This window comes from Orcinus orca, chromosome 15 (genome assembly GCF_937001465.1).
Source record: "Orcinus orca chromosome 15, mOrcOrc1.1, whole genome shotgun sequence".
NCBI lineage: Eukaryota > Metazoa > Chordata > Mammalia > Artiodactyla > Delphinidae > Orcinus > Orcinus orca.
In genome coordinates, this window is record NC_064573.1 from 10,080,478 (window position 1) to 10,224,656 (window position 144,179).

Below are 144,179 nucleotides of genomic sequence, written 5' to 3' on the forward strand. Positions count from 1 at the left end.
TAATGCGAGTGATGGGGCGCGATGGGGAGCTGCAGATGAAGCTTTGCTCGCTCACTTGCCACTGACCTCCTGCTGCGTGGCCCGGTTCCTAACACTGGTCTGCAGCCCGGGGGTTGGGGACCCCCGTCATAAAGTAAATGATGGCTGTGTGAGAAAGAAATAAAGGAGGAATCAGAGGATAGGTTTGGCAACTATTAATAGTTTTTATATGAAATGAGAGTGAGTTGCATAAGAGTCAAGGTGAGTGATGGAGGTATGGTGGGCAAACTATTAAATCCATGCCCGTCAAAAACAATACCATGAAACGTTTGTTCAACATGAATTATTGTGGGTTAAAATGAAACAACATTTTCTGCTAATCAAATTATATTATTCTTTATATTCAAAATAGGAGATTCTTTCTGGTACTGAACCCAACATAAAGTTTTCAAATACTTAGAATTTTTCTTTTATTTTATACTTTCCCGTCACTCATAAATAATGTTAGTCATTCAACTCACCAAAACCACACTGACTTAGATAAATATTATTATAAATATTGCTTAAATATGTATAAAATTCTTTTATCTGGCCATCAGGTCCAAAAAATAGGGCCCATAATTTTGTAGGTCTTTTCCAGTTTGATTTGAAATGTTCTAAACCAGACAAACTCTTCAGAAGAAGTTTAAAGTATTTAAAATTTAGGTAATAAAATAAATTACCACTTACTGGTTTATGTCACTTCACCTGGCATTATTCTGTTTTGGAAGTGCAAATAATTTTACTGACATGGGCATAGGTTATCATCCTATAGAGAATATTAAAAACAAAAACATAACACTTAAAAAAAAAACCCAGATAACTGGTGTCAGGGTTTGGGTCACATTATGTAGTTTTATTTTAAAATCTAACTTGAAAAAAGTACTCTGGAGAACTAGGTCAGGTCTGATGATAAATTTATCTTTAGTTTTTCTTGATATTGCTGTTAACTTTAGCAGAATTGAAATCAATTAATATTTTGCCAGTTAAGAATCATCTGCCTGTAGAAATCTGAGGAGACTGGAATGTATTTTTGTCTGTTATGGTTATGTTTTAATATCCCTTGAAGAATGGATCATCATGTTTCTCCATGTCTCCTTCCTATATTAATTTGCCTCTGAACAAAGAAACTAGTAGTGCTGGAGAAAAGTTGAAGTATATGAACTATATCATTTTTTTTCCTCTTTTTTTTTTGATGAAGTATAGTTGATTTATCAATACATTTCATTGTACAACAAAGTGATTCAGATATATATATATATTCTTTTTCAGATTCTTTTCCATTATAGGTTATTACAAGATATTGAATGTAGTATGAACTATAACTTGAAGAAAGTGTTACTTGGGTTTGTTAAATGTATCTCTGTGAGTGTGGATAAACTCCATGACAAGCATATTTTTAATTTAGATATGAGCCTGATGATTTAGAAAAGAATAAAGTTTTGGAAAATTACATGCAAATTTAAATTTCCATCTACTTATCATTTCTTATGTAGTTGCATAAGTTTGATCCATATTTTTATGCAACCAACAGCAATAATTTACTTAAATAGTAGTGAGAAGCATCCCATTGCATTTATTAAAAACAAAAACAGAACCATTACAATTTACAAAATAGTTTACAAATCACCTAGTCATGTCAAAAATATTAACATGCCATAATAACTTGTGTTGGGAAAGGAAAAACATTTTTTCTCTACCCTTCTGGGTTCTTCTATCTGATCTAAGAATTAAATTGATGTGAGACGGATTAACAGGAGAAAAAAAACAGTTTAAATACATATGTACAGGGCTCCATAGGAATATGAGCTCCAGGACAGGTTAGCCAATTGAGGCTTATGTGCCAATGGAAAGAAAGAGAAGGGGTAGGAGTTTGGGACTTCAAAGGGAAGGGAGGCAATTCACATGGAGGTGGGAAAACAAATGTTTGGTAAACATATGTTTGCTGAACCATGCAGAGACAATGGGACACCTAGTGTACACTGGTCTCCAAGCCCTTCTGAGTTCCTTCCACTCCATCCAGCCCACATTCTTTGCAGATATCTCTAGTGATAATACCCTTCCTGAACTGGCCCTTTATCTAAATTCTTTTAGGTAGTTAAAGGGAAGGTGAAAAGAAAGACTTCCTGTGTCTGCTCTTTCTTAAAAATAATTCATATAAAGTAATTCTCATGCCAAAGAGACACATTTTGGGGTGACAAATTTTGCTCCCCTACACTTGACTAGTCTCATTTTAAAGTTTTATTTTTCTAAAATTTTTATCATGCAATTTTTTTTTCACTAAATTAGTAAGAACATAAACCTCTAGTATGAGATTTTTTAATTTCATTTATTTAAACAGCCTTCAGTTTGAGTAAACTTTTAGTATTTTTTTAATTTGTGAGGTATTGGAAATATAATTACATCAAGGTAAACATTTCTTGCTAAATTTAGATATCAGGAAAGTGGTATAAAAAAACAAGATTGGAAACAGAGAGCAGCTTTCTCCCTTCTTTGACAAAATATATACAATGTTGCCATAGTTACTGAAACATAACAAATATTTTCCTTACTTATATGCAATAAGTATTTTGCTACATATTCTCTTGTAATGAATTTCTGATACAAATGAAATTTCAGTGCATCTCACACGTGAAGGGGAGCAGAATTTTTCACCCCAAAATAAGCATGCTTGGCATGATGATTATCTTAAGCTGGCTGTTTTTAAAAGACAGCAGACACAGGAGAAGCTCTGAAAACTGAGTAGAAGTTACCCTTTTGTAAGAGATATTTACGCGTGCAAGGGAAATCTCCATTTGTACAGGTGTTTCCCTTACCATAACCAGAGAGGGATGACCAAATCTCTAGAAACTGTTATCAATGGAGATGATAGTGTCTTAAATCTTCATAACAACCATATCCTATTTACTGTGCTTTCCTGTTAACCTCCCATAAGCGGCTCCCAGACCTCCAATATCTTTCTTTTGTCTTTAGAGGAAGATGATGTTTAAGGTGATGGTGTGGACCCTCTCAGAGAGTTACTCAATTTTCCTGTCTATCTCTCACGTATATAGAAGGTACACATGTTATAAAACTTTTGTTTGTTTTTCTGTTAATGTGTCTTTTTTTTACAGGGGTGTCTCAGCCAAAAACCTGCAAGTTTAGAGGGTGTAGAGGAAGAAAAACTTCTCCTCTACCCTTCTGGGTTCTTTGGCTGGTCTAATAATTAAATTGACCTAAGACAGATCAATAGGAGAAAAACAAATTTAATTATGAATGCATGGGAGTCCCAAAGGGCAAGTTGTGCAGGTGAATCTTGTATTCTGAGCTAAGGATTGGGATAGGGGCCTGGGGCTTCAAAGGGGTGGAGGATAATTTACAAGGCAATAAGAAAAGCAAATGTTTGATTATTAGATGTTTGCCCTGTCAGACAGATGGGTCATTCAGATAAAAGGTTATCTCTAGTAATAGCTCTCTCTCTGAGCCAGGCACCCCTTCTAAATTATTTTAGGAAGTTAAGGGGGAAATAAAAATCTCTTTCTGAGTCTTTTGGGCCTTGATTGTCTTCAGCTTAAAATAATCCACATGCCAAAGTGGCACATTGTGAGGAGGCTTGTTCTGAACCCCTTCAAAGGAATTTTTTTTTCCCTCCTTCATACCCTCAGCATGCAAATTTATCATTTAATATCATACATAGATTATTTTTTAAGTCATAGATTAATTAGATAGCATACTAAAAAATAAGCAATGGCATGAAAACATTTAAGTTGAGTATAGGAAGTTAAGTAACCCCACAATTAAGAAATTAAGAAGTTTTTTTATTTATGTTTTATTGGAGTATAGTTGATTTACAATGTTATGTTAATTTCTGCTGTACAGCAAAGAGATTCAGTTATACATATAGTTATATTCTTTTTTAATATTCTTTCCCACTATGGTTTGTCATAGGATCTTGAGTATAGTTCTCTGTGCTATACAGTAAGACCTTGTTGTTTAAGAAGTTGTTTTAAATTCTAACAACAACAACAAAAAGTTGTTGATAGGTTAATTCTATGTGTCAACTTGACTGTGCCATGGAGTGCCTAGATTAAATATTATTTCTAGGTATGTTTAGTGGGGGTGTTTCTGGATGAGCTTAGCATTTGAATCTGTGGATTCAGTAAAGTAGATTGCCCTCCCCAATAAGGGTGGGCACCATCCAATTCATTGAGAGTCCCTTAAAGGGTCCCTTTGGTCTCCAGGTGTCTAGAGTCAGGAAATGGGCTGAGAAAGTTGCTTAGCCCTGGTAAGGATATATTCTCCAATCTAATTTAGACATGGTCAGGGAGAATAAAGGATAAAAAGAAACTGCCAGAATGTGATGTCAAAATTTACAGAGAAAAATTAATTGGCTATTTCTTCCTAGGGAGCAGAGTTAAGACCTAACCCTGAAGTGTTTCCCATGCTGGGGTAAGGGCTCTTGCCATGCTTTCCTGGGAGAGTTCAAAACTGCTACCTATATGGTCACTGCTCTGTGTGTTTTGTATTCTTTCCAAATTCAAGAGCATATTGTGGGCTCTGTACCTATTCTATCATTGCACATTGTTTGAGTTTTGAGAAAACTTGGCTTTCTAATACGCAGGTCTCTAGACCAAGAGGAATAACATTTGGACATGATAAAAAAAACAAAAAAAAAAACAGATATCACTCAGAATTTTTGGAAGATGGGCTGGAACATAATAACTGGATGGGACTTTTGCATTGTTCCCCAGAGGACTGAGTGAGTGTGTCTGCATGTGGTAAGGAGAGGAACCCAATATTTGGACAAATAGTTGCCCTGTGGTAGTCCCTCTAATACTGCTGGCTCTCCTTCTAGGAACCTATTATGATTTCACTGCCCCACTCCATCGAAGGCCCATAAAACATGTGCAGAAGTGACATTTGTCAGGTCCAGGTGGAAATTTAAAGAACCATCAGTCTTTCATTATCAGACCCTGACAACATGCATCAATTCAATATAGTGTCTGCCCTGATAACTTGAGTTCTGGAGCGAATATACACAAAGTGGAGTCCCAGCTACCTTCTATAAAATGTAGGTTTCAGAGAAAGAATCATTTATTTTTTTAAGCTGCTAAAATTTTACAGTTTTTTTCGGTACGCGGGCCTCTCACTGCTGTCGCCTCTCCCGTTGCGGAGCACAGGCTCCGGACGCGCAGGCCCAGCAGCCACGGCTCACGGGCCCAGCTGCTCCGCGGCATGTGGGATCTTCCCGGACCAGGGCACGAACACGCGTCCCCTGCATCGGCAGGCGGACTCTCAACCACTGCGCCACCAGGGAAGCCCAGATTTTACAGTTTCTTTTAAACCACAGCCTGAGTTAGTCTATCCTGACAGATACAACCATTTACAGAAAACTATCCGCTTAACACAGGAAAACAGTGCATATTTTTATCCAACATAACCATGTTAATTAATTTAGGCATTAGTCATAGTCTAATAATGATTTTTTATCCAAAACATACCTCTTTAATTATAATTACATGTAGAATAAACTGTTAACCTAGGACCCATTTTTGTAGTCCATGTTAAGGAAAATATAGTCATAGTGAGGGGAAATTTTTGTTATAAAAAGAGGCAAACCATAGTGCACTGTGGACTCAAATACAAACAAGCGTTCCTGATCCTCTGCATGCCAGTGCAACTTTGAAAAAAATGTTGAAGTAATGCATTTTACATACTTCTTTCACCCAGTGACAAAGTTGTTTTTCCTCACAGAAACTACCTAGATAGTGCATTTCCCATTTAAGTGTGTTTCCCAGTGAGAAGCAATCAGTGAAGCCATTGTTATCTTGTTGCAAAAATACCTACCAAGAGAGTACAGACGAAAAAAAAATACAGCTTGAATCAGCTATCAATTTTATCGGTGAAGAAAACAACTACTATTCATTGGTTTAGGTTAGAAATACTTTTGCTACAGATTTCCTTAACATCTAAACGTTCTTCTTGGGATTTCTAAAAGATGTATTGAAATGGAAAAAAGAAGGTGTTCGAACATAAATCAGTCTCTACAAGTAAGTTGCTTCCTCGGAACTGAATTTATTATTTATAATATATAGTGAAAGCAAAAACTTACTAAGACAGATCAAAACAGTTACGAGCAATGAAGTTAAATTTAGTTTATCAGAGACTACCAGCCTTTTAATTCAAATGATTTTATATGTTTCTCCAGTAAGATCCTATGCCAAATGATATTTGAATTGACCAGATACTTAACATTAAAAACTCTTCAGATGCCCTTGGATTTAGTATATTTTTATAATGGCTATGTGTGAATGAAGTTGAGATCCAGTAACATTACATAAATTCACTCATATATACGTAATTATATCTCAAATTTCAGTGTTTGTATAAACTAACCATCAGTTTTATTTGAACATTAGTGAAAAATGTGCTACAGTTATTTATTTTCTTCTCCATACCTTTGAAGTAATGTTCTGGAGAATGATTTTATATTTGATTTTGGATATTCACATTCCCCGTAATGTTAATATGGAAGTACAGGAAAACAAGCCCATAATGTTAGCCTGAGAGTGCATTATGTTGGATTATCCTATAATGTTTCCCACTGGGAATGCACACAAGGTCCGATGCCAGCCTTATAAAGAGCAGTGTCATAACTTGTTACACAGAACTGCCTTTATCATGTCTTATGAGCTTTCATACTTTTCATTGTTTATTGGATATCCTTAATGCCACTAGAGCAATTTCATTCCAACTAAGTCAAGTGCTTCTTATTTACTTGCACAGTTCAGGTGCAAACATCTAAACTGATGATTTAAGACATTCATTCTCATATGCAGAAACTTTGGTTTGTATACGTTTCTGAAGTTCACTGTAATCATTTTAATATGAAGTGTAAGTTAAGTTGATAAAAGTACCATTGACTACAGAGAAATGCTTTTGACAATTCTCACTATCAAACAAAATGACAATAAATAAATTGCAGCACAGGCAAAAACTTGGAAATAACGGAGCTGCATCAGAAGTGAAAGAAGCATGTGACGGCCTATTTAGGAAAGTCTAAGTGTTTGTCTTTCTAAGATTCAAGGAAAATTTCAAGATTTTTAGATTCTTTATCATTGCAAAATTTTAATTCCATAGTAAAATTTTCCTTTAAGTAAAGACATATTCATAACATATGCATCTTTTATCTTAGTCTTAAAGCAGGCTTATGAGGAAATAGCCTTTACTGCCTATTTCTCTCATGCTTCAGCAGAAAAGGAGTGTCAATCCAGTTGACACAATAGAGTTTTGGTTGGAAAGTGATGCTCAGTAGCAGCAGAATAAAGACAATAATGGTGGGGGGCGTCCACTCTCCTGGAGGAGCTTTCAGATGAAGATACATGTAAAATAGAAAATGATGGGAACACTTTCTGGTTACCCTATTTTAGTCCATGCTATCCATATAGTTAGTCAGATGGTAGGTGACTTGATTTTACAAATATCTACCAAAAATAATATTTGGCATTTGATATTGAGTTTGTGAGTCTCTATACATTTGTAATAGGGGGAGAAAAAGAGTCTTTCTGCAAACCACTTCAGTATGGTAATTGTGATAGCCATGAACATTTCTATATGATCTTCTGCTGTGAGGAGCATGGTTGAGTGACAGCCCCCGCTAATATCCCTCTGGACTCTGGATCCACCACCATGTTGGTGCCACATTCATGACTCCCTGAGGCTGCTCCCAGCCAATGATTGACTGTGACAGAGCTACTAGTACAGGCCTATTTCTATGAAACTCTATTTCAAAGGATGGTTTGAGTCAAAGACTGCCTATGAGCTCAACCAAAAATTTATCAGAATAATGCTGTAATCTTAAATCTCTCCTATTCCATCCTCCTTCCTTTCCACTTCCTTCTCACAGGCATCAGGCTTGCATTGTGGTCTGACTGTTTTCCTTAGTTACTTCTGATTCTTCATGTTCATCATTCCCAGGCACTTCCCCCAATATTGCACATCTAATCCCATCTTGCCATCTGCCCCTTGGAAGATGAAAACCAATACATTATGCATATCATCAGCAAACATATGATAGGTGACTCTTTTCTTGACTTCTCATTAGCTATTGTTGATTCCAAACAATGCTAGCATAGATCAAAATGATTGCTTTATTCACCATAAAATGCTTCGGTATACACAGTGCGACCTACATGTATGTTAGACCTAAATGTAATGTATTTTAGATAATCCTCTGGTATCTTGGATAAAAGCGTCCATTATTATCCCAACAAGGATGAATCTGTGGGGCTAATCATCCTAACAGACAGAATCCACCATCACTAAGAAAACAAAGTATTGAGAGGTTAACGTACATATCTGTAAGAATTTCTTTGGGGCTTCACAAGAAAACATTCAATTCATTTTTTTCTTTATTAGTCTTGCCAAATTGTATTGTGTGAATAATGCAAGAACTTAAAAAATATAACTTAAGGTAAAATAAACATACATTTCCTCCATATGTCCTCATTCAATCATAAAAACAAATATAAGATAGATCATATAAATTGTTAAATGAATAAAATCAGTTTACAGGAAGCATGCTTTGGGCAGAGAAAAACATTATAAATATTAATATTTGCTATTGCCATATTGAAAAGTCTTACGTTAGCATATGGTCCCTTCTTTGTACATTTTAATTCAAAATATATTTAAAATATTTTTTGTTTGTTTGTTTGTCATGACATCTTTCATTTCTGTCTCAATCTTACACTCTCATTCTTTGATAGTGTCATGATAGAATGCAGATAAAAAAATATAGAACATGTATAGCTGATTCACTTTGTTATAAAGCAGAAACTAACACACCATTGTAAAGCAATTATACTCTAATAAAGATGTTTAAAAAAGTGCCTATTTATTATCATTTTGTTATTATTCCACAATTCACATATATTACTAGTATCTGTATACAGATTTATCTTCTATCTGATAATTTAGTAAGAGGATCATTTGAAAGCAAACCACCTGTGTCTTCCACTCACTCTTGTCAACTCAAGCACATTTCTCACTCCTTAATCACCCTCTACAAAATCCCCAAATGTAGTAGTCAAGATTACAGGGACTGGTATTGTACTTCATAAGCTTGAATTCTGATTCTATCATTTACTGTCTGTACAATTTGAAGAAGTTACTTGACCTCTCTGGTCTATAATCTGTTCAACCCTGACATGGGAAAACCATCTACCTACTGAGGCTGTTATGAGGATTAATTAAAATAATTGTATGGAAGGAACGTATAAGAGTAGTTGAGGTAAAATAAATATTAGTCTATATCTTCCATATCTATAGGCTTATATTATGTAGTATATAAATATAGGGAGGTTTCAAGTGTTAGGCTTCCAGTAACTTAACCCAAGAATGAATGGTTGGGCAAAGTCTCCTGCAAATAACAATTATAAATTCTAAAATTGGAATATATATAGAATATAAAACTATAATATATGTGTGTGTCCAATTTTGTTATTGTTTGTACATAAGCTACTTAAAGCATGTGAGTGTGTATGTGTTAAAGGTTTAAAATTCATTAGGACATTTGGTACAATGCAGAGCTCTTTAATAGATGCCATGATTCCTGTAGGGAAAGGCAGTAGTGGGAATTTTGATTTGTTTGTTTTTGTCTATTTCTAGCCCAGTACATTGCACATAGTAACACTCAGTAAACATTCTGTGAAAGAATGAATGCTGTATATTCGCTTGCATTCCTAAATATAGACAGTGTGATAGACTGGAAACTGTGTCATTTCTGGCATCAGATGACAGAAGCTTGAGATATGGCTGCAAAACATTCTAACTGCATGGCATTCTCTGAACTTTAGTTTCCTCACTCCTTATATGAGGATGAAAATAATAGCAACCAGCATATATTATGATGCCTGACAACTCCATACACCCAAAAGAGTCACAGCATCCTTTATCCTACTGCTGCTGGAAGGGATGCCCTGGAGAATTACCATTTGTTGTGTACAACACCATCTACTTCCTTTGCCATTGAAACTGACAGAGGTTGTGAATCCAAAAAGTAAGGGAGTATAGGATCATTGCTGATGTACATAAACTACTTTGTCCCCTTAAAGTTTTTTTTTTAATTTAACTTTATTTATTTTTATACAGCAAGTTCTTATTACTTATTTATTTTATACATATTAGTATATATATGTCAATTCCAATCTCCCAGTTTATCCCACCACCACCCCCACCACTTTCCCCCCTTGGTGTCCATACGTTTGTTCTCTACAGCTGTGTCTCTTTTTCTGCCTTGCAAACCAGTTCATCTGTACCATTTTTCTAGATTCCACATACTATGCGTTAATATGTGATATTCGTTTTTCTCTTTCTGACTTATTTCATTCTGTATGACAGTCTCTAGGTCCATCCACGTCTCTACAAATGACCCAGTTTCATTCCTCTTTACGGCTGAGTAATATTCCATTATATATATGTACCACATCTTCTTTATCCTTTTGTCTGTCAATGAACATTTAGGTTGCTTCCATGACCTGGCTATTGTCCCCTTAGAAGTTTCAACAGGAAGAGAATAGGCATTTACTAGTAGAAGTTGAAAATCTGTCACTAAGAATTTGTGTTGACAATCAGCCATAAATAAGATAAATTATAAATAAACAGAAACTCTGAGTGAAAGAAAGCCGTACACAGAGAGAGGAGATTAATAACGTAATTTGATATTAACTGGAAAAGGAACACAGAGAGAGAAAGTAGCCAAGTCATTTCTGGAGATAAATCTCTTTTCCTTACAACCAGATTTGCCTGATCAATTATTACCTGCTTCATAAGTTTGCTATAATCCAGAAAACAGATCTGATTTTTACAACAGCTCTTAACATGTCTTACCCTTTTTTCCATCATGACCCCTGACATTGTAATCTCAACCCATAAACTAGATTGGTTCTTTAAAATGTAAATAAAATGACATCGTCTTTCATTTAAAACTGTCCAATGCTTCCCAACTCACTCCTTGTAAAAGCCAAATAACCTAAAGTTGTCAGAAAGACCTTATAAAATCTGCCCCCATGTGCACAAGTCTCACACACACACACACATACACACATCATCATCACCTTCTGCTTTCTACCTCTCTGCACTCCAGCCATGAACGATGCCTTGATGTTTCTTGAGCATTTTTGATAATAGTTTTGTGTGACCTAAGCTGTTCTTCAGCTTGATAACTTCAGGGCTCACTCCCTCATCTTAGTCATGTATTTACCCGCTATCTCCTCAGTTGGACCTTTTCTGAATCTTCTGTATAAAATTTTGTGCTTCCTACCCCGTGACAATACTAACTACCCCCCTTACCTCCTCTATTTTTCTACTTAACACTTTTGTTTATCTAATATACTATATATTTTACTAATTTACCATGTCTATTCACTATGCTCTAAACTAGGACATGAACTTCATCTAGATAGAGACTTTTTTTTCTGGAACATTCCTGAGTGTACCTCCAGCACTAAAACAGGGGCCTGAGAAATAGTAGATGGTCAAAAATTTCTTGGGAAGGACAAAAAAGGAATCAATTAAGGAAGAAAGGACATTAGTTTAAGTGCTTATATGCTTAGTTTTTTTGCTTTACAAGTGGTGGCTACTATAATACTACTAAATTAGATTGCCCATCATGTTTTTAAGAGAAGTGTTTCTTTTAAAAGTTGTTTGTTTTCTTCAGTAAAGAGGGATTGTGTTATAGTGAGTGTAATATAGGCTTTGGCATAAAATATCCTCTGACTCTTCAAGACCTTGCTTTGCTATTTGTCTCACATTTACTCAAATGTAAAGGGGGCCAACAACTACATCGCAGAAATGCAGTGAGTATTAAATGGTTTCTATCATAGCACAGCCGTTCCATATGTACCATAAAATGAAGTAACTGAAGCTTTCCATTTCTTCTGCAAAACAGAACACTCTGAACCTGCCATAATACTCTCTGATATATGAGCACACTTTTTCTCCCAACCATGCAAATATATTCTTCCAAAAAGCCAGCTATGTTAGTTTGCAAAATATTTATATGAGGTTTTCTAATTATTGAAAACATAGATTTATAAAATATAACAAATGAAATATGTCTGAAAAGTAGAAGCTATTATTTTTCTATTAAATCTGAGATATATGTTCTAGAAATGCTTATTAAAAGCAAGGTGTTAGGGCTTCCCTGGTGGCGCAGTGGTTGAGAGTCCGCCTGCCGATGCAGGGGACGCGGGTTCGTGCCCCGGTCCGGGAAGATCCCACATAACGCGGAGCGGCTGGGCCCGTGAGCCATGGCCGCTGAGCCTGCGCGTCCGGAGCCTGTGCTCCGCAACGGGAGAGGCCACAACAGTGAGAGGTCTGCGTACCGCAAAAAAAAAAAAAAAGCAAGGTGTTAAAAAGCTATTGAAGGGTATGAATAAAAGCATTTTAAAAAATAGATATGAAAAAAATCATTGAAACCAAATAGGAAACATTTATATCCACACAAAAGCCTGTACACGGATGTTTATGACAGCTTTACTCATAATTGCTAACACTTGGAAGCAATCAAGATGTCCTTCAGTAGGTGAAAGGATAAACTGTAGAATATTATTCAGGGATTAAACAAGTGAGTTATCAAGCCATGAAGAAAACATAGAGGAAACTTAAACCCCTATTGTAAGGAAAAGAAGCCAATCTGAAAAGGCTACATACTGTATGATACCAAATATTTGACGTTTTGTAAAACTTTAGGTAAAACTGTAGAGAAAATAAAAAGATCAGTAGTTGCCAGGAGTTAACGGGGAGGGTAGAATGAATAGGCAGAATACAGAGGATTTTTAGGGCCATGAAATTACTCTGTATCTGTAACAGTGGATACGTGTCCAAACATTTCTCCAGATTCATAGAATGTACAGCACTGATAGTAAATCTTAATGTAAACTATGGACTTTGGGTGATAAATATGTATCCCTGTAGGTTCATCAAGTGTAAAACATCCTCCACTTTGATGGGGGATGTTGACAGTAGAAGAGGCTCTGCATGTGTGGGGCAGGGGGAATATGGGAACTATGTGTACCTTCTACCATGATTCACTGATAACCTAAAACATCCCTTAAAAATAGTTTATTAAACTGTATGCCTTCACATTTTTCTTTAAATTCCTTCTTTATTCTTGTGTGTGTGTGTGTGTGTGTGTGTGTGTGTTAGTTTCTGCTTTATAACAAAGAGAATCAGTTATATGTATACATATGTTCCCATATCTCTTCCCTCTTGTGTCTCCGTCCCTGCCACCCTCCCTATCCCACCCCTCCAGGCGGTCACAAAGCACGGAGCTGATCTCCCTGCGCTAGGCGGCTGCTTCCCACTAGCTATCTACCTTACGTTTGGTAGTGTATATATGTCCATGCCTCTCTCTCGCTTTGTCACAGCTTACCCTTCCCCCTCCCCGTATCCTCAAGTCCATTCTCTAGTAGGTCTGTGTCTTTATTCCTGTCTTACCCCTAGGTTCTTCATGACATTTTTTTTTCTAAAATTCCATATATATGTGTTAGCATACGGTATTTGTCTTTCTCTTTCTGACTTACTTCACTCTGTGTGACAGACTCTAGGTCTATCCACCTCATTACAAATAGCTCAATTTCGTTTCTTTTTATGGCTGAGTAATATTCCATTGTATATATGTGCCACATCTTCTTTATCCATTCTTCCGATGATGGACACTTAGGTTGTTTCCATCTTCGGGCTATTGTAAATAGAGCTGCAATGAACATTTTGGTACATGACTCTTTTTGAATTATGGTTTGCTCAGGGTATATGCCCAGTAGTGGGATTGCTGGGTCATACGGTAGTTCTATTTGTAGTTTTTTAAGGAAGCTCCATACTGTTCTCCACAGTGGCTGTATCAATTTACATTCCCACCAACAGTGCAAGAGGGTTCCCTTTGCTCCACACCCTCTCCAGCATTTGTTGTTTCTAGATTTTTTGATGATGGCCATTCTGACTGGTGGGAGATGATATCTCATTGTAGTTTTGATTTGCATTTCTCTAATGATTAATGATGTTGAGCATTCTTTCATGTGTTTGTTGGCAGTCTGCATATCTTCTTTGGAGAAATGTCTATTTATGTCTTCTGCCCATTTTTGGATTGGGTTGTTTGTTTTTTTGTTATTGAGCTGCATGAGCTGGTTAAAACTTTTGGAGATTAATCCTTTGTCAGTTGCTTCATTTGCAAATATTTTCTCCCATTCTGAGGGTTGTCTTTTGGTCTTGTTTATGGTTTCCTTCACTGTGCAAAAGCTTTGACGCTTCATTAGGTCCTGTTTGTTTATTTTTGTTTTTATTTCCATTTCTCTAGGAGGTGGGTCAAAAAGGATCTTGCTGTAATTTATGTCATAGTGTTCTGCCTATGTTTTCCTCTAAGAGTTTGATAGTTTCTGGCCTTACATTTAGGTCTTTAATCCATTTTGAGCTTATTGTTGTGTAAGGTGTTAGAGAGTGATCTAATCTCATACTTTTACATGTACCTGTCCAGTTTTCCCAGCACCACTTATTGAAGAGGCTGTCCTTTCTCCACTGTACATTCCTGCCTCCTTTATCAAAGATAAGGTGACCATATTGTATGGGTTTATCTCTGGGCTTTCTATCCTGTTCCATTGATATATCTTTCTGTTTTTGTGCCCGTACCATACTGTCTTGATTACTGTAGCTTTGTAGTATAGTCTGAAGTCAGGGAGCCTGATTCCTCCAGCTCCGTTTTTCGTTCTCAAGATTGCTTTGGCTATTCAGGGTCTTTTGTGTTTCCATACAAATTGTGAAATTTTTTGTTCTAGTCCTGTGAAAAATGCCAGTGGTAGTTTGATAGGGATTGCATTGAATCTGTAGATTGCTTTTGGTAGTAGAGTCATTTTCACAATGTTGATTCTTCCAATCCAAGAACATGGTATATCTCTCCATCTATTTGTATCATTTTGAATTTCTTTCATCAGTGTCTTATAATTTTCTGCATACAGGTCTTTTGTATCCTTAGGTAGATATATTCCTAGATATTTTATTCTTTTTGTTGCAATGGTAAATGGGAGTGTTTTCTTGATTTCACTTTCAGATTTTTCATCATTAGAGTATAGGAATGCCAGAGATTTCTGTGCATTGGTTTTGTATCCTGCTACTTTACCAACTTCATTGATTAGCTCTAGTAGTTTTCTGGTAGCATCCTTAGGATTCTCTATGTATAGTATCATGTCATCTGCAAACAGTGACAGCTTTACTTCTCCTTTTCTGATTTGGATTCCTTTTATTTCCTTTTCTTCTCTCATTGCTGTGGCTAAAATTTCCAAAACTATCTTGAATAAGAGTGGTGAGAGTGGGCAACCTTGTCTTGTTCCTGACCTTAGTGGAAATGGTTTCAGTTTTTCACCATTGAGGACGATGTTGGCTGTGGGTTTGTCATATATGGCCTTTATTATGTTGAGGAAAATTCCCTCTATGCCTACTTTCTGAAGGGTTTTTATCATAAATGGATGATGAATTTTGTCAAAAGCTTTCTCTGCATCTATTGAGATGATCATATGGTTTTTCTCCTTCAATTTGTTAATATGGTATATCACATTGATTGATTTGCATATATTGAAGAATCCTTGCATCCCTGAATAAACCCCAGTTGGTCATGGTGTATGATCCATTTAATGTGCTGTTGGATTCTGTTTGCTAATATTTTGTTGAGGATTTTTGCATCTATGTTCATCTGTGATATTGGCCTGTAGTTTTCTTTCCTTGTGACATCCTTGTCTGGTTTTGGTATCAGGGTAATGGTGGCCTTGTAGAATGACTTTGGGAGTGTTCCTCCCTCTGCCATATTTTGGAAGAGTTTGAGAAAGATAGGTGTTAGCTCTTCTCTAAATGTTTGATAGAATTCGCCTGTGAAGCCATCTGGTCCTGGGCTTTTGTTTGTTGGAAGATTTTTAATCACAGTTTCAATTTCAGTGCTGGTGATTGCTCTGTTGATATTTTCTATTTCTTCCTGATTCAGTCTTGGCAGGTTGTGCATTTCCAAGAATTTGTCCATTTCTTCCAGGTTATCCATTTTATTGGCATAGAGTTGCTTGTAGTAATTTCTCATGATCTTTTTTATTTCTGCAGTGTCAGTTGTTACTTCTTTTTCATTTCTAATTCTATTGATTTGAGTTTTCTCCCTTTTTTTCTTGATGTGTCTGGCTAATGGTTTATCCATTTTGTTTATCTTCTCAAAGAACCAGCTTTTAGTTTTATTGATCTCTGCTATCCTTTCCTTCATTTCTTTTTCATTTATTTCTGATCTGATTTTTATGATTCCTTTCCTTCTGCTAACTTTGGGGTTTTTTTGTTCTTCTTTCTCTAATTGCTTTAGGTGCAAGGTTAGGTTGTTTATTCAAGATGTTTTCTGTTTCTTAAGGTAGGATTGTATTGGTATAAACTTCCCTCTTAGAACTGCTTTTGCTGCATCCCATAGATTTTGGGTTGTTGTGTCTCCATTGTCATTTGTTTCTAGGTATATTTTTATTTCCTCTTTGATTTCCTCAATGATCACTTCGTTATTAAGTAGTGTATTGTTTACCTCCATGTGTTTGTATTTTTTTCAGATCTTTTCCTGTAATTGATATCTAGTCTCATAGCATTGTGGTCAGAAAAGATACTTGATACAACTTCAATTTTCTTAAATTTACCAAGGCTTGATTTGTGACCCAAGATATGATCTATCCTGGAGAATGTTCCATGAGCACTTGAGAAAAATGTGTATTCTGTTGTTTTTGTATGGAACGTCCTATAAATATCAATTAAGTCCATCTTGTTTAATGTATCATTGAAAGCTTGTGTTTCCTTATTTATTTTCATTTTGGATGATCTGTCCATTGGTGAAAGTGGGGTGTTAAAGTCCCCTACTATGAACGTGTTACTGTCGATTTCCCCTTTTATGGCTGTTAGTATTTACCTTATGTATTGTGGTGCTCCTATGTTGGGTGCATAAATATTTACAATTGTTATATCTTCTTCTTGGATCAATCCCTTGATCATTGTGTAGTGTCCTTCTTTGTCTCTTCTAATAGTCTTTATTTTAAAGTCTATTTTGCCTGATAGGAGAATTGCTACTCCAGCTTTCTTTTGGTTTCCATTTGCATGAAATATCTTTTTCCATCCCCTCACTTTCAGTCTGTATGTGTCTCTAGGTCTGAAGTGGGTCTCTTGTGGACAGCAAATATATGGGTCTTGTTTTTGTATCCATTCAGCCAATCTGTGTCTTTTGGTGGGAGCATTTAGTCCATTTACATTTAAGGTAATTATCGATATGTATGTTCCTATTCCCATTTTCTTAATTGTTTTGAGTTCGTTATTGTAGGTCTTTTCCTTCTCTTGTGTTTCTTGCCTCGAGAAGTTCCCTTAGCAGTTGTTGTAAAGCTGGTTTGGTGGTGCTGAACTCTCTCAGCTTTTGCTTGTCTGTAAAGGTTTTAATTTCTCCATCAAATCTGAATGAGATCTTTGCTGGGTAGAGTAATCTTGGTTGCAAGTTTTTCTCCTTCACCACTTTAAATATGTCCTGCCAGTCCCTTCTAGCTTGCAGAGTTTCTGCTGAAAGATCAGCTGTTAACCTTATGGGGATTCCCTTGTGTGTTATTTGTTGTTTTTCCCTTGCTGCTTTTAATATGTTTTCTTTGTATTTAATTTTTGACAGTTTGATTAATATGTGTCTTGGCGTATTTCTCCTTGGATTTATCCTGTATGGGACTCTCTGTGCTTCCTGGACTTGATTAACTATTTCCTTTCCCATATTAGGGAAGTTTTCAACTATAATCTCTTCAAACATTTTCTCAGTCCCTTTCTATTTCTCTAATTCTGGAACCCCTATAATTCGAATGTTGGTGCGTTTAATGTTGTCCCAGAGGTCTCTGGGACTGTCCTCAGTTCTTTTCATTCTTTTTTCTTTATTCTGCTCTGCAGTAGTTATTTCCACTATTTTATCTTCCACGTCACTTATCTGCTCTTCTGCCTCAGTTATTCTGCTATTGATCCCATCTATAGTATTTTTAATTTCATTTATTGTGTTGTTCATCGTTGTTTGTTTCATCTTTAGTTCTTCTAATTCCTTGTTAAATGTTTCTTGCATTTTGCCTATTCTATTTCCAAGATTTTGGATCATCTTTACTATCATTATTCTGAATTCTTTTTCAGGTAGACTGCCTATTTCCTCTTCATTTGTTAGGTCTGGTGGGTTTTTATCTTGCACCTTCATCTGCTGTGTGTTTTTCTGTCTTCTCATTTTGCTTATCTTACTGTGTTTGGGGTCTCCTTTTTGCAGGCTGCAGGTTCGTAGTTCCCTTTGTTTTTGGTGTCTGTCCCCAGTGGCTAAAGTTGGTTCAGTGGTTTGTGTAGGCTTCCTGTGGAGGGGACTAGTGCCTGTGTTCTGGTGGATGAGGCTGGATCTTGTCTTTCTGGTGGGCAGGTCCACATCTGGTGGTGTGTTTTGGGGTGTCTGTGGACTTATTATGATTTTAGGCAGCCTCTCTGCTAATGGGTGGGGTTGTGTTCCTGTCTTTCTGGTTGTTTGGCATAGGATTTCCAGCACTGTAGCTTGCTGGTCATTGAGTGAAGCTGGGTGCTGGTGTTGAGATGAGATGTCTGGGAGTTTTTCGCCATTTGATATTATATGGAGCTGGAGTTGGGAGGTCTCTTGTGGACCAGTGTCCTGAAGTTGGCTCTCCCACCTCAGAGGCACAGCACTGACTCCTGGCTGCAGCACCAAGAGCCTTTCATCCACACGGCTCAGCATAAAAGGGAAAAAAGTAGAAAGAAAGAATTAGTAGAAGTAGAAAGAAAGAAAGAAAGGAGGGAGGGAGGAAGGAAGGAAAAAAAGAAAGAAGATAAAGTAAAATAAAATAAAGATAAAATATAATAAAGTTATTAAAATTAAAAAATTATTATTAAGAAAAAAAATTTAAAAAAAAACCGGATGGATAGAACCCTAGGACAAATGGTGGAAGCAAAGCTATACAGACAAAATCTTACACAGAAGCATACACATACACACAAAAAGAGGAAAAAATCATAAATCTTGCTCTCATAGTCCACCTCCTTAATTTGGGATGATTCGTTGTCCATTCATGTATTCCACAGATGCAGGTACATCAAGTTGATTGTGGAGCTTTAATCTGCTGCTTCTGAGGCTGCTGGGAGAGATTTCCCTTTCTCTTCTTTGTTCTCACAGCTCACAGGTGCTCAGCTTTGGATTTGGACCCGCCTGTGCGTGTAGGTTGCCGTAGGGCGTCTGTTCTTCGCTCAGACAGGACAGGGTTAAAGGAGCCGCTGTTTCGGGGTCTCTGGCTCACTCAGGCCGGGGGGAGGGAGGGGCACAGTGTGGGGCGAGCCTGCGGCAGCAGAGGCCGGCATTGCGTTGCACCAGCCTGAGGTGCGTCGTGCGTTCTCCCAGGAGAGTTGTCTCTTTCTCCCGGGACCCTGGCAGTGGTGGGCTGCACAGGCTCCCGGGACGGGTGGTGTGGATAGTGACGTGTGTTCGCACACAGGCTTCTTGGTGGCGGCAGCAGCAGCCTTAGCATCTCATGCCCGTCTCTGTGGTCTGCGCTTTTAGCCGCGGCTCGCGCCCGTCTCTGGAGCTCCTTTAAGCAGCACTCTTAATCCCCTCTCCTCGCGCACCAGGAAACAAAGGGGGAAGAAAAAATCTCTTGCTTCTTCGGCAGGTCCAGACTTTTTCCTGGACTCCCTCCCGGCTAGCCGTGGCACAGTAACCCCTTCAGGCTGTGTTCATGCCGCCAACCCCAGTCCTCTCCCTGCGCTCCGACTGAAGCCCGAGCCTCAGCTCCCAGCCCTGCGCGCCCCGGCGGGTGAGCAGACAAGCCTCTCGGGCTGGTGAATGTCGGTCTGCACCGACCCTCTGTGCGGGAATCTCTCCGCTTTTCCCTCCGCATCCCTGGTGCTGTGCTCTCCTCCGCGGCTCCGAAGCTTCCACCTCCGCCACCCGCAGTCTCCGCCCGCGAAGGGGCTTCCTAGTGTGTGGAAACCTTTCCTCCTTCACGGCTCCCTCCCACTGGTGCGGGTCCCATCCCTATCCTTTTGTCTCTGTTTATTCTTTTTTCTTTTGCCCTACCCAGGTACATGGGGTGTTTCTTGCCTTTTGGGAGGTCTGAGGTCTTCTGCCAGCGTTCAGTAGGTGTTCTGTAGGAGTTGTTCCACGTGTAGATGTATTACTGGTGTATCTGTGGGGAGGAAGGTGATCTCCGCGTCTTACTCTTCCGCCATCTTCCCAGAAGCCTTCTCCTTCTTAAACAAACTGGAAAACGTAGACATATGATGAATGTGTTTTATAGAAAAATATGCAGAGACTCATTCCGAGGATAATATCTCAAAGAAAATGCCTTGACACCCTAGGGCAAAATATATGTATAAAATTAACCTGAATGTATATATTTTAGGTAAATATAAAATATTTAAGCTATCTTTATAAAAGCTAACATTTTATTCAACCATATTAATTCATTGATCCACCGACAGGCAAGATAATGTAGAACAAGATGATTGCTGCTGTGTAGATTTTTGTTTATTTATGTGTGCTTATTTATCTATTGATCAAATGCATGTAATTTAATTTTTAAGTAAACTATGCTATAAATATGAACTTAAAATCACTACATCACATGAATATAAATCAGAAGGTGGTAAACTTTTCCTGTAAATGGCCAGGGTAAATATTTTATTTATTTTTATATTTTTGAAATGTATTTATTTTTGGCTGCGTTGGGTCTTCATTGCTGCGCACAGGCTTTCTCTAGTTGCACCGAGTGGGTGCTACTCTTCATTGCAGTGCGCAGACTTCTCATTGTGGTCGCCTCTCATTGCAGAGCACGGGCTCTAGGTACACGGGCTTCAGTAGTTGTGGCATGTAGGCTCAGTAGCTGTGGACTATGAACTTAGTTGCTCCAGCATGTGGGATCTTCCTGGACCAGGGATCGAACCCGTGTTCCCTGCATTGGCAGGCGGATTCCCAACCACTGCACCACCAGGGAAGTCCCAGGGTAAATAGTTTAGATTTTGTAGGTCAAGAGTCTCTGCTGCAACTACTCAACTCTGCCCTTAGAGTATGAAAACAGCCACAGACAATGTAGACAATATGTAAACAAAGGAGAATGATTGTGTTTCAATAAAACTTTTTTTGTTTATAAAAACAGAAAGCTGGGTGTATTTGGCAATTGGCTTCTTAGTTTGCAGATCCTGATGTGGAGAAAGATTGTCCTTTAATTAATATTAAAACACTACTAGTTTCCAGTGACTAATTTTCATTAATTTAAATATATGCCACTTAAACAGGATTTTTCTTTATATAGATATATGCAAAATCTTTCATAAAATGCAGAAATGTCTTAGAGGTACCATTATATTTCAGGGAACTTAAACAATAGTCAGGACATCTCGTACAGTACAGCTCAGTCTGCAAACAGCTGTTATGTTCTAAAATTCTCTCATGATTAAATTCTCTCTTGATTAAATAACACGTATTTCACATCTCATCACATAGTCAGTGGAGGTTACCATTCCTCTCTTTCAAAGTGATTTTATTGGATTTTCTTTTTTTTTAAATTTCATTTTGTTAAGCATCTTGTTTTATGCTTAAAAATGATGTGTGCTTTACATTTTCAAGAGATGGTTGGTCAGAGTCTTATTTGTCTTTATGTAACTATAACCTTGAACACAATGTCTTGCAAAAGGAAAAATGATAGATGACTGATAGGTAGATAGATGGATAGATAGATAGCTGAAGAGCTAGGGGTCAAGAGGGATAATTTTACCTTTCTGGGGTTGTACTTCTGAATTCCATTATTATAAACTGTTTATGTATTACCAGTTACTAAAATACTTTTTTTATAGAATGGGACTTTTGTTATTTATGTATTATTCAATGTCAATTTCCTCTATCATGGGGTTTGTGTAGTTTAACCAAACAAAATTATTTCTTAGATGCAGAGCTACAGAGTAAGTTCTGCCCACAGGAAATAAAAAAAAAATAACAAAACAAAACAGAAAATAAAAGAAGAAAATATAGATATATGAACAGATACATTTTAATTAGAGCAAATCAATGGCTACTGCAACTAGACTTCAAAAGGTAAATCTTCTAAGACCATACAAAATGTTGCCATATTCAATAGAATGTTTCTTTGCTAGGAGCCAAGTTTTCTGAGTTTAACAAAAAAGGATTTTGCCATTGTTTGAAATATATGGATTAACTAGTGTTTTACTGTCATTTTTATTGTTATTCATTTTATTTTATCTTCTATTTATCATTGTGATATATGCTCACAATTTCAAAAAAAAAGAAAAGAAAATACATTAATTGAACCATTAGAAAAGAATACCATCTAAAAGTCATTCACAGAAAATAATATTTTTATTTTCAGCTTTTTAAAAAGCTATTTTACATACATGTCTATAGTGAATACTGTTGATTGCCAACTAGATTCAACAATCTAACCTTGATTAGCTGACATTAATCTATTTACCAGGTAGTTCTTACTCCCAGGTGCAGGAATGGCTTAATGGTTCTAAGCTTTTCTCTTTGGCATAATTTGTTCAGATATGGACAAATGATTATATTAGTCAATAAGGTAAAAGTGGAGTGTTTGGGACACTCTTGGGGAAACACTTACTTACTCTTAAGCACCAGAGGAGAGCAAACAGACCTGGAAAACTGATTGCAGTGTGAAACCACTGGATCCAACTAAACCTAAGCCTATTTCATTTTTCTATGTATGTTCCACATTTCTCCAAGGTTTAATCCATTTTTTAAACTTTAATTTGTATTGTTGTTTCTATGGCAGCCAAAAGAATCCTAATTGATACTGTGACATACAGTTAATACATTTTTCAATTATTTCTATCTTAATACATTATGAGTCTTTCCAAAACCATTCATGAATATAATTTTATTATAATACTAATATATTATTATAATAAATAATAAATAATAGTATGCTCCAAGACTGTGATGATCAGGATGTAGACCTTAAATTCTACCATCCAGACCACAGCTGATTAGAGCCTTTATATCTAATTAAAGTCACCTTGATCATCTATGCTGTGATGTAGGTAGACCTAAACTTTATGAATGAAGTTTTATCTCAAGGGATGGGTCAGAACTTGAATAACATTTGGCTTTTGTCCTCTGCCTGCTGTTAGATCTGAACTTCATTAGCTGGTCCAGTCTGCGGCTAGTCAATGGATTTACATTCCTTAATTATCTTCTTTTAAAAAAGAAACTGATGGCTCATCAGAGCATTGATGAATTGTACTATTTTAATTTAAATCTTTATTTAGATTGACTCAATTCAATCCTGGCTTGAATGCTTCTAAAAGTTCATGCTCTTTTCATCAGCCTGCTGGCAGATGACATTTGTAGAATTCCCCCAGATTGCATGTGAAAGCTGACAGTTGTTTACTAGAATGTTTCTGTGTAGTTATGAAACAGCGTCTGTGTCACAGGAACTGTCCACCCTGCCTCACGTTTGTTCTATGGTGTGGAGACCTCCAATAACCCGTAGTGTAATGGCTTTGGCTCTCCTATGGATAGTGCTGTACTTAATTCTGAGACTGTCCATTCTTATACAGTCATGTTCCATGCACTACTTCTTTTCCCTCCCACTCCTGAAAAAGACTTTTCTCCTGATATGAGGAAAACACACTAGAAGTAATCCCTAAGCTTATTTGATGACTAAGCTTATTTAAGCTTATTTGAGTCCCATCAGTACAGCCAAGTCTACATTCTTGATTTTGGCATACTTGTAGAGACTTGCTGGATTCCAGCCTATCTGTCCCCCAGGGAGGACAAGCATTTTTTAGTAATTTATAGTACTTTGTGCTATATTAAAATCAAATCTAGTTGGTCACTTTACATGTGTTTTATGACAGCTCTTCCCTTAATGAAATCAAAACTTGCTGTTAATGGTATTCTACATAAAATATATAGTTTCAAACTGTACCTTCTTTAGAAAGTTTAATACTGTCTCGGTGGATTTTCTACAGTCCTGATTGTCCTTTTAGTGGTATTATAACAATCGGTGTAGAAAATGCTGATCCAAACTTGTTCTCTTTTGCCTTAAGATAAGCCCTCAGGACATCTTGTGGCACCAGGCTGTCAGGTTGAAAAAGTGTAATTGCAGTTCAGAGTGGATCTGGATACTGTATCAAGGCAGGAAACAATACTCCATAAGATGTTAGATACTTACCCAAACACTAGAACATGGATGAATCTAGAGGACATTATGCAAGTGAAATGAGTCATTCACAGAAGGCTATATTGCATGAGTCCACTTATATGAGGTGTCTTAATTTGTCAAACTCAGAAGCAGAGGGTAGAATGGCAGTTGATGGGGCCTGGGGGCAGGTGGAAATGGGGAGCCGTTGTTCAATGGGTATAAAGTTTCCGTTATACAAGATGAGAAAGTTCTAGAGATCTGCTGTACAATGTTGTGCTGCTAGTTTACAAGACTGTACTGTGCACTTTACAATTTGTCAAGAGGGTAACTCTCATGTTAAGTGTTCTTACCACAATTAAAATTTAAAAAATAGCTCTTGGGAAAAAACTTATTTAACTTATTCTTGTTTGGTTTTGCCACATGGTACAGAGGTATCTAACATCTATTTATTTAGCAAATGGTAACAAATGAAATTTGGTTTTTATGAATTGAAAAACGGAGTAAGCATGAATCAGACGTCACGTAATCTATTTAGTTCTCACTAACGTTGGTTGTAATCTTTTTCCTACTTTCCTTCCACTGTTATGATAAAAAATACAATGAACATGTATATACTCCCGATATTGTAGGACTCAAGTATATTTCTGAAATTTGAAGCTGTCTCCTCACAATAATTGCATATGTAAACCATAAAAATATTAAATTTTATATACATTAATCATAGTATTAGACACTGTTCACATTTTTTTAACCTCTCTCTGATTTGGTTAAAAGATGACTTTTAACTAAAAACAACTTGAGTAAACAGTATGGAGTATAATATTATATATTTCATAATAAATAACAATAACTATAACAAATTCTCATTATAAATTTAATACAATAACTATATTTAGGTAATGCATAAACCAAGGAAAAGAAGAGGATTATAATTTAGACATTGCCCTCTCTTTCTGTATTTTACTTTATTCCTGAATAGAAAGACTGAATTAAGGAGCAGCCAGAAGGCATAGACTCACAGTTAAAAAGCTTTTCTCTTTGTAGTAACTTCTGTGCCCGGTTTAAATTGATCATTTGTTTCATCAGCTAATCCCCAAGTAGAGGGCATGTCCTTTCCATTTGCAGAATTCTCTTACATAAGTTGAATTCCCTCCTTATCACCTCAAGCCAATAAGTACTTTATTTTCTTTTTGGTTGTTGTTAGCAAAAAAGGGTGAAAAAAATCAGCTCATGCTACTTGCTGGAGCTGTCTGCATATTAATCCCAGACTATGAACGGACATCAGAATGCCTTTATGATATTTTGCACAAAGGCTCAGTGTTCATGGCTCTACTCAGAGAACCCAAAATAGCATTCAGTAAGCAGTGACATACTGAATGTCTTGGTACTAAAAGCACAAGCGTCTGTAACTCAGAGCAATGCGGCACATATAAGGTTTGATGAGAAGCCTGTGAAACAAAATCGGGACAAACTCTCCTACTATTCCTCATGTGTTTCATGTGAATTTTGAATTTGTTTCTGCAGAGCTTATTGAACTTGAAGATACACAGGTAAGAATGTGATAATCAGGCATGTATTGATTATATAAATTAACTCAATGAAAATAGGGCCAAAAAGTACTTGAAAAACTCTCCTAATTTGCACTTCATAAGGAAAATTTTCTAAAAATTTTAAAACTTGACATGTGCATTGAACATTCTCTAAAACAAAAATCAGTTTGCCATCTCTACAGTTCAGATTGAGGAAAATAAAAGTTGCTTATATCTAGAAAATTTAAAACAAGTTTCTTGGGAGGAATGTAGCATTACTGCTTTTTTTTCTTTCTCCAGGATTTTTGTTTCTTAAGTTTTTTTTGTATTTTCCTCTCTACTATCAGATGCTGTGAGCAGTAAAGTTATCAACCTTAAAGATATGAGAAAAATATTTATTTATAGAGTAAATATTTTTAAAATAATAAATTATTTATTTCTTAGTAAATGATATTCTGTATGGAGCTTTTCACATATGTCAATAAAACTATATGTTTCTTTGAAGGACAATCTATTATTAAAGTTGACATAATTATTTTATTTTCTTCCTCTTTGCCAGGTTTTTTTGGCTATCAAACTTTCTATTGACTTTCAAAATTTCTTAGAGTGAAAAAGCTTAAGTAATTAAGAATGTTACAAAAATACTACTAAAAAAATTAAACTATTGAGCATATTATGAATACAAACACATATTAATTTGTGATCTATTATATCTATTACATGTACACATATTAATTTGTAATCTATTATATCTATTACATGAAATAAGAAGGCTAATTCATCAAATATGAAATTACACAAAACTATAAATTAAGCAATGCAAACTGTGAAAGGCATTTATTATTGTTTCAATTCTAGTTCATTACAAATAATTTTAATCGGGTTACTAATTTTAATAAAATATTTCAATGTAAATTTGCCAAAGGGGTTTAGTAAATCAGTAACTAGCATATGAAATAACACCTGAAGAGATTAACAACAAAGATGCATAAATAGAATGGCAAACTTTTCTTTAGATTATATAAATTTATAGTTTAGCTCTATAAGTTTATTTTTTAATTAATATACCCAGAGAGAAAACATTATTTATTTAAAATATTTGCAACTTTATATAATTATAATATATAATATATAAAAATTTATATATTAATATATATTTATATTTTGGATGTATTTGCAATATGAAGTAATGTAATAAAATAATATACATTTATATAATATTGTTTATTTCAAATTCTAAATACTTTAAATGTCTAAATATCACTAGCATGCAAATATATATACTTAAAATTTTTAATTTGAAAATATTTAAATTTCAATATAATCTGAACATTTCTGTTTACCAAATTTTGTAACCAGTAAAAATATTTCCCAAAAGGAATAAACATTACAAAATTAGAAGTCTAGAATTATTTAATCTTTTAAAATAGCCAGTTTGTGAAATCTAGAAATCATTTGACCTCTTATTTTTTATATGTGTTTTCTACTTTACCAAAGTGTTTAACAATGACTGAAATGAATCAGATTATTCTGTAAATTATATCTTCCTTCTACGTTTTCAATTTTTTTTTTTTTTTTTTTTTGGCTGCACTGCATGGCCTGTGGGATCTTAGTTCCCCCACCAGGGACTGAACCCATATCCCCTGCAGTGGAAGCACAGAGTCTTAACTACTGGACCTCCAGGGAAGTACTATGGTTTCAATTTTAGTATTTTCTTTACTTGTGCCCTTTTATGCTTAAACCCACACACACACTTTCACACAATTTGTAGAAGTCTTAAAGCATATATTACGTAAGTATATTTTTTGTTTTATTTTGTTTCCCCCTTTGAAATATTTCTAAGGTACTTATCTCCAGGAAATTTAAAAAAATAATTCAATTAAATTATAAGTTGAAGATGTTTTAAAATGATGTGCACAAATTCCTCCCATGCATTCTTAAGAAACCTGACCCATCTTTCAGAAATTTGTCATAATGTAGTACCTATAATTTGATAAATAATAATCAGTAGCTAAATATAAATTGGTAGTAAATTTTTTGCCAGTCATGCTCTTAACATGTACCCTTTAAATAGTATGTTATATTTAAAGTCTTATAGTATAGTATTTAACATGTTATTGAATACTAATGCAATAGGAATAAATGTATTACACAGTTTAAAAGAACATATTGAGCTTTTCATATATCTTTATTTAGATTGGGATTTATTGCTACTGACCTAATATTTGAGAACCATGCTGATGAACATGGGAAAATGGAACTTTTATAATTTGTTGTCATGATGACTTTCTTTAATAACCATGATCTTCGAATGCCTGTATCTTTGCTTTGGCATAACAGATGAAGGATGAAACATAAACAAATATGGAACTTAATAAAGCATATGAATCCTTTCTTTCTTGCCGTGCTGGTGACAGCTCGCAAATTTGACAAATGAATGAGTTACTTTTTCCATAGTGACAAGAAACATGTTTGACCCTTTTTTTAAAGACCTATACCACTAGAGAGTTTTGTTGCCACCACTCAATTAAAAGAATTCAGCTAAAATGCTCTAAAACCCACCTTTTCACAACTTATAGCAAATCAATTTCTTTTTGAAATGTTGCATGTCCTCTTGAATATTCTGATGTGATTCAGTAAGACAACTCTTGTCTCACATTAAAAACGCCTCTAGAATTAGTAAAGTAGAAATGTTTTTGTCAGAAATTTGTCACATTAATTAGTACTCAATAAAAGACATTCAGAATCATCAAAAAATGTCTTAAAGCAAAACATAATTTTTCAGGGACTCTGCTTTGGCATATGAAGTCAAGTTTGAGATGTTATTATAGAACAGTGACTTATCAACATACAAGATCAGTACATTTACATTTTATCTGTTCCTTCCTTCTAAGAACTTACATGATAAATGAATTTTGTAAATTAGCAGGGTAATATATTAAAGTGGGAGTAATTTTGACACATTAGTTATGGCTAAAAATAACCTAGGTAATTTTCTCTAAGTGCAAAATTTAGAAATGTTCCTGTGGAAATGAGAAAATTATGCATAAATCATGGGAACGGAAAATGCCACCATTTTTCTGCCTTTAAGTTGGATTAAAGCTAAATTGTTTTCGAGAGTTTGCCATCTATTTTATTTTTAAAAATCTCAAGTGGAGTATCTATGACCTCCTTTTATAAAAAAAATTTTTTTATTGAAGTACTGTACAGCAAAGTGATTCACTCTTTTTCATATTATTTTCCTTTATGGTTTATCACAGGATATTGAATATAGTTCTCTGTGCTATACAGTAGGACCTTGTTGTTTAGCTATTCTCTATATAATAGTTTGCATCTGCTAATCCCAAATTGCCAATCCATCCCTCCCGGACCAATCCTCCCCCTTGGCAACAAGTCTGCTCTCTGTATCTTTGAGTCTGTTTCTGTTTTGTAGATAAGTTCATTTGTGTCATATTTTAGATGCCACATGTAAGTGATATCATATGGTATTTGTATGACCTCCTTTGATAAAGAGATAATACCACCAAATTCAGACACAGATATAAACTATAACTAGAACACTAAAAAAGATAGAAAAGAAAAAGATAGGGATGAATCTTCTGTTTGAAATTTTAATGGTATTTTTTGTCATTAAGCAAATACTTCTTGACAGTTCTTGGAGTTGCTCTTGAATTAGTGAAGCAAAATATAACTCTTTCCCCAAAGTGTTAGATGAAAAATAAAAGGGCCACGCTGTAATTTTTTAATTGGATATAAGTCCCCTTCTTCTAATTTGGACTTTTGTCTTGGGGCTTTTTAAAACATTGGTTGCTCTTTGGTCATTTTCTGTCCTTAACCAATGTCTACTAACTATGCCAATTCTACAGGCATATCAAAATTTGACTCCAAATTTATTGGTTAATAATAAATAAGCATATGTGTTTCTATACATGCATACACACATATATATATATATATACACACATATGTGTGTATATATATTTATCTATGGTCAAATTTCAAATTTACATATATACTCATTTAATAATTTTAAGCCCACACAAATTATTTGTTAAAATACTGTGCCATGTTAGAGTGCAGATTTAATAAAGTCACTTATATGAAATTTAAACTGGCTTTTTAAATTAAAGTATAGTTTCTGTGCAATATTACATAAGTTACAGGTGTACAATATAGCGATTCACAACTTTTAAAGGTTATACTCCATTTATAGTTATTATAAAATATTGGCTATATTCCCCATTTTGTACAATATATCCTTAGAGCTTATTTTATGCCTAATAGTTTGTACCATTTAATCTCCTGCCCCTATATTTTCCCTCCCCCCTTCCCTCTCCCCAGTGGTAACTACTAGTTTGTTCTCTATATCTGTGAGTCTGCTTCTTTTTTGTTAATTTCACTAGTTGTGTATAATTTTTAGATTTCACATATAAATGATATCATAGAGTAATTGTCTTTCTCTGCCTGACTTATTTCACTTAGCATAATGTCCTCCAAGTCCATCCATGTTGCTGCAAATTTAAATTATTTTAAAGGTGTGAAACAGTGCTGTCATTGTGTGTGTATACACGTGTGCATATATGTATATTCCATATATACATAGGATTTTTTTAAACCAACGTCTAAAACACACAGTTCTTAACTCATAAGAATAATTTTCATGAGGTATGGACATTGTATTATAATGATACCACTAAGCTTTTGTTTTGTAGGGAAAAAAGGACAAGTAATACATGTTTAAGGCTATATGTATATGAGTTAAATATTACAAATCTTAGTAAGATATTAATTAGCTCCTTTCTACATATTACAAAACAATTATAAGGGTTGCCAAAGTTTTTAAAAAATTAGGTAAGGAATTATTTCATGTAAGAACATCATCCCTTTCCACAGAATATATGAACTCTCCCTACCCGTTGACAGGTTGGAGTGTCTCATAGTGCACATAACTTAAATTTTTACGAAAAACAGAGACACTTATTCCCTCAATAATTCAGTCATTCAGCTTCTACATTAATATTATACTGAATGAGGGAATTCCCTGGCAGTCCAGTGGTTAAGACTTTGCCTTCCAATGCAGGGGTTGTGGGTTCAATCCCTGGCTGGGGAGCTAAGATCCCACATGTCTTGCAGCCAAAAAACCAAAACAGAAGCAATATTGTAACAAATTCAATAAAGACTTTAAAAATCGTCCACATAAAAAAATCGTAAAAAAAAAAGTTATACTGAATGCTTCTACATTAAGCACTAAAAAAAAGCATCTTTATCTTCCCTGGTATCAATTACAAAGGAATAAAAAATTTAAGTAAGATATCCTATTTTACTTTTTAAATCAATTCTACGTCTCAAATGAACTATATTCATGACGATTTTCCTTCCTTAAGTCTATGTATTTTTAACCCATCCCATCTCTTGGAGGTACATTTACTGTTTTATATATTTTAAAACATCTATTACTTATCTCGAAGGAGCGTTTGTTTAAAAATATTTTGTACTAAAAGAGATATATTCTCACTTCCTTTAAAAACATGTCCTTTGAAATGTACATTCCATATTAGGACCCAGAATTTCTAATAATTTTAATCCAACTTTTTGTGAGTAAATATCGTAATAGTAAACTCTTTATAAACTTTTTTATTTCAGTTTTGAAGTTGATTTGAGTAAGTGTTATCTTAACACATGGAATATTCTGAGAGATTATTTGAAGTTCCTGAATTTATTGTTTCACTCTAAAGTCATAGCGAAGCATAAACAGTGGTAATTCATTATTATTATTTACTTATATATTATCATTCTTAATAATAAACAGAATTTATTGAGTGGTTACTTTGGTGCTTGGTTTATTTTTTTCTTTGCAGCATCTTTGCTTATTATTGCTCATTTAATTGTCCTACAAATGGGCTCTCAAACACTGTAATTTCTATCTTAAAAAATTCTTCATTAACTCTAAGCCCCCTAGGGCAGAGACATATCTCTGTTTTCCATCTATTTGCAACTACTCTGAGAGACACATCTACTCTTGGGACTCAATTCTTGACCTTTAGTCACTCTTCAATCCACTCTTTTCTAACTGTTGAGAATCACTTGTAAAACTTCTCTTGAGCTATTCATCAAGATGCACCAGTTTTTGTTTTTAATTAATGAATGGTATAAGAAACAAAATCTGGACACTTAGGGTGCATATTAATGCTGGTAATAGGTAAATTTTTGCTGATATTGTAATGGTCTCTTTTAGTGGCACTTTAGGAAAGATATCTATTTTTCATGCTCATTTGTTAATACTGATTTTTCTAATTAAATACAACTCACTATCAAACTCTACTTTCCTGATAGCATATAGTTTTTCTACTACAAAACTATGCACTGTCATTGTCATAATTCTGTCCAACCTCTTTAAACATTTGACTGAGTGTAGATGTCAAAAATTACTCAACTAGCTTCAACAATTAAGTTTCCAAATTCTTCACACAATAAACAAATGCATTGCACCAGAATTTTCTAAATGTCAGTTTCTTTCTGTAGGATAGAGTTTCAGACCTGAGTTTAGTAGATTAAATGGTCTGAAATCTTTAACACTCCTGAAAGATATTTTCTAATTTCAAAATATCATTCCAATTTATTTTGCTGGTATGAGAAGCAACTAATAACAAGAAATTGGTTTAGGAATTTAGAGGTTGTAGGAGATTAGTGCATATCTTTGAAAGACTTAAGAGGTAGAATTGACCATAGATGAAGCCTGAATATATATGAGAGGTAAAGTGAGGAAAATATTAAAGGGGAATTTTTATTCAACTGAGAGTTTCTGAGTGGAACCTGGTTTCATTCAGTGAAAGAAACAACATAGTGATGATGTGGAATGGGGGATAAAAGATAATTACTTCTGTGTGAGACATGGACATTGAAATGCCTCTTGGAAAATAGGTTTGTAGATCAGGAAAGTGATATATATGGACTATTGAGATTGCTTTGTGATGCTTCAGGACATAAATATTAATTGAAGCTGTAAAACCAGGAGATAAACATGAATCGAATGAACAAAAAATTCCTTAAGAATGCAACTCCATAATTTAAGAAATAGGACAGTAAAATGAAATAGAGATTCCTCAGACAAAAGAGAACCACAAACGTGTATGGAGTTTTGCAAACCAAAAACGGGAGATTTTTGAAAAGGATGTGTGGTTATGGTGCAGGCAACAATGTGCCATGCCACTGTGAAGTTAATTAAAAAAAAATAAATAAAAGTATTTATTAAATTTATAGAAAGAAATAAAGGGGATCCCTTTTGACCTCAATGGATTGGTTGCATTGTACAGTAGTATTGGCAGAAAAAAACAGACTGCATTTTTCTGTAGACTGAATGAGAGACCATGAAGACAGTAAATGGACATTTATCCTGTAATAGTATTTCCCCTCCATTTTCTTTGAGATTTACTTGTGGATGCTGTGCCTTTTGAATTAACCCTCTAATTTCCTGATCTTTTCTATCCAAGTTTCTAGATCTATGCCTTGTTATTCTACTTCCTAAGAGATTTTCTCAAATTTATCTTTTAACCACCCTCCACCTTTTAAAAAACTAGTCATGAAATTGGATTTCACTAGATTTTTTGGGCAATGACTCAGGTGATTGATTTAGATATCCCCAACTATCATTACAGCTTTGTACTTGAGGATATATGTTTCTTTATTAAAGAAAGTTGATAGGCAAGTAGATAGATTTCAGTTTACGAGTTCATGGAATCAACTTTTCTAAATCTATATTTAGATGTGACAATGGCACTATAAGGTGATGGTTTTAGCCTTCTGATTCTATCTCTAAAGTGTGTTAGGTCTTGTCACTATTTATAGTACGTTTCTACTTCAAAACCTGACTTTTCACATAATAGAAACTGCATACGTTAGCTTTGGGTGTATAAACCTGAAATCATTTGTATACAGTCTGCAGCAAATATTTCCTATTTTTTGTTGCCCTGTCTTGAAAGGAGTTCTTTCCTCTATGATTTAAACAACATTAATGTTTACAGTTACTCCTTTGATTTTTTATTCCTGTAGTAATGGGGACTTACTAGTGATTCTCTTATGCACCCTAAGGATGGATTAATTAGAGGGTTACGAAGAAATCTGTGATTATAAACATTTAAATAAATGCCATGTTTATGGCATAATAATAACTAATTTTAGTGCACATTTAATATGTTCCAGGTGCAGTTCCAGTTCTTTTTAAATGACATCACAACATACATAGAAGTCAGGTATGTTATCTCATTTTACAATTGGAGAAACTCAATCTGAGAGTGTTTAAGCACCCTGATTAGTACCATGCAACTCTTGTATCTATATATGTACAAATCTTTACATTTTATACAGATTTTCCTTAATAGTTAGCATTAATTTAATATTAAATGAAGACTTAAATAAGTAATATAATTAAGAAAAAGAACCAGATGGATATTATATGGTTTATTTGATTTAATTATTTACTTCATGTCATACCTTTATCTACTATTATGTATTCTCAACCTTTATTATTTATAATAACCATCCATTCTTGATATAATTTGGCAACCAGAAAGTTACTACTACATGATCAGGGCTTTACGGTAAAAGTCAGTCTGAGAACCAGAGCAGACTATTCTCTTGAAGAGAAGGGAAGCAGGATAAAGTGGGGGATGTGGATTTGGAACATCCAACATGGCCATTTGGTGCTCCTCTACCTTGCAGAACAGTCTCCAAATAGGTGTTTATGTAACATAGGGCATACACAAGACCGTCAACTGAACTGTGGGAAAATATAAGAAATTCTATTTGTATTGATGTTTTATCTCATTCTTTTGCATTTCAATTTTCAGTGTGATTTATAAGATATCTATATAGAGGTAAAAGTTGTAGAAGTAAATGATTAGTATATAAATATACAACAAATATTGGAGTCCACCTTCAGCAATTTTTTTCTGATAGGAGTATAAAATATGAAAGTTCAGAAACCACTGCTCTAAAAATAAACCTTGGCCAATATCTGCACACATATTTCATTTCCAAAATAGCATCCATATTCCAGAACCCTGCAACCACATTGGTTAAATGTACCCACTCAGAAAGAAACAAGCTCTCTGGATTTAACTCCAATCCCACCAATTATTACATGGCTAAGCAAAGCTAGTTAACCTACATATGTTCATTGTCTGCATTTATAAAATAGCAACATTAAAAGAAAATATACCATAGAATTGTTGTAAGACAAATTAATTAAAGAATGGCATACTCTTTGTATAGTTATAATCATGGAGTAAGTCCTCAATACTTGTTAGACAAGATGATGATGATGATGATGATGATGATGATGATGATAATGATAATGATGATGGTAGTGTCCTCAGACTATTTGCCTTAGAATCACCTATAGTGCTTGTTAAAAATACCTAACTGGTGAATCAGAAGCTATGGAGTGGAAAATCTACATTTTATCCAGAGTAGAATAAGATGTGTAAATCATTTCCCACAAATAGAGGGATGGAACTAACCAAGTTACTGTTTACTTTATACATTTAAGGATCAAGGGATTCTCTTCATGCATAGTAAAAATTTTAAAGTAGAAAAAATGTAATCAGCTCCAACATAAAATAATAACAGTATTGTCATGTGTTCAGAGTTTAAACAAATCATTACTACTACTATTGTCAAAAAAGTGTTTTTGCTGAAATGCTTTTAATATTTCACCCGGTTCCTCTGAATCTGATACTATATGATTCTGTGATACTATTTTATGAATTTCAAAATTTTGCATTGATCCTATACACACACAGACACACACAGACACACTCACCCAAGCAAAATACAGGGTATATGACTTTAAACTCTTTTTTTCATTCACTATGATTTGGGCCTTTAAAAGAATCATGTTTATATTATGCCTTTTTCAATAACAGAATCATATTTTCCACACCATTTAGAAGTGGTGCTTACGAAGTATTGCTTTTGATGGTAGAATAAATTTATAGATATTGTAGTTGTAAAGATGTACTGAAAACAATTGATAATTGGAGAAAGGAACATTTTTTGGATATATTTGACTAGGCTTTATTGAGCTACTAATACAACATCAGCAAAAATTGTCAAATAGAGTACAACTGTGTCTTTATTTACAATACTATAATAAGAAGTGGCTAAAAAGATTTTCAACAAGTGAAAACCAAAATAATATCTTTATAATGGAAATTGAGGACAAAATAAATAACTGTAACAAATTCTTCGGAGAGTAGAATATATTGTTCGTAAGAAGAAAAATATTTTTTTCCTTTGTCTTGTCTTTATAGTGACATATATGTTCAATTTAACAGATATTATTTATGTGATGAAAATAATTAACTGATAATGTTTTATAATCATGCAAAACAATGTTTTAGGTGAAAAATGCCTAAAACAATAACTTTGCGTCATTCTAAGATTGTGGAATTTTTGACTCAAAATATATGTTAGCTGATGGTTTTCTAAAACTGCTATGATTTATTTCCTGGTTCATGAAATCTTCAAAAGTGTACCTTATTCATCAATTGTTGTTTAAAATTTTTACTTTTCTAAATTTGTCTTTTAGTTTTTCTTAGCATTGAAAATCACTCTTTGTTAGTTATATACTATCTGAAAGCTGTGAATTCATTAGGATTAGATAATAAAGGAACCCTGGAATATATGTTATATTTTCTAATCAATATTTCAGTGGTTTATCTGCATGAATTACACTTTAGTTTTCACCCTGTATAAATTCCATACACACCTGCAGACACACACACACACACACACACACACACACACACACACACACACACACAGCTGGAGCCTGGCAATAAACACAACGTTCTATTTGTTTAGATACAATTTGTGTGTGTGTGTGTGCGTAATGCAACTTTGATTAGTTCTAGTCATAAAAATGAAAAATAATTAAATCCAATGAATTGTAAAGAGAGTGTCTACTTGGGACCAATTAACAAGTCCACTCTCAAACAACCTAAGATAGTCATCCAAATCATAAGAGTTCCTCAATTTATATAGATAAGATATTCCAATACCAAACCAGGACTGTCTAGAGAAGAAACAGAATAATTTTGCATATGATATTACCTGGAAAATATCATATGCTATATATCCTATACACCTTTTAAGGTATATTCTATATAAAATATTTATACTACCTACACTACATCATATTGTCATGTATAATATTTTATACAATACAAAGTTACATTACATATTGCTTTCTATATATATTGTAAATATACACATATATATACAAAGTTGTTTGTATATATTAGCGATACAAGAGTGCGTCAATGTTACTGAATCTATTTATTCTGTGAATTATCAGATCAGACTAAAAGAAAGAAACCATGTGTTAATCTCAATTCATAATCTCAATTTTAAAAAGATGCATATTCATAACAAAATTTATTTGAAAAGTAGAAATGGAAAGTAACTTATTTAGCCTACTAAGATATATACAACAAACTCGACAATATATAACCACTTAATGTTTAAACACTAACAGCTTTCCCATGTGAACACAGGGAAAAAAGTGATAATTTTGTGTCTGTGTGTATGCATCCATGTTACATACTTTTAAATTATTTGTTATTTGGCATTGTTGAAATAGGTGAGCCTTTGCTGCCCACTACATCCTGTGTGGCCCTAATTTTTTAAATTTTCCTCTCCTGCACTCAACTTAAGCATGTGGTTACAGGCTCTGGGATTGAAATTGGAAGTGGAAATCTATAGGACTGAACATACAAGTGTCCATTCATAATAATTCTACTCATTCTTTTTGAACCAAATAAGCTGAATTGAATCCATCAGTAAGGTAATCATTAGGAGGTTATGATTTAGGAGTTGGGTTAGTGCTCAGAGGAAGTGTGGTTAGAAAGGAAGAAATAGAATTACTATTACTCATACAGAATAAAAGAACAATTAAAACTAATAGGAGAGTTCAAAAAATATGCTAGATTCAAAAGAAGAAAAATATTATCATCAGGCCAAAAAGGTTAATTGTTAAATTGGTGTAACCTAAATGGCAAAAGAAACTCTAAAGTATTAAGGAATGACTATCATATAAATGGTCAAAGTCTTAATGGAAAAATATAAAAGAAAAACCGTATTGAAATATTTTTTAAAAACCTGAATAAATGATGAGATGCTTAAAAATGGAGAAAATATTAAAGATAGAGACAAACGTTTCCTTAATGAATCTATAAAATCAAGAAAATTTCAACCACATATTCAGATTTTTTCATATAACTTTAGAAGCTAATTTTAAAGTGTATACAAAATGCTAAAGAACCATTTGAAGAAAAAAAAATATTAGTACCAGTAGATCTAGATAGATACAATATAGTAATACATATAAATATAATATTTAAAAGTGTCATTAGTCTACAAAGAAAAGAGAGCCTTTAACTTAGTCCATAACAAATGTGACATTATAAATTTATTAGGCAATTATGGGTAAACAAAAATAATGTTCTGAGAATTACCATTTATATGATCAAAGTTAAAGCTGATTCCTTAACTCAAATAAAACAAAAATAAAAATTTCCATGTGAATTAATGAAAAGTACTAAGTGTGAGACACAAAACAGGAAATTTTTTCAGAACATAGAGTAGAAAATGTTTAAAATGTTTGAGTAGGAAAGGATTTCTTTAAAATAGCATAGAAATGGCAACTGATAAGGAAAAACCTGACAATTTCGACTCTTGTAAAAATTCAAAAATTTTCTGCATGAGAAAAAGCACCATAAAGAAAGTGAAAAACATCCCTAAATTGGAAGAAATTTTAAATGTATGTGCCTAACCAGCAATTTTTAAATTTTTTTTAGCTTCTGTAAATAATGCTTAAAAATCAGTTAGAAAAAGACAAGCAATTAAAATTTAGCAAAAATAAATGAGGTTGGGACTTCCCTGCTTGTGCAGTGGTTAAGAATCCACCTGCCAAAGCAGGGAACACAGGCTCAAGGCCTGGTCTGGGAAGATCCTACATGCTGCAGAGCAACTAAGCCCTTGCGCCACAACTACTGAGCCTGCGCTCTACAGCCTGAGAGCCACAAAGAATTCAGAAGAATGATAGTAAAGATGATCCAAAATCTTGGAAATAGAATAGACAAAATGCAAGAAACATTTAACAAGGACCTAGAAGAACTAAAGAGGAAACAAGCAACTATGAGCAACACAATAAATGAAATTAAAAATACTCTAGAAGGGATCAATAGCAGAATAACTAAGGCAGAAGAACAGATAAGTTACCTGGAAGATAAAATAGTGGAAATAACTACTGTAGGGCAGAATAAAGAAAAAAGAATGAAAAGAACTGAGGACAGTCTCAGAGACCTCTGAGACAACATTAAACGCACCAACATTAGAATTATAGGGGTCCCATAAGAAGAAGAAGAAGAGAAAAAGAAAGAGACTGAGAAAATATTTGAAGACATTATAGTTGAAAACTTTCCTAATATGGGAAAGGAAATAGTTAATCAAGTCCAGGAAGCACAGAGAGTCCCATACAGGATAAATCCAAGGAGAAATACGCCAAGACACATATTAATCCAACTATAAAAAGATAAATACAAAGAAGACATATTAAAAGCAGCAAGGGAAAAACAACAAATAACACACAAGGGAATCCCCATAAGGTTAACAGCTGATCTTTCAGCAGAAACTCTGCAAGCTAGAAGGGACTGACAGGACATATTTAAAGTGATGAAGGAGAAAACCTACAACCAAGATTATTCTACCCAGCAGGATCTCATTCAGATTTGATGGATAAATTAAAAGCTTTACAGACAAGCAAAAGCTGAGAGAGTTCAGCACCACCAAACCAGCTTTACAACAACTGCTAAAGGAACTTCTCAAGGCAAGAAACACAAGAGAAGGAAAAGACCTACAATAACGAACCAAAACAATTAAGAAAATGGGAATAGGAACATACATATCAAAAACTACCTTAAATGTAAATGGATTAAATGCTCCCATAAAAGACACAGACTGTCTGAATGGATACAAAAACAAGACCCATATATATGCTGTGCACAAGACACCCACTTCAGACCTAGGGACACATACAGACTGAAGTGACAGGATGGAAAAAGATATTCCATGCAAATGGAAATCAAAAGGAAGCTGGAATAGTAATTCTTATATCAGATGAAATAGACTTTAAAATAGACTATTACAAGAGACAAAGAAGGACACTACATAATGATCAAGGGATCGATCCAAGAAGAAGATATAACAATTGTGAATATTTATGCACCCAACATAGGAGCACCTCAATATATAAGGCAGGGGCTTCCCTGGTGGTGCAGTGGTTGAGAGTACGCCTGCCGATGCCGGGGACACGGGTTTGTACCCCGGTCCGGGAGGATCCCACATGCCACGGAGCAGCTGGGCCTGTGAGCCATGGCCGCTGAGCCTGCGCGTCCAGAGCCTGTGCTCTGCAACGGGAGAGGCCACAACAGTGAGAGGCCTGCGCACCGCAAAAAAAAAAAATATATATATATATATATATGTGTATATATATATATATGTGTATATATATATAGCAAGTACTAACAGCCATAAAAAGGGAAATAACAGCCATAAAAGGGGAAATAGACCAAAAAAGTGTAACACAGGACTTCCCTGGTGGCGCAGTGGTTGAGAGTCCACCTGCCGATGCAGGGGACACGGGTTCGTGCCCCAGTCTGGGAAGATCCCACATGCCGCAGAGTGGCTGGGCCCGTGAGCCATGGCCCCTGATCCTGTGCGTCCAGAGCCTGTGCTCCACAACGGGAGAGGCCACAGGTGTGAGTGGCCCGCGTAAAGCAAAAGAAGTAACACATTCATAGTAGGGGATTTTAACATCCCACTTTCACCAATGGACAGATCATCCGAAATGAAAATAAATAAGGAAACACAAGCTTTAAATGATACACTAAACAAGATGGACTTAATTGATATTTATAAGACATTCCATCCAAAAACAACAGAACACACATTTTTCTCAAGTGCTCATGGAACATTCTCCAGGATAGATCATATCTTGGGTCACAAATCAACCCTTGGTAAATTTAAGAAAATTGAAATTGTATCAAGTATCTTTTCTGACCACAACACCATGAGACTAGATATCAATTACAGGAAAAGATCTGTAAAAAATACAAACACATGGAGGCTAAACAATACACTACTTAATAATGAAGTGATCACTGAAGAAATCAAAGAGGAAATCAAAAAATACCTAGAAACAAATGACAATGGAGAAACGATGACCCAAAACCTATGGGATGCAGCAAAAGCAGTTCTAAGAGGGAAGTTTATAGCAATACAATCCTACCTTAAGAAACAGGAAACATCTCGAATAAACAACCTAAACTTGCACCTCAAGCAATTAGAGAAAGAAGAACAAAAAAACCCCAAAGTTAGCAGAAGGAAAGAAATCATAAAGATCAGATCAGAAATAAATGAAAAAGAAATGAAGGAAAGGATAGCAAAGATCAATAAAACTAAAAGCTGATTCTTTGAGAAGATAAGCAAAATTGATAAACCATTAGCCAGACACATCAAGAAAAAAAGGGAGAAGACTCAAATCAATAGAATTAGAAATGAAAAAGGAGAAGTAACAACTGACGCTGGAGAAATACATGAGGGATTACTATAAGCAACTCTATGCCAACATAATGGACAACCTGGAAGAAATGGACAAATTCTTAGAAAGGCACAACCTGCCAAGACTGAATCAGGAAGAAATAGAAAATATGAACAGAGCAATCACCAGCACTGAAATTGAAAGTGTGATTAAAATTCTTCCAACAAACAAAAGCCCAGGACCAGATGGCTTCACAGGCGAATTCTATCAAACATTTAGAGAAGGGCTAACAGATATCCTTTTCAAACTCTTCCAAAATATAGCAGGGAAGGAACATTCCCAAATTCATTCTGCGAGGCCACTGCCACCCTGATACCAAAACCAGACAAAGGTGTCACAAAGAAAGAAAACTATAGGCCAGTATCACAGATGAACATAGATGCAAAAATCCTCAACAAAATATTAGCAAACAGAATCCAACAGCACATTAAAAGAATCATACACCATGATCAAGTGAGGTTTATTCCAGGAATCCAAGGATTCTTCAACATACGAAAATCAATCAACGTGATAAACCATATTAACAAATTGAAGGAGAAAAACCATATGATCATCTCAGTAGATGCAGAGAAACTTTTGACAAAATTCAACACCCATTTATGATAAAAACCCTTCAGAAAGTAGGCATAGAGGGAATTTTCCTCAACATAATAAAGGCCATATATGACAAACCCACAGCGAACATCGTCCGGTGAAAAACTGAAACCATTTCCACTAAGGTCAGGAACAAGACAAGGTTGCCCACTCTCACCACTCTTATTCAACATAGTTTTGGAAATTTTAGCCACAGCAATGAGAGAAGAAAAGGAAATAAAAGGAATCCAAATCAGAAAAGGAGAAGTAAAGCTGTCACTGTTTGCAGACGACATGATACTATACATAGAGAATCCTAAGGATGCTACCAGAAAACTACTAGAGCTAATCAATGAAGTTGGTAAAGTAGCAGGATACAAAACCAATGCACAGAAATCTCTGGCATTCCTATACTCTAATGATGAAAAATCTGAAAGTGAAATCAAGAAAACACTCCCATTTACCATTGCAACAAAAAGAATAAAATATCTAGAAATAAATCTACCTAAGGATACAAAAGACCTGTATGCAGAAAATTATAAGACACTGATGAAAGAAATTCAAAATGATACAAATAGATGGAGAGATATACCATGTTCTTGGATTGGAAGAATCAACATTGTGAAAATGACTCTACTACCAAAAGCAATCTACAGATTCAATGCAATCCCTATCAAACTACCACTGGCATTTTTCACAGGACTAGAACAAAAAATTTCACAATTTGTATGGAAACACAAAAGACCCCGAAGAGCCAAAGCAATCTTGAGAACGAAAAACGGAGCTGGAGGAATCAGGCTCCCTGACTTCAGACTATACTACAAAGCTACAGTAATCAAGACACTATGGTACTGGCACAAAAACAGAAAGATAGATCAATGGAACAGGATAGAAAGCCCAGAGGTAAACTCACGCACATATGGTCACCTTATCTTTGATAAAGGAGGCAAGAATACACAGTGGAGAAAAGACAGCCTCTTCAATAAGTGGTACTGGGAAAACTGGATAAGTACATGTGAAAGTATGAGATTAGAACATTCCCTAACACCATACACAAAAATAAGCTCAAAATGGATTAAAACCTAAATGTAAGTCCAGAAACTATCAAACTCTTAGAGGAAAACATAGGCAGAACACTCTATGACATAAATCACAGCAAGATCCTTTTTGACCCACCTCCTAGAGAAATGGAAATAAAAACAAAAATAAACAAATGGGACTTAATGAAGCTTCAAAGCTTTTGCACAGCGAAGGAAACCATAAACAAGACCAAAAGACAACCCTCAGAATGGGAGAAAATATTTGTAAATGAAGCAACTGACAAAGATTAATCTCCAAAATTTACGTGCTGCTCATGCAGCTCAATAACAAAAAATCAAACAACCCGATCCAAAAATGGGCAGAAGACCTAAATAGACATTTCTCCAAAGAAGAAATACAGATTGCCAACAAACACATGAAAGGATGCTCAACATCATTAATCATTAGAGAAATGCAAATCAAAACTACAATGAGATATCATCTCCCACCAGTCAGAATGGCCATCATCAAAAAATCTAGAAATAATAAATGCTGGAGAGGGTGTGGAGAAAAGGGAACCCTCTTGCACTGTTGGTGGGAATGTAAATTGATACAGCCACTGTGGAGAACAGTATGAAGGTTCCTTAAAAAACTACAAATGGAACTACCATATGACCCAGCAATCCCACTACTGGGCATATACCCTGAGCAAACCATAATTCAAAAAGAGTCATGTACCAAAATGTTCATTGCAGCTCTATTTATAATAGCCCGAAAATGGAAACAACCTAAGTGCCCATCATCGGAAGAATGGATAAAGAAGATGTGGCACATATATACAATGGAATATTACTCAGCCATATAAAGAAATGAAATTGCGTTATTTGTAGTGAGGTGGATGGATCTAGAGTCTGTCATACAGAGTGAAGTAAGTCAGAATGAGAAAGACAAATACCGTATGCTAACACATATATATGGAATCTAAGCAAAATAAAATGTCATGAAGAACCTAGGGGTAAGACGGGAATAAAGACACAGACCTACTACAGAATGGACTTGAGGATATGGGGAGGGGAAAGGGTAAGCTGTGACAAAGTGAGAGGGTGGCTTGGACATATATACACTACCAAACGTAAAATAGGTAGCTAGTGGGAAGCAGCCGCATAGCACACAGAGATCAGCTCGGTGATTTGTGACCACCTAGAGGGGTGGTATAGGGGGGGTGGGAGGGAGGGAGACGCAAGAGGGAAGAGATATGGTAACATATGTATATGTATAACTGATTCACTTTGTTATAAAGCAGAAACCAACACACCATTGTAAAGCTGTTATACTCCAATAAAGATGTTAAAAAAATAAATAATTTGGATAAAAAAATAGTAAAGCATTTCTTTATTTACAGTAAAAATTTAACATCTACTTTTCTTTTTTCGAACTATTAAGTGCTGTTGTTTTAAATTTTAAATAACACCACAGACTAAAAACAGCTAACATAAAAATATTTTATGCTTGCCACCTCAAGTCATGGGAATGCTACCAGATTGAAGGTCTATCTATCTATGTTGAAGCATAACTCCAAACAAAAAAATTAATACCTTAACTAATTACCTGAGAAAGAAAAGAAATAGGTTATGCACCTTGGGGCGGGGGTGGGTGGGAAAGGATTAAAATCGGTCATTTTCCAGGAAATTCATTATCCCAACTAACCTTAATTTTAAAAGTTGTTCATGCCGGCCGCCAGAATTGCTCGCTCTTTCTCTCTCTCTCTCTCTCTCTCTCTCTCTCTCTCTCTCTCTCCCCCTCCCCCCCCGCCCCTCCTCGCGACGTTGACTTAACACGCCTGCGCACTGTGCCTTGCGTGACCTCTAGGACTTGCCCAGCAGGCAACGCTTCTGTCTCGGGTTAAAATGGCGGGTAGGCCTGCCGTTGCGGCATCACGCAAATCGCTGCAGGGTATTCGAAAATGGTATTACAATGCTGCCGGGTTCAATAAACTGGGCTTAATGCGAGATGATACAATATATGAGAATGACGATGTAAAAGAAGCCATAAGAAGGCTTCCTGAGAACCTTTATAATGACAGGATGTTTCGCATTAAGAGAGCCCTGGACCTGACCGTGAGGCAGCAGATCTTGCCTCAAGAGCAGTGGACAAAATATGAGGAGGATAAATTCTACCTTGAACCACATCTGAAGGAGGTTATTCGGGAAAGAAAAGAGAGAGAAGAATGGGCAAAAAAAAATCATGTAGTCTAAATCTGGATGCAGCTATCGTAAAGTATTTTTATGAAGTTGGTTAAACCTGAAATATACAATGTAGAACTATCTGGGCTGTAAATGTATTACTTTAAATAGATCTCTATTATAGTTTTAAAAATAAATAAATAAAAGTTATTCATTATAACTCTGATGAAATGAAGATTTCTTTCAAGTTTTTATTTTTAGTGTCGTATCCAAAACTGATTTTAGTATTTCATAGATTGTTGACATGCATGTAAAATATCCTGGTATTAAATGCTTGATAAATGTACCCAAAATTGAATGTACCCAACAAATGGGGAAATCACAAAGACAAATAAAACTCAAGATAAAAGATTTTAACCATTTGCTTTAAAAATACTGCAGAAATGGCAGAAGAAATAATTCAGTACCTAATATTGTGGAGAAAATATCCCAGAAAAATCAGGACTGAATTGAACTAGAGAAACCAAGACTTGACATATACACAAGAAAAAGTTAACTGAATTATACAAGCTACAGAGATTTGTAGCCTATTAAACCATGCTTCATATCTTAACTTGAAAATACTTAACTTGGGCAGCTGTTTGAAATAATGTTTTTGAAATTAATATGCAAATGTACTTGTCCTTGGGCACATCATATTTCTCCCCAACTCTGACCCTATTCGACTTCTTGTATTCTTTCAGGTTAGGCATTTTTATCTCTTCTATTACTCTGACAAGTCTTTATTTCAGCTATTATCTATAGCTGGGCTTTGTGATCCCCTTTCTCTCATTAGTTTATATAAGCTCACTTTGATCTTTCTTCTTTTTTTAAATGGAAGTTAATAATTAGTATCTCCTTGAATTACAAGGAAGATTAACAGGAAAATACATGGATGACCTACTATAGTGTCAAGAATAAATTTGGTGATTTTATCAGGATGCTAATCTATGAACCAAGTTCTCAGCAATCTCATACCACAAATACTTAAGAGTCAGTGGGGATGCAGTCCCTCAGTGACTCAAGCTTGATTGAGACTCCCCCATCTCATAACTACAGCATCTGGTTGCCTAAAAAAAGAAAGATAAAAGAATTATTCACAGGTCTTTTACTGCTTCTGGTCTGAAAAAATAGGCATATAACTTTTACTTATATTTCATTAAAAAATTAATCTCATAACCCTTCCCAGTTGTAGTAGGGTTATTGGTAAACCATGATATGTCTACCACAGTGGTCAAAAGATTTTAGTTCCTTTTTTACTCTCTTATGTCATATCCCAGTCACAGTCATTTCAGCTTACTAATTATCCAGAAGTTAGAGATAGTTAATGAAATCCTACAGAATTAAAGCTAGGCTTTTCTTAGAGCAGTTGGGTGGAAGGGAAGATACCATGATAACAATTACAGGTTTTGCTGCGTCTGGAATCACCAAGTGCCCACTTGGAATCTTCGCCTGTAATTTTTGCAGGTATCTCAACCTCAGTATTTCCAAACCTACCTTTGACATCCCCTACACAGGAAATCTCTCTTGAAATCCAATTAGCCATCAAGTTTTGTCAATTCTGTTTCCATATTATACATTGCTGCTGTTACTCATATTATCCCTTTCTGGGCACCGTGATTAATCTGAGAGCTGGGATGCACTGGAACCTTCAAGTGGGCAATAAACTGTTACAATAGATGGGAGAAACAGAACAACCATTTCAAAGTCCTGGAATTGCAGATGCTTTTTTAGCACTGATTAGAAAATTCAAATTATTTCATTGAAAACTAACATCATATTAACTAATGTTTAAAATAAAAATAAATATAAATGAAATATGAAGGTAGACATTGAGATGGGAAATGTAATGATACAGAGGCCCCAAGATATTTCAGCTAGAACTGTTCAAGAACTTAACATTTTTCTATTATTAATATCCTTGCTTCTGCATTTAAGTAAGTAGATAAGGTTTTAAATAGATTCACACAAATATAGAGTATCTTTTTTGAAATGAATGTTGAGGCAGTGTATACAACATAAAAAAAGTAAACTTCAAGATGCAGTCCATAACCTTCCCCCAACCACCTATGTTACTACTCTATAAAGAATTATAAAGATGCTTATGGAATAAGGGGGACTGTTAAGAGGCATTCATTTTCTTTTCTTTCACAAATAATCAGTCAAATTAAAATAGAAAAAGGAAAATAATCTCTAACTACTTCTTCTCTGGTAATATTACCACTCACAGCCCCAAGAGCCTCATTTTGCTATTAGTTTCACACTGAGGTTTTATAAAATTTACTTTCTTCAAACATTTAGATCCCAGTATAAGAAGTTAGACATGCTTCCTTAAACTGATAAAGAGAAACATTTTATCTTATTTTTGAAGTAGTATTTTAGAAACCATGATTTTCAGATTTTTTTGAGCTTTGGAACTTACTGATCATTGCAAAATGTGTCTTTTGATATATTATTTTGCCAAGCCTACTCAATGGTTTTCTGAAGACAGAGACATTATATTAATTGCCATCTGCTTTTCTCTATGAGAAGCTGGCTTAGTTGAGCTTAGTTTCAGCCTTCCACAAGCCTTTCAGAATACATTGTATTTTTATAAGTTTTCACAGATGGAATAATTATCTTTATGTAACCAAGAAGAGGTCATAGAAAAGACAATTTCTAATTAGATTCAGTTACAAACTGTGTAAGTGCATAGATTATAATATTTTTCATCCCTTAAGTCATAATTAGTCTTCTTTGAAAACATAATTGTTTTGAGTCACACTGGGATCATTTTCAGCCTATATATGTCCATGCTATATCACATATTTCTTCAAGCATGACAATGTTTATTTGTCATAGTCACTTAGCATGCTTGGAAAAAATATAATGACATTCAAATCCTTTGAAAATACATGCAGAACATATACATTAGGGACAATGTATCCTACACTATGTTTGCAATAGTCATATATAAAATTTTTATATGTGCATGAAGTTTGCAGAAATCACACTAGCTGACTACTTCAAAGTTTAGAAATAAAGAAATCATTAGATCTTTATTACCCATGTATAGGTAGCTATTCTTATAGAGCTAGTTTAAAATACTTACATAACACATATAGCATAGGGAACTCTGCTCAATATTATGTAACAACCTAAATGGGAAAATAATTTGAAATATATATATATATGTATAACTGAATCACTTTGCTGTACACCTGAAATTATCACAACATTGTTAATCAACTATACTCCAATATAAAATAAAAAGTTAAAAAAATAAAATTTTAATGTCATGGAAATATTTTTTAAAAATAAATAAAATACATAGCACATACAATGTGTCAGATAATATTCTGGGTACATCAACTCATATAATCAAGATAACAACCTAAAGGGATAGGCCCTATTATCATCCTCATTTTTCATGTGACAAAACTGAGGCACCCAGAGGTTAAGCCAGTTGCCCAAAGTCACACAGCTATTGGTTGGTAGGGCCCCACAGGTGGCGCTCTTCACTCCATCAAGCAGCCTTTAGAACAGAATAACTTCAGTCAGTAAATAATAAACTCTTGATCTTCATTATGGTGCTACATAACCTTAATCTATGTAAAATAGTTATATAATTCATTATAAAGCTCTGTGTATATATGTATTAATGAAATAAATATTAAAACTAAAAAATAGAAATACATATTAATTTTACTCCATTTATAATTCCTCAATTCACAGATAATTTCTATCTGCATTTCAGGGCATAGTCTTCCAGGCTTTCTTCTCTGAATTTGTCTACATTTATTGTCAAATTAATGGAATCATTTTCTGTGTATTTAATTTATTTCTTTCACCTAAAAAAGTGAAGCAGCATATTTCTGTTTCATTAAATGACTTTACAGCACAACATTTACAGCAACATAATAACTGAATAACATTATGTTAACATGAATTTTGAAATTTGTTTTATTCAGTTGTTTCTTTGTCAACTCTGAGAGCAATTTTGTATATCTTCTCCAAATGATATATAGGGTACTCAGTGATTTTCCAGTGTTTTAAAATTATACAATGATAGAAAAATATAGACAAATACATATGGGTTTACCTCCAGAAATAATATATTAGAATACCTTTTTAGGTGTTAGAAATAAAGCACTGTTTTATTTGTCCATGTTATATACTTTCACAAGAACATTAAAAGATTTCAAAAAAAGAAAGTATTTTCACAGCAGTCACACAAGAAAATAAGTGTGAGAAATAGCCTATGGACATGCAATGGCTAAATTAAAATTAGATTACAAAAATAGTAAAGACATAATTAAGTTCTTTACATATTAATTGCATTGGCAACGTGTAGTGAGGAATATAGTCCAAAAGTAGTTTAGGACAATCTTCAGCTCAGAAGCATACCAAGATTTAGCCTTGAAATTATAAGAATAAATCATATTTTGGTAGCTTGTGGAAGGCGAATAAAAGGTAGAATATGAGACTTTTAAAAATGAGATTTTGCCAGTGTGTATTTCATCAACTGGAATCTGTCTCTTCTCATTCTAGAATATTTTGCATGGTCAGGTTCAATCTTGTCAACACATAGCACTCCAAATATGGGGCTCATTAATCCACAGCCCTCCCCACTACTCCAGAACAGAGTTCACAACAGCCAGACCAGGAATGGAACGACTCCATATTTTAGGACACTACACACATAGTGAATGAGGAAGGCTGTAAGTTCAAAGAGGGCTTAGGAGATTCTCATACAGGTGTTCTGACACTATATTGCTTCATGTGTGGCATACACTTTTAATTCCACAGTAAATACTCAAAATGTAAGTCTAACGAGAGTTTATAAATGGGACAAAGAAAAGGTCTTTAACATTCTAGATTTATTAATAAAGAACTAGCACATGGTTAATTATAATTTTTGGTTCAAAAATTGTCTTTCTTCCTTCTCACTTATATCTGCAAGCTATATCCACTCATTTCTTGTTATATTCTTATTAGTAGTTCTAAGAAAGCCATGTAAAAGCCTTTATTTATAATGTCACTCTAAGAGACTGCCAAGTTTCCCTTGATTTTTGAGATCACAAATAGGATTAAGTTTCTATATTTATCCCATCCACATTTCTCCAGCTCCAACTTTTATCTCCCCACACACAGCCACCAAATCCATCATTCTGACTTATTCTTTCCCTTTGTTTTTTTTGTGACCCCAAGAATCTTTAGAGTAAGAGAGAAAATGACGGTCCAAAAGGAGATAATAGAAAACATTTTATTATATCTAGTTCAAGACTGGTCCAAATGTTAAAATGCAATTTATAGATCTTCATTCAACTTCAATAACATGAACTATCAGCAAAAGATGTCATACACAGTGTTAGATATATATGCATTTTCTTTCTTCCATTCAGTAAAGCACAATATATATTGTACACTCCATGCCCTTAAAATTAGATTTCCAGTCCTACCTCTATTTGGTACTATGCAGGTCACTTAAAATTTCTGAATAGTTTCTCTAGGGCCCATTTCAGACATACTAACTGATAACAGTTTTCCTTATTAGCCTGAACTCAGCCCTGAATATTTCTCAGTCTGGCACTGCTGACAGCTGTCAACACTCTTCAATCAGAAGTGGACTATTATTTGAAACGTTTTTCCCTTCCCCTGAAATGTATGACCATTATAGAATATTTGGAATATGCAAGAGTGTAAACGAAGTCACAATAGATCATCATTTGGGCATGCTTACTGCCACCATTTCATTCCTCTATTTTTATATTGAGGTTCAAATGAAAGGGTATTCATATCTGTTTTGTTATGATATAGGAATATGAAATACTGATAGTTTAATTTTTAAATATTTCAATCATACACTTAAACTGAAAAAAAATAACATATGGTAGAAAAATTACCCAGGTTTAATGAATATTATGATTTGAGACCTTTAGATTATTTTAGAGGGAGGAAAATGTGACAGATGCTTCTAAACTTCAAACTTTAAACCAGTTTCTCTTTCTCCTATCATGTTAATTACCATAATAAATTTTCTGTGTTGTTTTTCTTTTCTTAAGCTTATTTTACAAAATCAACTTATGAGAATAGTCTCATATGGCATCATCTTACAACTTTAAAACATTTTTATCTGGTATCACGTGGTACCCTAATTTGAACTTTTTTTATATACATTTTTTCTAGTTAATCCAATTGACATTTGCCTCTAAGTGGATAAATTTTTCTAGGTGTAGAGCAGTAAAAAAGAAGCTCTTAGTTTATAGATTAAGCTCACTTTTAAATATACTAAATTTGGACAAATTATCTCCACAATGATTGTCCAAATTTTCAGCTTCATTAACATTGTATAGGAGTTCTATTTTCTGTATATTTTCATCAATGGCTGGTACTAAAATATTTAATAATTTTGGTCCATCATAGTGATTTTAAAAATGAAAAATAAATCATTTGTATTTTTGTTGTTGTTGAATATATATGTTTTAAACACAAGTGAAGAATAAAAAAATAGCTCTGCAAATACTTATTAACCAATTTAAAGGATATTAATTACCAGTATGACCACAAAGAAACTTTTATAACTAACAAAATTAACAATATTTTCTCTTTATCATCTAATAATCAACTTATATTAAATATTACAGATTCATAAAAATGTAAAGATAAAAATAGGCTTATACATATCAAGATCTAGATAATATCTCCATTTTACACTTGTTTTGTGTCTTAAACATCTTTTAATCTAGTATATTATCTTCTTTAAAACTCCTCACTTTTTTTCTCAAACTACTGACATGAAGAAACTATATCAGTTTTTTGATAGACAAATGCTATTTAAAATTCATTGTGTATACGATCTCACACATAGTGTGATAAATGCAGACTCAGTGTCAGTATATCTGGAGTAGCTCAAGATTCAGCATTTTTAATAAGATGCTGCTGTTCCACAGATCACAAGGTGGGTAGAAAATCCATAGAAAGATTAACAATTTGGACTTCTTTGGTTATTTTGGTTTCATTTTTTGGACATATTTATACTTCTGTAAGACCATCATCACAATCAAGATAATGAACATAGCCATCACCCCCAAATTTTCTCTTGTGACCCTTGGTAATACCTTCTTCCTATTCCTCTCCATCTCTATTCTCTCTCAAGAACTTATCTGTTTTCTGTCACTGTAATAGCTTTGAATTTTCTAGAATTATATATAAATGGAAACATGCAATCTGAACTACTTTTTGTCAAGCTTCTTTCACTCAGCATAACTATTGGAGATGTCACTTTGTGCATCAATAGTTCATTTCTTTTTACTACTGAGCATTATTACACCACATGGACATACCACACTTTGTTAATACATTAACTTGTTGGTGGGTATTTGATTTGTATCCAGTTTGGGCTATTATAAATAAAGTTGCTTTAAACATTCTTGTAAATGTCTTTGTATGGGCAAATAATTTTATTTCTCTGGGGCAAATATCTGAGAACAGAATGGCTGGATCATATGGTCAGCGTATGTTTAAGTTTTTAACAAACTCCGCATCTGTTTTCTACAATGGTTGTGCCGGGTTCCATTCCCACCAGCAGTGCATGAAAAGAAACTATATTCCATTTGGTGCAGCAATCTATAGTCTTAATTATTTTATGTTGATTGATGGTACTTTTAACATTTTTTATACGTCAGTGATTTTTTTTTGTCCTATTGGCATTTCAATAGAGGAGACCAGTGTTACCCACTCCACGATTATAGCTGTCTACTTCTCCTTAGCGCTGTTGATATTTATTTCATGTATTCTAAAGCTCTGATATTAACTTCAGTCACATAGGACTGTTAGGCCTTTTTGATCAATTTACTTTTTTATCTTTATAAATGTACTTGTTATGGCAGGTAATACTTCTTGTCTTGAGGTCTTGTTTCTGAGATATTAATACAGCGTTTCAGCTAACTTATGATTATTATTTTATGGTATATATTTTCTCATCCTTGTCCTTACAACCTATCTGTGTATTTATAATTAAATGATTTCTTTAGTACATAGTTGGGTTAAGTTTTTAAATCCCAAACTGACAAACAGTGCATATTAGTTGTTGTGTTTTATTAATCTCTTTTTAATGCAATGATTCATTTGGTTACATTTGCTATACACTCTTGAGTTTACTTCTTTCCCCTTATTCTCCTGTTTATTATTGTACTAATAGAAGGTAATTTTTGGAATCTTTTTTCCCTTTCTTAGTCACTTAATATGGCCTTTTGTTTGTTTTCAGTGAGTGCTCTAGTGATTTTGATGTGCATCCTTCACTTCTCACAGCAGTCTACTTGAATAATTGCTATATCACTTTATCTATAATGTAAGAAGCTGACCACCAGATAGTTTAATTTCCCACATCCCATTATTTGTGCCATTATATTCTGCATGTTATATATCCCATAATATTGTTATTAATTTATAAATAGTAAAGTATTTTTAAAATATTAATAAAAAGCCTTTTATATTTATCTATATATTTAATATTGCCTTCTAATTTCATTACTTTATGTTGGTTCATATGTCCTTCATTCTGAAGAGTTTCTACTTAATATTTTTATAGTGCAATTGTGCTATTGATTAATTCTTCTAATTTGCTTTATATTACTCTTGTTTTGAAGGATATGTAATTACATGTTAAAAGTTTTTGTCTCAGAACTTTATGCATGTCATTCTATTGCCATCAGTCTTACATTATTTCTGATGAACATTTAATGGATATTCTTATTATTTCCCTTTTTCCTCTGGTTAGTGTTTAATATTTTCTCTTTATATTTTATTTTTAGTAATTTTACAATAACATGATTTTTGTTTGTTTTGTTTTACTCTTGCTTAGTGTTTGTTGAGTGTCTTTTTGGGTGGGATATTGTTCTGCACGTTTGAAAAACCATTGGCCACTATTATTTTCTCTTCTTTCTTTTTGGGGTTCCAGTTATATATATATGTTATACTATTTGAGATTGTCCCATAATTATTGAAATTCTCTCTATTTTAAAAAATTATTTTTTCTACTGTCGATGTTATCTTTCTACTTTAATTTGAATCATTTCCATAAAGCAATCTTTAAGCCAATGACATTTTCTTCTGTAATGTTCAATCTTTTGATAAAACAATTTTGGATTTCAGATATTATATCATTCAGTTCTAGGAGTTTCATTTTTTGAGTTTTTCTTTTTTTGCTGTGTTTCATCACATGGTCACTGAAATATTTGATTTAGACAATTGTCATCAATAACTGGTAAAACTTTAAAAGAAAGGGTGACTAGGAAATTCATAATAAATGATTCAAATGACAGTGATGAATGAATGAATTCCTAATGAATCTTACGAACAAGAACAACAACTTCAGGACAGGAAACAAAATGTGACAAAACTAAGTATTTTGTGCCTCCAGATATCATGGAATATGAAATATACAGCATCAGCTATGAGTATTGTTGACAAATATTTAAAATTGCATCTAATCAAGACTCTACTAATTTAAAGGGAATAAAGAACTATATTAAACCACACTATGAGCATGCAGTCAGAAAAGTCCATAATGTGGGAAACTCTATAGGATCAATGACCTTGTTTGTTCAAGACATAAATGGAAAGAAAAATTAAATTTAGAGTCATGAGTCTTGTGGATTAACTGAGACTTAACGAATGTCTCAACAAACTGCATTGTGTGGACATAGCTGAATCCTGACTCAAAGATGTCTAAAGAATTTTAATTTGAGTATTGGTTGGATATTTGATTATATTGAAGACTTACTCTTAATTTTTAGTATTCAATTTTGATCTTTAAAAAGGTCATATAGCATTTGTGCCCAAGTGTGTTTGTGTGTGTGTGTAATGAATGGTTAAAATGATAACGACATTTAAAATTTGTTTTAATATCAGGAAGTGGATATGTATATAGATTAAACAAGACTGACCATGTTTTGATAATTTTGAACCTAAGTAATGGTATATAGGTGTTCATTATACTCTGTTTAGATGTATGAAGATACCATAATATAAAGTTAACATAGATGTTATTTACCCAACATTTTAAGCATAATTCATATCACTGTTAGTGATAGTTTTACAAATGTATACAAAATATCTTCTCATAAAGAAAACTGTACTTGTTCCAAATGTCTTCATTATTCACTAGCTATCAAAATATATATTTTAGCTATTTCTAAGCAACAGACATAAGAATTTCAAATATTTAACATAGGGTGAAATTCATCTTTAATTTTCACCTCAGCTGAATTTCTTCATGACTTTCATTAAGTAAACTTATAACAAAGAATACATCTGCTTGAAAGAATTACAGCGGGACCACAGGATCCCCGTTTATGACAATGTGTTCTTTCTTAATTAGGTGTTTTTAACAACTCTTCCTAATGAGCCAAAGACCTAAAAAACCTGTCAGGGACAATCAAAAATATGTGGAGAAAATTCAAAACAAGGTCATATGAAAAACTAGCAGAAAGAGATTCTATGACTTTTCTGCTGATTATGGCATTGTAGATTGGACAAAATTATTTTTCTTCATTAATCCCAAACAAACAAATCCAATTTGGTTATACGGAGGCTCTATATAGATGTGGAAATTGCAAAGTTATTCAGTTTCATATAAGGGTGAGAATTACCAATCATATCATGGAGAGCTGGTATGATCAGTATCAGGTTAATGGAAAATTTTAAATGGAAAAGTCAGTAGCTTGAGTTTTTTGTCTTAATATTTACATACTAAAAGATACCTTTCATCTCCATTTTATGTATTATAAACATTCAGCCATTTTACCCAAGCACTGTAATTTTTCATTTATTTTTTTAAAAATGGCTTTATTTCTTTGTTAAGATGAAAAACATTTCTTTCATATCTTTTGCAATATAAAAATATCTTAACAGGATTTCTATTCACATGATGTTTTATAACATCAGTATAAATCAGTGTAAATGTTTAAATCCCCCAGGTTTTAAGTTGAATTGCCATTTTGTCTATTTAATTAGCTATGTAAAATACCATAACATGGGAAACTGGATGCCAAAGCGTATCTATTGAAAAAGAGGAAAAATGTCACATTTTTCCCTGGCTTGATGGTTGATTTAATTGGACAGTTTGAATTTTACTGAGATAGAAAGGAAGAAGTAAGCAGGTTAAATTTTTAAAAATATCTCAGTGTCAGTTATCAATCAAGGAGATTGCTAGAGCAACTTTTCAACCTTCAGGCAAATTTATGACTACAATGACTGAGCAGAAATTTGTAATTGTACCATTCAAATTATTGCTGAGTTACAAAACATAATTAAGTAGCTTAACTGGAAGATGAGTGTGTATTTCTGTTCCATTTTTACAGATGCAAAAGTTGTATCATGTCTTTAACAATTATGGGAGAAAATGTTATTTTTTAAATGTCGAGAATTTTGTTTTGTTTTTTGTTCTCTAGGAATATGAAAGATACCTAAGAGTTAAAAATATTACAAGGGAACATAAGATTTTTGTTTGCAACATACTGTTTCTCTGAAGAGTACCAGTTGGAATCAAGATCAGAATGAATTGCTGCTTATTGCTGCCTTTTATGTTGGGAATTCCTCTCCTATTGCCTTGCCTTATAGCAACAGAAAACTCTAAAACAGAGGAAGTTAAGCACCCAGCGGGATCTCATTTGAGAGTGAGGCGGGGCTGGATGTGGAACCAGTTTTTTGTACCAGAAGAAATGAATAAGACTAGACATCACATTGGCCAGGTACTGATTTTCTGAAAGTGCTACAGGAAATAACCTTGTAAATCTGATCGAAAGAGTGGAGGAGGCTTTGGTATTTGATGAATTCTCCGTTTTTCTTAGTGGAACCATTAGAAAGCTTCAAACACCAGCATAATTGATTGTTATATTTGCAAGCACCTAAAATAATCGCAAAAACTTGAAGAAGAGGGAAAGCTCTGGTTTTTAAATTTCACTTTAACCTCATACAAAATTGCAGCATTTATCAACATCTGGAAATGTGATGGTGTTATTTTTGGTAATGGATCAAATCCACCACACGGAGAACAGTAATGTTTATCAACGGTATTTAGCCTGATTTTCCATTATGCTAAGTAGGTGTTGATTTACCCCTCATTAATTTTTAATGAAGCAGATTAATACCAAGTCCTTTTACAGTTATGTAGCTTCAAGAGCCTACACACTTCATTTGATTAGTGAAGTTGAAGTAAAACAAATAATTATTTCATTTTCTTGTAAGAATACATTTTAAGAAAATTTCCTTAATGAGACAAAACATTTCCTATTTATGTTTTTGGATTTTACTATTATTTGATTTTCTTCAAACAGAGGTAGTTATAATATCATGTCCTTCTCTGTAAGGCTCTTTCTCTGGATGAATGTACTGAAATAAGTTTAACCACTAATTAACTGACACTAAAATTTAATTGGGCCCAAAGTGTGAAACACTCAAAATTTATTAACTCTCTTTTTCTAGCCCTTTTAGGAGAGCTGCAGTGTTAGTGTGTTGTCTGGATTCCATATGGGTTCATCTGTCCCATCAGCCAAATACATGAGTACATTCATCCAAAGGCCTAGATTAGGGTTTTAGGCAAACAGATTTCAATTGCGCACGCACGCGTATGCACCCGAACGTGCGTGTGTCTGCCTGCTATAAGTAATATTTCTCACCCCTTTTTATTTTCTAAGATAACTCCAGGTAAAGCACAGGCAGAACAGTGTGAGGTCCGTTGTTAAGTGTCTGCTAGTTACCTGAGTCTCTAGCCATATTTACAGTGGACTCCGCAGACCCCCATAGGCTCTCCCACCACTGAATAAGGAGACATGCTACTATTGGCAGGCGAATGTTAGTGGTAAGGCTCTACAGGGAAATGCATCAATGCAGTCAGAACAGGGACTAGTCACTGAATAACTCACATTTTCTGGGTTTTGTTTTTCTGCTCCCTACACATATCTCCCATTACCTCCTTTCATATAGCGGTTTATTTTGCTTCTTTTTCATTCTGTAAAAATATTTATGAAAATATTCTAACAGATTCTTTTCCTCTAAACAGCCTCATTAAGCTTAAACCACATGCAGGTAACTGGTTTAAAATAGAGTAATAATGAATATGTACATGCTTATAATAATAGAGCTGGTAAAAATAAAATGTAGTTGATGTGTCCAAAATAACTTTCTTTTTGATCTTTTTGTTAAAAGAGATTAAATTTGGAAAGCACAATTAGGTAAAAATTTAGTCATATTGGTTTGCCAAATTGATAATAACTATGTAATTGAAAAAAATATTTTTGAATGGAAATACAGAAAATTTTATAACACTAGAATCCACAAAATTGAAATGTGTTTAACTTATGCATTTTGTGACAACAGGAGGAAGATGTTCAATATTTTTTTAATTAAATATGGGTCCTTAAAAAGATCAAGCTCACTGATCTATGAAAATTAACATGAATGTACTTGAAATACATTTATTCATGACTGAATTTGACTTGTCTTCATTCTAACATTCAAATTTTCAAACTACATTGAAATAATATTTGGAAACCAGGGGCTATGCATTGCTTTCATTTGGTATACTTATTGGAGAATACATTTGTTTTCCACAATTTCTTATCACTGGGGCATGGGGATTTCACTTTTATGAGTAATGAAGGACTTTCAAACTTTAAAAGCTGTAACTCTTTTTTATTATCTTTTTATTATCTCCAATTTGGTTCTTTCATTGTAGAGCAGTGATGTTCAACACATTATTAAAATTAGTTATTTTAGATATCTTTAGATATTCTCCACAATCACATAGAAAAAAATATTAATTAGTCCAGAATAATATATTGTACTTCAAGCTATCAGAAAAATTATGAAACTAAGGTTGTATTTTTTGGCTAACTTTGTAAATTTTCAGAGAAGCTCTTACTTTGCAGAAGGGTATATTCATAAATGGTGAATCAAGAAAACCATGGATTCACAATAATTAAGAGATTATTCTCTAATGCTTCCTTTCTTTATGTAAAAATAAGTTGGATATGAAAAATCATACAATGTTACCTATATCATGACATCTTTTTTATATATAAAATTCAAAATTCCATTCACACTATGAATAATGAACAAATTTACTTTGCTCTTAAATAAATAAAATAGTGAGGACAAAAGAAGTACATTTGAGAACTGAGTGACCTATGTTGGAAAGGAAGAGTTAGAGTTAATTTGGCTAAAACTCAAGGACTAAAAGACCATGTTAGGTACTGGTTTGCAGGGGAGGATCTGAGATCAAACAGGCCTTTTGGTGTAAATCATAATTCTACCCCAAAACCATGTGACGCTGTGAAAGTTTTTAAAATTTTCAGTCTCATTTTCCTTCTCTATTGAAAGAATTTATTATATCAATTATGTGTATTTTACAATGAATGCATGAGGATTAATTGAGAAAACTAATATAATTTGTAGATTTTATGGATGATTGAGATTATTATCATCTTCTCAACATGCTCCCTAATTTTCTTACTAATATTTCCATGTTTTCTATGTGTTTTTAGCCTAGAGATAGAACATCACTGTTTAAATTTATTTTAGATCATTATCTCTCTGTCTCTAGGCCCCCATCTAATATAAATATTTGAGAGTATGGTTTTAGTGACTAAAAATGTAATCATATGGAGTAAACACGAACCAACTTTTTTGTGCATAATGTATAAAAGGGGCTTTGTTTTTCAATCATAGTTTCTAATTAGAATCATCTGTTTAGAGTAATGAAATTTGTATAGCGCTTTATGTTGAAAATTCAAAGACTTCTCTGCCTGGTGATAGATTTTAATCTTAAACTTAACATTTTACCTCACTTAATATAATATGGGCATTATATGGAATTTTTAACTTAGGGAATAATTAACAGACATGAAGATGCAATGATTAAAATTTGTCTTAACATGTTTGGAAAGTAAATTATCTCTCTTTGCACTTGCAGCTAAGATCTGATTTAGACAATGGAAACAACTCTTTCCAGTACAAGCTTTTGGGAGCTGGAGCTGGAAGTATTTTTGTCATTGATGAAAGAACAGGTGACATATATGCTGTACAGAAGCTTGATAGAGAGGAACGGTCCCTCTACACTCTAAGAGCCCAGGTAATAGACACCACTACTGGAAGGGCTATGGAACCTGAGTCTGAGTTTGTCATCAGAGTGTCGGATATCAATGACAATGAACCAAAATTCCTAGATGAACCTTATGAGGCCATTGTACCAGAGATGTCTCCAGAAGGTATTGCATATTAATTTACATCAAAGATGTACCTATTAACAATGAAAGCAGATTTAAAATTTCGAGCATATGTTTTGGAAGTGAATTATTTACCGTTCTACACGGGTACTTCCTTCTGCAAATGTGTTAAGTAAAATATTTGAAAAATTAGACTAATGATTAAAATCTTGTAAATAATCATACTATATATTAATAAGTAATTTGTCTTGTTAAAATATAATTTCAGTCTTCAATAGAAAGAAACGTTTATTTGAGTATACATAAAATTCTTTAGCTTGTTCACTTATTGGTTTCTTCAATAAAATAATTTACTTTCCAAAACAAACTATTCTTTTGTATCTCAAAAAATACATAAGATCATCCTGAAAGAGTCACACATAAAAACAGGAGAAACCAATTTATAAGACTAGACTCCTAGATGCATCCAAACAACGGAACATGAAAACTAAAAACAAAACAAATGGTTGAAGACCTCTGTTTAGCCATATCCATTTTTAAGTTCTTTTTCAAACCCAATGTCACTTTAATAAATATTTTAAATATAATACTTGTAGAAGAGAATGCTTTCCATGAGATGTAAATCAGACATGTCTTTCCAATAGGGGGAAAATCATGGTATGGTTATACAAAATTTGTCCACTCATTCTTTGTCAGAAAAGTTTAATAATACAACAGATAGTAAAATTTAATTCACAAAATTTACTTAAGTATGATAAACTTCAATGTGATTTAATAATTGTCATTTTTAAATTATGCTAATGTGCTTTAAAACTGCCTCACCTAAACATTTGATTCATTAGCCAGGAAGTCTAAAAATGTATATTCCATTATATATTTTCCTGATTCTTCATTTTTTTTAACATTCCAGGTAACAATTTAAAGACCTATTTCTACATGTATTCAGAACATAGGTTTTTAACAACAGCCTAAACAAATTTAGCTGTGTAGCATGTATCAAGACAAACTCTCCTTAGATATAATTGACACATTAATATTGTCCTATTTGATAGCTAGGCAGTGATATATTTCTTCTTTTTTAAAATAAATTTATTTATTTATTTATTTATTTATTTATTTTTGGCTGCACTGGGTCTTCTTTGCTGTGCGCAGGCTTTCTCTAGCTGTGGCAAGCGGGGACCGTTCTTCATTGGGGTGTGCAGGTTTCTCATTGCAGTGGCTTCTCTTGTTGCGGAGCACAGGCTCTAGGTGCATGGGCTTCAGTAGTTGTGGCATGCAGCCTCAGTAGTTGTGGCTCGCGGGTTCTAGAGCACAGGCTCAGTAGTTGTGGCACACGTGCTTAGTTGCTCCGCGGCATGTGGGATCTTCCCGGACCAGGGCTTGAACCCGTGTCCCATGCATTGGCAGGCGGGTTCTTAACCACTGAGCCACAGGGAAGTCCTGCAGTGATATTTCTTTTTCTCCTTTCCATTCTTCTCCTCCTCCTCCTTTCTCTCCTCCTCTTCCTCCTTCTTCTTCAACTAGCATATGTTATGGGCCTCACATGTTCTAGGAACTTTTTGTAAGACTGGGGATTCAGTTGTAAAGTAAATATGCGAAGTAACGGCTAGTATGGAACTTATATTTTAGTTATAGCACACGAACAGTAAATAACTCTTTTAAATAAGCCAGGTAATATTTGACATTGTATGTTATTAAAGTGTTAAGTATGGGTAAAGTATGATGATGATTAATTGACTGGAGGAAATGGGGACATTTAGGAGGTGACATTTGAAGGAAATGATACAAAAGGGCCAGCCATGCCATGTTCTGGGAAAAAAAAAATTCCATTGCAGGGTGAGGAGAATTGCATATATCAGTATTGGAGTTATTGGCATATTGCTGGCATGGAGGGCATGACAAAGGATGAGATCCCCTTAGTAGAGAATTTAGGTAGAGAAAAGGCAAACATACAGGGTGACCGAACTGTTAGAACTTAGTTGACTGCTGAATTAGAATCAATGAGATTGGTCAGTCATGTAAGAAAAGAAAGACATGAGGAGAGACGTTGCACAAGAAGACATCCTCCAACTCTGTGGAAGCTGCTTTGAGGTTGAATAAAATCAACGTTATTATTTCTCAAGCATTTGGTACAAGTTTACATGCTGCATCACCTATGTAAAATAAGTTTTTGCAATATGATATGTCTGATAAAGTGGGCATAGTCAAATATCGTCTTAAATTTATTTTTATAAAGTCCTTTGCAAAACTAGATTTAAGATTCTAGAAAGCTATCTAGAAAGACACAACTGATTTAAATTTTGCATGTTTGAAGAAAATCTCTCAAGGGTAATATAGGCAAACAATATCAACTATCAATGTAATGGATAGAATGCAGAATTGATATATTACAACATATTATGTTGAAGTTTATTATAGGAACAAGTAAACTGAGAAACTACTTTTATTAAAATCTGATTCTGAGACAATAATTTTTTAGAATTAAACTTTTGTTCACTTAACAGGGTAGATACCAACTGATTTAAGAGATCTTCAGGCTGCAAGAGTCCATCATTGGCTCTTTGCATTTCCACATAGTTTGGCCATCTGTGATCAAGCTATGCTGACTCAACTCAGAGGCTCACAATGACCTTTGAATCCTTCAGTCACCAAGAGAAGGCTTTTCCCACTCTCTGGTCTACATTCCTTGCTAATTCAATTTCATGAATCTAGTCAATTTAAATTTTTAGGAGTTGCCATCAGTTATTCAATTCTAATTACAGGATGGTGTCTTAAGGTGGAATAATAGGAGTTAAGGGTGAGAGGATTCAGTATACACATATTCGTTCTGGGTTATCGGCCCTTCCCTTTACACATAATCATTGTGATCATTTTGCATTGTCACCGGTGTTCTAAAGTAGGGTGATCAGATTTCCAGTTCTACCTATGACCCCTCTACTAAACCCTATTTTTCTTTTTTCTGGCATCTTGTCCTAGAAGCATTTGTCCCTGATTTTTAATTTTTAAAAAATTGTATTAGTATCTGCATTACAACAAGCCAGAGTTAATTTGGTAGACATCTACTTTTTTTACTTGCAGTTTCTTTCATGGTGTGTGAGAAAAAGTGTGTGAGACATGTGGGCAGTGAATAAAGTTGTTTTAAGACATGGTTAAATCTGAAAGAGGGCTAGTTATAACCCAGTACACTATATGATAAAACACAGTTAAGCTAAGAAACCTATTAAATAATGTAAATACGTATGAAGAATATCCTTCTGATGATATATTTCAGGTTAAAAAAGTCTGCATAAGATACCTTTCATTAACGTACATATAGACCATTTATCCTTTAGAAATACATTTATTTCTAATATAATTTAGAGAGAATTTAATGTAATAAACCCAACTTTCTCACTTTTAGTGAGAGCACAGTAAAATGAATAAAGAGAGACTAAACAGGTTAGATTATATATGTGACATGTACCATGCTTCATATATTGATCGAGTCAGTAATGCATATTAAAGATGGTACTCAACAACTAAGTGTCTGTTGCCTATATTTAACTGATGACACAAGGAAGGGGGTTCTGTGAAACAATTATTGATTATTTCCATGAAAGACACATTATTGGCCTCATAGTGATTTTTTCAACTTTGTATGCATTATAGTATAGCATACCTAACTGCGAGTGAATGCACAATTCCTCTTGCACATGACAAGTCCTCATGGAAAACATAAATATAGAAAATATTATCAAATATTTTTGTATTTCTTAATTGCTTTGATGTTTATTTATTATTACTATTTATTTATGTTTGACTATTTTTTGAAGATTTCTACAGTATTTAAATTACTGATTAGGAAAGTATACAGGCTTACTTCTCTCTATTGACTTTTTTAGAAAAAACATTTAGAAAATATTTAGAGGGTTTAAAGTTGCTTAATCTGTATTTAATGAATTGTAATGTCAATAAAACTGAAACAGGAAAAAAGGAAAGACTGAAACAACTGAAGAAAATAAAATCAGATCATCAGAGTGATGTAAGAGTTGAACATTGCTAAAGTCCTTCTGAACTTAATAGGCGACATTTACAAATTATGAGTAAAAATAAAGCAAGACTTTACGCAATGAACTTTTGGAAATTCTGCTGCATATTTGTATCATCTTAATTTATTTTACATTCCTTTTTTCCATGGTAAGTTTATAGTAAGATTCACAGACACATGATTTCACGCACACACACACTCACTCACTCACAAACATAAAAAGTGAATCACTGGTTAGTCATCAATGATTCATTATCAAGCACTGTTTGAAACATTGAAGCATTGTAGAATTATGCCAGTTCTGTAGGATTGCTACTTTTAATTTAAAAGTGCAGTGAGTCTTATACAGGAGAACAATAATTATTTTCCTAGAAATTGAACTCCCTAACAAATTCACATGAGAGAGTTATTCTGAATATTTATAATATCATATTTTTATCCACTAAATTTTCTGAGTTTGACTTTTTTGGACTTACCCCACACGCAAAGAAATTATTTTTTGTGACATTAATATATTACATTAAGTTTTCCATTTAGTAGAGAAAAAGGTCATGACATATTAGGACATTGAAGAGGTATGTTTTGGTTAGAAGTAAATGAAGTGTCGATTAAAATGGGCTTTAAAATAAACTGAACTGGGAAGAACAACCTTACTCCATAGCGCTTGTCTCTAGAAATGAAGTATGGGTGGTCTATGAGTCAGTGCATTTTCTTGGTCTTCCTGATTCTCATTTGTACGGTACTAAGAAATCTAAAGTCTTAATTAAGAATTTCTCTTGGTCAACAACTAACAGTACAATGATTTTGACTATTGTTACTGAAGCCAAATACAGGTGGTCTAGTTCTGCAAACTAGAGACAGGAAACCCTGATAGAAATAAATGAAATGGAGACATCATGAGGAAATGTAGGGGAAGGAAATGGATGAGTGTGTAGAAGCATAGTTAAAAGAACAAGACTTGCCTATTACAAACTGATAGAAATGGTCTCTAAGAAGCCTTTTGTTGGAATAATTCTTTACGATTCCTACAGGGATATATCTATCTATTCATTTATTTAGTATTTGTATTATTGTGATATAATTGATAATATTGTATAAGTTTAAGGCATACAATGTGCTGATTTCATACATTTATATATTGCAATGTGGTTACCACTGTAGCCTTAGCTATCATTTCCATCATGTCACATGATTATCATTTCCGTGGTGAAAACATTTCAGATCTAGTCTCTTAGCAACTTTGAAGTATACGATACAGTATTGCTGACTATAATCACTATAAGGTACATAATCTCCCCAGAGCTTATTCATATTCTAACTGTAAGTTTGTACCCTTTGACAAACATCCCAATTCCCCTACAACCAAGACCCTGGTAACCAGTAATCCACTGTCTCTGTAAGTTCTGCTTTTTTTTTTTTTTTTAAGATTCCTCATATAATTCATTGCATACTCTGCCTTTGACTTAGCATAATGCCCTCAAGGTCCAACCATGTTGTCTCAAATGGCAGGAATGTATTTAAAACACCTGAAACTAATGAGTGTCTACATGTTGAGTGGAGGACAGTATAAAACAAGCGTTAAATAACTAACATAACAATTCTAAAACAAAACAGCAAATACTATCAATACATGCAATTGAGGACCACAGTAAAAGTTTCAACATTTTTATTACTGAAGCATAGAATGGCTTCATGTTAGAATGTGTCAGTTTATAAAATTAGATTGTAATGAAAAACTTCATAATGCTAATTTCATATAAAATCACAAGCCTATTTGATTTAGTGCCATTTGTGTTGCCATTCTTATTGACATAGAACATAGTGTTTCAAAAGATGTGGATTTCCAACAAGACCCATAATGCTAGATTCCATGTTTACATAAAAATACTTTAAAAGCTCATTAAAGAAATATTTTTAATTTGACCATTAATTTTAAACATACAAATACTTATTTCCCATGAGTTTTATTGATTGTTACTGAATTTTAATGAGAATACTTACCTTATCAATCTGGTAGATTTTGTTTTGCACTTTAAAAAAAAATCTTTAAAGAAAGTAGGCATTTTACAGAAGGGGATGAAGCAAGCCAAATAATTATGCTCATCTTCACACTATGTCGAGATCATTTCAATAATCTTTATTAATATTTTACTAATATTCTGTAATTCTTTGAGGTACAGGTCACAACATAGTTTTTTGAAGAAAACTGTTTCTAATTTCCCTTTGATTCCTCTGCTAATAACACATCTTTAAATGATCCTTAATTACGTATTGTAATGGGTTGTTTAATAGTTATATTTCATTAGATCATGGATTCACATATTTAAAACTCTATATGGTGTATGGAAATTAGGGTTATTTTGTATAAGGTTTTATTTTCTTGTCTATACAGAAAGATACTTGTTTTATAATTCAGAACAGGGAGGACTAGTCTTTTATTGCATATCATCATCCTCCTTGCTAAAGAAAGAATACCTTACAGAACTGGAATCCGTTTTTCAAGAAGACCATAGACTTAATTTCTTGTAACTATGTATTTTCTCTTCAGGAACATTTGTCATCCAGGTGACAGCAAGTGATGCTGATGATCCTTCAAGTGGCAATAATGCTCGTCTCCTGTACAGCTTACGACAAGGCCAACCATATTTCTCCATTGAACCAACAACAGGTATTCCTGGAAGAAACGAAGTGCAATTCAACATGATTCTAAGGCAAAGTCAGAGCAAAAGTTCTCTGCCTACAAGCATGTTGTAAAGTAGACCTGATGTTTCAATAAATAAATGGGTTGTAATGTTAAGCATTTAATTATTTTTAATCTTTTAGCTGGTTTTTCTAAGGTTGGGAGATTGGATTTTTCTCACCCATACCACAAATGATTTGTGTATGGGATATAAAACATACTTAAGGATTATTACAAATTAATTACAGAACTACAGACAACCCAATTTAAATATATGGGGAAAAGACATTTACAAGCAATTGGCAAAAAATCGACAAACAAAAAGCCTGCAAGCATATTAAAATTGCTCAACCTCATTAGTCATCATGGAAATGCAAATTAAAATCACAGAGTTCCACCTGTACACCCAGCCAGAATGAGATTAAGCTGAGTTTATGGCTGGGTATAGGAACTTAAAAAAAAATAGTTCTGTGTTGTATGTCTTTTTGATTCACATGAATACAACATTTGCTTTTTCTGTCCTTCTCCAATTTCTGTTAATCAATTAAATACTTTATAAAATAAATTTAAAAATTGCTCTTATTTATTTACATCTATTAAACAGTTAAGAATTATGTGACATCGATTGATTGAACAAATATTGATTGCTTTGGTCACTACAAAGATTAAACCCATATAAATGAGCTTATAGTCTCTAAAGATGAGAAAAAAAAATACCTGACTAACCAACGAAGAATGTGGCAAGTTCCAAAAGCAATAAAATTCTGTGATTGTTAATGAGACAAATATTATTTCCATCTTGATGACATGAAAAGCTTTAAAAAATTAAAGCATGTGTTGGGTCTTTAAGCATTTGTTATTGATTCATTCATTTAGCAAGTATTAAATAGGTCAGCCTTTATCAGTCAAATTTCTTTTGAGAATCAGATTCTGAAAAATATGATTTGAGTGACTATATTCTTAATTCTCCCCAGGATAATACCTAGTTTCTATTATTCTGAAAGTACAGGTTAAAGTTATTTTAATACATGCAATGGATGCCTTAAGACATTCCCTTACACAATTTTGGTTGAGAAGGGTTGAATATGCAACAGGCATTGTACAGTATACTAGGTTTACAGCAGGACACCATTGCAACATTAAAAAAATAATAATAGGGCTTCCCTGGTGGCGCAGTGGTTGAGAGTCCGCCTGCCGATGCAGGGGACACGGGTTCGTGCCCCGGTCCGAGAAGATCCCACATGCCACGGAGCGGCTGGGCCCATGGGCCATGGCCGCTGAGCGTGCGCGTCCAGAGCCTGTGCTCCGCCATGGGAGAGGCCCCAACAGTGAGAGGCCCGCGTACCGCAACAAACAAAAACAAAAACAAATAATAATAAAAGGAAAGCAACAGGGACTCTTTTCTCTTGGAACTTACAAATAAATATTAAACATTTGTGTATTAATAAATACATGCATTAAGTTTGTGAATATTATGAAGTGAAATAAACAAGGTTCAATAGAAGAAAGTAAGAACTCCTTCATATTGTGTGGCCAAGGCAGAATACACTGAAACCAGAATGCTGAGCTGTGACGTGACCAAGGTGAGGAGAGCATGGAAGGCATTCTAGGTTATGGGAAGAATGCATAGGAAATTCCTGAGAAAGGAGAGTGTTTAAGCTCTTAGACTAACTAGACACCAATGTGAAAAAGCACCGAGGAGGAGACTAGAAAATGGGCTATCTGTGTAGTAGTTGTGTGCTGGGTGACACTGGATCTTCACAACCATTTTGATCACTGTCTGTTCCTCCAGCCCTCACTGGAGGGCTGAGCAAATTAGCTGAACATATTGAGCAAATTAGCTAAAGCAATTAATTGTATTAATGGAGGCGCAGTAGAGCCGACAGCAAGACAGCAAGGCAATTGGAAGCCAAAGCACAGAAGTGGTAAGTTTTCGAGTGTGTAAGAGGATCTAGGAATATATGTCCTTTATCCATTCTGAAGGTAAGAAGACAGGATGAAAATAAAGTCAGCAAAGTTAATTGAAGCCTCCATACATGGGAAGTGAAGGTCTCTGTGTTCGTCTCACTCACTGACTAATCTCTACACCTAATACTCTAATACTATTCTCCTTTGCTAATAGGAAACACAATTCTCTGTTGAGTCACACACAGGGAGATATTAGGAGCATGTGTTTCATATATTCCATGGTTTCCATACTGATTCATATAATATAGTTGTGAAACACTTCAGTCCACAATTAAAATCTCATCATGATGTGGTCCAATTTGTCCTTCTTTTATTTTTTTACAGGTATCACAATTTTTTAATTAACACTTTTTCCCCAGACACATTTGAAGATTAGCCATTCTCTTTCTTATATTTGTATTATGTGTTCCCCAAATCTTTAGGATTACAACCCTTCTATTCACCACCTTAAATTTTTCCTAGGTTGTTTTCAGTGATGATTAACTTTTTACTAAATAATTTTATAGAAAGTGGACACTTATTACAACATTTCCATGGTCCAATATGTATATGAATATCTCTGTTGGTGGATTATGAATAACTGTGAGTCAAAAATCAGCTCTTCTTCATATATTATGACTCAAAACAAACTTAACATCACAGGTGCACAATATTTTTGCATAAATTTGGTATTATAGTTTTACATGTATCCATAATAAACTAACTTCTTCTAAGTTTAGGGGAAAAGTTAATTGTAGAGCCCTAATATTATGTTAGAGAAGAAAGCAGAAAATAAGTTGAGGTAAAAATAAGACATTCTTCTTCTCTCCCTGTGGTTTATCTTTTGTTTTGTTTTGTTTTGTTTTGCAGTACGTGGGCCTCTCACTGTTGTGGCCTATCCCGCCGCGGAGCAACAGGCTCCGGACGCGCAGGCTCAGCGGCCATGGCTCACGGGCCCAACCGCTCTGCGGCACGCGGGATCCTCCCGGACTGGGGCACGAACCCGTGTCCCCTGCATCGGCAGGCGGACTCCCAACCACTGCGCCACCAGGGAAGCCCCCTGTGGTTTATCTTAACATAGTATTTTATTAAGATTCCACTACTATTAGTATTGTGATGGCCACTCTAAACTTTAGGCAGAGGTGGTGATTGACTGATTATTGTTGTATTTTTTTCTCCAGGGCAGCATCTAGCACATTGTAGTCGTTCAAAATGTGTCAAAAGAATGATTTTATGTTTGAATTCTTAAGAAATTAACTAGGAAGATGCCATGGTTAATAATGAAATAATAATTATAGTTTATTATGTCTTTAAAGGAGTCATAAGAATATCTTCTAAAATGGATAGAGAACTGCAGGATGAGTATTGGGTGATTATTCAAGCCAAAGACATGATTGGTCTGCCTGGAGCACTGTCGGGAACAACAAGTGTATTAATCAAACTTTCTGATGTTAATGACAATAAGCCTATATTTAAAGACAGTAAGTAAAAAGGATTCTAATAAATAATTTTTGAAAGTATGGGAAATAGCACAAACTAAGTCTTGATTTAGCAAAGTGCTTAAAGCATCTGCTTTCAGATTTAGGGTAGTGTCACTCTTTCCTCCAGATTAACTTGTTGGCAATTTTTAATTTGTACAATCAAATGAACGGTTCTTTTAATTTTCCCACAATGAAAGAGACACCGTAGCACAGTTACACTATTACTTCCTGAAAACAGCAAAATATTACCAACTTTAAAGTAACATTTCTCCCACTTAAAAAAGGAAAATCTCACAAAGCAGTCTGTGGAATGACCTGCTATATGCTACTAAGGAAGTCAAGAATCCCTTTAAAGAAAAATTATACTGAACATGCTCCTTTTTTTAATTCTAAAAAGATTTATTCTTTAGGATATTAACACCTGTGATTATTTTGTACATTTTAGCATAAATTACAAATGATATATGAATGACTAGTTCTTTGTAAGTTTTATGCAAGTTACTTTTGAAAAGTAAAGAGAAAAAACCTTATTTATATTTATATCTATGTATTTCAAATATAACTGCCAGTATTTTCTTGTGACCAAAACAATGGGGTCATCTGACTTCATCTTTCTCTCTCTTTTTAAAATTTATTTTATTGAGACGTAGTCGATTTACAATGTTGTGTTAATTTCTACTGTACAGAAAAGTGATTGAGTTATACATATATATAATTCTTTTTGATATTCTTTTCCTTTATGGTTTATCAGAGGATATTGAATATAGTTCCCTGTACTATTCAGCAGGACATTGTTGTTTATCCATTCTATATACAATAGTTTGCATCAGCTAGCCTCAAACTCCCAATCCATCCCTCCCCCACCCCCATCCTCCTGACAACCACAAGTCTGTTCTCTATGTCTCTGAATCTGTTTCTGTTTCATAGGTAAGTTCATTTGTGTCACATTTTAAATTCCACATATAAGTGATATCTTATGGTATTTGTCTTTCTCTTTCTGAGTTACTTCAGTTAGTATGATAATCTGTAGGTTCATCCATGTTGCTGCAAATGGCATTATTTCATTCTTTTTTATGGTTGCATAATATTCCATATCTTTCTTTTCCATTTCCACTAATGGAATGGAATTAATGCAATCCAGGCTCAGATTCTCAAAGTCAAACTGTTACCCTTAGAACTCAACTATTTGTTTTTGGACTCTACCGTCTTTAATTCATACTTATATTGGGTTGGCCAAAAAGTTCGTTCAGGCTTTTTTGTAACATCTTATGGAAAAACCCAAACGAACCTTTTGGCCAACTCAATATTTATTGGTTATTTTAGGTATCAGAGAATTCTTGAGTGAAATTGAAAAACTCTTTTAATTAAATTTAATTTGGCATGGTGGAAGGATACAATAAAAATAAACCTAAGAATATTGAGAAGGTATACATATGAATAGAAATTTGGAAATTATATGTACTGGTGAAAGGACTTCCTAAGATATATTTAAGAGAAAATAATAGATACTCAAAAAGATATGAGGGAAATGTTCAGATTGCAAAATAATAAAGGGAGAGAGAGAGCAACAGAGAGAGGTATTTAGAACAAGTAATTGGTGAAAAGGGTGGGTATGATTTTCCCGACAGCCCGTAATAAAGGGAGGGTGTTATATTTAGGAGTTTTTTATGTTAATTATCTGTGCAAAATATCCTGAATTTTGTTTTTAAAGGTTTATTTCGCTTGACTGTCTCTGAATCTGCATCTGTTGGGATGTCGATTGGAAAAATCATGGCATATGATAATGACATAGGAGAGAATGCAGAAATGGATTACAGCATAGAAGATGATTCAAAAACGTTCGATGTCATTACTAATAATGAGACCCAAGAAGGAATAATTATATTAAAAAAGGTAGATGCATTAAAATTATTTGTTTTGCATAATAATGCAAAATCAAATCAGAAATGCATATATATTTTGTGTAACCAGTTAGTTTTTGCTTTGTTATGTAATTAAAATAAGACCCTGTGATTTAGTTTAGGGAGCAAAAGAAAAGATATATTATATGTGCTTTTATAAAAAATTCTAAGATATTTCATTTTTTAGAATATTAACATATATGATTATTACCTACATCTTAGTATTAATTACAAATAATAATATACAAATAGCTAATTATCAGTTTTATGCAAGATACTTCTGAAAACATAAAGAAAAAAGCTCAGTTATTTATATTTTATATCTATATATTTCAAATATAATTGATGAGAGAGTTAATTGTTACCGAGATCTTTTGAATTATATTGTAGAGTAGTTTTTTTTAAAAGATTTTAATACACAGGGGAAACTTTTTGAAATTATCTTAAATAACAGGAAATTAATTCTCAACTCCATATTTATACTCAGAAAAGTATACTTTTAATCCTAGATAAAAAATATAATTATTAACCCAAAACATTTTATAATAGACATAAATAACAAAATACACATAGGGATTTGCTACACAACTACTTAATGAAAATATCAGAGGGATCCAAGAACATAAATAGTAAAACCTAACTGGAAAGCAACTGAGACTTAATTTAACAACAAAAACTTTTTTTTCTTAAGTAATTCCTCGGGTCACTGATACCAGTTTTCTGTGTACACTGCATTTCTTTGCAGAGAGTAGACTTTGAGCACCAGAACCACTATCGTATTAGAGCAAAAGTTAAAAACCGCCGAGTTGATGAGCAGCTCAAGAAATACCATACTGAAGCTTCCACCACTTTCATCAAGATCCAGGTGGAAGATGTTGATGAACCTCCTGTTTTCCTCCTCCCGTATTACTTATTTGAAATCTTTGAAGGAAGCCCGTACGGATCATTTGTAGGCACCGTCTCTGCCACAGATCCAGATCAGAGGAAATCTCCTATCAGGTATGTCTGGAAGGCCAGCTTTGCATTAGTAAATGAGGGAACACAGATTAGCTTGAAAATAAAATTTCATATTAATGTAACAAGGATATATCTAGATCTGTATTTCTCTCTAAGGTACTTATAAAATTTGCAACAGTTTAAACAAGTTGAAACAGGAAGCCTCACTATTGGTTAAGATGCAGTGAAATAAGAACTTGAAAACGTGCAAGAAAGAGGCAATCACCAACTAAAATTAGATACAGTCAACTCTCTATTAATTGGGGTAAGAAGGTGAGGGAAAAGAAACCCTTGATTATGCCAAATCAGAGAAGAAACAAAGCTGATCACAATGTGGTTCATCTAAACACTGTTTAATTAAAATGATATTCAAAAATAAACTAAGATTTTATAGGGTACTGCTAAAGGAGTAAAAGTGAAGTAAGTCCAATCAATTAGAAATAAATTTCTGTGTTGCAATTAAACAATATTTACCATCTATTAAATTAGTCTGTTATATTCAGGTAGTATATTTTCTTTCTGTTTTTTTTTTTGTATTTGCATCATAGTTCTGGTTAAAAATAAAAGCAAAACGTTTTACATGTTTCCTTCCACCACCTTCCCTTGCTCATCCATTTTCCATACTTTACAGTCCAGGGACTTACACAAACTTCCATATATTTATTAAGGTGCTGGGTACTGCTTTGCTCTTTGGAAGAGCTACTGACACAAAGAAGAGCTTCTTTAAATTTCTGAGAGAGACGATGCTCCCACTTTTCCACTGTAATTCCTAATCATAAAATGCTGCCTTCTAATATGTAGATACAGTTCCTATTTATTAGCAGGAACTTTAATAATGAATATAAGTATATATGTGTGTGTATATACAAGTCAGTAAATTAATTGTTTAGATTTTAAAGAGTATATTAACCTGTTTGTTTTTCTGACAATACTAAAGAATACATAATTTTAAAAAATGCTTTCATGATTGAATCTTTCATTATATTATTCTTTATAATAATAAAATTGTAGAAACAATTTAAATATCTAATCTCAGTGGTGTAAATAAGGCAATGAATGATGAATGCTTTCTAATGATGCTTATGAACATAAAGACATGGCATGATTCTTTAAAAATAATACAAAATCAAAAATAATAATAATAATAAAAAATCATTAGAGTCGTATGTTTACTACAAGTAAAATATTATGTAAAATAAATGAGAAAAATAAGTGAGCACACCCAAATATTAACAGAGGTTGTGTTTTTTTGGTTTTGTTTTTTTAATTTAATTTAATTTATTTTTTATACAGCAGGTTCTTATTAATCATCAATTTTATACACATCAGTGTATACATGTCAATCCCAATCTCCCAATTCATCACACCACCACACCCACCTGCCCGCCACTTTCCCTCCTTGGTGTCCATATGTTGTTCTCTACATCTGTGTCTCAATTTCTGCCCTACAAACTGGTTCATCTGTACCATTTTTCTAGGTTCCACATACATGCGTTAATATACGATATTTGTTTTTCTCTTTCTGACTTACTTCACTCTGTATGACAGTCTCTAGGTCCATCTGCGTCTCTACAAATGACCCAGTTTCATTCCTTTTTATGGCTGAGTAATATTCCATTGTATACATGTACCACATATTCTTTATCCATTCGTCTGTTGATGGGCATTTAGGTTGCTTCCATGACCTGGCTATTGTAAATAGTGCTGCAATGAACATTGGGGTGCATGTGTCTTTTTAAATTATGGTTTTCTCTGGGTATATGCCCAGTAATGGGATTGCTGGGTCATACGGTAATTCTATTTTCAGTTTTTTAAGGAACCTCCTTACTGTTCTCCATACTGGCTGTATCAATTTACATTCCCATCAACAGTGCAAGAGGGTTCCCTTTTCTCCACACCCTCTCCAGCATTTGTTGTTTGTAGATTTTCTGATGATGCCCATTCTAACTGGTGTGAGGTGATACCTCATTGTAGTTTTGATTTGCATTTCTCTAATAATTAGTGATGTTGAGCAGCTTTTCATGTGCTTCTTGGCCATCTGTATGTCTTCTTTGGAGAAATTTCTATTTAGGTCTTCTGCCCATTTATGGAATGGGTTGTTTGTTTTTTTAATATTGAACAGCATGAGTTATTTATATATTTTGGAGATTAATCCTTTGTCTGTTGATTCATTTGCAAATATTTTCTCCAATTCTGAGGGTTGTCTTTTTGTTTTATTTACGGTTTCCTTTGCTGTGCAAAAGCTTTGAAGTTTCTTTAGGTCCCATTTGTTTATTTTTGTTTTTATTTCCATTACTCTAGGAGGTGGATCAAAAAAGATCTTGCTGTGATTTATGTCAGAGTGTTCTTCCTATGTTTTCCTCTAAGAGTTTTATAGTGCCTGATCTCACATTTAGGTCTCTAATCCATTTTGAGTTTATTTTTATATATGGTGTTAGTGACTGTTCCAATTTCATTCTTTTACATGTAGCTGTCCAGTTTTCCCAGCACCACTTACTGAACAGACTGTCTTTTCTCCACTGTATATCCTTGCCTCCTTTGTCATAGATTAGTTGACCATAGGTGCGCGGGTTTACCTCTTGGCTTTCTATCTTGTTCTATTGATCTATGTTTCTGTTTTTGTGCCAGTACCATATTGTCTTGATTACTGTAGATTTGTAGTATAGTCTGAAGTCAGGGAGTCTGATTCCTCCAGCTCCGTTTTCTTCCCTCAATACAGCTTTGGCTTTTCAGGGTCTTTTGTGTCTACATACAGATTTTAAGATTTTTTGTTCTAGTTCTGTAAAAAATGCCATTGATAATTTGATAGGGATAGCATTGAATCTGTAGATTGCTCTGGGTAGTATAGTCATTTTCACAATATTGATTCTTCCAATCCAAGAACATGATATAGCTCTCCATCTGTTGGTATCCTCTTAAATTTCTTTCATCAGTGTCTTATAGTTTTCTGCATACAGGTCTTTTGTCTCCCTAGGTAGGTTTATTCCTAGGTATTTGATTCTTTTTGTTACAATAGTAAATGGGAGTGTTTCCTTAATTTCTCTCTCAGATTTTTCATCATTAGTGTATAGGAATGCCAATTTTGTATCCTGCAACTTTACCAAATAATTTTGTATCCTGCAACTTTACCAAATTCATTGACTAGCTCTAGTAGTTTTCTGGTGACATCTTTAGGATTCTCTATGTATAGTATCATGGCATCTTTCACAAGTGGAAGAGGCTGTCTTTAAACATCTTTCACCTGTGCATTATAAAAGTACTTTAAAATTCTTGAAAGATCTGGTGGAGTTGCACCTACTTGGGAATCTCTAGGCTTTGTATATGGGCTTGGCTATTATGTGCCTCAGTTTTTCTTCTGGGAAGTGGGAATAGTAGAGGCGTACAAAGATTAAGAACCTGATATAAAGACATTCTTATATGTATGGAAGAATCTTTTGTTTCTATCATTCTGTCAAGAGCTCTTAGCAATGAGAAAACATTACATAGCCACATTCTATTCACTCAGCATTTTTAGAGGAATGAAGAGTCTTTAAAAAAGGAACTGTGAAGCAAACCAAAGATTAAAACTTTATTTTTTAAGCTTTTAGTTCAAGCTCTTTCTAATATGTATTACATACTTCTTTCCTTTCTTAAATGGTGTGTATTCACTATTATTTTAAATGTTACTGATGACTCAGGGTCATAATTTTTAAAAACTTTTATAAGGAAATAATCTCAAACATTTGGTTGGTTTTATTTGGAATGGTGTATTATAGAAACAGGATACTCTGTACCCTTACTACAAAATATTAAACTACTGTTTCGTTTTGTCAACAAATCTAAGTAGGAAATGTGACCACTTGTGGATATGTAAGCAAATTGCTTATAAAGGTTTAAAAATGAGTAGAGCTAAAACCGAATTCTTTTAAAGCTTAATTCTTTGTAGTTTCTGTTTTAATTTTCCCCTCAACACCAACCTACAAATTAGTGTGATATTTTTAGAGAACTGTCAATTCAAGATTAAAATATTCTCATCTTTTGCCACATAATTATGGTAAATCTCATTGATGTCTTATCAAAATCTTTAGGAATATATATGCAATGAGAAGGCATCACTGAACCCTAGTTATTACTCTTCTTTAATTTTAATTATTGATCATTTGCAAGCAGATAAGACATGCTGAGTACTTCAAAGTCTTCTTTCATTGTGGAATTTGAGATTATTTTCCGGGCTTTTGCATGAGAGAATTCTATTATCTGGCTTCTTTCCATGCATGATCTAATAATAGCACATTACACCTACTATCCTTACTTCCTCACTTTCAGGAGATATGTTTATATATGTATATATGTTTATATATAGATATGTTTATATGTGTATACACACACATATATATGTATATAAATATATGTAATAAATACATACTTTATTTTTATTAGATATTATCTAATTATTTCCTTAAATAAAAACAAACATTTCTCATATGTCAGCAATCAAGTAACTATAATATGATGCACAGATTTAGAAAGTAACTATGTGGTGTAACAAGGAGACTCAGCAGCCTAAACTGAGAATTTGTTTTACATTGCTTCAAAGGAAAAAATAGGTTCACAAGCTTTCATTTTTACCCCCGTTTATTTGTACTTCTCTTCATTTTGCAAAAGACATTTGCCATTTCTTTTTAACCAAGTCATTCACTTATGAAAATTCTCTTCTGGGAATAAGAATGAGTGACATGTGTCTAGATTTCACACGTGTCAATTGAAATCTAGAACTGTTTTAGGTTTTTGGTGTTTTTTGTTTCTGTCTCCATTGAGTTGAATCTTAAATGTAGAATGCACCTTTCTGAAAATTGTTCAGCATTGCATTAGCTGTGTAGAGTGTGGAACTGATAATATTTTATTGCTTAAAAAGAGTGTTATACACTCTTTAAAGAGTATTATATGGGGAAAATAATTAAATTAAGGAGTTATTTTTGTGTGTGCAGGTATTCTATTACCAGAAGCAAAGTGTTCAGTATTGATGACAATGGTACAGTCTTCACAACTAACCCTCTTGATCGAGAGATTAGTGCTTGGTATAACCTAAGTGTTACAGCCACAGAAAAATGTAAGTACTCATTTGGGAACCATATATTGGTTCCCCATATTTTTTAAACCATTCATAGAGACAAAAGATAGAGTGTTGCTGAAATTAGAATTAAATGGTATTTTATATGTCAATTCATACATGTGTATTTAATTTATTATTTTAAATTCAAAATGTCTGCACATTCTTACTACATCTTATTTATATACTTACCACTAAATATCTTCATTTTTATTATGACAATAAATAATGTTTAATGCAAGAAATAAATCATGGAAAATTCAGAAAAACACAAGAAACACAATAAATAATGTTTAATGCAAGAAACAAATCATGGAAAATTCAAAAAAATCCCTTGAAATTCTAAGAACTTTTAATTATATAATTATATGTTCTTACCATATTTTTCATGAATGCATTTTTAAATCAATTTTTAAAAATTGAATATAAATTTTGTAAGTTTTTTCAAACTGGATATATAAAATATTGCCCAGTAAAATGTGTTCAAATTAAACTCATTGTGTCAGCAGTGCTGATAGTCACATCTTTAATAATCAGTAGTGACCAGTTTTTTTCCACAGAGAAGCAGATGATTCCATTTTCAGGTTGCAAAACATAGATAAAATCATCCCAGTTTAACACTTAGATTGTGTCTTCAGAATTCTCAATCAGAATTAGATCAACCATATTCATTCAGGCTCAAAAGAATAGATAGAACACAATGGAAAAGATTATCAAAATCTTCCCTATTACTTAGTCAATGGTTTTAATATAGTACAGTAAAGGATTCAATTTGTGAGTTTTCAATATTTTAGATTGCATCCTTTCAAAACTGATTTTGCATAGAATTTTAGTAATCGTGTTTACTTTCTTGGCTTGTTCTTTGAAAGTCTTTGAACATATATCTTACTACTCACCTTATTGAGCAGTAGGCTGATGAGACGGTGGAGTACAAAGCATCTCTTGCATACTTTTTGTCATACATAGAATAGCTCTTTGGAAACTGCAGAAAGACTGGGTCTGGGTTTTGAATTTTCTGTTTAACTAAACGATAAATGATGGGGAGCAAATGTTGCAGGGGGGTAAATGCCTGCTGCACAGAAGAAACGCCAAGGCTTTTGGTGTCAGAAAACACAAAGATGTTTGTCTAAAAGCAAGAAACTTTTATTCATTGCATATTTCTGAGAACAAATTATTTATATCATTACTTACAAGACTGCTGAGAAAAGAATTCAAATCAGTTCAAAGGAGGACTGGACATCTTTGAAAAATGTGTTTCTATGTAAAGTAGCCTTCAACTATTGAAAGAGCATGTTTTAATGAATTTATGTAAATAATTAGCCACTGTAATCTTATTTTATATATAAGGGGAATTTTTTGTAAGACTATATCATTAACTTCTGTTAAATGAGAAGTACTACAATTTAAGTTATTAAAAAGCAGAGTCTTTAAAATGTGTTATTTGTATTGTTAGACATAAATATTGTGTCCTCTTCTCTAAGAGGAAGGAAGGAAAGACTTTTCCCTAATTTTCAACAGGTAGAGTTAAGCCTCTTTTTTTTTTTTAAGTTTGTATTTGCCCTTATGAATTACAATTGCAAATATAATGCTTTGTGATTTTAAAAGAAAGAGCATGTAAGATTATAAATAAAAACACTGAGACCAACAAAAGAAACTCCCTCTCCCCACTCTTCAATGTATGTACCTTCCCATGGCTTTTTAAAATAAAAAAGAAAGATTTAAAATAATGATATACAAATATACAATACCTTATGCTGCAAATTGTTTTTTAGCACTTCACAAAACATCATGTATATTACTTCTAGTTAGTAGATAAATAAAATAATAGTATTTAGTGTTTATTGCTTATTTATATAAGTGATCTTCTAAATGTTTCATATGTATTAATTCATTTAATCTTTATAACAGCTCTATAAGCTTGTTACTAGTATCATTTCCATTTTACAGAAAACCAACTGAGACAAACAGTGGTAAGCATTTTTCTCAAATTGAGAACCAAGATTAAAATACATTTTTAAAGTTCATGAAATTACTACATGTGTTACATTGATGCATTCATTTTTAATAAGCATACACAATTTCATAGTTTGGTGGTAATTTATTTCCCCAATCCCTTTTGGGTTACTTCCAGTTGTTTGGTTGGGATGCAAACAATTCTGGAATAAATAAATTGGATTACAGACGCTTATATATTGGTGCCTTGGACTGTAGCATAGGTTTCCCAAACTAATGACTGGGTCAAAGATATGTGTAGTTTAACTTTTACTATCCATTGCCAGATTAGGTTCTAGAAAGGGCTAACATCCCACTATTTTTAATCCTTCCACCATCACTGGCTCTGTGTTTCATATTTAACACAAGGACTAAATTATCATTCTCCTCATTTCTGGTGAGCAAGCGCCTTTGTGAAAGTTATGATAGAGCAACACATCTCAACTGCAGGCACTTTTACCTCCTAGTACATTTGACCATGTCTGAAGACAATTTAGATCATCACAACTAGAGTGGACGGTGCTCATGTACCTGACTATCTCCTTTACTTTTACTACTTTTCCTCAACAGCTCCTACAGTCCATGGCAGATACAAGGCACTGGATTAACACTGGTTGAGCTGAATGTGTTGAGAACATTTTTTCTAGGCTGTATTGTTGATAAATAGATGAATTATATACCTATCCTGTCCTCAGCTTTTATTCAAGTAAAATAAAAATATACCACGTAGCCTCTAATGCAGTTTTCATGACCATTTTTCCCCTAAAGACAGCATTAGCATTCTTTATTTTCATTCCGTTTATTCAATTTGCAGACAGTATAGAACAGAGTTCTGCAGTCCCTGTGTATGTGCAAGTTCTCGATATCAATGATCATGCTCCTGAGTTCTCCGAATACTATGAGACTTACGTTTGTGAAAATGCAGTCTCTGGTCAGGTAAGAATCCATAATAAATTGCCGACGTCGAAACATTGCCTTGTATTATATAGAATAACTTTTGCTATGTATTCCTCCCACTTTGAAATGATAAAAATAAGCATTATTTAGCTATATTAATTTCATGCTTTAATGCTGTAAATTCTGTATAATTTAAATTTCTTTCTTTTAAAAAAATATATAAACTTCACATTTTCTACTTCCAAATTCCTCAAATGTTTGAAAAATCTGCTAACAGTCAGGATTCAAGAGTAAATCCTTTGTACTTTGTCAGTTCAATAAAGAAAAATTATTTTTTGTGAATCCATAGAATAAATAATTTTAATTAACTTTTATTTTTCCATTCATCATGAAGATAAAGATAAAATGATATATAAAATATATCAGACATCAACACAAATGAAGCTCAATTTCAAATGAATTACTAAGTATGTAAAGACTTATGAAAGCATACTCATTTTGAAATAAATTATCATTACTTCACAATTTTTTTCACACATTTTCTCATGTGGAGCTTACCTTTTTTCATTTGTAAAATGTAGAGTTTAAATTAGATTCTTCTTTGAGTGTCTCAGTTCCAGTACACAATAACTTTACATTTTTTTAGGTATCCTATTAAATGTCATAAAACATTTTAAAAACTTACAAACTAGTTTTCAAAATACCGAATAAGTATATATACTATAAAATCAATTATTCTAAGTAGGCTTGAATTTATCAATAAAGCTAGCTGAAGACAATTTGGATTTTACATGGGTCTTAAAATGTCTTGTGAAATTTATTCAGCTAAGTTTATGCTAGAATACGTTTTATTCAAATTTTCAAATCTTGCCTATAAGTATTTCCTAAATATTTTTAAAAATAATAAAAAATGATTATAAATATACAAATGAATTTAAACTTAAAATATCTATTTTAAATGGATTTGTACCCAGGGTTTTTGATAAAGTTTTTGATAAAGTGAAAGGTTAACATAAAACTTTCAGAGACTCTCCACAATGCAGCACACTGTCCTCTAGATCCAAAAGCAAACTGATTTAGAAACCTGTGAACATACAACATAGGATAGAAAGATTCAAAAACAGAATGCAAGTGAACTGGGACCCATCGCTTCTATAGACACTGGGCTTAGACATCTCTTTAAACTTGGTGTTACAAATAGATCTATGCTTAAAAATTTGATATATCTAAATTTCTCAAGCATTTCAAACATACCTGGTTACCTGGACACATCAACAAATAGGCAACTTTTTAAAAAATCACGTAAATAATTCATGTAAATCTAATAAATGATACTTTAAATGTAGTAAGTCAGTTGCCTTAAAAGTCACATAATTTGGGGAATAATCAATTTATCTTACAATTTTCTAACCTATACATATTTACATATGTCAGGTAAATTATATTTTTACAATTATTATAAGTAGTACTATATTTTATAGTTATATATGTCAAATTTAAAGTATAAAACTAGTGTGGTTTGTTGTTTTACATACTTTACGTAAATATGAATATATTCAGAGTACCCCATTGATGGGACAATGTAGACTCAAACTTAAAAAAAAATAGGCTTAATTTACTTCATACGCTATACATTTCTTTCTGTAAATGTCCTTGGTGGTAAGTCCACTTACCCAACAAAATTGCATGTTCAGCGGTCTTGACCAGGCTGAGTTGGGCAGAAGATTTGGGAATGCAACATGATTTACACAGTAAAAGACTTAGACCAGAGCTCTAGCTCATGGTGATAAATGCTTCTAGAATAATGCTACCTATGTCCAATGACTACACTGGAACTTTTATCCTAACTCCTCAATTGTCATTTATAATAACAATCATAATTTAAAATGTTTATAAAAACCTTTTGCAACTTTTGCATCATGTGGCAAGATGGAGATATACATTCCTAGTAGGAGCTAGCTCCCTTCACTATTGCATTAGAATCCATTCATGTATTTACTGACTCAGTGGACCTTTCATTCTTTTCACAGACCCTGACTCTTAGGCAAGAACTCAGAAGTCAGTACATTTATAATATAGCAGAATAATAACCTTTTTTGAGAAATGAGTGTTTGTTTTTTCTACTCATTGCTCACTGACAGTGAAAGCATGATCATAAGAATCTTTGGACATTAGGTACAGAGGAAATAATAGCAGAAGGCAGAGCAGTTGAAATTTCCTACAGCACAGTTTTCTGACTTCAGTGTTAAAAAAAACTTCAGTGGTTTTTCCAAAACTAGCACATAAAAGTGCAAAACTCCCTGGCCTCATATTTATCACTGTCTTTGATTTGGTCACAATTTGATCTACCTTGATTTAAAAAGAAAATCTTGTTCATACTCTGAACTGCTTGTTTTTTAAAGCATAGATAACACTTTCTAATTTGTAGTTTTGTTCATATCAACTCTCCTTTCTGAAATGTCTTTATCTAATTCTGTTTAAATTTTAACTATATTGCAAACTGAACTCAAATTTACCATAAGTAATCTAACCAATTTTAAACAAATAAATAATGTTGACAATGTCCCACACATGATTCTAGCAAACACTATAGCATTAACCCATTTAATTCTCAAGAAATATATGAGGAAAATATATTACATGCCTCATTTTCCAGGTGAAGAAACTGAGGCCCAGAGAAGTTACTTCCTAAGAAAAAACAGAGAGATATTTTATAACAAGTGCTGGCATCAGAATCCACGCATTTCACCATCATGTTTTTGCTCCCTATCTATACCTAGTTTGAATAGATCTTATACATTTGTCAAACAAGTTGTCTCTAGTTTTGCATGTTTTCTAGATTATAAGATATTTGTGATAAATGAGCAAGTTTATTTTGATATTCTTGATAATAATAATTAGCTGAATATATGAACAGAGCATGAAGACTATGTTTCTTGAAACAATGATACGGTATTTTTCTCTACAATTCTCTGTAGATATACATTTGAATTTATTAGCCTATATGTGATATTTAAAACTTTTAGTGTGTTAAGATCCCTTAAGGAGAGAGGGTAGACAGAGAAAAGACTAAGTCTAAAGACTGAGACCCAGATACTCCGTAGTAAGTACTGGGAGTTGTAAGGAGCAAACCAGGAGAGTATGGGAGCCTAGAAACCAAATAAAGAAAGTGTTCCAAGGGGGAGGGAGTTATTACCTTTTTTATTTACTGCTTACAGTCAGGTAAAAGCAGAAAAGAAAAGGTCCATTCGAATTCAACAATTTGGGACTTACTAGAATATTTGTAGGTAAGAAAGTATATGATGTCACCCAGGAAGAAAATATAAAGTGAGAATATGAAAGAACATAGGGCAGAGCCTTTGGGAACAGCAATATTTAAGGATTTGCTAAAGGAAGAGAAGCCTGCAAAAGACACTAAGTAGGTGTGACCAGTGAGGTAAAAAGGAAACAAAAAGATTTTTGATGTGGACATGCATAGAGGTGATAGTTTTTGAAGGAAGAAGTATCAATAGCCTCCATTCCCACTATTTCAGGGGAAAAAACAGCTCTCACAGTTCACCATTTGGTCATTTACTTAAAAAAATGTATTTTATAAACAATTCACAGCTATATAAAGAGACAGTGCCAAACAACTTTATTAAAATGTGGCAAACCAAAATTGCACCGGACGCTTGTTAAGGATGCCAAGGAAGATGTTATTCAAGATTATTACAAAAGGTTGAGACTATTGCAGTAGGGGAGAGAGAACTTAAATCTATTGAAACCAAAAGCAGGAGAGTTTTTAAACACTGGTGTGAGCTAGTGAAAACGTCCTGGAGGGCACGTCAGCAGAGAGGTTGGTCGATGTGATTAGACCATCTACGTTTGCTGATTGACTCTTGCAGAAGTTAGGCTCCCGATCTCCCATAGAGACCGGGAGATAGGGGCCCTGTCTTTCTTGATGATTACATTTCAGAGGAATGGTTTCCAGGTCCTTGAGAAAGACCATCTGGCATTATAAAGTGAGAAAAGGCTGGGAGAAGATTTATCTCTATTCCAAAGGGACAGAGAAAGATTTTGTGATTAGAAGTTTTCTAGTGTAATTGTTCTAAGAAAATGTACATCAGGAGTCTCTAGTCAGGAAGAAATTTGTCTGAAACTGAGTCAAGCTGAGGGGAATGTTATGACCCTCCTGATCAAATGTTAATAAAATGCAAACATGGCAAATACATATTTGTCAATATATAATACTCTGAGAAGTTTTAAAAAATCTTTTACAGCTCATATTTTTGCTGGAGAATGGCTATCTTCTTTGTTCCATGATTGCAGAGCATTTAATCTTTAGATTTATAGAAAGCAAATAGCATAATCAATCTACTTAAAAAGAAATATTCTATTGCATCGTTTTCCTTCCAGTTACATTTGGATACATTCTGTCTTCACCAATTTTCAGGATAAATCAAATAGATTTTGCTGCAAAATTTTTATATAGATGAAAAAACACTGTCACATTTAATTTTAGCAAAACAGAACAGCCCAGATTCTCATTAAAAAATATTCTGTAAGGAAGTCCTTCCTATTGAATGACTAAAAGGATGATTACTTTATCCTTAGAATCATATTGTTCACTCATTGATTCTTGATTTTGAAAATATTCATGTGTTCTGTCTTCATCTGAGGACTCACAGTCTAAAGCTTTGTTTACATGATCAGTTTCACCATCTTCTTGAGTCTATAGTGCTGGCTTCTGCTTTTGGTATTCATCTTCTAATTCACCTAAGAACTGTGAAATATCTTCCTCTGGCAATTTTATTTTCTTTGTCATTATGGATGTAAAATTTTAAATTTGAATTTTCTACTGTTTTTAATGAAGAACAATATCAGACTAAAAAGTTAGTGTATCATTGCTTTTATATCTTTTTTGAAAGATGATGCAATACTTTGAGCAATACATTTACAAAGAAGAGAATGGTGCAATGGGAAAATTTATTTTATTGTTGCATCAACCTTCTAGACCATTCATCATACAAGTTTTATATAAGTTTTGAAAAGCACATTGGGAAAACTTTATGAGTAATGGTGAAATTTGTAGGATGATGAAATAGGCATAAAAAGAATCATATCACTAAGTTCTTATAATGTATCCTAGATCTATAAAAGTATCCAGTGTGACCATTCAGTAATTGAAGATAGGGTTAATTTATTTATTTAAAGATAAATTGATATTTCTTTATTATTTGGACACTTCTAAGAATTAAAAAAATGAAATACCAATGTTTAGAAATAAGTAAAACTGCTCAAAAAGTAACACAAATACTAATTTTTAGTTCAATGAACTCTAAAACTATACTGAGAGTTAAACTCTGCTGTGGAAGAAAAATGTCCATTGGATGCAGTGGCATAGAGTTCTCTTGTGACTTGCTAAGAGTTTACATGTAAACCAACATTGAAGATCTATGAAATTCTATATTTTTATAATTTTAGAGATGTGTATATTATGCTTCAAAAATTTAGGTAACTCTTTCAGCATCATATAGCTTATAAGTGGTTAAGCAGGAATTATTTGTGTCAATCTCCAAGAATGATGCTCATTTTAACTATGCCCTTCTAATCATAAAGACTAGCTATCCTTAGATTACTTGCTCAATCCAAAGAGAAATAGGAAAAACGTTTTTCTCTTTCTGTACTCATAAGTAATTACATTTACAAGTTTAAGGACAAAAATTAAAATAAGGTCAATACAGCTGATCCTCACCTCCTTCCCGGAATGTGTACTGCTCAAATTCAGAATATGTCACATTGATCAGCCCTATATTACAATCAGTTTCCTTTAAGGAGGAAGACCAGAAATCATCTAATAGTTCTTAGAGGGCTCATAGATGTCACTGTCAAACCTAGGAGTTTTTCCCAGGTCTATATGTACCTGAAAGAATGGTACATAGCATGGGTACCTATAATGTTCTTCCACTCAAATTCAAATGGACTCAAAAAATTCCCACTGGCACTGCTACATACACTATGATTTATGAATTGAAATCAGTTCAATGGACGGACAATTTGAGTTCTGCCAATATGTGCAACATTACCATACGTACTTTCTTCCTAGCACATGGCAATGACCTTATTTTAATAACATGGAAAAAGAAAAAATAATATGGGCATTAGGGCTATCATGGCTCCTGGATTGTCACGGTTTCCCCCATGTTTTCTTAGATGTTACATGTGGAATCAGACTAACTTACACTCATATTTCTGGTCTGAAATTTACTGGGTAGGCTTCCTTCAAGTACAACTAAAACAAAGCACCAAATATTAATACATACCTCCCAGGGTACCAATACAAACTTTCAAAAGTGCTGTTAATTTCTTACTCATTCCTAAAAGTTTGATAGTAATGTGTGAACGTTAAAACTTAATGGATTAAGCTCTCAGAAAATATTTGCTTTAAAAGATAGTAAAGCATATCTTGTGTAACTGAATGGTTTTTATGTAGAAACCATAATTAAAGTTTTATATCTATATAAATAAGTTTCATAAAAATATTACAAAGGGTAGTAAAAGTTACTTGTTTATCATAATCTTGACAACAAAACCAAATGGTGCTGATAAGTGAAATATTGTTAAGACCATTCTGTTTAAAATTTTTCAGAGGGAATTTTTTTTTATTAAAAATAAAGAATAAATAATCAATAAAATAAGGAAGTGGCTACCCCATCAAAACATAAAATGAGAGCTATACATGTCACATAGTGTAAATTCTGGCTTAAGCCGAGAGAAGATGAAGAAACAGCATATACTTGCCCAGATGGCAAACAGGAAAGTTGGGTGGTGAAAGCAGAGAGGAAAGAATCTCACCTTTTGATTGCAGTTGAGAAAGGTAATGTAATGAGAAAGAGGAACCTTTTGCAATACACCTCTCAGCCTGAGGTTCCCCAAAGTTAATTGCTAAGAATAAAATATAGAGAATATGTAATTTAGAAAATATTGGAGTAAGGAACATAAAACTTCTTAATAGTAAAATCTGAGGGGAGACTTTGTGCCAAGGACAATAGACTTGGTGTGAATTTGTTTATACTAAGAATCCCAAAGTGAAGTTCACTCTTTTTTCTCCCACACACTCTCCTTCCCCACACCACACACACAAAGAAAAGTCCTCTTTGATGTTCAAAAAACCCAGAGCCATGCTAGTTTAAAAAATAAATACATGTGCGTTTGCGTGGGTACACATACATACACTCAAGTAAAAACAAAAGAAAAGAATGTAAGCAATCTACATCACAGATTTATAAATGGGCAATGTTAAGAAAAATATATCTTCAGAATTTGTATCCGTTTCTGTGTACTTTAGACACGACCTATTAGTCTTTGATTGCTTTCATCGTTTTTGGTACAGCAATATGTTCTAGGCTCTGCCACTTACCAATTTATTGCTTCCTAGCTGCACATTCATCCTTCACTACCTGCTTAGAAAGAACTGGCACTGTGAAACTATGATAATGGATTGGCCCATTAGAGCATCTTTTATTGTGAGTGCAAGGTTGAGTCTTGTCAATAAAGGGCACTGAATGCACATTGCAGGAGGAAAAGGGCTCCTCTTCCTGGTTCTATGTGTGTAGCATTTTTGCTTTTCCCTTTCTCATGCTGAACGGTTGACCAGCTAACTGGATGTGTGGAAATACATGTATTGCTTTGCCTAGCCACAAGCACAGTTCCCAAAGTCCCAAATGTACATTCCCTTGGCAACCGTAGGACTCCAGCCCAGGCCAGAGGAGGTCTTACAGCCCTGCCAGTGTCACCACTGTGTGCTCCAGGCCTTGCACCTGCAGTGGTCTCCCAATTCCCTCTACATTTCCAACCACCAACCCACTTGTACCCTGGAGGATTATCCATGTTTGCCTGGAGAATGTGGACTGGTTCTAGCCCAGTAAATTCCTTTGCCCTGCGTGCAAGATGCCACAACCACACCTCCTCCAAGGACATCTGAAGCTTGTCTCCCTTCCACATTTTTCTGTCCTTAGATGATCTCACTGAACCCCAGAGTACCCTTTGGAGTTCTCATTACATCTTTATAGTTACTCCCCTATTATAGCTTAATAATTCTTTATATTAAACTTCCTTCATTTAAATTACTGTCTCTCTCAATTGGAAATAGACTGATACATAGGATCATTTTATATTTCCTGTTCAAGATCTCAAATCAATTATTTTTCCAAGATTCTGTGATATTTTTAGTGGAGAATTATAGAAAATGTAGATGCAGTATCTAAATAAAATTGGGATATCTGTCCATGTAAACCAAGGAAAACCCTGCTCTCTCTTTCTCTTACCCTACTATCTTAGCTCTCTTCTTCTCTCTCTCTCATATTTTTAATAGTATTGAAGGCCACACCACTGTAAGGAAAACTCCATCTCATTTTGTTATTTCTTTGCAAGTTTCTTTATTTTCTTCAGTTATGTACAATTAATATATTTTAGAGAAAGATAGGTATGATAATTTTCAGAGGTCCTCTTTAATTAGAACACTTATAAATATTTAGAGGTAAATAATTTTTTCTCAAATTGCAAAAGATAATCCCACTTATATTTCAGCACTAGTTAGGATAGTTCTGCCATAAATGTGTGTACAATATATATGTATACAGCTATGGCAAATAACGTGGGCTTTTTGACCAAAATACTTCATCTAAATGTCTAATAGAGACTTGAAACCTAGGACTAGTACAAGACTCTCTATTCTTAAATGTAATAGAATTAATATGAAAAATATTATAAGGTGATGATACCCAAAAGATAAAAAAATCAATTTTACATATCACACACTCTCAGAAACTTAAAAGACAAAGGATGAAGAAGCAAATTCTATTTAAAAAATAAAATGATTGAAAACAGTGTCAAATTTAGTAAATGTTTTCCATTACAAGTAAATATATTCACAAATCCTATACATTTTTGGTATATCAATAAATTTTAATTAAAAATAAAGGCAAAAGATAGAGGGAAAATAATTATTTGCAAAAACTGAAAAAAAAGTGCTTCTGTTATTAACATATAAGAGGGCATGCTGATTGATAAGAAATCTTCTTATTAAAAGCTGGTTCCTTGATACTGATGTAGTAACTGTCTTTTGGAAATACTATGAATAAATTTGTCAATAAATAAATATCCAGGTACTTTGTATCCATTACAGATGACATGTTAATGATTTGTCAATGTGAATGTTTTCTCTAGAATATGGTGGTCCTATTGAAGTTTATCCAAATCATTTTCTATAATATGTATTACTATAAATTAATCTATTTTTCATTTTTATCAAAACCACATTTTACTGTATAGTCTTTTATAATAGAATCTACTACTAATATTCATAGGAAGTGAACATTTTTAATAAATTGATTTATAGAAAACATATTTGTAAATTACTTATGACTATAGAAATACCAAGTGAGTATATAAAAATGAGTATAAAATATAATTTAAGCATATAGATAATTTTACTTAATTTAGGAAAAACAAACAAAATGAAAGATGTTTTGGAATACCAATTACCTAATAAATCACCTTAAAACCAATAAAAGAAAAGCATTCTTTCTAATTAGCTCCTAGATTATTAGAACAACCAGACTAATGAGTCTTGAAGTAGCACAATTTGAAACAATTAGATTCCAGAACAATCAGTGTCATCCTGTAAAAGCAACATTTTCCCTTATCTTTATTTTGACATCAAGATTATCAAATTTTTAAAACTTGGGTTCAAAAACAATTAGGGAAAAATGCTTTGAATTGTGAAACTTGTTTTTTAAAGCTTATAATGTGACTATGTGTATAAGAATTCATGAGATTTTTCCATGAGCTTTGCTGGTTCGTTTTTTATAGTGCAGATCTATGAATAAGTAGGAAGGGCAAAAGTATCGCATTTTAAAATTATTAAAAATTTTCCAAACAAATTTCAACAAATATATCTATATCTTAAAACCATGTTCTGTTATATATTCAATATTTTCTTGATTATCTCAAATCAGGATTTGATTGTTTTACAAACATTGGTAATTTGTTAATGAATTTCTTTTGAGATACTGAAGATTGCTTAACTGTGCTAGAACGTCAGAAAACGAAACAACAAGCCATTTTCTTTCCATCTAATTATCATTCTTGGCATCAAAGTGACCACAGAGTCAAAAAAAGAAGTATTTATTAACTCAGGCTTCTCTAGGGTTTTTTTCTCTTTTTTGAGTGGCATTGTCTACTACACTTTTTTTTTTTTTTCGGTACGCGGGCCTCCCACCGCTGCGGCCTCTCCTGTTGCGGAGCACAGGCTCCGGACACGCAGGCCCAGAGGCCATGGCCCACGGGCCCAGCCTCTCCGCGGCATGTGGGATCCTCCCGGACCGGGGCACGAACCCACGTTCCCCGCACCGGCCGGCGGACTCCCAACCACTGCACCACCAGGGAAGCCCTCTACTACACTTTTTTTTTTTTTTTAACATCTTTATTGGGGTATAATTGCTTTACAATGGTGTGTTAGTTTCTGCTTTATAACAAAGTGAATCAGTCATACATAAACATATGTTCCCATATGTCGTCCCTCTTGCGTCTCCCTCCCTCCCACCCTCCCTATCCCACTCCTCCAGGCTGTCACAAAGCACCGAGCCAATATCCCTGTGCCATGCGGCTGCTTCCCACTAGCTATCCACCTTACTACGTTTGTTAGTGTGTATATGTCCATGACTCTCTCTCGCCCTGTCATAGCTCACCCTTAATTTAGTCTTAAGCAATACATGTACACAGCTTTCCAATAATAACTGTGTGTATTTGTGTAAGTTTGATGGATTTGCTTCTCTTAGCATTTGAGAAAAAATGAAAAGGATAGGAAAATAATTTTTCTTCCCTTTATTCTCTACCTGTTGTCCTTTGTTTTTTATTTGTTGTGTCTTGTTTTGTTTCATGTTTTTGAGAGACAAAGTGGTCCTTTAGAGAGGATTGTTTGTTTTCTAGTGTTAATTTGGGGCATAGTATGGACTGATTGGTATTTTTTATTGTCTAAAAATCAGTTATGTAATTCAAATATGTTTCCCCTCCTGTGGGAATGAAACATCAATAATGACAGTTAAGCAGCAATAATAGAAAGATTGCCTGGCATAATAGCAAGAGAACTTGACTAAACTCATCCACACTAACTGAATTCAGTGATAATCTAACCATGCTGAATACTGGTCTCCTCATATGAAAAAGAATGATACAACTTTTGCTCTACAAAAGGGTTAGTCAAGATAAAATACTTTAAAAATACTATTAAATGAGAAAATTGGTAGAATTGAACTTTATTCAAAGTAATTTTGTAAATACTAACAGCAGCAAACATTTAAGAGTAGTGTCATACATTACAAGTTCTTAACATGGGGCCCATACCCTTCTAAAGAGATTCTGATGAGCTATGAGTCGTCTGTGTACACTGGATAGTGCATAGAAACAACACTGTCACTGTGTATGCAGATGAGGGTGGAAGCAGGTTAATGTCTCTCATTCAATGCTTAAAGGAAACCATTACTTATAAAATAAAAATTGAAAGTTACAAAAACCAATATAAACTTATTATTGATGTTGGGTTTTTTTTTTTTTGGAGTTTTTTTGGTCAGATTCTTGATTTATTTTGATTGGTTTGAAACATTAAGCTTTTTTTAAATCTCTGGAGTAATAATTCAATAAATTGCATTTATCATTTTTCTTTCTTTAAGTTAATATTTGTTTACCAAATTATTTTATTTCAAAACTATTGTTTGAAAGACAATGAAATGATACCTTTGAGAATGCAAATCAAGAAAAAGAAAGAATACTTAGATAAACAGGAGTAAAAATTAAATCCCTGTTTTATAATATGATATTTGTGTGTTCTAATAATTTGAAAATCTGGATGATATGAGCAGTATTGGGGAGAAGATACACAAATACATTTAAATTCTCAAGTCTTTTCAACAAATTTTACTGTTGCAAATGGGTATTCATAGGGAGGAAATGGAAAACTCTACCTTAACCTCACACCTTATACAAAGATTATTTCAAAATGTATCATATATTTAAATGTCAACCTAAAGCAACAAAACTTTTAGAAGCAGAGGAGAAGAAGTTCTCTTCTATGGCTAGGCAAAGAGTTCTTAAATATGTCACCAAAAGCCCAATCCATAAGAGAAAACATATTCAGTATTTTTAGGAGAATAACAAAACAATATTTTAAAACCTATTAATATTTTCCTTAGATATAGTGATATAGTATACACATAATGTAAAAATATGTGTAAACTTTTCATTTGATGCTAAGAAGTCCTTTGAGAAAAACTTAAATTTTGGATTACAAATAAAATGAGTCAAAATGCAGACATAATATAAATAGTAAGAATGAAATAGTGTACTCAAATCAATAGTCAAAATCTCACTTAATACTGAAACACACATGGTAGCATAATTTAAAACAGTAATGAGAAAGGAATTCCTGCTTTCCACACTATCAATGCATAGTGTTCTGAAGCTTAGGTCCACACAATAATATATAAAATACATACAAAACAGAGTTACTGGAAAGAAGAAAATTTATTTGAGAAGATAAGATTATCTAGTAAAATACTGACAAATAAATATGACAGAATTTTAAATTTTCTTAAAGGCACATTTAAAAATATTTTTAAAAGAGGAGAGGTTGTTATCCAACAGGCATAAGGTTTCCATTAAGGTGGGTGAATAAGCTCTAGAAATCTGCATGCGACATTGTCTCTATAGTTAACGATACTTAAAAATGTGTTAAGAGGGTCGATCTCATGTCAAGTGCTCTTATCACAAGTAAAGTTTTTAGTATGTCAAAGAGAAACTGATGAAATTAATTTTAATATTTATTTGACACAATATATACAGAATATTGTGATTTTCACATGTAATGAATTAAAAATCAAAAGGGATATATTTTATATGTTTTCTCATACTATGAAAATCACTCCCATCCCATTTCCCACGGGCTCAAACAGCTGGACAAGATGACAAGTTAAAAGGTCTCCTATATCTATCTGCTTTGGGTAGATAATAACATTCATTATAGAAAATCAAAATACCAGAATAGCTGCACTGTATTCTGGAGGAAATCAGACATTTCCTTAATCACCTATGTGGGTAAACAGAAGTTTTATTTCTCTTCTTAGTGTGTAAATGGCCAGAATGGGGAGGAGAGGAAGGAGAAAATTTTTCATTGGTTTGCAAAATGTGAATATAATAAATGAGCTGACATTAGGGCAATTTGTCTTTTCTGTTTGGTGTAAATAGTTATTTTCCAAATTAATGATTCCCATTATCTTGACTTACACCAAATCTCTTTTCCAGAAGTAAAGTGTAATAGCAGTGATTTTTAGATTCTTTCATACCAATACACTGTCTAATGTAAAGACATTTACATTGTCTCCATGTAAAAGTATTCTTTTGACTAAATTTCTGTGATCCCACAGTGTGATCCCTGGTTTCTCTTCATCTTCCTTTCTCTCTTGTGTCCTATACTTTTCATTTTTTTCAGACTCACTCTTCCTGCTATCCTCCACAAATATGTCTTAAATACAGTTCATATTCAAGTGACTTCTAGATCTTTATGCCAGTTCTTTCTCTTGTATTTTAAGCTATAGGTCCAACTAATTAGATAAAATACTTACTCGGGTGTCCTATGGTCACACCAGATTTGTTCCTGCCTTTTTTTTACAGTGTCCCCAGCAAAATTACTACAGTTCACCAAGTCGTGCAAGAAAGACAAATGGATATTATCGTTAATTCTTTCTAGGCTTTTATTCTTTATATCCAATCAATCATTAAGTTCAGTTGATTCCATCTCCTAAATTTTTCTGTCATCTGTCATCGTACCCTATCCCCACTCTTACTAAGCTCACAAGGGCCAGCAACACTTGCGCAGTGAACCTTAGCTCTGCTGAGGGACGTTCCTGTAAAATCAAATGTTGAATTACCCGATCTCACAGCCAACATGCAGAGATATACTACGGTTGTTCATTAGTTATCGTTAGGTAAGCCTGTAGGCACGTAAACCGCTTCTATGACAATCAGTTTTAAGTTTTGCGGCAATGGTCAGAAGAATATATTGTGTGCCTTCTTAGAAATGATAAAAAGACCTTACTTTGGTGACATCGACCTACCCTTAGAGAAAATTGGGGACCTGGGAAACTGTATCTCCATCTGGAAGCATGTTGTACCATCTTCAGTTTATGCAAACACTTCGGTAATTTATATGTACTTTCTCATTTAAAATAACTTACATCCTATCACTGATTGTTGCTGTCTTTTTGTATAGCACATCCAGGAGTTTTGTTTACCAACCAGTTGCTCCCAAGCTTGCTAACTAGGTCTTCTATTTTCATACCCACACTAAGGATGTCCATAGAATGAGCCTTTTAAAATGCAAAACTTCCCCCAATAATTTGGGATTCTAAATAAAAATACTTTTGTCTTTCCCAGTTTAAAACTTGTGAGTGGCCATTGGTGTGAAGTCCAAACTCTGTAAAATGCCCTCCTTAAATAAATGTTTGTGTGGCCACCAATCAACTCTGAAGTAAAATCTAATTTCAGTTTAGATGCCAGGTCCTCTGACCCCAAAAATTTAAGTATTATGTGCTTTAGGTGTTTTATTATATGCTTTTATTCTGTACTTTAGGTATTAGGTCCTTACTCAACACTTTAAGTTTGCAGTCCTGCTTCTACCTCTATTCCACTAGAATGTAAACAGTGGTGAGAGAGACACTCTTGACCCCAGCCACCATGGGACACCCAGACCTGAGATGACATGGCATGTTCCAAGTGTCAATGAAATATTTGTTAAATGGATACATTTGGGATATTAATTAGATATTTTCATAATTTAATTTTAAATTTATATATGATGTTATGTGAACTTATAAAGAATGATTAAAATTTAATTTGTCAAAGGAAAATAAAAAATAAATATATTGCAATAAAAATCTAATAATGTATAATTTGTAACAGAATATGGGTAGATTTCTATAAGTTAATGGCAAAACATTGCAATATCTACGGCTTTTAAATACATCTAATAAAATTTTGTGAAAACTTATTTTTTTAAAACAGAGTAGCTCTGCCTCTGTCTAGGACCAAAATATTAGAATATCATGAGCATCTCAACATTTTTCCCCTAAAAACATTCAAAACAAAGAAAGAAAACAGACTACAGACTCAGTTATCTTGTGGCTCTATTATTTTATTAATTAGCACTTTGACCTTTTGAACAGGTGTTCAACAACCTTTTTGAATTCCATAGATTTATTTTGTCAAACAGATCTGATTTGGTATCTGATTTGGAAGTACTATAAGAAGTGACGGTCTTAACTAGATAAGCAATTTTGATAAGATTTTTAAAAATCCTTCCACATATTCATTTACTGCAACTCCTACTTTTTGGTTAATTAATATAGCTTGCATTGAGAGAAATTATTTATTAAGCACATTTCAGGGAATTAATAATTTACATCAATTGATACTCAGTACCTGTGTATTGATTTATAGTTTATAATTCAATTTATAGTTCATAATAATCCAAAAATGTGTTCCTCAACTAACCTTGGAAGTAGATTTCACTGATATCTGCCATTAGAGGTAAGGAAACAGACTCAATTGAGTTGTTTGCTCCAAATCACAGTATATAACACTTGCTTATTGACTAGCTTTCAAAAAATTGCATGTTTAACAAAGGCCATACCTATAGTTTGTGGAGAAATGAGTATTGGACTGATTTAAAATCAGGCTATTTAATCTGAGAATGACATTTTAGTAAGCTGGTCCATGGGTGCCTCTTTAAAAAAAACAAAAAGCCATAATGAAAGGTAATTAATAGAAGGAAAATAATTATATGTCTTCCTTGATTATCTTTAAATATCTTACAATTTTATTTGTCAATTATATCTAAATAAAGTTGAAAAAAGGCTCTGGGGGGCACATATACTACTCATATTTCACACCAGCTGTTGCATCAGCTTACATTCAAATTCTGACCCTGCAATTTTACCTACCTAAGATATATAACTGACTTGAAGCTTAATATAAGAGAATATAAAGTTGGGACAATGATAAGGTTTATTCCACAAGATTGTTGCAAAGATCAGCTATGGTAATATATAGAACAAACCCCGGCCAATAGGTAAGTTCTCAGTGAAAGGTGGTTATTGTTAGGTTCTCTATGCTTACAAAATATATTTCCATTGTAGACTTCAAAGTAGTATAGACAGGAAATCACATGTACTGTGTCAGAGGGAAATTGGACAAAATTCTGCCCAGAGAGCAAAGAGAAATGAAAAAGCTACAGTTTCAGAATTTGTCAAACACAGCTGTTCTTTGTATGAGCTTTGCATTTTGATTTCTTTGCTTCTCTCATAAATGTATAAGGTCAGAGATAGGCTCCAGGTAAGTAGATATAAGTATATAGTTTAGAAATCTAACCAATGCAACAAATAGGGATTTTTCTTAGAATTTTATTTGAAAATTAAAATGAAAAACTTTCCATTGTTATATTAAAATAAAAAATCAATATCCTCACTCAAGGCTTGAAGGTAGGGCTTCCCTGATGGCGCAGTGGTTGAGAGTCCGCCTGCCGATGCAGGGGACATGGGTTCATGTCCGGGAAGATCCCACATGCCACGGAGTGGCTGGGCCCGTGAGCCATGGCTGCTAAGCCTGTGCATCCGGAGCCTGTGCTCCACAACGGGAGAGGCCACAGCAGTGAGAGGCCCGTGTACCACAAAAAAAAAAAAAAAAAAAAAAAGACTTGAAGGTATATTAATGTTGACCCCTTTTTAGAGATTTGCGTTTTCAAGAAAAATATACGTGTTCAAGGTTGGTTCAATAGAATTAATGATACCCACTATGTGACTGATTCTATTATGTCAGTGGGTTCCTATTTTTGTAAAGTGGTGGAACCCAATAAAACATATGGAAACCCAGTTTACAAAGCAATTTATAAGTGGAGGTATGTTCATTGAAAAAGGCAGGAAAAACCTGTACATATTCCATTTACCTATACATATGTATAGGGTAGTTTGGGGTTTTTTTTAACATCTTTATTGGAGTATAATTGCTTTACAATGGTGTGTTAGTTTCTGCTTTATAAGAAAGTGAATCAGTTATACATATACATATGTTCCCATATCTCTTCCCTCTTGCGTCTCCCTCCCTCCCACCCTCCCTATCCTACCCCTCCAGGCGGTCACAAAGCACCGAGCTGATCTCCCTGTGCTATGCGGCTGCTTCCCACTAGCTATCTACCTTATGTTTGGTAGTGTATATATGTCCATGCCTCTCTCTCGCTTTGTCACAGCTCACCCTGGTAGTTTGGTTTTTAAAGTATTTTAAAATATATACAAAGTCAAAATCTCTCTAGTGTTCTTGAGCCTTCATACAGGAAAGGAAAACATTTTCAACATTTAGTCAGAGGCATGTGTCTAAAACAGAAAGTCAGGTAGTAAGATAAATGATTCCTTGTCTAAACATCAAGGCTGCATATGCCAACAAGATAAACGTGATTTTTTTTACAATTTGCTATCCATCTTAATTGAGCAAATATATATATAACAAGATTACTCACAGTATTCAGGACACCATCCTATACAAATCCCAACAAGACAATGTTTTCCCGAAGAAAACACGTAAAAATGTGTACTGCTTATATGACAAGCACTTTGACAAGCTAAGACATTGAATCCTAAAAGTTAAGTATTAGTATCTCCATTTAAAAAAAAATGTTATTGGAGCATAGTTGATTTACAATGTTGTGTTAGTTTCAGGTGTACAGCAAAGTGAATTGTCTGGCGGTCCAGTGGTTAAGAATTTGTGCTTCCAGTGGAGGGGACACAGGTTCGATCCCTGGTTAGCGATTTAAGATCCCACATGCAAGCCGTGCAATGCGGACAAAAAAATTAAAAAGTTAAAAAAAAAAAAGTATCTCCAGTTTTTAAGCTTAGAAAATTAAGTTGTAAAGGTAGAATTCAGAGTATCAGACTTCTAAGTCCTTGCCCTTCGCCCTGGCTATACAAAATCTTATAATAACCCAGAATAAAATAATTATCCTCATACGATGAACATTTATTATTGTAGGCATGAATTGAATAAAAATGTTTTCTTTTATTAGATTATTTAATTAACATTACATGATTATGATTTAATTAAGAACGTGTTATGAGGGAAAAGATAAATCAATGTAGAGAAATAATGTACAAATTGCATTAGTTTCACAAGGTCCTTTATGCATGTGGGGAGATACCCTTTGAAGTGTAACATTATAAATTATGGGTCTGTCATCTTGTAACTAAGGATATTTTGTTTGACACATTGTTAAAAGCACTTTCATTCTAGAAAATTCAAAACAATAACTTCTATAGTCAATTTACTTTAATTTCCAGAATTAATCACAATCTCATTATTTGATCTTGACAGCACATCTCTTTTTTGACAATAATTAACTACTTGACTGACACTTTCATGTCTTGAAAGCAAAGAACTAATTGTCGTTTGTTCATAGTTGCATTATTTCACTTTTTTATGATCTGAGATAGAGAGAGGGATTTATTTGACGTGGAACACTTTTCCTATAATCTTTGTGGGTCAAGGAAATCATGTACATTGCCCCTAAGCTTTAAATGTGTTACTTCCTCAAATCAATTTAAAAGCTCATTACTTTAGCAAATACTCTAGTAAGACAATAAGCTTACCACAGCTATGCTGTCAATATAAGCAGGAAATATATAACTTCAGCAAATCATAATGGTTGGTATTCAGATAAGAAAGGGAGAAGGAAAAAAGGAAGGAAGGGAGAAATCGAGGCAGGAAGGATGGGAGGATGTTTTCTAACGAACTTAGCTTATGGAAATCTTCTCCTCTGTTAACAAGAGTTCATTTATTATGTAATATTAAAATGTTCTTTTGAAAGGAGCAAGTAAACATATATATATATATATATATATATATATTTTTTTTTTTTTTTCTGTACGCGGGCCTCTCACTGCTGTGGCCTCTCACGTTGACGCGCAGGCTCAGCCGCCATGGCTCACGGGCCCAGCCGCTCAGCAGGCCCAGCCGCTCCACGGCATGTGGGGTCTTCCCGGACCGGGGCACGAACCCATGTCCCCTGCATCGGCAGGCGGACTCTCAATCACTGCGCCACCAGGGAAGCCCCAAGTAAACATATTTTTAACCCGAAAAAATATTTTCATATTCTCCACCAGTTTGAGATATCCTCTGCAATATCCATAAAGATTTTGGTAAAGCAATTTTAATAAAAGCTAATAATAAGAAGAATATAATAATGATAATGATCATTTTTCTGAATAATAATATAAAAAACTTATCCCTATTTTTTTCTAGGTGATTCAGACCATCAGTGCAGTGGATAGAGATGAATCCATAGAAGATCACCACTTTTACTTTAATGTATCTGTGGTAGAAAATAACTCAAGTTTTACAATCATAGATAATCAAGGTAATGCCATTCACTCATAATAACTTTCTATCCATTCTTCTTCGAGAATCTTGTTTAATTTTAAGGAAATTTGTAACATTACTTTTTATACTATACCTGAAATATGATAATGTTGAGAAATAAAGCAAGGAGTTGCAATGGAAATTGGAAACAAACTCAAAGTAGTGTCCTAGGAATATCATTTCCCCATTTCCCACTGGATTTCTTTAAATTAGAAGCACTTTTTCAAGTCATCATTGGCTATAGGCCCCTGTAAAGTCTGAATGACCTTGCAAATATAATTGCAGTTCTGACACCATGGTTCCTTTCACGTCTTCACATAACTCAAACTTCAACCCATGTCTGGGGAAGAAAATGATATATAATCATGTTAGCTTGATTGATTGAAAGATATTTGGAGTCATTAATTAGGAGCTATAAGTATTTGGAATTGGCTTAAGACTATGCTTTTTCCTTCAAAACGAAGTCATTATATCAGCCTGAGAACAAAATCTAAAGGATTTTGTACAGAGGGACAGAATTCCTTTTCGTTCCATATACAAGGGGAATAACTTTTTACAAAGCCACTCTGTTCTTTTTTCCTTCACTTCAGTAAAATATTTTTTTGTCATTACATGGATTTCTATTCTAATTTTGCTTCATATCTCAAAGATATGAAACACCGTAGGATTCATTACTCAAGCATCTATAACCAAACACCTGCAGCTGTCCTTCCTTACAACTGAGTTTAAGCTCCATATAAGGGGAGATCTGTTATGGGAGAATAAATGCAGACACATTCTTTTCCTTTTGTCTTTGTCAAATTCCCCAGTGAAGGAAACTCAAATAGATTTAGGATTTAAAAAAATGCAAATATCAATATAAGAAATAAGCTGTGGGTTAGTTTTGTTTATGTAAATATAAAATAAGTTAGTGGAACAAAATAAATATATTAAAACATAAAGAGAATAATTGATTTGGTTTAATGTTTGCAGTTACAAGGAATTTAATGAAATACATACCAAAAATATATAAACTCTCTCACCTCTTCAATCTGCCTAGTGAATAAAATCACAAGTGTTTTATAGACTTCAAGAGCATGATGGAGAATTAGTTTTTAAAAGGTGATTTGGGAAAAGTCATAAGTAGGCATACATTTCAAAAGACTTCCATTTATTTGCATTTGCCTATGTCAAATTCTTCCATTTATATATTTCCATTTATTTGTGTCTTCTAACATTTGTTTGATTGCCACAGAAAATATTTGAGGGAATGCCAATACCAAAAATCAAAGTCAAGGGCTTCCCTGGTGGCACAGTGGTTGAGAGTCCGCCTGCCGATGCAGGGGACACGGGTTCGTGCCCCGGTCCGGGAAGATCCCACATGCCGCGGAGCGGCTGGGCCCATGAGCCATGGCCACTGAGCCTGCGCGTCCGGAGCCTGTGCTCCGCAACGGGAGAGGCCAGAACAGTGAGAGGCCCACGTACCGAAAAAAAAAAAAAAAAAAAATCAAAGTCAAGTCGGGGGGAAACACTAGTACTGAGACACAATAAACTGCCCTGGAAAAGACTATTTAGAATAATTTGGGATTGAGGGAAAAGCAATTTCAAATGTGTTGAAGTATATATTGTTTATTTTTGTTAATTTTTTGAATCTTCTGTCTAGGTGAATTAATCAGTACTACCAAGGTTTAACGATTCTCTGAAATTTAAGTAGAAAATGGGTTAATAATGTCAAAATGAAATGAAACATTCTAATAGAATCTTTTACACCAAGTAAAATGAATTCTTTTGTCTTATTAGTAAATACATTATTTGAGATCACTTGCTGTGATAGGGAGATGACTTGAAAATCTTGTGTATTTATAGTATTTGTGAAAATAATGAGTTTCTACTAGAAAAAGCACTGTCATGAGTATTTAACCCAAATGAAAGTGATACTGTCATTATAAAGTTAATGCTAGTACCCCCTATTTACTATTGATATCTAATTAAAATGCTGTTTTCTTTTCTGTGTTCCACATGTACATTTCATATATTTATCAAAAAACATTTTGGAACTGATTCATATACTTTATCTAATTTTTAAATTGGGATTTAGGCAATGTCAAAATCAATAATGACTTTTTGAGTTGATCTCTTGTCTTTTTTATCAGAAATTTGCTCTTCCCTATTTGAACTTATTTGAGCTCTACACTGCTGCCTCTAGTACATTTAACTGGTATGAATTTCTTTTGTATTATTGAAAAAATCATGCACATGGATTTTTGTTTTAGATAACACAGCTGTAATTTTGACTAATAGAACTGGTTTCAGCCTTCAAGAAGAGCCTGTCTTCTACGTATCCATCCTAATTGCTGACAATGGAATCCCATCACTTACAAGCACAAACACCCTTACCATACACGTCTGTGCCTGTGATGACACTGGTAGCACGCAGACCTGCAGTAATAAGGATCTTATGCTTTCCATGGGATTCAGGACAGAAGTCATAATTGCTATTCTGATATGCATTATGATAATATGTGGTAAGTTGTGTGAACGGAGCATATCTTCATTTATTGACAGTAACATGATAAATATAGAAAAGAGTTAATTCCATTATAATGGTATGTGTGGGCTTGTGTGTGTGTCTGCATTTAATTGCCCTTCTTAATGTGTTACAATTCTAAAATCAAGTGGAGTGAATGAAAAATAGAGTGAGTATGCACTTCAGGTTGAAAATAGTTGATCCTTGAATTCTATGAGTATATGAGTATACCTGTGCCCATCCTTTTAAGAGTGTTTTGGACACACACATTGTAACATATGTAGCAATATAAAAATTAGTAATAATAATGGTGAGATTCCATTGAGTGCTTATTATACTCCAGGAGACTGTCCTAAGTGCTTTACAGAAATTATGCAGTTTGATCCTCAAGATAACCTTAAGATGTGGTGACTATTATCACCTTCATTGTGTAGATGAAGAAAGTGAAATTCCAAGAGTTATATGGTTTACAAAGGGTCATGCAGCTAGTAAATGAAGTGCTAATATTCCATAACACACCTCTATCCAACCTGATACTGCAGCTCACTGAAGCCTAGGAGCATTGAGGAAGTAAATGTTAAGATGAAAAAATGTAAAAGAGAGGGTCTTACTTAAAGTGCTAACACAAAAGAAATAGTAAAATAGCTCCACCTGTTTTTGTTTGTTTTTGTTGCTGCTGTTGTTTTCACAAGGAGATAAGTTATTCTCATTTTACGGATGAGGCAAATGAGGCCCCAAATGTTTTAGCCAGGCTTTCAAAACTACATGCATCTAGCAAAAAATTTTCCCTTTCTTTAACATACCAGTATATATAATCTAAACCCTTCTCTTGCTTTCCCTCATAGCTTCATATCAAAGCCAACACAACTTTACAGAGTGTTGACAGCAATGGTATCAGCCATGGGTTCTGGAATCCCAAACTCACTGCTCAAAGGGACATACAAAATGTTTCAGGATTTGCTTTGCCTTCACTCTTCTCGTCTGTCTCAAAGCTTTCCTCTTTTACCATTCAAAGTTACCCTTCATTTCTACCTAGCTTCAGTTTTTCAAAATAATTTTTAATGATCTTTGATCATAAAACTGAATTTAGAGCTACATAGCTAGATATCAGAAGCAAGAAGTAGTAAAAACAGTATAATGTTTGCAGGATGCAAGTACTAAGTTACTCACTGGTACAGAACTAAACCTAGTCCCGAAACCCTGCAAGTAAATACCAAGGGCAGCCTCACAGTCAAGAGCACGAGTAATACTGAGAAGGTGGGAAATCAGGGTAAACCAGTAGTCAGCAGTTTCCTGTGAAAGTTTCAAGAATACGCTCTTCAATTTTCATAGATTGAAAAATTATTTATTAGATCCCTTTCTATTTCAACCATATACCTCTGTTGTATTAAAGTACAGTGCCAGGATTCAAACACAATGGCCTTATTTCAAGAACACTATTTCAATTTCTTTAAGTGTAAAATTTATATAAAATATGGCCTAATGTATTTCTCTTTGTGATAATATTAATAACATTACTTCCTGTTTCAATTCTTATAGATGAAATGATGAACAGCTACTTAAGATCCAAGATTGTGTAAGGATTGGCTATCCATGAAACACACACAAACACACACATATACACATGCACTTTTCTTTAAAATTTAAAAATTTAAAAAAGCATTCTGAAATTGTTCTATTTCTACACAATGCTAAAATTATCTTATATAATTGATCGATGTGGACATACCAGTGTTATGATTCAGAAACCTGATAGGTTTGGAATTTCTGAAATTAATATGGTATAACAAAGCACGGATTCTGAAACAACTTTCTGGTTTTGAATGCCAGCTTTTTGTTTCCTAGCTGTGTGACTCTGGGTATGTGACTTAATCTCTCTGCACTTCAGTTTCCTTATCTTTAATAGAGAATTATAATAAAATACGGGTATCATAACTAATCAATGAATAAATGTAAAGCTTTCAGAAAAATGACTGGTACATACTTTGTAGTCAATAAATATTAACTTAGAAAATAATTATGCCACAGAATTTGTCTCAATGGCGAAAAACAAATCAGTTCTGTGTGCTTAACTTCCACTAACATAGATCATTGGTTACTGAGATTGGCAGATGCATATAGATTCTACTTTGTGCCATTTTCAATATATAAGAAAAATATAAAATTTTTAATCTTAAATTGATCATCATAAACAATTCACTATATATATATATATATATATATATATATATATATATATATGGTTTTTTTCTTTTGCGGTACACGGGCCTCTCACCGCCGCGGCCTCTCCCGTCGCGGAGCACAGGCTCTGGACGCGCAGGCCCAGCGACCACGGCTCACGGGCCCAGCCGCTCCGCGGCACGCGGGATCCTCCCGGACCGGGGCACGAACCTGCGCCCCCTGCACCAGCAGGTGGACTCTCAACCACTGCACTACCAGGGAAACCCAATTCACTATATTTTTATGATGTTTTTCTACTTTAAACCATCAGCCAGAAAGATTGTTATACTTCCTTGTCATTCTGCAAGTCCCTTCAGTAAATTTTCAATAGCAAATATATCTTTTTGTCTTATAATCAGAAAATCGAAGCTTATGTCTTGAGCTTATAACAGAAGCAAGAATTATATAGTTTATTATAAATAAAAATATTTAACAATATCTTATATATTATGACATAATATTTATTAAATAGTACATTATATTTTTATGTATAATATATAATATAAAATATTGTAACATACAATATTTAATAATGTGTTTAGTATAAATATATGATAACATACTAATATATGATATTTATTATATATTATATATTTATAATATAATAGTAATATTATGGGTAATATGAAGCATATGTATTTATAATATATAATATTGTATTGTATTTGTGTTAATTAATGTTCTTGTATGCTCTCTTTGACAGGGTTTATTTTTTTGAACCTAGGTCTGAAACAACGAAGGAAACAGACTCTATTTCCTGAGAAAGGTGAAGATTTCAGAGAGAATATATTCAGATATGATGATGAAGGTGGCGGAGAGGAGGATACAGAGGCATTTGACATAGTGGAGCTGCAGGGTGGCACAGTCATGCGGGAACGCAAGACTCGGAGAGCCAGCAGGGTAGAGATTCGGAGCCTGTACAGGCAGTCTTTGCAGGTTGGCCCAGATAGTGCCGTATTCAGGAAATTCATTCTAGAAAAGCTCGAAGAGGCTAACACTGATCCCTGTGCCCCTCCTTTTGACTCCCTCCAGACCTATGCTTTTGAGGGGACAGGGTCCTTAGCTGGATCCCTGAGCTCTTTAGGGTCAGCAGTCTTTGATCAGGATGAAAACTATGATTACCTTAATGAATTGGGACCTCGCTTTAAAAGATTAGCATGCATGTTTGGTTCGGCTATGCAGTCAAATAATTAGGGCTTTTTTATTAATAAATTTTTTTAAATGCTAATGTGTATTTGGGCAAACTGGTAGTCTCTTGGTAAAGAGTTGTATACTCCGGTTCTTGGGAAAAAGGAAAAGACCCAATTTATAATGTTTTCTGATATTCTTGGGGTAAGTATCCCATGGTTATTTCAAGCTACCCATCCATTGTCACTGACTGCAGGTATGGGGAAGTGAAGCTAACAGTCAGCTCTCGGGTGCCAAGGCAGGCCAGCTCTAGTGTGCCCCTGAAATACTCCTCTGACATTTTTCCAATACCATCCAATACAAATTCTCAAAATTTTTGAAAGTTTAATGTGAAAAGGGCCCTGATCTAGATTGTCTTAATATTATTTCATTTATCCATTTTTAAAATCTTAGACAAAGTAAGAGTGAAGAGTTTATGTGTGTTAAGCTCCCGATACTCTACAGAGATAAACACCTAGGAGAATCTCAGTGGTTATATACATCTTTTAAAAACTGTTTCTTTTCTATGAATAAGCAAGCTTCTGACTGAGAGTCTATGATTCATTCTAGTTTGATATTTTAAAAATGTCATCAAGACCACATTTTAAAACTGATTTCAAATTTAGACAGATGCTTTGTATCTGTTAATTACTCAAAGATATAGTGTAAATTTGTATTCTCTTTGATATTACAGCTTTATATAAAAAAAGGGACATAGACTTTGTTTAGGAGATTTTCATATGTTATTTTCTTATGTATCCAAAATACATCTTTATCATGTCACAATACTATGATAAAACACATATCAACATTTACTGAACATTAAATTTGAACTTTAAGAAAATGGTAGAAAGTGTGAAATTTTTTTAATTTTAGTTTTTGATTTCTAATTTTATTGCTACTAAAAATAATATAAATGAAAGGAGTACTAGATTCAAACTGGAGTTATTATTCATCCTAAATGTTACGATCAGCTGCCCTGCTCTTACCATGCATAAAATAAAACATGATAAAATTCTCAGCATTTCCTTTTTTATTAAGAGATTAGACTATAACTGATTCTTCTGTGTCATTTTTTTTATTATGGAATATAAAATTAGGTACAATAGTTACTTTTATGGTAACATTATGAAGGAAGTATGCTAAGCTGCTGGACATAAAGCTTTAAGGTAACATTAGATAGTAAGATAATAAAACACTTTAATTTTAATCAACCTTGTAAGAATGATTCTCAATTATTCTATCCAAATCAAAGTGGAATTCAAAATTCACAGGTTGAACAGAAAGAAAGTAGTGAATACTGTGTCCTCAAAATAGCTTTATGTGTTCATTTTTTATTAATAGCATGTGAAACTGAGCTGAACCAAATTGACCATATATGTTCTAATCAAGTACTTCAAATAATTTTGAGCTAAAGTTGGAGTAGTTCAATAGCTACAATATATTTTTTCTCTGTACTTTAAGACAATACCATCCATACCATGTAATAGAAGAGAATTTTTTCATCAGTATCAATCAGGTACCATTATGTCAGCAACACAGATATCACCATTTTACAAAAGCCTGAGAAAATCAGACTTGAAATACAACAATTTAGGAAGATATTAAATGTAGTAGAGAGGACATAAGCTGTAGTAACTCCTGGTATATTCATATCGTTATTTACTTAGGGAAAAGTAAGAACAGTAAACAAAAGAAAATTCAAAAATAAAGTAAAAACTTGCAGGTAAAAAAATGTATGGGTTGAGAGAACATTTATATTCCTATCATATGGACATAAAAATTGAAAGAGTATAGTTAGGGAAATTTTCATGAATTATTCCATGAATGGCTGTACCCTGTATTTAGAAAATAGTGCTATATAATCTTGGTTGAACTGGAATGTATGATAAACAGCAGATGAAGCAATCCATGGAAAATAGATTAGAAAAAAAGAAATAGGGTCTTCGGAGGCTTGCAGTTAGTTCAGTCATGAATGAAAGCCTTATAAACAACTTATCAACTTGGATGAACACCTTATAAAAATGCAGTATCTGCATCACTAAGTTTAGTGTTTGAGTCCAGTGGCACTAAGAAGATGTGTTAAAATAAATTCTGGTTTAGTTAATGATAGGATTGTCAATCATAGGGTACATAGGAAAAGAGATTCAGGGCTGGATACCTATTTGCTAGTCTAGAAAGTGTCCTTTTAAACTATATCAAGAAAATACTCTCTGATTCTAGTAGAGAAGTTGCAATTTTCTAGAAGTTATACTTGGTAATATTTCAATAACTATTTTAACCTTTTTTTCTAGTCACACAGTTGTTGCAAGAACACAGCTGTATCCTAAGCTAAAGACATGACATTAAGGTCTCATTTTTGTAAATTTTAATAAAGGTAAATCAATGCGAGGATATTTATGAAATAGCACAGCTTTGCATTAATACCTGCACTACTTAAACAGCACCCTTCATTAACTTACATGTTTATGTGTAAGTCTTAAGTTACTAGTGGTTGAAACAGGAAAATATTGAAATCCTTTATAGGGATCAGAAAATGTTAGCAATAATAGTTGTTCACTAAGCACATAGCTTGAGCCTATCAGATCTGAGTTTGAATTAGTTCACTTTTATTTAAATAATTGTGTGAACTTTATCGAACTGTCTAATCTTTCCGTATCTGAGGTTGTGATCGGTAAAACGAGGTCCAATGTATGTATTTCACACGATTGTTGTGAAGAATAAGTAAAACAGGAAGCACACGTAGTACCAGACAAAGCACAAGAGTTCAATAAATATCAGCCCAGCATCGTAACAGCTGACCTTATTCTGCTGGAATGCACAGATCCCTTTCTTTTCTAGCACTGAGTGATCCCAAGGGCTTCACAGCGCATTTGAAATATAAATCAGTTTTCTGACCTGACATACAAGGTCATGTATTATCCTGTGTCTGCTTATCTCTGTGTGCTCTGACCTCTTCTAATGCCATGCTCTAGGCCTGAAGCAATCTTCCTCCAAACATTTCTATTTTTCATTCCCTCACTTCATTCAAGTCCGTGATCAATTGCAACTTCCTCAGAAAGGCCTACCGGACCACTCTCTCCCACTGTGTCCCTTGCTCTGCCTTTCTTTGCATCAAATCACTCAGCTACTCTGTAGCAAGTACATTATATATATGTTACTTGTTATTGCCTTTATCCTTTATTAGAATGTAAACTCTAATTGGGCAAGGGGTTGTCGGACTTTTTCATTTGTTCTTGTCTAAAATTGTTTCTAGCACATGGTATGTGACCAATAAATATTTCTTAAATGGATGTAATAATGAATCCCAATCTATTTTACTTGGTCCTGTATAGAAGCCGTATTGACATTGTTGAATATTAATGTGAAATTAATGTATTTTTCTAACCAGGTTAGCACTGGGTAGTTCTGGGTTACAATAAGATTTTTCAAAATCTTTCTAGAAATTATATGAATTTGGTATTTTAACTTGTTTGTACTTATTGATATCATTTCCTGCTGTGGGGAAAGGTAATAATGTTATACTGTTTAGTCAAAACACATCCTTTGATGATTGCTGTAGAAGTTCTCATATGAATAAGTTCCCATGAAGTGTGATGAATAGGAAAACATTTGTGATGCATGAGAATTCTATGCTTCATGTTTTAGAATACAATTTGGTAACAAATGCATTGTTAAGCTCACAGGGCTACACAAAACCTACAAGGTAGCTTCATGTTCTTTTATATGATATAAATAGGCATTAGATATCAAGTACATTAAAAGCTGGAAATAAATGTAGAAAAGGATTATGTGGTTTTTACATATCCAATTACGTCTGTCTTATATATCTATGTACCCCTCCAACCATCCTCCCATCCACATATCCATCTATCAACTATCTCCTTTCTACTATCTATCCCCTCTTCCAGGAAACTATAATTTCACAATTACATTAGAGACTAGCATCTCAATCACAGATTAGATCCTTGAGACACGTTAGTATTTCTTGCTGTCTTTTTTTCCTAGAGAGCTCTAAGGATGGGAAGCTGCCTGATATGAAATGGCAGGGAAACAGAGAGGGCTAAAACTGGGAAAAATGCAGTTCCTGGCCTTTGGCAAGGCAAAACTGCATGAATTTCCCATAGGTTAAGTGGTTCCAGGTGTAGAAATTTTGCACAGAATGTAGAAGCTGAAAGGGAGCTTAAATCAGTCATCCAAAGACTGTGTCACACAGGCTAAGGAAAAACAGGGACCTCTGGTCCTTAAAATGTCTCCAAATACCCAATGCATGAGCTCCAGAATAGAGTGCCAGCAGTCAGATGCCTGTCATGACACAGAACATTGGCTGTGAAATTATGATAGAGCCAGCCTTGTTTATATGCCCTTTATCTCTCATCTCTCCATCCCCACCCAGAAACCAGAGGTCCAGATGCAGCAGAGTAAGTGGAACAGGGAGAGAGACAACCACCTTGGCCAAAGTGGGCATAAGAAAGATCAAGGCAAGTGTTTCTTAAAAACGGAATAAAATGAAACATTTTCATGATGTTTCTTTCAAGTTACAAACTAATCAATAAAGTGGATACATTAACATATCAAATCAATTTGGCATTTCATATAGTTTGAATAATTTAAATTTCACCTTACTAGTAGAAAACATTAGCAAAATACAAAAAAAGTAAATATAATTTATAGTGTTCTTAGGACATTTGAAAGCCTGTTACAATAGTTTATACAACTTTATTTCATGCTATTTCTTTGTGCTTATTCATTTTAATAGTTAAAATGTGATATGTTCTTTTGGCTTCTGCAGTGCTAAGTGGTTTATCTCAGCTAGAAATAAGGCTGGACATGGAAATGACCATATATTCATGATTACATAGAGGTACAAATCTATAGAATATTTTGTCCTAGGAAAGGGAATAGAGATTATATATGGGATTCATCTGTACAATAGGGATATTAAGGATATATAAGTCATCATATCATTGGAGGAATTAACTGAAATAATACATATAAATAATTAACTGGGCTTAATGTATAGCAAACATGACATTTTTACCTGTTGTGATTCTTAAAATAATAATTATTATAATTATATTAAGTTTAACTTTAGGAAGGCTCATAGACTTATCTCCTTACTCTTGAAATATTATCGCCAAAAAGAAAATGAAGTGGAAATGGGCAAAGATGGCTAAAAGGTACAAACTTCCAGTTATAAAATAAATAAATCCTGGGGATGTAATGTACAGTGTGCTGACTGTGGTTAATAATACAAAAAAATGGAGAGAAGAAAATGAATTAATTCAGGACAATAATTAACTTGCTGTTACTTCCTGTCTGCACACCTTCACCCTTCCAGGGTAATGTGCCATTATTACCAAAGGAAAAAATTAATTGCTCAAGTTATACATTATGTATGAGATGTTCTGATTGAAAGTCGCTCCTCTGTGACATTTATTTGGAAAAAGACCTGCTAAGTTAAGTAGTAACAACATTTGCTGGCAACTTTTTCTAGGTATAAATATTTTAGAGACAAACAAAAACTATCAAAAAAGAAAGGGTTGGATTTGCTCACTTTTGTAACTAATGGAGAAATGAAGTTATTTCTATGCTTTATTAGAACTACATGGAAAACGTGAAGTTCACATGCTAATGGCTCCAAGAGAAAGCTTTCATACCAGTTGTAATATCTAAGGTCTGATACCCACAGTTCTAATTTTATGTTAAGAATTTAAAATTAAATTACAAAGCAGATTGTTCTCAGCAACTCTGAAGATAAAAAATGAAAAGCTGCACTTTGGCTTCTATCTACGTTACCCTGTCCTTTCTCATTTTAAAAACAAAAAATTAAGGACCTGTTGCCATATGTTCTCTGATGAGTACATTTTTATCATCTCCTTTTCTTCTATCCAATCTTAGGACTCAGGCAACTTCTAGGCAATTATCCAGCTCATACTGCCACCTCAGTTTTCAGAAACTCCTTTCTTATCCCAGATGACCTCCGTATTATTCCTCTGCGGAGCTAATTAACTAATTTTAACTCTCTTTAAAACTTGAAACATACCTGCACATGACAAATTCAATTTACATAGAATTTCATCTGATCAATTGAAAATGTTTTAAGTTTTAGCGATTATATAAATAAAATTAGAAGTTGATAAATCATATGGTATATTTATTCATACTACCTTACCATTATCACACATTATTAAAATAATTTGTCCCAATAACATAGTTTTTAAGAGCAAAAATTTCTCCCACTTTATAAAATAGTCTACAGTCATGTTACTTTATTTTTTTACACAAATGCGTTGAGTACTGCATAATGAACCCTGATTGGAATCCTAACAAATGCTATATCTGCATCCTCGCTGGAAAAATTATGGTGAGGAACAAGTGGAGGTGGAGTGAGAGACTGTGACCAGGGTGACAGCTGGCGCTAAGGTGAGATTTGGTGTTGAGTTCAGCTCCCCTCTGTGCTTTGCAAAGGAGTCACTGCCTCTTACTGCTCTTCATTCAGTTACGCTACTGGCCCCAAACAGGAAAGTATTAATGATGAGATTTGTATTCTTTCAGATGTTTCTGAATATGTCAAAGCTGTTCCTTTATGCAGACATAGAGAATGGACTTGAGGACACGGGGAGGGGAAGGGTAAGCTGGGACGAAGTGAGAGAGGGGCATGGACATATATACACTACCAAACGCAAAATAGATAGCTAGTGGGAAGCAGCCGCATAGCACAGGGAGATCAGCTCGGTGCTTTGTGACCACCTAGAGGGGCAGCATAGGGAGGGTGGGAGGAAGACGCAAGAGGGAGGAGATATGGGTATATATGTACATGTCTAGCTGATTCACTTTGTTATAAAGCAGGAACTAACACAACATTGTAAAGCAATTATACTTCAATAATGATGTGAAAAGAGAAAATAAATAAAGCTGTTCCTTTAAATCTCTCTCACTTTTTTTTTTTTTAATGCAGTTGCATTTCCAGGTGTTATTCTAAGTGTTGTTTTAAGTGTTATTTAAATCTCTATTATAAGAGAAAAGTACTGATGTTACTCCTAGCATACTAATAAGGAAACTGGGACAAAGAAAGACTGAGCAATTTGCCTGAAGTCATACATGTAATAAGTGGTGATAATGTAAACCCAGGCAAGTTAGTTCTAGATTCCAGGCTTTCACCCATCATACCATACCGGCTTCTAATTTGCATCACCTCCTTATGTTATTAATGTAGGGGCTTTATTCATTTGGTTACCAGTGATTTTTTTTGTTACTTTAGATGTTATGGTAGCATATAAATTATATATACATATAGATAGGATAAAGAGTTGATTAGTATTCTTTTTTCAAAACATACTGAGCTATTTTTATATTATTATTACTGAAACTGTTTCTATCAAAATGAAGTGTTGAACATTTTACTTTTCCCATTATTATTACATACCATTCCTTATTGCTACTAATCAACCATAGAAATGACACCCTCAAAACATATTTGAGAACAGAAAGAAGATTGATTATTTAAGGATACTCAAATTATTGTTATATTGGATAATGGCATAAAAATCCAGTATATTAATTTACTTAATATGACTTATATTTTTCCCTCTCCTTGGTAATAATCCCCCCATAAAGGGAATAAAATAAATACTTGTGTATATGTTGTCATGAATAGCAAATAAATAATGAGCAAAAGAAAGAAAGAAGATTAGGCAAGAATAGGAAAAAACCACTGAATTCACATTGGGAATTCAGAGCAACTACCATTCATTTACATTGCTTTTGTCACGTCCCTCTGCTTCTTTCTTTGCTGTTTTTTTTTTTTTCTATTTGAGCATTTTCTGTATCTTAGAATGCGCTTGATTTATTTTTCATAATTTAATCCTCAATCAGAGACAAGGATTAGCTATTTTTAAGCAATGACTTTTGAGATTCATAGAAACAGAGAACTGAACATCAAGACTCACAGGATTGTTGAATTATTCTGATGTGGTTGGGTAGCACAAAGTAAGCTTTCGTAAATAAACACAGATGATTCCCTGATGTATTTTTCAGCAATGATCTGTGCCTTAGGAATAAAAGCATGATAATAAGCCTGACATGTTCCTTTAGCTTTCCTCTACTGATATCAGAGTTCATGGTCTGAATCATATTAAAGAATGTAGTACTCTTTGAATAAGGGAGACAGCAACTGACCAAGAAACCACCTGAAATACCAAGATAATAGCCACCATCACTACTGAGCACCAGGTCATCTATTGGTTTCGCCAGCACACATCCTCTTCACTCAGGATGAAAACAAAATAGACGTTTCTATTTCGTCCACAGCAATGTGTGATTGTATATTGGGATATGTGGTCATCATATAAAATTAACACACTGGGAAGCATATCAATCAACTGACTTTTTGCACATCTGAATTGTAATTGTTTTTATTTTTGATCTTTCTACATACATACTCAAATATGGTCTTTATTTAGTTATCTATTTATCTATCTATCTATCTATTTTTGGCTGCACTGGGTCTTCGTTGCTGCGTGCGGGCTTTCTCTAGTCGTGGCGAGCGGGGTCTACTCTTCGTTGTGGTGCACGGGCTTCTCATTGCAGTGGCTTCTGTTGTTGTGGAGCACGGGCTCTAGGTGTGTGGGCTTCAGTAGTTGTGGCACGTGGGCTCAGTAATTGTGGCACGTGGGCTCAGTAGTTGTGGCTCGCGGGCTTTGTTGCTCCGTGGCATGTGGGATCTTCCCAGACCAGGGCTCAAACCCGTGTCCCCTGCATTAGCAGGCAGATTCTTAACCACTGTGCCACCAGGGAAGCCCTCTGGTCTTAATTTTTAAGGTGGTCAACATAGAATGATACAAGTCAATTTCATTTGACTTTAAAAATTTCAAGTTTTTAACTTGAAATTCTTTGTTTAAAATTGTCTTCTGATAAACTTTCGGGCCAAAAACCATGCAAATCTTTAATATAATAAACCTGGAAAGGATGAAAACAAGAAAGAGAATAAGTCAGGAGCCACATACCTAGAGCCATTTGCAAAGGAAATGTATTCAAGTGACTATTCTCCATGCTCTCTTTCTACTCTCCATGTGGAAAGAATGTAACCTAAAATCCTTCCTCTTAATATTTGTAGAGGGAATATTAAAACATGGTGGGCAGTTATTAGCATTGAATCATTACTGTGTTCCTAACCAAGTAATTAAAATGCCTTGTTACTATTGATGAAATGAAGCTTGACTCTGATCTGGGAAAGGCAAGGTAGACAAGACACCCATATAATCTGCCCCTGCAGGGGGTGCATTCTACCCATTTTTACTTAGAGAGAAGACTATGGGCCCTTCTGTATTTTGTGTCAAAGCAAACATTACCATTATCAGCTCAGAGTAAGAGAATATAACTGAATATGTATGAGGAAGTAGCACCAACCCACACAGAATTTTATATTACATTAAAATCTTGAATTTCTTATGGTTTTCAGCCTTTAAAAAAATTTTGGTTTGCAACATTAATAAAAACTACTAGGTTTATTAAAATGTATAGATAACTAGAACTGAAAGTTATAGCTGAAGCTTTTAGGAATGAGTCATCGTATTGTATTTAACATTCCAGATTGCAGAAGGGTTTCTGCCCTTGTAAATCATTTGCTACCTTATAACGTATTCTTTTTTCTAATTAAATTGGTTGCACAAAGCTTATGGAACCTTGGGATTTGAACTCAAATGCCTTGTGGGGGCAGAGCTATTCATTTCCAAGCTGACTCTTGCTTTGCCACACGGCTTACACTTCCAAAAGCCAAATGCTACTTTTTTGTGGCATGTATGCTAATCTTTGAGGAACGTTTCAGCCCATATTTTCCCTTCCCTAATCACTTCCATTGATTTTCATACTGTATATAACATTAAGTTAATCAGAGTATTCCATTATGACCTCTAATTGCTTTTCTGAAAGGTAGGATAGTTAAATGTATTAAATATGTTAAACATGGCAACCTTCCCACTGAGAGACTGGGAATCTCAACAACATCACACCTTTATAAAGCAATTCAAGATGCCTCTCTTCTTCCAGACAGTTCCTTTATTCAAGCAGAAATTATCTGAGATGTGGCTTTTACAATTAGCTTTTGACTTAACACATTGCCCCAGATGAGGGAGGATCAGAATAACAATGAATTTTTAAATATCATACCCATACTGCTTCGCATTAGTAATAAAAGAGTCAAGCAATTTGGTTTGGAACACTCAAGTATTTAGTAGATATTCTTTGAGGAAATATAATGTGAGTAAACATTGTTAATCTTTTCAAAAGTTAAATTTCATACATTTAAACCACTGTTAAACTACTTGTAAGACACAATGTCCTTAAAGTGTCCTTCACCTACTAAAAGTAGCAAGAAAAGTTGAAAATGCAAATTTTAGACGATATTTTGTTACTTAAGCAATTATTTTCTTCAAAAGATCCATTTGAATAATACTATTAAATATCTTTAAAATGTGATAGCTACGTGATCCTATATTGTTGCATTTTTTAAGATGATTTGGTTCTAGTTATACTAAGTACCTATAGAGTTGTGCAATGAAAAATACCATTATGTATATATAACAACTCATAGTAACATATATCATAAGAGGCAGAAGTCACATCATAAGATAGTGAGAATCTATTCTGCTATGTTCTCATCCCTGGTTCTTTCTAAGGACATGTAGCATATTTATTATTTATTCAATTTTCCCTTTAAAACCTCAATCAATAAATACTTATTGAGCACCGATTACATGGCAAGCACTTTAGTAGATGCTGAGAAAATCAAAGAGAATACTAAAGGTCTCTTAATACCCAAAATATACTCTAAATGAGAGACAGGTGTGCAACGATACATTTCTCATAATCCCAAAGCTAGCAGTGCCCAGTAGGGGATAGGGCAGAGAGGTGTGGTGAGAAAACACTCCATAAGCTGGTGATGTTTGAGCTGGGTTTGAAGAAGTTTGATAAGGAGATGGTTGTTCACATGATTTTTGTGGATACAATACTGTACCTCATACACATTTACCTACCACACAGTGGAATTTCTTTAGATGTTAGACAGAACCTTCTGGTGACACCGTTTAGCTTGCAGGTACATAAGAATTACCTCAAAGCTAGGCTTGCCCCAAATATACAAGTAGTGAATGCCAGTTTTTGTGCAAATGCAGACAGCTAGGTAGAGGGCATAACCATGCATAGAGAAACTCTTAGGGGCGCCATTCATTTGCAATCAGTGTTGCAATAGGATTTGACTCATGAGGCAACTCTGGCCACAAATGTGTCTCTCCCAAGAAAATTGTGAATATACTTTTTCAAAGTATATTCAAACAATTCTAGATTTATGTTTGTTATGTTGCATTTTACATTTACATTTGTGTTGATAGTACAGACTACCCATATACCACATACCCAGTCTCCCCAGTATCAACATTCTACGTTAGTATAGTACACTTATTACAATGAATGAACCAAGAATGATATATTATTATTAAATGAAGTCCACAATTTATTAAAATTTCCTTAGCTATTAACTAATGTCTCCTTTGTTCCAGGGTCCTATTCAGGATACAACACACTTTGTTTTCACTGCTCCTTAGGCCCCTCTTGGCTGTGACAGTTTCTCAGGCTTTCACTGTTTCTGATGAACCTGACTGTTTTGAGTATCTCTGGTCAGGAATTTTGTTGAACGTCCCTCTAATTTAATTTGACTAATGTCTTCCTAGTGTTTCGACTGGGGTTGTGTGTTTTGGGGGGCAGGTCACTGAGGTGCCATTTTAATCATACCAAATCAAGGGTACACACTTTCCATATGATTTGTTGTTGCTGTTGTGGGCTTTGCCTGGTTGGGGTAGCGTCTGTCACTTTTCTCCACAGTTAAGTTACTCTTTTTTTCTCCCTTTTCAAACTATATTTTTTGGAAGGAAGTGCCTATGTACAGCCCACATCTAGGACATGGGGAATTATGCTTCCCCTCATTGAGGGCAGAGTAAGTGCATACTTTTAGAGATTCTTATGCATGGGAGAGAGGTCTCCTGATTATGTATTCGCTCAGTTATTTATATCAGTATATACTCATGGATATTTACTTTATATTTTGGGTTATAATCCAATATTACTTTATTTTGTTGCTCAGATTGTTCCAGCTTTGGCCATTAGGAATTCTTATATTTGGATTTTATGTCATTTTGACCCCCCCCCCCATGACTCTGTGTATGTGTATATGTCTGTGCGTAGCACTTTCTTACTTTCTGGCACAATAAGATGTTCTAGGTTTATTTTGTATATTTCCTGCTTCACTTCCAGAAGCAGCCATTTCTCCAATGAGCTCTGGGACCTTCTACTGGTGAATGATGTTAGAAACCAAGATTTGGGCAATAAGAGTGTTTATTGCTACTCGGGTACTGGTCTTTCTTTTTTTTTATTTTTCCTCCTTTTAGGCTCTCAGCCATAAGAGCAGGGAAATATACATGTGTTTACTGTCATGTGTAGATACACATATCTTAATTATATCATAAATATTTCCATATGCAACCATCTGCATCTGTATTAAGCAAAACCTGAGCTTATACTTATGTTTCCAACACTAATCCATTAGCTAATGGGTCATTCTAGCCTTCTACACTTGCTATTATCTAGACTATGCTCCAACAGTGAGAAATGTGGTTTCTAATATCTGCCATCCATTTACTTAATTATTCAATTCTAATATACATCTATAGCAGTATCAGAATTGTTAACAAATACCCCTTTGGGATGAAACTTTGTATGTGTCTATTCAGCTGTGTTTAGATGGAGTATTCTATAAATGTCAATTCGATTGAATGACAATGTTGGTCAGGTAATTATATTATTACTGATTTTCTGCGTGCTTGAACTGTCAGTTACTAAAAGAGGGTGTTGAAGTGTCAAAGAATGGATTTGTTTATGTATCCTTTAGTTCTTTAAGTTTTTGCCTCATGTTGGTGCTCTTTTGTTAGATGCATACACATTAAGGACCGTTATCTGTTATATTTTCATGGACAATTGACTATATCTATTCCTATGTCTATGTCTATAATCTATATAATATCCCTCTTTATACCTGAAACTTTTCTCTGTCCTGAAGTCTACTTTTTCTGAAATTTATATACAGATTCGAGGTTTTTTTAAAATTAATATTTACATGGTATATTTTTCTCATCCCTTTTAACTTATTTGACTTTTTACATTTAAAGTGCATTTCATATACCCAGCTCATAGTGGGTTATTTTTATATCCACTCTTACAATCTCTTTTTTTTAATGATTATACCATTCATATTTAAAGTGATTACATGTATATATCTTCAAATTCGTCTAGTGTCCTTCTGTTTGTCTCCTTACATGAAGTCCTTGGGTTGCGGTTATTTCATTTATAATCCATTCTTATTTACTGGAGCTCTGATGAGGCGGTAATAATGTGTGTGGGGGGAGGGGAAGCATTCTATAACATTATGATTAAATCTCAGCTTATGATTAATCTCTCTTAGTGGCCCTCTGTCCCAGTGCTGTGACCTTCACAAGTATTTCTTTCTTCCCCCCACCGCTTACGTAAGGCAGAACGGTAGTGGGAACTAGACTCAGATAAATGCCCTTGTCTCTAGGTGGGTTTGTCTCTGGAAAGGTCTGTTTCCCTGGAGGGTAGGCCACGGCGATAACCCTGTTCTACAGGTCTACCAAGAATATTCGGGGCGTATTTTCACAAAGATTATTTTTCTTTCCCCACTGCCAGAAACACAAGGAACCTTTCTTTGTTACCTTCTCTTTCCTTCCTTCTTTCTTTTCTTCTTCTCTCCTTTCTCCCTTCTCCATTTTCTTTCCTGTTTGTTTTGGGGGACCTGGGGCTCTTTTTCATAAAAGCTGCTGGAATTCCAGAGGGGAAATCCACCAAAGACTGCAGCTTTTAGGAGTTTCTCACACTCACGCTAGACCACACTCAGTCCCCAGCAATTTGTTCAAACTACCAGTTAATGGGTCCAGGAGCTGAGACTGACTGGATTCACCTGTCTTTCCAAAGTTCGTGGCAGTCTTCCAATAATAAGCTGCAATAACAGTTATCTGACGGGTTTAAGAAAAGTCAGTGAATTTCAGTTTGTTCAGCTTTTGCTGTTATTATTGTAAGAATGGGGGTGACGTCTTCCAAGCTCTTTATCTGTCGTTGCTTGTGCCAGAAATCTCTCGTCAAAATTTAAGCAAGGCAGAAGGAAAACATGAAGATGGAGCCCACCAGCTGGGGCAACGCAGAGGGGAGCACAAAGGTGGCACTATCTGGAAAGAAGAAAAAAAAAAGACTACGCTGGGCTTCCCTGGTGGCGCAGTGGTTGACAGTCCGCCTGCCGATGCAGGGGACGCGGGTTCGTACCTCAGTCCGGGAAGATCCCACGTGCCGCGGAGCGGCTGGGCCCGTGAGCATGCGCGTCCGGAACATGCGCGTCCGGAGCCTGTGCTCCGCAATGGGAGCATGCGCGTCCAGAGCCTGTGCTCGGCAATGGGAGAGGCCGCAACAGTGAGAGGACCGCGTACTGCAAAACAAACAAAACAAACATAAAAAAAGACTACGCCCACCAGTCTCTGTCCCTGGAGTTTATCTCAGCAGCCGCTGACGCTCAGACCAACGCCTTAAGGTTAGCAAACTGGCTTCTTTCATATAAAGTTTTGGTGCTTTTCAAAGTGCTGCTTCTGTGCTGGGCCTTGGGGTAAGCCTTTTAGGAGCGGTTTCTCAGTTCGCTGCCGGGTATTGTGGTCGCGAGCCTCGAGCCATGTTGCTTTTCAAAGTTGGATGTTTTGGGGGTTCATCTTTCAGGTGTCTCAGTGGGTGCCCAGCCAGATGAGCAGGTCGGGTGCTCAGTGTGGAGTTAGAACCATTCGCTTCTCTGGGAGAAGCTACGGTTTTGAATTCTCTCTTTGTTGTGGGTTGCGTTCTTCCTACTGTTTTGTTGTAATTTGAAATTGTTTGTGGCCCTTGTGAATCCCAGGTAGTGGTCAGCAAGTCTTTCTTTAAAAGCTCAGGTAGTAAATAATTTAGCCTTGCCGTGCATATAGTCTTTATTGCAACTTTTCAGTGTTTGATTTTATAGTATAAAGCAGCCACAGACGATACATAAATTAATGGCACGGCTAAGTGCCAATAAAACATTATTTGTAATATCAGGCAGCAGGCTCACAGGCCATAGTTTTCTAACCCTTGTTTTAAGGTATTCTTTGGAAATCCAATACACTTATAGCTATATGTTAGTACTTCAGTGCTTTAAATAATGATTGTTTTTTCAATGTCCTAAAAGTTAAACAACCTGGTGTGGAATTTGCCTGGATTATGAAGAACAGGCTTTATGTAGATTCTGTCAGATGTCAGCAAGCAGTTAAAATTTCCTACTTCAGTTTATTCATGTGAAAAGTCAAATATAGTAATATCTCTATGAGAGAGGAGGCTAGAATTGAGGAAAACAAATTAAATGGTCATAACTTCCCTATGCCTATTACAGTTCTTTGTAGGAATTCACTAAACACACCTGCTTTATTTACCTGGCCTGTTTTTGAAGGTCAAATTAGAAAATGTATTTGAAAATATATAGTAAATGATATGATACTTGATACTTAAAGGTTATTGTAATTACGAATAGTAAACATATTCTGTTCTTTATAGCCAGGTAAATATTATCTAAGCTTCTAATTGGACATATTCCAGTGATTGATACACCATCCAATCAATTAACCAATTGAACAGCAATTACTTTTTTATCTGGTTCTTTGACCCCTTAAAGGATATGCTTCTGTAGCACAGGTTTTTTCGTTTAGCTCTGCTTTAACCTGCATGGTTCAAAGAAGATTGTATGACTTTGAAATAACCTAGATTTTCAGCACATGACTCTACAATTTATCCATAACTTCTCCCAGTGCAGCCATTTCTTTGAATGGACACTTTTCCCAAGGTGATTATCATATACAGTACTTCTTATAAGATACAGATCTTGTTTAAGTAGTGGCCATCCCTGTCATTTCTTTAAAGCAAAAGCCTGTAGATTATTTTTTTCTTATATAATTTAACAGAGAAGTGGGTTTAATGTTTTACTTAAGAATTATGGAAACTCCTCTAAAACATGAATGTGTCAGAATGGAACTACAGTATCTTTATGGGCATTTTATTCTGAAATATAGTCCAATGTGGATCAGCCTTCTTGATTTCAAAATTAATATAAATGGAGCATATTCTGAAATAGTTTTAAAGCACTCTCTCCATCCACATTCACTTTTTGAGAAACTTGTAAATGCATAGAGAAGTACATTTAGAAAAGGAATTAAATGCAAGTCACTTTATTTGCAGAGTCCCAGAGTGACACTTTATAGGACATAGGAAGATGGAGTGGTCACTTATCTTTTTATCTCTAGTTAGCTTAGATTTAAAAATTCTTGTCTGATACTTCTTTCTGAATTGATCCTAATTTATCATGCCAAAAAGTTATCTCTTTAATAATCACAGGGCATAGTACAGAACTGACAGCTTAATAGGTCATCAATGAAATAATAAATTAGGCTCTTAAGATAGGTATAAATTATCCTTCCTTACAAAATCGACTTATCCAAAAAGGCAAATTAAAGCTGGGCTGGGAGAGATGATTGCTGTTTTGGGGTCATAGGTGCTTCCTATTTCAAGTTAATAAGAATTAAAAGAAATGCCACAGCCTGCATGCTGCTGTGCATGTATATTGCATGAATTTACACCAACTTTATTTTTATATATTCTTATGTCAAACATGGGAAAAAGTACCAAGCAAGTGAAAGATCTCCTGTGACTTCTTAAAAGTTAAATATTTGGATTTGATAAATGTCAAAATAAACGTAGGTAGTAGACTGGCTAAAATCACAAAGGAAGGAGAATTTTCAGCAGTATACAATTTATTCTTTTAATCTCTCAGCTTTACTGAATCTGATAATATGATAAAATGTCTTCTATTTTTTAATTGAAGTCTTGGACAAACATTTTGAAAGCTTAAATTTCAGCGTCGATCTACAAAAGATTATTAGTATTGTACCTTAAGGTATCAATTCTGGTGAGATACTCTCATTAACATGTGTATGTCTTCTAAAAACACTATTACAGATTTTGCATTATTCAGAGGTATCAGTAAAATATCATAAGAAACACTTTCAAGTTTGTTGTTAAAATACAGATGCATTATTTTCTGACTCTATATCCTAATCTTGTAATTGCAAAGCATAATTTATAGGACTGAGTATGTACCTATTGAAGCTTGATTATTATCACTCTAGGTAAGTCAAAAAGTAATTGAAGGAATTAAATGCATAAGAATTATTGGAAGATTTGATTTACAAAAGTCTAGGAGAACCTTTCCTAGGAAATCAAAGAGTAATCAAACTAGCAGGAAAATGCCAATGATCACAGATGCCTATAGCACAGGACAGGAAATTTGCAGGAAAAAAATATTAAAGCCTGAGGAGTTGCAATATATTACTCCCTCAGAAGCCCATGTGTCCTGCCCTCCTGCCCACCACGACTGGAATAATTGCCTTTAGTTTTCTCTTTCACTTTCCAGATCTCACAAACTACACCTTATCAGTAGAGTTAAAACCAAAATAAAGCAGACTAGGAGGGAGGTTCAGCCCATTTCTCACATCAGGCACAGTTTGGCCAGAATCAGACAGAAAAATAGAAACCTCTCTTTCCCGCAGATAGGTATTTAATACAATAAATGATATCCTTAAAATTCTGTTAGAATACTGGAGAAGTCAAGGCCTGGAGAGTTATTACTAACTCTTAATTTCAGTCTTAGATTTTAGAAAATCAGTTTTGCAGAAATACAAGGAAACTTTAGACAATAATAGGAACTGCCTATAACAGCAGACAGAGAAATTTTCAGGGGAGCACCCGCAGAGCCACATAAGTTCATGTCTGCCAAAACACAGGCTTATGCCTGAAACCACTGCAGGAGAAACAGTGGTTTCTGCTTCTTTTCTGCCTTCCAAACTGGCTTTGATTTTTTTCTTTTCAAAGTTTCTCATTGGTAACCTCAACCAGAAATTTGCTCGCAATGTTTCCTGTCCATAATTCAGCAAGGACCAGAAGATGATGGGGATGATTGTTAGTTGAAATATGTTGATTTCCCCATTTCTTACTCACCCATATCCAAACCCTCATCAAGTTCTGTTGATTCTATGGAATACTTGTTATACAGATCTCAAATGTATTCACTTATCTCCATGTTTATTCTTATCCTCCTGTTACATGCCATCATTCTTTCTCACCTGGACTATTGCAACAGTTCTTAACTGGTCTGTAAATACTTCTAATAAGAATTCATCTACCTCAAATGTGCTCAGCTGGCAGAGTCATTGTTCTAAAATGTTTATTGCATTATGTCACACGACTACTTAAACTAGTTCATGAACTTTGCATATAAAATAAAATCAAACTCCTTAAAATAGTGCCAGTAATAATAACTAACATTTATTATATATTTACCACATGCCATATTTGCTATGTGATAGTGACAAGACAGATGTATTGGTTTTTTTAACAATTTTTAAAAATAAATTTATTGATTTAATTTTTGGCTGCATTAGGTCTTCCTTGCTGCACGCAGGCTTTCTCTAGTTGGGGAGAGCTGGGGTTATTCTTCGTTGGGGTGCGCGGGCTTCTCATTGCGGTGGCTTCTCTTGCTGAGGAGCCGGGGCTCTAGGCGCGCGGGCTTCTGTAGTTGTGGTGCGTGGGCTCAGTAGTTGTGGTGTGCAGGCTCTAGAGCGCAGCCTCAGTAGTTGTGGTGCACGGGCTTAGTTGCTCCACGGTGTGTGGGATCTTCCCGGACCAGGGCTCGAACCCGTGTCCCCTGAATTGGCAGGTGGATTCTTAACCACTGCACCACCACGGAAGCCCCAGATGTATTTTTGAGCATGAGAAATGAGGCTAGTTTGGACTGAGATGTCATATAAGTGTAAAATACACATAGCTTTTCAAAGGCAATGTGAACACAAAGAATATATAATATTAATAATATTATATTGATTTCATGTTGAAATACTATAGTGAATGTGTTGGTTTAAGTGAAATTTGGTATTAAAATCAACATAACAACCTTATTTTTACTTTTTAAAATGTAGCTACTAGAAAATTAAGTTTACATGTTTACCCTTCATTTCTTACTTGCAATGTACTTCTACTGGCAAGTGCTGGACCAATGTGTCCCCAGAAATGTTAGTTCAGTTAGGTTCTTGCTTTGCATTCAATTCTCCTAAGTTCAGACATTTGCTGGAGGCGGTTTTCCCAGTGGTCCACAGCCCAGTCTAACCTGTGATTCTAAAGAGTCTGTAGAGGGACTCAAAAACTAGTTTTTCTTTTCTTTTTTTTTAATTTAATTTTTCTAGAGAGTGTGTTGGTATGTTTTCACATCAAAGGTTAACTACCTCCAATCAACTAAAGTCTCACGGTCAAAAATAACTTGATGTCAAAGTGTATTATATTCATTCCATGTCAATAAGGGATATAAATATATGTTCTCCACTCAGAACATATATTTTAATTATTATTATTCTTTTAAACCAGATTTTGTAACTACTACCTTTCTATTTCTTGGTAATTTTTAGATAAATATTTTTTTCTAAATTTTAAAAATAAAAATGTATTTACTCATTCGCACTAGAAGCACATTTCTGGGGCTTTATCTGAAAGAGGTAAATGTACAGTATAAAAAGATATGAACGTATATAAAGGATATATGTTGAGATTATTTCCAGATTTTATGCATTGCTATATTCTCCATTTTACCTATGTGGTATGACACTGTACCACTGTGTAACTTGTCATTATTTTTTCCACTACACACATTCATCACAGTCAATACATACTCATTAAAATATGCACAGTATGGATGTGCAATTTTTTATTCAACATTACATCTTATATCTTTTGTTTTTCCTTGCTGTCCCTGATGATTAATTTTGTGTATGACCTTGACTATGCTATGTTGATCAATAGTTTTGTCAAAGACTAGACTAAGATGTTGCTGTGAAGATGTTTTCCAGATGTGATTAACATTTAAATCAGTAGAGTCTGAGTAAAGCAGATTACCTTCAGTGACATGGGTCAAACTCATCCAATCAGTTGAAGGTCTTAAGGACAAAGATTGAGGTTACCCAGAGAAGGGATTGGGACTCAAGTTTGCACATCAACTGTGACCTGAATTTCTAGCCTGCCAGACTGTCCTACAGATTTTGGACTTGTCAAAACCCAAGTTCCTTAAAGTATCTATTTGTCTGTCTATCTATCTATCTATCTATCTATCTATCTATCTATCTATCATCTATCTATCATTCTAACTATCATCTTCTGTTGGTTCTATTTCTCTGGCGAACCTTGACTAAATACAATGTTCTTTGTAATTTCAAATGTACTTCTTAGTTCCTTGAGGTGGGGCATGATGAAAAATTATGGAATAAAAGCAGAGCTAGCTCATGAAAGATTTATGTTATATTGAAAACTTTGGGGCAGTTTCTCTACAGTTGCAGTAAGGTACGATGAAAGAATTTTCATCATTATATTTAGCTTTTAGAACTATCATTTCAACTGTAATATAGAAAAGGTGCTGCCTTTTTATAGGTAGATATCTGGAAATGAGTTAGTTTGAGAATCTCTTAGGAAAAAGTTGATGGTGTTCATCACAGGAAGGCTGTATGGCGCTTTCAGAAAACAAGATGTCTAAATACCCTTTTTTTTAACTTAGGAAACAAGTATTTATGGTGATAGGATTCAGGGTATGATCCTGAGAGTGGGTAGGTAAAGGGGAGAGGATGAATCATCTGTATTAAGATTTTAGATATCAATAATGAAGATAAGATTTGGGTAGAGAGAAAGATGGATAAATAGGGGATAATGAACAGAAAATTGGTATACAACACTGACAGAAAGAGTGAGAGGTACATAAAGCAAATTTCTACTCTACCAATGAACCTGGTGTAAGGGCAACGTGAGAGATAATAAGTAGCCTACTTTATAGGAGACACTTAGGCAGAAGTCAGATAGGAAGGGAGAGGAAAGCATTTCTTAACACTTTGATAACAGAGTTGATTCTTCTATGAAACAGAGATTAAAAGGAGACTGTGGACTCTATTGATGTTTCAAATATTCCACATCTTGGGTCATCATCATGGATAACATGGATGTGAATTTTGAAATTGGCTCTGAATAAATGTTGGGTAAATGAATAAACGCATGAACTTACTTCCACACATTTATCTCTTTTACTCTAATAATTTAGATTTATTCCTTTTAATCTAAAATTTCATGAAGTGGTCTCAATGATACTTGAAAATTCCTTCTATATTTTATTAAGCATTACTGTTGTACACATAACTGAAAGCATTTGGAAACAGTCTGACTCTGGAAACCCTCTAAAAGTGGAACCCAGTTCGTACAGCAGCAATATTGGATATTCATATTTAAATTGGGATTTCAATTTGAAGTTCGAATTTTATCACAAGCATGAAAGGAAGATTAATGAAAATTTCCTGAATTATTTAGCAGGGTTCAAGGATCCTTCATACCCTGATATAGTGTGGATACTCAAATGATTTACAATAGCAAATAGTTGCTCACGCTTGCAGCGAAATGGAAAAATGCCGCAGTTAAAACATGGAGTTGATGTTTAAAATGTCTCACATTCAAACCCTTTATGCATGCGAATCACAATTTTAATCATATAAAATGAATTCCGTAAAATACAAAGTGAACAAACATATTTCTTAATTCCAATAAGAAGCATTATAACACGATGGAAATTAAAATTACTTTCTAGGGAACACTCTCGCGCCTCATAGGCTGAGTATGAAACCAGCTGAGCTGTTTCCAGCTTCAGCAGGTCTGAGCCTCTCTGTGGCTTGTTTTCTCATAGGTAGAATGGAGCTAATAATAAACCTACAACCATTTAGTGACTTAACGTATGTTAAGCAATTCAAACAGTTCCTGGGAAAAATAGTGTTTTATGAGCATTAGTTATTTGATGTAGTTTTGAAAATGAATTATGCTTAAATGCACCTATATTATTACCTTATCTGTATATGTTATTTGATTGCTGTGCGTAAGAAACTATACACCACAGATTTATTCAATGGTGGTGTTTATTTCATAAACCTGATCAGATTAATTTAGTCTAAATAAAAATGGAGAGTAAGAACTTGAAAGCACACTGTTTTCCCCTTTTTATTTTTAATTTTTTATTTGAAATATAGTTGATTTACTATATCATATTAGTTTCAGTTGTATAGCATAGTAATTCAGTATTTTTACAGATTATACGGCATTCAAAGTTATTGCAAGATAATGGCTATAGTTCCCTGTGCTAACAATTTATCCTTGTTGCTTACCTATTTTATACATAGTAGTTTGTATCTCTTAATCCCATACCCCTAACTTGCCCCCTCCTGCTTCCCTCTCCCCACTCTTAGCCACTAGTTTGTTTTATCTCTCTGTGAGTGTGTTTCCATTTTGCTATATACATTCGTTTGTTTTATTTTTTAGATTCCACAAAGAAGTGATATCATACAGTGTCTGTCTTTCTTCGATTTATCTTACTAAGCATAATATTCTCTAGGTACATCCACATTGCTGCGAATGGCAGAATTTCATTGAAAGAATACTCAGTTTTAATCATCTGTAATACTTACCAAAATACGTAAACCCCCCACTAAAACTAATGGTCACTTTTCTACTGAAAATAATATTGAGTGAGAGATGTGCAAATAAACAGGAGATAAAATATTAGTATTTCATTTTTTAGATCCTAAAGGTATTTCTTTCAGTTATATAGAATATGCAATGTAAAACTTTCTTAAGAACTTAGGCTTACAGAAAAGTCATCAAATAAAGACAACAAAGATCAACTTTTTTAAAAAAGTTGAAATGAAAATAATGTCTAGATAAGCACAAATCCCATTCCTCTGATTGTGATAAATTTTGGTAGTGTTATTCAAGTATTTCTAATGAAAACTAGTAAATAATTCATGGTACAAACACTGCCAACTTGTAATAATTGTTCTTTTTCTCAAATTTATTTACCAAGATGCTGAAATTTTGAAAAGTTTTAACTGTACCAAAAATAAATTCAAGAAACAGCAATATTAATAATCATCTCTCTTCTAACTGTGAAAAACAGAGCCAAAACATTGTCACCAGGACCAATGTGTGAAGTTTGAATTTAGAATTTTTCAGTAGTGGGGTAGTAATGGGCCAAATACCATCATGTTAAAACTTTGAAGGCAAGTGAATTTATAAAACCCAATACCACATGATTTGGTGAAAGGAACATAAAGCCAAGTAGGTGGGATGGAAATACAATTTTTTCATGTGTAGGCCCTTCAGATATTAGGAGCCATTATCAGCTAGCATGTGTAAGTTTTCTCATATCAAGCTTTCTCTTCTGCAAAATAAGCAATTCTCACTCTCCAATAATTTTTCACAAACTGGTGTTAGGTAGCCCTCTCTGACTCTCCATAAATGAACTACAGTCCTCTTTTTCTAAGGTGTATTGTACAAAGCTAAACATATAACACGTGTAATCTCACATGTGTGGAAAGAAAATTAGCAACAGCTTCGTTCCAATACAAAGATGTGAATGAAGACAAAGATTATTTTAGTTTTTGTGAGTGAGATCTTATTATCAATTTCCTTTGAGCATTACATCAAGTAAAAGCACTATATTCTATTATTATTGGCAGCACACCTAAGAAACATGCCACACAGGGGGATAATTAGAGGGTGTTTGAGCCATTCCTATTAATGTTCTTAATTTATTAAACATAAACTTTTCTTATCATTTTGATCAATATATTTTTTAAGCCCTCCAGATATCTTATCCTCTGGAAATGTACAGTTTCCTTTTTTCAAGTAGATTTTACATTAAAGTTAAAATGGAGGACAGTCAGTGTAAAACTGTCTTTATTTGCAAATAGCATAATAGTTTATGTAGAAAATTCCATGAAATCTACAAAAAAGCTACTGGAACTAATAAGTTTGATAAAGACTGAATATGAGATCAATATGCAAAAATCAACTATATTCTATATATATATAGGACTAAAAAACAGAAATTGATATTAAAATAAAGTGATGTATAATATTATAAAAAACATAAAACAGGAAGAATTCTGACAAGAGTGAACACTTGCACACTGAAAAGTACAAATAGTGCTGAGAAAAATTAAAGATGACCTGTATAATTTAAAGAGATATACCTTGTTAATGGGTCAAAAGATCAATAATATTAAGGTGTCATGTATAGAACAATTAAAATTAGATATACAATGGTATCTTGATCTGTTCAGGCTTCTGTAACAAAATGCTATAGATTGTGTGGCTTACAAAGGACAGAGATGTATTTTTCACAGTTCTGGAGGCTAGGAAGCCCAAGATAAAGGGGCCAGCAGATTCGATGTCTGGTGAAAGCCACCTTTCTTAGATAGCCATCTTCTTACTGAGACTAGCTTCCTGGGGCCACTTTTATATAAGCAATAACTCCAGTCATGAGGGCTCCACCCTCATGACCTCATCACCCCCCAAAGGCCCCACTTGCATGTACTTCTGCACTGGGGATTAGAATTTCAATGCATGAATTCTGGGGGGACACAAACATTTAGTCGATATCAACTGGCAATGTATACCATGTTTTCGATCTTGTATCCAGGAGCCAAATTATCTTTCCATTATTTACTAATAAAATACAATATAAATATATTAAATAAAATACATTTTAATTTTGATACAAGCTAGTGATATAAAAATGTGTGGCTACCAAAATTTTTAAAAAACATCAATAGAATTTGGAATTCTGTACTTTGAAGACAAATTTATTGCATCAACTGTTGTTTTGTGCCTTCATGGTCCATTATTTCTTGACTTGATGACGATGATGAATTTTTAGGTATTAGTATGTTTGGTAAATCTTGAAAGGCTTGATCTCATATTATTACATAATCTAAGAAGAGAATATATTTTCAATTTGACATGGTGGTTCCTTCCTTTCTTCCCTCCTCCCTCCCTTCTCCCTCCTCCCTCCTCTCTCCCTCCCTCCTTCCTCCCTCCCTCCCTCCCTCCCTTTCTTCCTTTATCCTTCCTTCCTAATATTGTATACAACTTTCTCTCTCTTTGAAAAAAATGTTACTCTTCCTCCTGGAAGAGTAACACCATGATTTGTGTTTGTCTGTGGTTCGTTCATATTGTTAAAGCCTTTAAAGAAAAATCTTCTTAAACAGCACTAAGGAAGTGCACTGTATACTGATAGCCAGGGAGTAGGTGGTGACATACTCCAAATAGAACATCTTTTTCCTCTGAAATGTTACAAATAGAGATCATCATGTGAGAAATGGGATTAGCCATCTGCAGAATTTAGCATTTGGAGGGACAGTTATCAATATTCCAATTATGTTTATGGCTAAAATTGATTATAAATGAGCATTTAAATTAACATAATAATTCCTTTAAATCATAACCTTTCAGAAATAATGATGTTTTTAAAAAGGTTGGTGTCATTTTGGGTAGCGTCCAGAAATTATTAGGAAATAATAAAAGGAAATAGTTTCTTCATGTTTGTTGTTGTTGTTGCTTGTATTCTAAATGCATAATTAAGCCTTAGTTTAGAAAGACAATCCGTAATATCACTGTCACATGAAAATATCCTTTGGGGGTCTCATTTTTTTTGTTCTAAGTTTTTTTCTCATTAAGCATAATTCTTGTCTATACTTTCATCTCCATGATGGATTTGCTTCCAGGAAATAGTACAAGGAGTTTAAACCAGAAAAAGCTCTCATTCTAAATTAATAAATTAATCTTCTTTGAAATAAATTGATATCTTGGGATTTTGGTTCAATAAGTCGGTCCCTTGGGTTCCTTAACACCATCTAACTTGGTAAAATAGTATAAATGAAACTGTGTACGTGTGGATCACACTTGATTTGGGCTTGCCACAGTAAATGTACTTCCAATTTTTAAAATCTGCATAAGGACCGCATTTTTCTCCATGTTTTGATATCCCTTTAGTTTCATTGATATGCAGTGTACACTGAGGAAATTTGAGTTTTCCTTTTCTCTCTCTGTTTCATATTTCTTCATTCTTCATCTTCCTGACTTCGTACTTCAACTTTTTATCTTCCTCAGAATTAAGCTCATGCTGTGTTTTGTTTTTGTGTGTGTGTGTGTTGCTATTTTCTGATCATCTATATAAGGGAAAACATTTATGAAGTTTTACTTTTCTTCTCAAGCAGGGTGATTGCATTCCAGTAGCCTAAACAAAGTCTATGTTTGCCTTTGGTAGTGACAAAAAGGCTTCCTGATTTCTACAGGTCATGAAACAGACATTTCAATGTATTAGCTTATGGTATACAAAGGTGAAATAACAGTACTTTATGTACGCTTGGTTAATTTCTTTCACCCAAAATTCTAATGCCAGTTTCTCTGACTCTTAGTTCAATATATATATCCCTCTGTTTTCTCTCATATTATCTTCTCTCCTCCAAATTAGCAAAAATCTTTGGCTAATTGCAAGAAAATTACCAGACAATTACTAATACAAGTTCCTCAGGACACCTACTTGCTTGCATCCCACACACTAAACAAATGGAAAGCTGAAGAAATGTTTATATATTAATAAAAAATTGTATAATTTTTAGTCACGGAGTTTATTGTTTGGAAGCAAAGTTTAACATTATTCAGCAGAATAACTGCTTCAAATGATATGATCTACATTGACTTACACAGTTTTACATTCCCTCAAATTATAATATTAATTACGGAAAAAGCATATTTTGCCTCTTGAAGATTCAGCTTTTACACCTCTTCTCATAAAATGACTGGAAAAAAACCCTTTAAAATATTATCTTAAAACAAGGCAAGTCATTTTCAATGTATTTGAGAACTGCCAGGCAATTACATTAGGTTTATTTATTTAGTATATGTCCAGAACACCATACCAATGTTTCTTTGAACAGTCTGCATATGGTGCAGAGAAAATTGACAATATTGGGAGTAGCAGGTGATTAGTGTAGCATAAATATTTTAGGCTTTGTTTTGCTCTGCTATTTTTTTTGCTTTGATAATGTGTTTGGATTGAGCTAAAATTTACATTATGACATTTGTATGTGTGAGTAATAGAATATGACTGGAGAAACAAATAGTTTTGAAAGAAACCTCTTCTTCAGGCAGGTAGTATCATCCAGGTTGTGTTTGAAATGTCACCCTATATTTTCTAGCAGTTTTCTGCTTTTCTATCCACTTTCATGATTTCCCTTTTATGTTTTTCTCTTTTAGTGTTGAACACCTCAAGGATGTAGGCAGAAAGATAGATAATACTATAAACATGTTCTTTTCATATAGAATCACTGAACTAAGTATATGGATTTACCTCCCTTGTCTCAGAGAATCCCCCTAAAATGACAGTACTGGGACTTTGAAGAGATGATTCCACAAAAAACAGGAGAATATAAATGAAGAAAACAACAACAAAGTACAAAAGCTAGAGAGCAAATGTAAAATTGATAACTGACTTAACAGACGCAAGAAAGAAGAATCGTAAACTGATGGTGGAGAACTCAAGATGCTCCCCGATTTCCCTGACAAAATTCTGAAAATGCTTAGGAATTAGTGGCTTCAGGTTCCCCTAAATGTGAGCTGAAAGTGTGGCATAAATCAGGGATAAGGTGAATATCTATAAGAGAAGTGTCCATTCTGCACCCTGAAGCCACTTCTCTGTGCCCTATCTGAAGATTAGTAGGGTTTTTCTTGCAGAATGAAAAAACAGTATCTCTGGGTTGGAGGCTGCCAGGACTGAATGAGAGCAATGTTACCATACTGCACAGAAGGCAGTGAGTGGGTATCTGTCAGGGCACAGCCTACATGTGTGAAGTCTGTGTACCCTGCAGAAGAGAAAAGGAATGGCTGAGATAGGGGATTTGCTATGGTCTGAATGTTTGAGTTCTTCCAAAAGTCTTGTGTTGAAATCCTAAGCCCTGAGGTGATGTTATTTGAAGGTGGGCCTTTGGGGAGATGATTAGGTCATGAGGTTAGTGCCCTCATGAATGGGATTAATGCCCTTTATAAAGGAGACCAGAGAGCTTGCTTGCCCTTCCACCACACGGCACTGTCTACAAACAAAGAATCTGTCCTCACCCGACACCACGCTGAATCTGCTGCATCATGATCTTGGACTTCCCAGTCTCTAGAACTATAAGAAATAAATGTTATGTATAAACCACCTAGTTTGTGGTAGCTTTTTATAGCAGTTTTTTATAGCATTTTTCCAAAGCAGATTAAGACAAGATTCTATACCCTACCCCTTCACCCGTAGGGCTCTGTCTGTGTAGACATGGTGTCCTGTTTTTAATTAATACAATATGCAGTATAATGTTGTTATATTACTGAAAACTACATACTAAGTGTTGGGACCTGATATTCTTATTCCCCACTTTCCCTCCAAAACAAATGCTGAGACCTAGATTTATAAATCCAGGTAAAAGAGTGAAAGGTTTTTCTCAACGCATGCTTTCTATTGAAAAAAAAATTGTTTCCTTAAAAATACATCTATCATCTGGGTAAAAATAAGACGTAAGTAATTAACAATTGTTTAAATACAGTCTCACAGTGTTAATACTGTTCGTACTTGAAGTTTACATGGACCCAAATTAACAGTGTATCACAGCGTTTGGTTTATTAACTGCTCTAGTTTCATTCTATGGATTCTGTAGACTTTTCCTGCTCTCACAACACTTATGCATGCAAGACTAACAAAATAAAATCTGATGGAAATCAGAGATGTAGCATTAATAATTTTTATTATAGTGCTGTCTTAGCTCGTTCGAGCTGCTATAGCAAAATACCACAGACTGAGTAGCTTATAAGCAACAGAAATTTATTTCTCACAGTTCTGGAGCCTGGAAGTCCCAGGTAGGATGCCAGCATGGTTGGCTGAGGGGCCTCTCCCAGGTGACAAACTTCTCATTGTGTCCTCACATGGTAGAAAGGGCTCCAGAGCTTGGTGGGATCTCTCTCTTTTTAATAATTTTATTTCTATTTATATACAATTTTTCAAGCTTTACTGAGATATAATTGACATATAACAGTGTGTAAGTTTACTGTGTACAATGTGTCGATTTGATACACTTATATATTGCAATATGATTACCTCTGTAGTGTTACCTAACACCACCATCATGTCACATAATGCCATTTCTTTTTTGTGGTGAGAACCTTTAAGATCTATTCTCTTAGCAGCTTTTAAAAATATAAAACTGTATGGTCAACTATATTCACAATGTTGTGAATTAAATCCTCAGAACTTTATCATCTTATAGCTGCAAGTTTGTACCCATTGACCAATAAGATTCTGACTCTTGAGTTTATAATATAAAGAGGTAATAACCATATGTCACATCATACTATTTTATTGCTTCTCTTTATAATTAATAGAAGTTTGAATTTTTTTTTAACGCTTCTGGGCTTGTTTCCATTTTTGTTGAACAGGGAGAATTATCTTACCTATCTCATGTGACTGTTGGGAGGATTAAATAGGATGATGGAAATAAAGCATGTAGAATGGTGCCTGGCACAGAGCAATTTGCCCAGCATGTGAATGAAAGCCTTGCCCACTGGTGAGAGCTGGGTTACAGTGACATTTAGAATCAGGAGGGTGAAGGCTGGAATCCCATACCTCCTACTTGCTAGCTTGTCATCTGCAACAAAATCCTTTAAACCATCTGAACCTCAATTTTTTCATTTGTAAAACTGATATTATCTCAGGTATTTGTTGAAGAAGTTCAGTTTTTTAAAATATACTTTTGTATGCATGGAAATGATTATTACTTTTAAGTTCTATAAATAGAATGTATCATATTAAAGGATTTCTTAATCTATACAATCATTGAATTTCAAAAATGTAATTAGTCATAATGTATTATCTTTAATATTCTGTGGGATTGCTTGATAATAATTTTTATTGATATTCTTAAGTGATATTGACCTAGAGTATTGTTTTATCATTTACATTAATTACACTTCAGTATGCCCCCATACAAATTGGAAAATGTCCTTTCTTTTCTATTCTCTGAAACAGCTTAGGTATGATTTTATTCTCTGATCTTTAAAGATTTGGTAAAATTCCCCTCAGAAAAAAAGTACAATTCTTGGGCATTTTACTGGAAGTTCTTTTAAATTGTTTACACTCTCTGTATCTTCCGGTTGCGGTTTTTCTATACCATATTTTCTCCAAAGCATACATTTCATCTGGGTTTCTAGATATATATATAGAGATATATTTTGTTTCTCCTTTATTAAATGTCTTTGTTCTGTGAGTTTCTCTTGACCTTTCTTAATTTGATATTTGTACACTTTTGATATTAGCTAATCTAATACCCTTGTTGAGTATTAGATCAGCTGGGATGTGTCCAGTTTGTTCATCTTTATTTTAATTTTTAAAATAATTATTTTCAGCATAAAGGTAATTATTCCATATTGTAATTGTTATTTCATTTTTTTCCAAATCATTTCATTCACTTTTTATGGTGCTTTATATTTTTGTGAATTAATGACATGTGCAAATATTTTACATTTTTAAATTTCTAAATAGTTATCCTTAATATTTGCCAACTTCTCCAGTTCAAATTATTCAGAAATTATAAAAATTGTCCAAGATAAATTATTATAGATAATTCAATATATTTCTAAGCAATTATTAGAAGTTATGAAAAATAGTGATAAAAATAATTTTGTCAATAAGTATATCAAAGAACATGTTTATTATAAAATTTGTGATCTCTCCTTATTCATTCATATAGTCAGCCATTCAAAAATGTTTATTGAGGACTTACCCATTACCTTATATTGTTTTTATAATTTTAAAAAGCCTGGCAAAATGACAATATTCATTAAAAAATCAGTTTTACAGCACTCTCTGAGACATCACTCAGTATGTAGCCAAACTCATCTTCTCTAATATGGTTTTACACAAAAATTAATTTATGGTTAAATTTCCAATATCATTTTGAAGTAAATTTTGCTAGGCACAAAAAAATCTGAGACCTGGACCTCAGGTTTCTTTGAAAGAGTATTCATACTCTTAATCTTGAATTAAAAAAAATTATTACATTATTCCACAAAAGAATGTAAGAATGTTGTTCAATGTTTTAAAAAAGATTTTTTTAATTTATTTTTGGCTGTGTTGGGTCTTCATTATTGTCGGTGGGCTTTCTCTAGTTGCGGTGAGCAGGAGCTATTCTTTGTTGCAGTGCACGGATTTCTCATTGCAGTGGCTTCTTTTGTTGGTGAGCATGGGCCCTAGGTGCGTGGGCTCAGTAGTTGTGGCATGCGAGCTCAGTAGTTGTGGCTCGCAGGCTCTAGAGCACAGGCTCAGTAGTTGTGGTACAGGGGCTTAGTTGTTCTGCGTCATGTGGGATCTTCCCGGACCAGGGACCGAACCCATGTCCCCTGCATTGGCAGGCAGATTCTCAACCACTGTGCCACCAGGGAAGTCCCTTGACTTTTTATTGAGTATTTCTTTGAAACAGTCTCAACATATTTCAACAGAGTGAGTTATTTTCTTGAGAATGAACATTTTTTTTCTTTCTTCTTTTCCTTTTTTATTTCCTTTGGTGAGGTAGAAACAAATAATAAAATGGCAGACTTAATCTTTACATATCATGGAACTCACTACACAGTAAATAAAGTGCATCAGTGGAACCATGCACATGCAATTCACTGGTCCACCTGGCTTGACAAGAGGGATAGAATAGCCTTTTGAAGATTCTCAGTGTCAGCTAAGTGGTAATACCTTGTGGGGCTAAAGATATACTCATCAAGATTCTGTATATGATCTTAACCAGTGTCCAAATATGTTGCTGTTTTTCCCACAGCCAAGATTTATAAGTTCAGGAATCAAGAGTGGAAATGGGAGTGGCTGACTCCCACTGATACCTAGTGATCCATTAGCAAAACGTTTGCTTCCTATCCCCATGACCTTAGGCTGTCGTGGTTTAGAGACTTCCAAAGGCAGCATTGCTTCCTTCAAGAGACAAAATGTTTCCACTGGTGAGAAGTTACTACTGCCACTGTCCACTTTGACCTCCTCATGCCTCTAAATTAGGCAAAGAAGGGGGTTAACGTACTGGGTGGGATACTGATCTTGATTATCAAGGGGAAATTGGGCTGCCTATAAAACTTTAATCACTACTACACCTAGCAAAGCCAAGTTTCACAAAAACAGAACAAAATGAATAATGATGGTTTAGTTTATTTAAGTTACATTAACATTAATAGCAGTAGAAAAGTAAACCTACAATAAATAAAACATAAAATGAAATATCTTAGCCATGACTTTCTGCAGTACTGAGTGTGAGAAAACACCAACATTTCATACATAATTTTATAAATGAATCCATACCTCTAGGCTGTTTTGAATTTGTCAGTAATTATTTATTTTTTCCTAAACCAAAGTGTTATATGTATTATGGTACAAAACTTTATAACAAAGAAATGCATATTATGCATATTAATGTCTATTAATACTCATGTATATTATTCCTGTTCCTGGATATTCCATTAAATATAATCATGAATTAATTATAACTTATCATGGGGCTAGGATCTCATAATCAAAATTAATTTCTTACCATATTGTCCTGACCCCTGTGAGGTGCATAAATTTGTTCAAAATATTGTGCAAATGCACATCCCACTCTGCTTAGACACATCCACAGAGGTGAGAATAAGCCCATTTCAGAGAAATTTTAGTCCATTTTTTTTCTGTAGTTGTTTACAGAACATTATCATCTTGATACAGAGTCTTCCTCACCATAATTTCTATCCATTACTTTTACTTCTCTCCTCTGAGGTTTTATTCTATACATCTAATTCTTCTTAGGAGAGTGCCCTTTTGATAATTTAAAGAAAATCTTCATGCCACCTTCTCCCCCACACCATTTTTCCCTTCAACAGGCAAAGTTCATTTCACATACATAAACATTTGTTTTCCTCACAATCCTGTTCATACTCTTTGGGACACATTCTATGTTAGATTGGCATTTATTTCAAGTCTAATGTTCAGATTGAAACCTAAAATTCCAAGAATGAACTAATTCTTATCTCTCTCTCATATATATTATATATATAATGTATATTTTATATATATATATATACATATATGTATTATATACACATTTCACACTGAGAATCTGAGACCTGGAGAGGTTCATAACATGATCAAAATTCCCATGCCTGCTAAGTGGTAGAACTGGGACTCAGGGAGAATTGTGGATTGACATTTTACAGTATTGATTCCTATCCAAGTTTTCCTCACTGGACATACCACGTCTACCCTGAAATTGTGAGACAGATGAGTTGTAAGACAATACTTACCTCTCCTGGCCATAAGTCCAGTCGTGAGGTCGAATCTGCTGGTATGACTAGCAAGCTCTGTACACAATGGCATGTACACCAAAGCAACCTTGGTAAATCAAAGTAACATGCAGTAATTAATCATGAGAGACTTTGAGAGCATGTTTGTGAGTGGCCCATGAGTTTATGGAATATCAGGAAATAAGAAATTAAGTCTGGATAAACTAAAATGTGTTATGGAGAGAGAGACGCTTCTTTGGTTTAGAATTTAAGTGTTTTCTATAACACCAGAAACCAACGATCCTGGAAACTTGCAAATGTGATGGCTCACCTGAAATAAAAATGTAAAAAAAAAAAACAAATCCCTTTGCAGGGTGTGGAGAAAATGATCAAATAACTCAAAATGTGTAAGAGAACCCACAGGATGACTTTGTTTCTTGAGAAAGCCAAAGAGCTATCTGTTCACTGGGCTCATAAGAATTTTTCTGGTGAAATGTACACTGCCTTTGTTGTTTAGGTCAGCATGACTCATTCTGTAAGCCACAGCTGATAGTAGAGATAATGTTGTGAAACTAGGCTCCCTATTTTCAACAGGCATGATAAAATTCTAAAATAGATGTCAAGTTCTATCACTTAACCTTTAGAGACAAGGTGGATATAATTACTATAAAGATGGAATGGTAATCAGAAGTTAATAAATTTGGTATTCTAAGGCATAGAATAGATGAAAATGTTTCAAGGAATTAAAGATTTTTCCTTGAGAACCACTACATAAGTATTTTACTTGCTTGAAAAGCTTATATCTGTTTTGATTGTCTACTGCAGTATAACAGAGTTACTGCCATTCCAATATTAAAATTAAATCTACAATGAAGACAGAAGAGCAAATCTGATAGAGAAAATAAACACATTTGATGGAATTGCTCAGTATTATTATAACAGTGTAGATCACTACTTGCAGAGATAAGGTGTGAATATTATTATACAGTTTATGAAAAATTGTCTGAAGGAATTTAGTGATGCATGCCTGGGGTGTGTAAGCTTAACTGCTGAGGAAAAATATATCAAGGAGATAAGGAAAATAAGGCCTACAGGTAAAGAACTGCATCAACATAACAATTTTGCCAGAGTGAAAGGGAAACCCATAAAATGGGAGAAAATATCTGCAAATCATAAATCTGTAAAGGAATTAATACTAGAAACATATAAAGACCTCCTACATCTTAATAACACATGCAAAAGAACAAACTCAGTTTAAAAAAGAGAAAAAGGACTTGAATAGATATTTCTCCAAAGAAAATATATATATGGCTAATAAACATAAGAAAAGATGCTAAAGATCACTAATAATTAGGGAAATGCAAATCAAAACCACAATGAGATACCACCTCACATTCATAAGTATGACTACTATCAAAAAATAGGAAATAAGAAGTGTTGGCAAAGATGTGGAGAAATGGGAAATTTTGTACACTGTTGATGGGAATGTAAATGGTGCAGCTGCTATGAAAAACAGTATGGCAGTTCCTCAAAAAATTAAATATAGAATAACCATATGATATAGCAATTTCACTTCTGGGTATATACCCAAAAGAATTGAAGACAGCATCTTAAGGAGATATTTGGTACACCCATGTTATTGCAGCATTATTTGCAGTAGCCAAAAGGTGGAAGTAACCCAGGTATCTATTGATGGATGAATGGATAAAATGTGCAATATGCATACAATTGAATATTGTTCAACCTTAAAAAAGGAGTAAATTCTGACATGTGCTATAGGATGGATTAACCCTAAGGACGTTATGATACGTGAAATATGCCAGTCACAAAAGAACAAATACTGTATGATTCCACCTATATGAAGTACCTAGAGTAATCAGATTCATAGAAACGGAAAGTAGAATAATGGTTGGCAAGGGCTTGGAGTAGGAGGGAATTAGGAGTATTTTAGAATAGGTACAGAGTTTCAGTTTTGCAAGATAACAAGACTTCTATAGATAGATGATGGTAATGGTAGCACAGCAATGTGAATGTACTTAGTGCTGTTAAACTGTACACTTAAAAAAAAAAGGTTAATGGTAAATTTTATGTATTTTACTACAATTTTTTAAAAAGATGGTAAGTAAAAAGTGATTTATTATTAGACCTAACATGTTTGGCTCCTATTTTAAAGATTAGATTTAAATATCTATATTATATTAAGAATAAATATGGGTTTTTAGGTTGTGTCACGAACTAATAGAGACATTCTTATGCATAGTGAGTCACCCAGTCAATATACAATTATATACGTACATACATGCATAGACACAAGCATATATACATATATAAATACGCATGTGTATTTATGTATGTAAATACATTCATATACATGTTGTGTATACAATAAATAGTCATGTAGTTCAGGCATAGTTTCACTTGTTATTTCAGATATTAATTGGCTAGATACAATTACCTAACTATTTAGATATAAATGAATATATATGTTTAATTTTTTAGCTCAACATATATATATGTTGAGCTGTGGTTTGCACCTTTCCATATCAAAACTTAGCAAGAATTTGGAACCACCACTCAAGAGACACTATAAATGGTTCTGACAGGAACAGGTAACCCCTAAGAATATTTTCAACCAATAGTGATGTCATATGTACGATAGCTGTGGATGCCATGGTGCGTTATCAAGATTTCTTCTTTAAGACTAGAGCGTTGTTTCTTCTAGGAGCTGAAAGCAGTGGCATCTCAAGCTCTTAGCCAAATCACTCTGTGGAAGTTTCTCTCAGCCTTGTCTAAGCTCATGCCCCCTTCTTGGAGCAGCCTGCGGCCCATGACTAGTCAATGTAGGGAATATAAGTGGTCACCCACTTTGCCTGGGACAGTTCTGAAAGGCTGTCCCAGTTCTAGAAGATGTTGTGGGATCATCTGAAGTCTTTGCTGCAACTTCTGGGTTTTTCAATCATTTCTCTTCTCCTACTTCCTTCACTTTCCCACAGGCCTTCATCACAAAGGAACTTTCCAGTAAACTTCCTGCACATGCCATCTCCAAGTCTTTTTCCTAGGGAGCCCACCCAAGAGGAAGGTCAATATCATGATCCTCTAGATGTTTCTGCTACCGTCTCCCCCAGCTTCCCAGTAGATTTTCATGAAGATATAGAAAATTAAAATACTAGAATGAACATTGGAAATTGATGAAATGTGAAAACATTGACCAAAGTCTGTGGGAAATTTTTATAAACTTCATTTTGAAGTGATTAATTGCAAGATACAGTCTCACAAAACATCAAGCAGAAGAGGCAATAAGAGTAGAAAGATGGACAGATAAGTCTTTAATTACAAGCCAGTGTCTTCTTAACTCCAACCCTAAGAAGAGGCAGATGGCCAGAAACTTAGCCAACTGACTGCGTTAGAATTTTACAAGGAGGTTGTGTCATATTTTTTCAATTTAGTCACTTTGAGAGGAACTAATATTTCCAGTTATTTGAAAATTAAAGATGCCAATTGTTGCTGCATAAATACAGAGAAGTAGTAAGAAGGGAAGTGTGGTAATATAATGCATTATGGGCTATGAAGTCAATTTAAGATAGATATTGATGATACATGATGGATACAGGCTCATAAATTTCTATTCCATCAATCCATCCACACACAAATGATAACTAAAATTAAATATGTTACATCTGGTAAAATAATGATAAAAATATTTTAAGTATGTTTATGTTTATTATATTTCCAGATATTTTGCAGATGTGGAATGAATTGCATTTATTTCCACGAAGAGTTATTATAGACACTCTCTGTAGCTGAGCCATGGACAATTTATTGAAAATTAAAGAGAAATGCTTTTTATAGTTGCTCCCATGTAACTACATATTTTATGCTTTTACTTGCATTTTATTTATGTTGTTAACAGATGCTTGTCTGCAAATGTGGAGATCATTTGAT

At 34.0% G+C, this 144,179-nt stretch overlaps 2 protein-coding genes across 3 annotated transcripts; both read left to right on the top strand.

Moving 5' to 3' along the window:
- Positions 1-25,605: 25,605 nt before the first annotated feature.
- CDH19 (cadherin 19) lies at positions 25,606-112,062 on the top strand. 2 transcript variants are annotated; one of them, XM_004268074.3, is made up of 13 exons: positions 25,606-25,777; positions 33,956-34,005; positions 56,668-56,967; positions 60,189-60,483; positions 67,017-67,136; positions 70,412-70,576; positions 72,288-72,469; positions 73,223-73,476; positions 78,441-78,562; positions 81,369-81,490; positions 100,829-100,943; positions 103,198-103,449; positions 106,375-112,062. In XM_004268074.3, exons 3-13 carry the CDS (start codon positions 56,773-56,775, stop codon positions 106,863-106,865), a joined length of 2,313 nt encoding a protein of 770 aa, XP_004268122.2. In that variant the 5' UTR covers positions 25,606-25,777; positions 33,956-34,005; positions 56,668-56,772; the 3' UTR covers positions 106,866-112,062. The 2 variants fall into 2 exon arrangements, with proteins under 2 accessions (XP_004268122.2, XP_049553964.1); XM_049698007.1 differs by lacking the exon at positions 106,375-112,062 and having other exon boundaries at positions 103,226-103,424.
- Positions 44,858-45,280, top strand: LOC101271752 (cytochrome b-c1 complex subunit 7-like). Its single transcript, XM_033425016.2, has one exon. The coding sequence runs from the start codon at positions 44,918-44,920 to the stop codon at positions 45,263-45,265; it is 348 nt and encodes a 115-aa protein (XP_033280907.1). The 5' UTR covers positions 44,858-44,917; the 3' UTR covers positions 45,266-45,280.
- Positions 112,063-144,179: the final 32,117 nt, after the last annotated feature.

What these genes read in the sequence shown, in the direction of transcription:
- LOC101271752 (XM_033425016.2), top strand. Translation starts at nt 44,918, where the DNA reads ATGGCGGGTAGGCCTGCCGTTGCGGCATCACGCAAATCGCTGCAGGGT.
- CDH19 (XM_004268074.3), top strand. Translation starts at nt 56,773, where the DNA reads ATGAATTGCTGCTTATTGCTGCCTTTTATGTTGGGAATTCCTCTCCTA. An exon ending in GAATAATTATATTAAAAAAG is followed by an intron (nt 72,470 to 73,222) that starts GTAGATGCATTA and finishes ATTTCTTTGCAG; the next exon opens with AGAGTAGACTTTGAGCACCA. An exon ending in TGTTACAGCCACAGAAAAAT is followed by an intron (nt 78,563 to 81,368) that starts GTAAGTACTCAT and finishes TTCAATTTGCAG; the next exon opens with ACAGTATAGAACAGAGTTCT.